General features: G+C 40.3%; 6 protein-coding genes, 1 long non-coding RNA gene, 4 other non-coding genes and 1 pseudogene across 13 annotated transcripts; 10 read left to right on the forward strand and 2 right to left on the reverse strand.

The window, feature by feature from the left end:
- Positions 1–4,362: 4,362 nt before the first annotated feature.
- On the reverse strand, positions 4,363–48,587 carry smad10a (SMAD family member 10a). Its single transcript, XM_071524169.1, has 13 exons — positions 48,259–48,587; positions 47,077–47,152; positions 37,934–38,174; positions 22,163–22,337; positions 21,941–21,964; positions 20,706–20,918; positions 18,387–18,671; positions 16,106–16,204; positions 15,588–15,641; positions 14,303–14,486; positions 12,449–12,617; positions 9,618–9,756; positions 4,363–6,505 (listed from the first exon to the last, which is right to left on the reverse strand). The coding sequence occupies exons 1-13, from the start codon at positions 48,260–48,262 to the stop codon at positions 6,294–6,296; spliced, it is 1,875 nt and encodes a 624-aa protein (XP_071380270.1). The 5' UTR covers positions 48,263–48,587; the 3' UTR covers positions 4,363–6,293.
- Positions 48,588–50,127: 1,540 nt separating this feature from the next.
- snapin (SNAP associated protein) lies at positions 50,128–56,458 on the reverse strand. The gene is made up of 4 exons (XM_071524175.1): positions 56,335–56,458; positions 55,131–55,177; positions 54,880–54,998; positions 50,128–51,492 (listed from the first exon to the last, which is right to left on the reverse strand). The coding sequence occupies exons 1-4, from the start codon at positions 56,448–56,450 to the stop codon at positions 51,385–51,387; spliced, it is 390 nt and encodes a 129-aa protein (XP_071380276.1). The 5' UTR covers positions 56,451–56,458; the 3' UTR covers positions 50,128–51,384.
- A 71-nt stretch (positions 56,459–56,529) lies between these two features.
- On the forward strand, positions 56,530–65,591 carry chtopa (chromatin target of PRMT1a). Its single transcript, XM_071524174.1, has 6 exons — positions 56,530–56,803; positions 57,332–57,421; positions 58,661–58,811; positions 60,653–60,827; positions 62,973–63,119; positions 64,407–65,591. The coding sequence occupies exons 2-6, from the start codon at positions 57,357–57,359 to the stop codon at positions 64,607–64,609; spliced, it is 741 nt and encodes a 246-aa protein (XP_071380275.1). The 5' UTR covers positions 56,530–56,803; positions 57,332–57,356; the 3' UTR covers positions 64,610–65,591.
- LOC139648146 (small nucleolar RNA SNORA17) lies at positions 60,444–60,544 on the forward strand (annotated as a pseudogene).
- Positions 65,592–67,593: 2,002 nt separating the features above from the next.
- Positions 67,594–72,940, forward strand: LOC139648131 (uncharacterized). Its single transcript, XR_011695561.1, has 9 exons — positions 67,594–67,661; positions 68,782–68,829; positions 69,564–69,637; positions 70,018–70,054; positions 70,235–70,306; positions 70,819–70,866; positions 71,243–71,294; positions 72,117–72,146; positions 72,725–72,940. It is a non-coding gene; the product is annotated as an uncharacterized lncRNA (long non-coding RNA).
- LOC139648143 (small nucleolar RNA SNORA8) lies at positions 68,917–69,055 on the forward strand. The gene has a single exon (XR_011695564.1). It is a non-coding gene; the product is annotated as a small nucleolar RNA SNORA8 (small nucleolar RNA).
- On the forward strand, positions 70,090–70,162 carry LOC139648142 (small nucleolar RNA Z40). Its single transcript, XR_011695563.1, has one exon. It is a non-coding gene; the product is annotated as a small nucleolar RNA Z40 (small nucleolar RNA).
- On the forward strand, positions 70,424–70,557 carry LOC139648145 (small nucleolar RNA SNORA18). The gene has a single exon (XR_011695566.1). It is a non-coding gene; the product is annotated as a small nucleolar RNA SNORA18 (small nucleolar RNA).
- Positions 70,952–71,090, forward strand: LOC139648144 (small nucleolar RNA SNORA8). The gene has a single exon (XR_011695565.1). It is a non-coding gene; the product is annotated as a small nucleolar RNA SNORA8 (small nucleolar RNA).
- Positions 72,941–74,528: 1,588 nt separating the features above from the next.
- mtx1b (metaxin 1b) lies at positions 74,529–98,427 on the forward strand. The gene is made up of 8 exons (XM_071524177.1): positions 74,529–74,623; positions 82,668–82,737; positions 84,158–84,237; positions 86,922–87,014; positions 88,761–88,943; positions 92,191–92,267; positions 95,015–95,172; positions 97,177–98,427. The coding sequence occupies exons 1-8, from the start codon at positions 74,543–74,545 to the stop codon at positions 97,386–97,388; spliced, it is 954 nt and encodes a 317-aa protein (XP_071380278.1). The 5' UTR covers positions 74,529–74,542; the 3' UTR covers positions 97,389–98,427.
- Positions 98,428–107,469: 9,042 nt separating this feature from the next.
- Positions 107,470–128,061, forward strand: LOC139648140 (thrombospondin-3a-like). Of its 3 annotated transcripts, XM_071524180.1 has the most exons (22): positions 107,470–107,668; positions 108,898–109,145; positions 111,057–111,159; positions 111,541–111,567; positions 112,135–112,217; positions 112,337–112,388; positions 112,934–113,082; positions 113,439–113,579; positions 115,703–115,777; positions 116,668–116,820; positions 118,037–118,147; positions 118,660–118,767; positions 119,216–119,375; positions 121,072–121,190; positions 122,019–122,071; positions 123,657–123,850; positions 124,127–124,305; positions 124,666–124,714; positions 124,846–125,042; positions 125,748–125,920; positions 126,070–126,209; positions 127,917–128,061. In XM_071524180.1, the coding sequence occupies exons 1-22, from the start codon at positions 107,497–107,499 to the stop codon at positions 127,970–127,972; spliced, it is 2,742 nt and encodes a 913-aa protein (XP_071380281.1). In that variant the 5' UTR covers positions 107,470–107,496; the 3' UTR covers positions 127,973–128,061. The 3 variants fall into 3 exon arrangements, with proteins under 3 accessions (XP_071380281.1, XP_071380282.1, XP_071380283.1); XM_071524181.1 differs by lacking the exon at positions 118,037–118,147; XM_071524182.1 differs by lacking the exons at positions 108,898–109,145; positions 111,057–111,159.
- A 7,251-nt stretch (positions 128,062–135,312) lies between these two features.
- On the forward strand, positions 135,313–138,894 carry txnipa (thioredoxin interacting protein a). The gene is made up of 6 exons (XM_071524178.1): positions 135,313–135,721; positions 136,254–136,329; positions 136,437–136,584; positions 136,706–137,065; positions 137,171–137,473; positions 137,628–138,894. The coding sequence occupies exons 1-6, from the start codon at positions 135,466–135,468 to the stop codon at positions 137,673–137,675; spliced, it is 1,191 nt and encodes a 396-aa protein (XP_071380279.1). The 5' UTR covers positions 135,313–135,465; the 3' UTR covers positions 137,676–138,894.
- Positions 138,895–144,179: the final 5,285 nt, after the last annotated feature.

Consider the following 144,179-nt stretch of genomic DNA (forward strand, 5'->3'; position numbering starts at 1 on the left):
GTAAAGAAGCATGAAATGGAAATACTCTACCCTATATGTCCAATATGTGTGTGTGCTTTTATTCTTTTAATGGTATAGCACTTTGTAATTTGCGTAAGAAAAGTGCTATAGAAATAAAGTTTATCATTGTTATTATTATTGTTGTATTATGTGTCTCATAATTTATTCTGTCCAAATGATTTATCTTTAGTTTGAGTAATAAATGTGCTCAAACGTTCCACCTGAATATAATGTACATTGTGAATGAAAGATATAGAACATAAAACATAAAACATGTCCTGGTCGCATCATTCTTTTCAGCATATGATTTGTGACCATGGGAGTTTGCTATATCCTGTCTACTTGTGTTTCATGGATTTGGAAAAGCCCTATTTTGTCCTAAACTTTGGTATTTGTATTGTACCATTTTATCTGCACAATAAATATCAATTCAATTCTAATTTGCTTTTGTCTTAATTTCAGTGTTACAGATAGTGACACTGAGAGAAATGTATAATAGTGGAAAACACGTACAATCAGTGGACAGGTTTATATTTCTTTATAGCACTATCAAATGGAGCATAATAACCTTTTTATGATATGTGTGATTCTGTGGTTGCCAATTTTTGTTGCTTTTCCAGAAAAAAAATTGGTAACACTTTAAAATAACCATCATTAATAAATGGTAAATTGATAGGTAATTAAACTTTAGTTAATAGTTATTTTACTGTTAACAAACAATGAAATTATCATTAATAATGTAAATAATTATTAGTAATGCTATAATTTATGTTATTTTATCATTCGTTTGTGTAATATAAAATCATTTGTTTATAAATTATATATTGTATCATAGCTTTTTACCCTTTTTACCATCTCTTATCAGCTATGATACAATATATAATTTATAAACAAATGATTTTATATTACACAAACTAATGATAAAATAACATAAATTGTAACATTACTAATAATTAGTAAACATTATTAATGATCATTTCATTGTTTGTTAACAGTAAAATAACTATTAACTAAAGTTTAATTAACTATCAATTTACCATTTATTAATGATGGTTATTATAAAGTGTTACCAAAAAATTCAACAAAAAATGATAATTGATTGATAATTGATTAACAAGATGATCATCATTATTATATTCACTGATTACCATTACCATTATTTCTTTCTTTCTTTCTTTTGATACTTGATAAAGTCATTTTACCATCATTTTAACCCATAAATGCTTGTGTGTGTGTGTGTGTGCGTGTGTACACGGTTTAAAAATCCTATTGAATTATCAGCTGGTAACAACATATTCCATCAACAAAGTTTATATAAAAATGACAATGCTATATTTTTATTTCATTTTGATGTACAGTCAACATTACAAGAGCAGCACATCTTTACAATAAAATAACCATAATTACAGCAAGAATAGAAATAACAATACCCATAAAATAGCCAAATTGATTTATTTCACGCATATCATCTATTATAGTTCATGTTTCAAATGAAATGTGTTTTATGTATGGAATGATGTAGTATTCCTGTTGTTTGTGTCATGTAATGGGTTACTCAAAAGAGGGTGACAAAATGCATGGAGATATTAAAACAGGTTGTAATGACAAATGGATCATCAATGGTTTTGGTATTTTGTCCAGAAATGTTTGACACGTTGTACCTGTAACTTACAAATTGACCTGACATAAAAAATACTTACTAAGCCCAAACCTGTGGTGCGATTTTCACAATTGTTTTGCAACTTCTAGTTCCACATCAACATTTTTGAATGTGTCGAAAAGATTTGTAATTTCACATCATCGTTTGCACACAGAAAAAAAAAACATGCACAACTAAACAGATGTTTATTGCTTTTATGTGATGAACCGATGGCTGCCAATTCTGCTAATCACTTAATTAATTAATTAATTAATTTTAATTTATTAATTAATTAATTTGGCTTGTGTTTTCCTTAAAATGTTAAAAATGAATATTGCTAACAATATCATTAACTACAACTGTTTTGCATGTGAAAATGTTGCCTTAATGTCAATGACCAGTTAAATGTTTTGATTTATGTTTACGATTATGATTATTTTGACCAGATATGGTGGTCAGTTTCTGGTGCAAAAACTCCAAATGTTGATATAAAACCTTGAAAAGAAAACCTTTGTGATAATGAAGTTACAGGCTTGGGTTTATTTTGTCTTTTTTTTTTTTGCACAAATAGTGATGTGCAAGTACAGAGTAGCAAAGTACAGGTACTAATTGCAAAACATTTATGGATACATTATTGAAGTGATTGGAGATGGGCAAAATAGATTAAACGTGATGATAACGAATTAGCTCACTAATTGAGTGAGTCTGGTTTAACACTTCCCTGAATGTGGGAGAGAGAAAATAGATAAATATGACATAAATTTGTGTAGTCCATGCACAGATTAAAATGGTGCCAAGCTTACCGATTAATATTTGACACTGTTGCTCACAGAAGACTAAGGCAATAAATAACACCAATCAGGTAAGATGAATGATTTGTTAATAGTTATTTCTGTCTAAAGGGGCCAGTTTGACACATTTAATAAAGTGAGATCTAACATGGGCTGTTAACAGATACCTGAGGGAACCACATGATGTCCATCTATAACCAACCTGAAAGTAGGACTAATATAATGCTATACACTTCACTAGGTAACTAGGTGAGTGGTTCATCTTCCAGTTTCCTCCAGCAACACACTTAAAACTGAAGTGAAAACCAAATCACAATGTGAAACGTGATTGTAACGGCATGTCTGTAGATAAAGACAAAGTGTAAGTCTGCTTTACAATCCAGTGTTAGGTGCATCTACTTTGATATTTGACAACTAAAGGCACAAATCACAAATATGCATGTGTTAATGGCTGATCCTTTTAAAGCAGTTTCATCACATGAATGCCTGAAGGCTTTCTCATATCCCATACTCACGGCTGAGACTCGACTAGACCTCTCACCCCACTAACCCTGGATGTAAAGAAAAATCATTGGTGCATTCATTCACATTTGGGTCTAGTTCAAATAACAATGATTCCGAGTATAGCACAGCTCTGACCTGCGCAAAAAATTGACTTTTTGACATTGAATATATCCATTTAGTTACTGAAGTCTAGAGTATGCCAAGAGATAGCGGTTCCATAGTGAATCTGTCACTACAAGACCCTTGCATTGAAGACCGCGTTCACACCATGCATGTTTGGCGCGGTTTATTTGAACTCTGGAGCGCCTCCTTCTTTAGTTGGGTTTGTATGTCCAGGTGAGAACAGTGGCGTTTGAACTCTGGTGGCGCCAAATAACCACACCAAGATGCCTGAAAATGTGAGTCTCGGCCCTCTTCCAAGAGAACTGTGGTGCGGTTCATTAGGAGTGAGAATGTAATCAAACCAACTACAGGAAACAACCCCAATATGCAAGGTTTTATGGGTATAGGGAGACGGATGTTGATATCTGATAGCCAGCAGTTCCTCATGCTTGGAAAGCCTAGCAAAATGAACCAAGGGCAAACCACAGTCTGGACTGACATTGACTGGCTGCTACTTCTTTATATGTTCTTAACTACTATGAATACCAGAGAATGTCAAAGAGATTACTGCAAAGAATGCAGACAAAGAGTTTCCCAATGTGTAGAAATGGATCTAAATCGCTCGATAATGCTGCGCTTAAAACGTGAGCATCACGTTATGTTCTGTCACAGCAGAGACTAACCTGGTGAGGCCGGAGTGGAGTCTATATATTCAACAAGTCATGTAATCAGGCATGAACGAATGGAAAATTATTTTTCCCCTCATGCACTGAATGTCAAGCTCACTGTGCAATGGTTTGGCGATGCACTGACCAGTAGAACAGTAGCATTGCAAACAATCTGGCAGAATTTCACAAAAGTGAAATTTTACAATTTGCTCCAAACTCACCACAAATTTATAATGGTATTTGTAAAAAATGTATACTTTAGTAACCCATGGTCAATTTAAATCTATGATCACTAACCACTTAACTTCTGTTTGCACCTGTTATAATTGATTTGTTTTATATCTTGTATCCTGTATCTTTTATTATCTGTACATACATACATACATACTCAATTCAAACATACGTTTGAATTGATTGTTTTCTTTTATTGTATTTTTATTATTTTATATCTTTGTACTCGACATCATTGTAAATGAGGGCCAGCCCTCAATGATTTTCTCGAGTTTAAATAAAGGTAATAATAATAAACAGTGATTTGACAATTTAGGTAATGTAGCTAATATCGCAATAAAAAATTTTGACCCACGATACATATTGTCACATTTTTGTATTGTGATATATTGAATTTTGATTTTCGATACATCATCCCATCCCTAATTGAAATTAAATCACCCCCCGCCCCCCCCCATGCTTGGCTGAAGTTAAAAGCACTGAAATCAGATTGTCAACACCCAAATCTCTAACCTGGCGGGATGACAGGCAACCAAAACCCTGTCTAATAAACAACCTACTTCTGAGTCCATGTGACTTTAGTTTACAAGCCCTGCTTTGCTTTTTGGGCAAAGTGAAGCTAAATGACCCAAATACCACTATGGGTCAGACCAGAGACAATGAACTGTAGGTGTGACCTACACCTACTGCATCCACCTTGCATTTTGGAGTCAGATTACATTCTCACTTGTACCGAACAGCACCACATTTCTCTTGGAAGACGACTGAGACTCGCACTTTCAGTCATCTCAGTGTGTATAACCGCAATGTGTTTGAATGGGATTGCTCTCAGATGGCCTAACAAACTGAACTAAAGGAGTAAATGCTCCAGAGTTCAAATAAACTGCTCCAAACATGCTGGTTTTCCAGCCTTTGGCGGTTACTTCAACTCTATCATACAAGTCCATGATGCTCAAACTGTGAGAAGCATGTAACTGATGTTCCAAAGTGACAGATATCAGTTAACTTATCCAGTATTGTCAATATACAATTAATCTAGATCAAATCTAGGGATTCTGAGGGCTTTATCGTCAGCCCTTTCAGATTTTAATTTGGTGACCCATTACAGCTTGATGTCAGACTGTCTGCGATGAACTTAAAAGAGGAGAAAATGTTAAGTGTCTGAGGTTTAGGCAGAAAAACATAAAAACTGTGAGTTTGCACTGTTATCATGAGGTATTCTGGCTTTGGTGAATTCCACCATATGGCAAACGGTTTGGTTACATACATGGTAGCACTGTTTTAATCACAAATACCAACAACACTACTTTAAAGCTGAATGTTTTTGGCTTTTTTTGTCTTTTGGTAAGAAAATAAATTAGCTTGAACATGGTTTAGCATTATAAGAGGGCTAACCGGCTAACAATGACGACTAGTTTTGAGTTTAGATCCACACACAGCGAAGAGCACAATACAAGCACAGAGATGACAGAACATTGGCTTCCTGAATCCATATAGATCGATCAGTTCTGTTCTTCATACGTTGTGAAGAAAACTTTAACGGTGTTGCTCTTCAGCATGAATTCATTGAAAGCGTTTTCCAGAGGCCTGGAAAGCCAGCATTACACTTTGCCTAGGTTTGTAAACCTACTCTTAATTTTCAGGAGTTATTAGGGTAATAAGAGTTTTTTTTTTTATTCACCCCTTGATAATATGAATTCAGTCACCTCTGCAGCTCTAATCGTTTGCATGTTTTTTAGGTGTCTGTGTGTATTCCATGAATAAATGTGCACAGGGCTTCTCTTTGTTTGTTCTCGAAGAATACCAAAGTGCATATATGGGGGAACTGGATTTCTGAAACGCATCCCTGGATTTCTACAGTGCATACAAATGTCTTTGTTTTTAAAGAGAATAGAAGAGGACAAAGACAAATTTGTTCAGTACACATAAATTCAAAATCTTGAACTTCAGAGGTCCAGCTCCCCTTGCGTTCATGTTTAGATTGTGGAGAGTAAAGCATGAGGAAAAACTCCAAAGACATCAGTAGTTTTATGTCTGCGTGCCCACAGACATATTTTGGTTAGAGTGGTTGCAAGGGTGTGTGTGTGCGCGTGTGTGTGTGTGTGAGACAGCATGAGTGATTAGGCTGTGTGCACTGATTGTTAAAAGCATAATGTGTCATTGGATGTATGTGTACTGTGTGCACCTTGTGTTCAGGCTTTTCGATTCATATTCTTTGCGTATCAATGAGAGAGTGTTATTTGGCCTGTAGCAAAAATATCCAAAAGGTGTGTTTGTGTGTGTGTGTGTGTGTGTGCGTCTATCTGTGTGTGCAAGTTCATATCATCCAGAACGGGAATTAGAGCATCATCTCCCTCCTCAGTTGGCAGGCCCGGGGTCTGCCAAGGGCATAGTGTGCAACACCTCATCCAGAAGCTGCAGAGCCCGGTGCAGGTGGACCTCCACCCAGCAAGGGGTGTGTTTGATGCTCTGCCGGGGGTAGTCGGGCCCCCAGCCCTTAACGAAGCTCAGCCGCAGGATACACAACCGCCGCAGGTCGTCCACGCCGATGCCCGCCGCTGCAGACAGACCTGTCGATGACCGAGTTCAGAATGAATGACAAGTTCATCACCACAACTTCCACTTGAAAGACTAAAGGGATAACCGGCTCGGCGACGATGCTTGGGGAACGGTCGCATCCACCGTCAGGGCTGACCGTAGGCTGTGAAGTAATTGAGTTTTTAAAATATTCTATTTTATTTACGTGATGTTAACACAGCCGATTAAACTTGGCTACAGAGCGATGACCTATGTTAGCTGTTCTAGAGCAAGAGGCAAATGAGCTGCCTAATGTCCCGCAATAATCACCATGATATAAACATAACCGATCTTACTATAAAACAAGGAAAACTCTGTCCTTCTGTCTGTCTGCATCCATTTTGCTCCTCAATGGGTCGGCCAATCAATCTGAAACTGCACATGGGCATTGAGCATCGGCACAGGCAGGGACTGACGAAGCTGATTTTTCCATTTCCCCAAATTTACGCTGTTTATGTGCATTTTTGGCAAGTCTGCACGTAGTTGTGGCGCGCGCATCCCCGGGTATGGACTAGTTATAATAATATATATAATAACTTTATTTATATAGCACTTATCTAAGAGTTTACTAAATGCTTTATAGGAAGACATAAAAAAAGCAAAATACATAATGAGGAGATTAAAAATTAAATATTAAAAGGAGGATAAACAAATACATTGATGAAATGAGCTAAAGCAAACATAAGAAACAACACAACAAAAGTAATTACATAAAGAGGAAAGTCTGTAAACGGCCAATGGGTGACGTCACACTAATTCAAATCTGTTTTTACAGTGTATGGCTATTAGGGCTGAACGATTTTGAAAAAATATCTAATTGCGATTATTTTGACTGATATTGCAATTGCGATATGATTTGCGATATTAGAGGGAATAATAATTTTTACATCATTATTCTCATTTTCATTGAAAAACGTATTAAAATGATTATGGTGTGATTTTTGCGGGGAGCTGTACCAAACAAAGATGTTTTCTTAAGTCTGTAGAATATGATGTGTAGGCCAGGACATCTCTGCAGCACCACAAAATATCATTTAAAATGCTATTTTGACAAACAGTTTGCCTTATTTATTATTTATTATTTTTTTATTGCGCCTCCTGTGATTTGAATGAGGGAGGAAATTTGATATTCTATTTGCCCGTCTGTTTATTCTGTCTTGCATTGCTTTTTAAAACAGCACTGTGTGTTCTGACACAAAGCTAATTTCTGTACCAACAGACAAAGAATTAGCTAATCTAATCTAATCTAACCTAACAATGTTTAAAATCAATTTTTTGTGGTTTGGTATGTGTTTTACACCTCTACAGGCACTGTTTGCACACGTTATGTTTACATGATATATTGTATACTGTATGGCATCTACAGTGTCCAATATAATGTGATGCTGTTGAACTACACCTATGTGTATTCAGCAGCAGGCTTCACCACTTCACATGGGTGTTAAGATTGTTTCTTTACATATGGATGGGACACAATTTGGCAAGGGGTCTGTGGGTTTCCAAGCTCCATTTATGAATCCTAAAACCCGAGCTCCAGAGTGTAACCATTTAATTGCAACTTGTCACTTTTACTGACTGGATAGGAACAGTGATTTGGTTGATGTTACTGTGTTTCCACACACATTTGACTTCAACCAAGGATTTACTAGGGACTCACTTTTCTTTTAAGATTTGAAAAAGCAGCAGATGTCTGATCCTGTCCTTTTCAATGACTTGCCATTATTACTCATTTTGTTCACTGCAAAGATGAAATTGGAAGAATAACATGATACTCAAGGTTAGGTACCACCCCAGTATCTCGACAGGATGGCAATTCTCTGACTTCCTTGCATTTGAGACTGCTTGTATGCAACATGCTTTAGCTTGGTAAATTAGTAATTAGGTAGAAAGCTAGTGTTGTCTCCAACACTAACATTAACTTAGCTCTGCTGTAACTTCGGTAGGTTGTTCGTACAGGACAGGAAGGCTAAATAATTTTCTATAACCTGCAAGTAATTGCAAATGCTTTGCAACTTCACTTAACCCAAGAGTAATCCATGTTATCAACAAGGATCGACCACACTTGACCACCTCGCTGTCCAATGAACTCAACCGTTCATTCAGTAATTCAGATTCAGGGGAGGAAGCTTTTGTCATTCAGATTCAGGGGCAGCAATCTGCAGCAAGCTAGAGGCCACAGACAGTCTTTGGTACCCCTCAATGATTTGGAGGTCCAGGAAAATTATTGAGGGAGACAAAATGACCGTTATTGAATATTGGAGAGGACGTGTCCCCCTGTCCCCCGTATTCATGACACCTATGCCCCTGCACCATACAACACCAATACAACTGACATTTCAAATTGTTATCTTATGACAAATATCAACTTACAGTACATTTCATGAATAACTAATGTTACCTAAACTGAAATAACCCTCATCCTACTGACTGGGGTACCCGCAGACCCCAGAGGTATACTTTTTGTCATATCTCACAGGTGCTTTATTCGATCATTCAGATTTTTCATGACTTTGTCAATCAATTTGTTCCTAATGACTTCATATCATTGTTTTCTGTTTCTGTTTTAATTAGTGCTTTTTAAATATACCAATGTATTGGGGTCCTGGGGGACCCTGGTCAAAAGCACCCAATTCCGCCTATGCAGTTTTAATAGATGGAACTATTTCTTGAGTTCATGTTTGCCATGGGTCCTAATTTAAAGTATCACACACTATCAGGGTGGGGGGGCACTCTGTCAGTCATTTTGAAGGAGACAGACACAGATGCAGCAGACACAGATTTCCTCATGTGCTCTGTGACCCTAAATACTGCTCTTCCTAAGGTAAGATGATGTTCAAAGTCAGAAATACAATACATCATTTAATTAACTGTAACTTTCCTAAAATAATAATAATCTGTTTTTTTTTTTCAGATGACATTAATTACATAACTAATAATGTTTTGAGAAGAAATAAGTTCACATTTTGCTATGATGGTTGTTTCTTACAGTAGTTTATTCTTCAGTCGGTAGTCCTTGTATGTTAAATATGTTGGTAGGATGAGGGATAAAGAACTCTAACCATGTATTGTTTATGTGATAATGTACACAGTATGAACAACACTTACTAACTGCAGGTGCGATGCCTCCGACGCTGCCCGGTCCGGGGATGTTTCCGGCCACGGCGGCCGCCTGGGCGGCTGCTGCTGCCTGAGCCGTCGCTGCCTGCTGCTGCATCTGCCTGTGGCACTGCCTCAGGTCAAACACCTGACCAACACACAGAGACACAGCCAGGGCCAGTTACTACCACCACACACCGCTACAGCTGGACAGTGACTCCTGAGCAGTGCACTACTATTCAGTCTTTAGTAACACTTTATAACAGTTAGTACAGTATAATACCAATTTGCAACTAACAGTGAAGTAATTCCAAACATTCCAAATTTCCCATTAATGTAGCAAAATGTACTTATCGTTAATGTAATAGCTTTTTTCTTGTTACCGTAACATAATAATTACTACATTATTTAGTTTTTTACATTAAGAGGAAGGTTGAATTTTTTTAAAATGTAATATTATCTATATATATCTATTTACACTGATCACCATAGACCTCTTCCATGCATATTCATCCCTTTTTCAGATGCAACACCATAGTTAATAACCAAATGTGTGAGTGACAGATGTCCACTGAATTTTGACAATTATCACTTCAGTTATTACATTTTTAAAAACGGACAAATTCCACATTGTAAGGGTATTACTGGTGCACTGTTATTACATTAATAATAACCTTATAATAATAAACTTAATTTTCAGAGCACTTTTCAAAAGAAATGTTACAAAGTGCTTTGCAGTATAAGAAAAGGCAAATGGCTTAAAGTGCAAAGTACAATTCAATAAACAGAATCAAGATAGCTAAAAATGTAGTACATAGAAAAAAATATAAAAATGCAAAACACAGGTGCTGCAAAGTAAAACAGAACACAAGGTAAAACAATGCATTGTAATGTCTTAGGAAACGTATTGCAACACAGTAAGTATTAAACGGCTCTGTTGAATACTCAATGCTGATTAGCCAGTGAAGGCATTCTGAGGTCTGTTATTTCTGAATAACTACTGTTTCACATAACAGACTGCTGTTTCACATCATCATATTGCTCCATAATGACGAAGTCCAATCAGTTCTGTTCATTTCTAATCAAACGATTAGACAATTGTGACAAAAAGATGTTGCTGCTTGGTTACTGCAGACAGTTTTTTGGCTGAAGCTTGTAAGTTATAGCTTCCAAGAAAAACATTTTAAATCAATATTTTGTGTCAACTAATTATCTTAGTTTGCTTAGTAGCCATTTAATAAGCTGAATACTGTACAGCTAGTTATTCATTATTGCAAAATAAGCAGTGGTCGAATTACCCTTACACATCTAGGCGGGGCCCACCTCCACCCTCCCTCCACCCCGGCCCACCTCCACGCTATCAAATAGCAGCCTACTAGTACAATGCATATTAATCATGGAAATATAACCTTTAAGTAAAAGAACAGAATAAGCAAAATACCAATGCAAAACTTAAATCATGCAGATTTGGCAAAACAAGGTAGCTTATTAATTCATTAACTTTTCATCATATTTACTCTAGATGGTATTTAACCAATATCAGGTACAAAATATGGAAAAAAAACAAAAGACAAACATAAAATACTACAATAAATTGAGAACTTAAAATTCAGAACTAACTAATAGGAACTAATAATAAAGCACAGCCAATCTCACGCATTTATATTAATGTAGCCTATAACTTTTGTTGCTGAACTATACAACTGCAACAACTGAACAGCACTGAAAAGCATTGCATCAAAGACAAATGGATTCGGAACAAATTATCCACCTTTTACGCTCAATCCAATCCATCACGCCTTAACACATTTTGGGAAGTAACATTTACCCAAGTACTGTACTTACGTAAAATGCAAGTACCTCAAAATTGTACTTGAGTATTTCCATTTTGTGAGACTTTATACTTTTTCTCCTTTTATGTGACGGCTGTAGTTACTAATTACTTTTCAGAATAAGGTTTTACATAGGATGAGCTCCTAAAATATGATGCATAGTTAGTTTAAATTACACAACAGTATATGGAGTCATTAGACCTACAACATTAAAATACTTCTTACAGGTTAATGCATCGATAATGTAACACTCTGAAAGGGACCGTTCTTCAGAATGGGTACTTTTACTTTTGATACTTAAGTACAATTTACTGTTAGTATTTATACTTTTGACTTTTACTGGAGTATTTTTCCATTATGGTATTGCTACTTCTACTTAAGTAAGGGATTTGAGTACTTTTTCCACCACTGCTTATATATAGTGCTATGGGTCTGATGTCAAGTTAACTATACAATTGGCCTATGGAGTATTAAACCCCTACAGTTTTAAAGGAATAGTTCACCCAAAAATGAAAATTCTGTCATCATCTACTCCAAATGAAACACAGGTGAAATTTGTTAGTCCATATAACACACAGGGAGGTTGCCAGCACAACTTGGTAGCAGCCTTTTCCAAAACAACTGAAGTCAATGGGGACCTGTTCTTTAGAGCTCCAAAACAAAAAAAGCCAAACAATCACACTGTGAATAGAAAGACCTATACACCATTATTTGTTGCAAATCAATCAGCTGTAGTTAAGATTTGCACTAAATGATGGTGTAAATATACTGTAGGTCTTTTTGGAACTCTGAAGAACTGGTCCCCACTGACTTCAGTTGTTTTGGAGAAGGCTGCTATGGAGTTGTGCTGGCAGCCTCCCTGTGTGTTATATGGACAAACTTCACCTGTGTTTCAACTGGCATGAGGGGGAGGAGATGATGACAGGATTTTCATTTTTCCTTTTCCTATTCCTTTAAGACATTGAGTGTACTGTAGCAGACTGTATATACTGTGAGCTGGATTCAGACCTTGATGTAGGCTCCGGGGTAGATCTTGTGCACAGCGTCGCCCGGCGCTCGGCCCGCCTCTCGGTCCAGGTAATAGCTCTGTACGAACACGGCGTGGTCGCTCATACAGCGCATCCACACGTCTCCCTCGCCGCGACACTCCAGCTGCACGCCTTTACCTATGTGCAACCTGGAGGAGGAGGAGGCGGAACACTATGAGGACCACGGAACACCACGTGAGCTTATATGATGGAAGATGTTTTGGCAAGTGCACTCGTTTCTGCGTTAATATTCTAAATCCTGACAAAAACATTCCTTAAAATAAGAGTGTTTAGCTGTTAAGTCAAGCATATAGTAGTCCACAGTCAAGTGTAACAAAACGCCATGTTATCTGTTCAGTCAGATCTGTTCAGTCAGTTATGCATTACTACTGCTTTGTAAAAAGCATGAAAGGACTATGAAGTGGGGCTGTGTAGCTAAATGGACACAACACAAGACTAACCCATGATAAAAAAAAAAGAAAAAAAAAAGTGAATTTAGATTGTTTTTTAGATGTGTCAAGTACACCAGGCACAAAATTAGTGAAAAAAATAAATAATTTAATGGTCATTTTCATAGTCCCTCTATGCACTTTTTTTTTTTCAACTTAACTTGTAGATATGGCCACCAAATTTGACAGGTAATTTACAGAGGCTTTTGATATCTTACCGCTGATATCGATAAAGTTACATATTATGCAAATGAGCACACTGGTTGCCCCGCACCAATCACACTTAGACAAAAATCAGTTTCTCAAATTCTCCCCTAAACTTTTGTTCTCAGTTCCACTTTGTCTTGGATGGAATGGAAAAGATAATTATTATCCATGGCACAATGTTATGCTACGCACCATGTTGGTTTTTATACCCTCTATTGTCCCTCCAAAAATAATAATTTGTGTGGGAAGATATCCCTTTTGAAGTTTTTTTTGTTTAACTAAATGTATCCATCTAGCTCGCTTGCTCACTTGAGGAAAGCATAATTTCAAGATTACGAAAAGATTATCGAGAAGATAATGGATTATATTTGGCCAAAAGAAATGAAGAAAATGATGGATGATGGAAAATTACTTAATAGGTCTACATGAACACATAATGTTAAATTACTTAATAGGTCTACATGAACAAATAATGTTAAATTACTTAATAGGTCTACATGAACAAATAATGTTAAATTACTTAATAGGTCTACATGAACAAATAATGTTAAATTACTTAAAAGGTCTACATGAACAAATAATGTTAAATTACTTAATAGGTCTACATGAACAAATAATGTTAAATTACTTAATAGGTCTACATGAACAAATAATGTTAAATTACTTAAAAGGTCTACATGAACAAATAATGTTAAATTACTTAAAAGGTCTACATGAACACATAATGTTAAATTACTTAAAAGGTCTACATGAATAAATAGTGTTAAATTACTTAAAAGGTCTACATGAACACATAATGTTAAATTACTTAAAAGGTCTACATGAACACATAATGTTAAATTACTTAAAAAGTCTACATGAACACATAATGTTAAATTACTTAATATGTCTACATGAACACATAATGTTAAATTACTTAATATGTCTACATGATCAAATAATGTTAAACAGGGAATTTGTGTGGATGCTCGTCCCCAAAACACGGCCAACAAAACGGGCACAACTGACCACTTTTCACAGACCAAAATCGGCGCAAAGCGAAGCGGCCGTGATTGGGTCTGCTGCATATTTTTAAGCGGCGAATATTTTGAAAAAATGTAATGTGCAATCTTAACTCCAAAAAAGACACAGAGTAGAGAAGCACATGTCCTCATCCATCCAGCTACGGGGCCACAGACCTGGCTCTCTCGCTGGCGTCGGTGCGGTGGACGTTACTCAGTTGCCCCAGGCAGAAGCGGTCCCCTCCCGAGGGGTCCACGTAACCGTCCACCGTCACCACGGGGCAGCTGGATGGCACCTTGAACATCTCGCCCACTTGAACGTCCATCTCAAAGTAGGAGATGGAGCACCAGAACTCCGGCCCTGCAACGGGAAATAAACGGGAGGGAGAAACGGTGTTGTGAACGAGTGAGTGAGTGAGTTACCAAAACACAGGTATGGAGGGTTTTAAGGCCCGAAACTAAATTTAAAAATACATAAATAATTATATAATAAAATGCTTAAATAAATGAATAAATAAATAATTATATAATTTAATGCTTAATAAATATATAATTATATAATAAAATGCTTAAATAAATGAATAAATAAATAATTATGTGATTTAATGCTTAACTGTCACCATAAATAAATAAATCACAAATTAAATGAGACAATAAATATATAATTATATAATAAAATTCTTAAATAAATGAATACATAAATAATTATGTGATTTAGTGCTTAATTGTCACCATAAATAAATAAATCACAAATTAAATGAGACATTAAATATATAAATGTTAAATTTATTTGTGTATTTATTCATTTATATATATATTTATATATTTACACATTTGTATATTTACTTATTCATTTGTATATTCATTTATTTATTTACTTATTCATTTATTCACATATTTATTTATCTATTTAAAAAGCATAGGAATTGGCATTTGCCTCCATCTGTTCAGCTACAGCCAACAAATCTACCATTGTAGCACGCAAGATTTCATTAAGATCTGCACTGGGTGCTGCCATCTTGAATTAGGCAAAAGCAGTAGATTCAGTCGCAGGGCAGAGTCCGCCCCCTGACTTTTGATGGATTATATATTTTTGATAATTATATATTTATTCATTTATTTAAGCGTTTAATTATATAATTATTTATGTATTTATATATTTAGTTTCAGCCCTTAAAACCCTCTATACACAGGATCTGATGTAGCTATCCCTTGTGCTATTTAAACCTGGCCTACCTTTCATTGTCAAGATGTACATATTAATGACGGTTACGGGTTGGCTCTGTGTTTTCACATTTGTTTAGAAGCGTTAATATTCACTCCTATTGATCAGTGAATAGATACTAAAAAACACTAGTTCAACAATAGCACATGAGATTAGTGGCGACATTAAGTTTGCGGTGGTCTTGACTGTTGGCACAACACAACTAAGAGAAAGTGTGACAAAGTAATCCTTTCTAACCAGGATGATTGGACACAGGAGGAGGGAAAGGGGTTGAGCCATGATGCTGAGACCCTGAAAAGCAAAGAGAGGAGTAGATTAGTCAGCGATAAAGCAGAAAAACTAACAAGAATATTATCCTTCTGGGTTTCCATACAAAATTAGTAGTATTTCTTGAAAAGTGTGATTCTGAACAGATAAGATAATAGTATAGGATGCCCCGGTGGTACACAATATAGTGTAGATTCCGGTACTAGAGGCTGCCAATCTTTTCGGCGATCCTCTCATTTGATTATGGTAATAATACTAATGTCTCAAAATGACTGTGGTAATGATAACACGTAGCACCTTTAATATGTAGCTTTGGGTGATGAAGTAAGTCTCAAATTGTTTCCAAAACAACTACAGTAACAATCAGTTTCATAAGCTCAGTGTGAACATTGTCATTTAAAGTGAGAATCTATGAAAATGACTATAGATGTGACGTCCACTTCAGTTCTCTATTACAGACACAACACGGGTTTTGAAGCATATCTTACAGAAGTGGTTTGGATGATGGAGGGGAGGTTGGTGGCCACGCCCGTTCTGCTGGGGTCCTATTGGAGTGTAGGAGGCCGTGCTGCTGCCTGTCCAGGTTGCTGAATTTCAGAGAAGCACAGGGTGAGGATGACACATGCAACACATGAGCATCAGTATGAGTACAGTGGATCTGACTGACTGTCTCTGTGACTGGAATGAAATAAAGGTTTTGTAGAAACATGTAAAATTATAAAATTATGATTGATGTATTGATCGTGGACCCCAGGGCTTTAGGGCAAAGCTAATGGGGGTCCTAACAAATAAACAAATAAACAAATATCATGGTAGGTGGGCCTTCTGGTGGGATCACATGGACACAAACTTGATACAGGTCTCAGTAGGGATGGGACAATATATTGAAATTCAATATATAGCAATACGAAAATGTGACAGTATGTGTTTTGGGACAGAAAAATTAAATGATATTAGCTCCATTTTATTTTTTTCACAAGCTCTGCATCCACGTTATATTATTTGCATTTTGTAATAGGGCATCATATATGGTTATCATGATAACCATAAGGATTTTTCTCGATATCAATATATATCACGATATGGTTCATGAATGCAAAATCACATTAAATAATCAAATTAATGTTCATCTCATTGAACCGAATGGTAATGTTAGGTGTGATGTCAAACAAAACAGAAATTTTCAAATAATATTCCTACCATACCTCATTTTATCACTTTTTAAGTAAAATTTACTTGTCATCATCAATTCAGACAGCAGAAATGTGTGTCGCGATATCAAAATATCTTCATATCATCACGATATGATTCCACTGAAAGACGATAAACGATAATATTGAATTATTGCCCAGCCCTATTTTGTTATGACATTTTTAAATGATTGTTTATATTCTAGCAAGCCAATGCCATCGCTAGAAAGATTTGTGGCTCAGAAATAAACAGAATTCTGCACAGTCAGACGTTGTCATCACTGAACTTTTATTTATTACATCGTATCGCGGTTGTATCGCATTGTGAAGCCCATATCGAATATTGTGATCTCCAAGTAAAATCCATCCATGCCCGGATTAAACATGTCCTGATCCCGTATCAGTTGACTGCGCAGTGCCCACATGGGTACTGCGACAGTGTGTGACAGTGTGTGTGTGTGTGAGAGAGAGGGAGAGAGAGAGAGTAGAGCGGAGCGGCGTTGCCAACTTGGCGACTTCCTTGCTAGATTTCAGTGACTTCTAGAGACTAGCGACACATCTATAGCGACTTTCTGGGAGCATCTGTGAAGTTCGTGTGACTCCCGATGCAGTGAGACAAGACAGCACTGACAGTACAAGCAGAAGCCCTCTCTCCGATGAGAGGATGAGAGGTGTGTTGTTGATAAGGCTGAATAATTAATCGAAATTTGATCAAAATCGCAATATGGCCTACTGCAATTTTCAAATCGCAGGAGGCGCAATATTTGTTAAAGGTGAAATGTGTCAAAATACCATTTTTAAAGTAAATATTGTGGTGCTGCAGAGATGTCCTGGCCTACACATCATATTCTACAGACTTAAGAAAACATCTTTGTTTGGTACAGATCCCCGCAAAAATCACACCATAATCATTTTAATACGTTTTTTGATGAAAATGAGAATAATGATGTAAAAATGATCATTCCCTCTAATATCGCAAATCATATCGCAATTGCAATATCAGTCAAAATAACCGCAATTAGATATTTTTTTCAAACTCGCTCAGCCCTAGTTGTTGGTTTCGCTAAACTCACCGCAGGCTTTCAGTTGCAGAAGATTATCTCTAGTGATTTGTTTAGCAGTCATTACTACTCTCATTCACTCAGATTAAACCCCCACACGGAAAAACGGTAATCGAATACTGGTTAGAGATAACAAATACTCGCTATTTACATCCCTAATATCATGAAAATAATCCCTAATACCATAATAATGACAAAAAATACCATAATGTGACATTGTTTTTTAACTATAAAGGCAGAATATCATACTGTGAAGCAGCGATACAGAGCACTGAATGACATCAAATATTAAGATGAGTACTCATTTATTGGGTGTGACAATTTAGTACAAATAAATTGGCTTAAATTCGGTATTGCTACACGTTTAAACTTAATTGCTTTTATTTTTAAGGTTAAATGTCCAAACTGGAAGTCATATTTTCTGGTTATTCTGGCCAGTATAACGCAACTCTGCTTTCACTTGGAAAGCCGGCTCCTACGTATGTACTGTATATGTGTTACTGTTATGTGTAACTCACTGTGGAAGGCGGCCTGCTGGCTCTGGGTGTGTTTGCTGCCGCTGTATCCGTTCTGTCCCTGGGGCTGCGGGGGCGGTGGGGGGGGCTGAGGCTGTGGGGCCTGGGAGGGCTGCTGGGGAGTCTGCTGCTGCTGCTGCTGCTGCTGCTGGGGGGGCCCGTGGGTCGGGGTGGAGGGGCGCGGCGTCGGGGTCATCGGGGTCATGACCTGAGCCTGAGGGGACGCGATCTGGAGCAGGCCTTCGCCGTGGCCGCCCTGCATGGGCAGCATGGAGCCAGAGCCGGACACTGGAAAGGGGAACACGAGGGAACACATGAAGCCAGAGAGGGGAAAAAAGACACATGACTAAAGAAAACTTGAAAATCAAGACCCTGGAAAAAAAAAAAACACAATCCACGCTCAAGAGTAGGGCTGGACCCAAATATTCGACTATTCGTTCGTTGGGTAGGTATTCGGTTTTCAATTTTGGGATTCGGATATTCGTTTTTTTAAATGTAATTTTATTTATTCTATTTTTTTACTTGCATTCAAATGTCAGTCACATTTGCTGATCGCCATGGTGGCACAGAGAAAAAAGTACGACCTGAAATTCAAGCTGTCAGTTGTCAAATTTGCTGAACAAAACTCAGGAGAAGCAGCAGCAAGACATTTATCCATTGATCTTTTTTTTTTAAATCTTTTTTCTAAGGTAGGCTACCGGTATTTTGATACGGGGCTCTCCCTCTCTCTCTCTCTCTCTCTCTCTCTCTCTGTGCTTTAGAACGTAACCGCTGTGAAACAATCAGAAAATAACGTTTTATTTATCTGATTCACCGGCTTTCTCGCTACTACCGCTCCCTCTCTACATTCACTTTCTAGCTCGCTCGACCATCTCTCTCTCTAGCTCGCTCGACCATCTCTCTCTCTCTAGCTCGCTCGACCATCTCTCTCTCTCTCTCGCTCTCTCTCTCTCGGGCTATTAATTGAAGTTATATGTATGTTAAGTATGTTTTCAGTGCTGTGTTTTTGTGAGGAGGAACTGTGACTATGTGTGAACTTTGTTGGGTGAACTGTTGCCCGTGTATGGAAAGCCAAGCAGTTTGAAGGTGCGTGATTCTTAACACTAACCCCCCCCCCCCCCCTACTCAAGAGTAGAGCTTTTTGTCAGCCCAAACAAATAAAACCCTAATAATTTACTAATAACGAGATTAAAAATTTTGCTGGACCCATGCCCAAGCAAAACCTAACAATTAGGTGTGACATTCCGCCTGACAGACCCAAACCCACCAGGTCAACTCGGGTCACAATGGGTTTTGGTACAAACGTCAGACTCACTTCAAAGGCCTTTTCAACTCCACTGGCATCAAATATGAACATTGCGTTTTTTCCCTGTTTGTGGAAGTGTGTGGAAGCCTCTCACATATGATCGCATCAACCCCGCAACTCAAATGACTGTTCGATTGACTCTAGGATTTGTCAAAGGCGATGCTGAAATTCATTGATGTTGGAGACTAGGCTTGGGCGATATTCAAATTTTAATATTGCGATACTGTCCCGCCAAAATATCGCAATGTACAATATTATCGGCGTTCATGGAAAGGGGGGAAGGCAGTTTTTTTTCTTTTCTTATTTTCTTATTTTCAAATTTAATTTTATAATAATTATTATTATTAATAGCCTATACATTTTATCTTACTATTCAAGCACTGGAGGAAACAATGGCCATTTGGTGTAATTTGCTCATTCCCAGGAAAATTGTGGAAAGGGGAACCTACTTGAAATAAAATGACACATTTTTCACTACAGCTATGGTTATTTTTGTTTTTTTACTATCCTACCACTAGTAGATTCTAGGTATATAAGTTTAAAAGCTTGTATAATTGTGATCTAAGCAACACATGGTGCCGCGGCCAGGTAGGGTGGGATATTCGATATCATGGAAAATATTGTGATATCATGATATACGATATATCAGCATTTCTCAACCTTTTTCATATCAAGGACCCCTAATTTAGTCCACATTAGAGCCACAGACCCCATTTGATGAGATTTTGTCTCTCGGACACAAGTCTGAGAATATCTTTATTATCAGATACGATTTTGTCCAGAATCCCATGACTATCTGTATTGTAGGTAGAGAGATAACAGTGAAACTATGATCAAAACAGTCATCCTTCTACATTCTCTAACTGTGTTCACTTCTTGTAAATGAAAAATAATGCTGAAATTTAATAATTCATCAATTTGCGTGGGACCCCCCTGCAACCCCCTCGAGGACCCCTGGTGGTCCCCGGGCCACGCGTCGAGAACCACTGACAGAATGTTCATGACTTGGCTCTGACCTGTGGGTGAGACGGGCAGGTTGGGGTACCGGGTGACGGACGGGGGTCCGTGGGGCTCGGAGGGCAGCTGCAGGGGCGGCAGGGGCTGGCCGTAGTGGTCCGGAGGGGGCAGCTTCAGGGCCCCCTGGTGGTCAGACGGAGACATGCCGGGCGGGAGGTCCATCTGAATGCAGTCGTGGATGTATTCCTCCTTGATTAGCCTGCCTGGGGGGGCTGCCAGGAGTCAAGCGGACATTGGTTATTTATGCTCATGTGCCATCTGACAGTAACTTTACTTTTCAACATGTTTTCATCAGGCGTACACAAACATTTAATAACTATGAAACTAATGGAACTGCAGTGGCCTGTTGGTTACAGAAGGAAAACCAAAGATTTCAGTCTCCATGTTGTCCTTATTCTCAGCCTTCTTTTGGACAGGGAGGTCAAACATGTCTAGGGTTGCAAAGGGGTGGAAAATTTCCGGTAAATTTCCGGAAAGTTTCCGGTAAATTTCCATGGGAAGTTAAGCTGGGGAATTTTGGAAATATTCCAAATTGGAAACTTTCCATGGGAATTATGGGAATTTATGGGAATTTATGGGAATTAATGGGAATTTATGGGAATTAACTGGGAATTGAGGGTAATTTAATGGAAAGGTATCATATCCAAGCATAAATATTTGTTTTGTTATAAGCAGACATCCGTCCAAAATAATACAATTAAAACAGATTTATTTGTAAGTAGAACTTTATCAAGTGTTAAATATTTTATTGAACAATCAATTCTTTCATTGAAGAACAAAAACATGAATGTTGAGTTAAATATTACTCATCCCCCCGACCCAACCCATTCAAAAATTAATAAAAATGCACAGGAATGCACAGTGCATGTAGGGGGCGTGGTCTCAATAGCCCTGCAGTAAGCAGTGTGCTATGTGTGCATGTGATTGAGGAATAGCATAGATATTCAACTGTACTTGCATGATATCTGGTTGTTTTAGTCAGGATTATGCTAAAATATATTTTCCCCAACTATATTTAAGTTCCCTATTAAGAGCATACCTTCAATTTCGTAAATTCCTGGTTTATTCCCGTTTATTCCCATAAATTCCCGTTAATTCCCATAAAGTCCCGTTAATTCCCATGGAAAGTTTCCAACTTTGAAAATTCCCGGAATTTTGCAACCCTAAACATGTCTGATTCTGTGATCAACGTGTCTGACATTCCTACACTGTGATGTTGTAGAATTGAACTCACCTGTATTTTGCAGGCTGAGGCCCACTGCAGGAGAGGGAAAAAAAAAAAAGAATAGAAGTAAGGTGAAGTGAGGGAGCGAGTTAGACAGAGGATGAAGGATCAGTAAGCACAAGGATGACAGCTGTTCCAATTGTTTGTGATAAAATGAAACATTTTAAGCAGATACCGTACATATTAACAGTCCTAATCTGGGCCATGTGTCGGACCGTGAGGTGGACCTACCGATGCCCGGTGAAACCACTCTCTCGTAATGGTAGGGGTTGACACAGACGTTGTCATACTTGAGGTCGAAGGCGTACTGGCAGAACTTGACGTGCTTGAGTTCGTTTTTGTGGAGGTCAGGCCAGCGCCACAGCCGGGCATAAATAACGTGGGGGAAGCCTTTCCTCCCTGCCACCTGCAGAGAGAGCATAGCACCGTTGGGACAAGACATGCGCAATTCCTTTCCTTCGCTGTCCGTACTGTGTTCAATCATTTCTCTTGCTTTGCTGGTAGGGCTGAACAATTAATCGAAATTTTATCGTAATCTCAATATGGCCTACTGCAATTTTCAAATCGCAGGAGGCGCAATATTTGTTAAAGGTGAAATGTGTCAAAATAGCATTTTAAATGAAATATTGTGGTGCTGCAGAGATGTCCTGGCCTACACATCATCTTCTACAGACTTAAGAAAACATCTTTGTTTGGTACAGATCCCCGCAAAATCACCAGACCACAGCCATCAGACTTTACAACACCTCAGTCAATGGCAGGGGCTCATGACCTCGGCTGCTTGATTCTGTGAAATATTACTACTGGACTCTGTGTAGGCTTTACTCTGTCAAGGACTGTGTGGACCCTGTGCAATAATACCACTGGACTCTGTGCAATAATCCTCAAGGACTATGTGGTACTTGTTACTTTTTATTGGCACCTTTTATTCATTTATTTATTTATTTATTTATATGACTCTTTGCTTTTAAGTAATTTTGTTTTTTAACCCTGTGCATGCTGCATTACCTTCTTTTATTGTGTATTATCCCTAATCGTTATATGTTAATACAGATTGTGTGAGCTACTGGACACCTGGATTTCCCCACGGGGATGAATAAAGTATCTATCTATCTATCTATCTATCTATCTATCTATCTATCTATCTATCTATCTATCTATCCGTTTTTCAATGAAAATGAGAATAATGATGTAAAAATTATCATTCCCTCTAATATCGCAAATCATATCGCAATTGCAATATCAGTCAAAATAATCGCAATTAGATATTTTTTCAAAATCGTTCAGCCCTAGTTGTTGGTACACATAGTCCCAGGTAGGTTAAAAAACTTTGCCTGACTACTGACTTCACACCCCCATAACTTAATTTTTTTTCCTTAATTATCAATAAAGATATTGGTTAACTGCTTTACTGTGTGGAGTCCCTCAATTGTTGTGACTTCCACAATAACAACGCCCATCAACTGCCTGCGTTTGTGCACTACCCTGGATTATTATGCAATGGAAGTACACACAGCACTCTGGAGACAGTCTCAACATTCAGTGAGCAACTTTCTGGCAGTCAGGAAACTAATAAAAAAAGATTGTTCTTGCTCTGGTCCAATCTGATCGTCTCAAGTCTTGGGTCTCTGAAGCTACAATTTAAATGTCATTTTACAGTACCTCAACAAGATAATGGTCTGGTTTTGGGTCTGGCGTTCTCAAATCTTTTTTTGGATCGATTGGATCAATTTTTGGACGCATGAAGAGTGAACACGTCTCTGCCCACAGGAAATGACAAATCAAAATTTAAGAGTGAAATCCAAAGTGTCTCCTAAACGGCAATGAGTGAGCGCTCTGTCCAGAGAAAGCTGGACAGCAACCTTAGATCTTTTGCCTCTCTCGTCCAAGGATACGAAAGGGGCCGGCAGTGGCAGTGGCAGTTTACTGACCTCACGATACAGGATTTCTGGGTATTGAAATCAAAAAATCAAGCAGTTGACTCACTGTCATTTGGAGCTACCGACATTCAAAGTTGTCTAGTGTAGCTTTAAGTAATGTGGTGACAGCGGGGAAAAGGTGTGTGTGTGTGTGTGTGTGTGTGTGTGTGTGTGTGTGTGTCTCAGCAGACATCTCGACATGCCCACCTGATGCCTTCTTGCATCAAAAGGCTGCTCTTTTTTATAGACTATTGCACTGAGAAGAGAGAATGACAGATTCATTAAATTTTAAAGGGAAAATTAACAATAAACTTCATGACGATATGAGTGTGCTATACTGTGTGTACAGTTTTATTGGGATGTAAATTGTTCTTTTCACTGTGTTACTACGATTGCAAAATGAATTTATTTTGGTTAATTCTACTTGAAATAATTTGGCTGGAGGGGAAAGATTCAACATTGACATGCCAGGCATTGTTGACAATGTCACAGAAAACACAATGGTAACACTTTACAATGAGGGTCACTAAGTTAAGGGTTAGTTAATGCTTAATAAGCATTAAATAACCCTTAACTAACAGTTAACTAATGTGTCTGGTAATCATTTATTAATGGTGTTCATGTTAACTAAGGTATTAATTTATACATTATTTAATAGTCATCTTTATAAACTGTATAAATTAACACCTTAGTTAACATGAACACCATTAGTAAATTACACATTAGTTAACTGTTAATTAAGGGTTAGTTAATGCTTAATAAGCATTAAACTTAGTGACCCTTATTGTAAAGTGTTACCAACACAATTAGGCCTTAGAATCCTCACCCCCAATTTTCAATTTAATCATTATACTGTGTTTTGCATAGAATGCAAATAAGGAGGTCGCCCAAGGGAAGAACATATCAAAGGTTTTAAAGGATCAAATGTATTGTTTAATATGTATTTGTTGTGCATACTGCTTGACAAATTCAGTTAGTAGTGAGAAAAACCTCCAAAGCAGTAGATGGCGACAGAGGGCTAGCAACAGGGGCCTGAGAGAGCCGTCTGCACAGCTGCAGCCAGATGGTGATGCACCTATGCATAGTGTTGGTTAGACAGTGGCGCTGTCTGTGCTGACACAAACTGAATAGAGAGGAAAAGTGAAGAACACAGCTTTTGTGTGAAATGTTGTTTATTCTTGTGTTCAGTCTTTTCTAATAATCACGGACTTGATGTTGCGTTGTTTGTAATCAGCAGTATGGTTTTTTCCCCTTCAATAGACTCGTGATTATAATCAGAGAGAGAGGGAGAACAATAATCAGCTAATGGTGCAATAACACTACAACATAGTAAGTTAGCCAATGCTAGCCTCAAAAGCCTATAGTTTATACTGTAGAGTTTGAGACTTCAGTGCTTGCACAAAGACAGCTGATATCTGAACTAGCCCTATTTGACGATGTTATGAATTCACATTTAACAGGATATAAAGAATACATTTCTTTCCCCATCCAAGAGTATAGATCTTTGTTGGCTACACAAGACTGAGCTTAATGCTAACAAAGTTCAGGATGATCGTAAGCTTATATTAACAAGACAATCACATTGGTTGCTTCAACACTGAGAGTCGAAATTCAAAACCCAGTGAGCTGAAAAGTTTGTTGTTTTGAGTTGTGTTTCTGTGGTTGTGTTTCTGTGTCTGGCCGCCAGTAGCCATGCATGTAAATGGACATCAATCACATGTGAAGCTGAATCCAACACTGAAGTGATTCACTGTGAGGAGAACAACAACAATAAAACAGATCTTTCTAATGATACACTTATTTAAAGACTTCTGTAAAAACCAATCAATCAGAACGTAAGAGTCAAATCCAAAAGCTCTTCAGCATCTCCACCCTCACCACACACTAAGACATTTAATTTACTAACGTCACCTTACAGGATTTCTGGGAAATTAAGTCCTCAAAATTCAAACAGCTACCTCTCGCTTCCATGTGGGGCAAAACTGCCTAGTGCATTGAATTGAGTGCATTGAGTGTGAATTAAAGTAACAAGGAAACACCATTTTGATGGTGTATGGCTTCCGTATTTCAATGTATTTACAATTGAAATAACATGGGGGATGGACCATTATAAACACAGACAGATGTACGCTTGCTGCTGGTACACCATGAAGTAACCAATAAAATAAACTGTTTTCCAGGATGTAAAAGTAATTGGATTTTAATAAAAATACAAGGAAATTAATTGTGTAAATACTTTGGCATTTATTGTTAAATAGGTGTACGTTATGATATTGTGAAAACCAAGGTGAAAGAGACATTTTTCATTTCATTTTGACTTTAAAAAATAATATTGTCACTTGGTGCTTGGTGGTACTGATTGGGTGGGTAAAAAGCCCAGTGTGTATGGGAGAGAGTGAGTGACATGAGACAAACTGACTATTGGATTAACCTAACACACATGTAGGTCTGCTCTGACTTTAGTCCCCCCCCCCGTGTGTCTGTGTATGTGTGCGAAAGGAATAGAGATAAAGAAAGAGACTGAAGGACAGATGGAAAGAGAAAAAGAGACAGAGCGATACAGAGAAAGAGAGAGAGACAGAGAGAGAGAGTACACCATGTCGACTCCTTGACTCCTACTTAGAAGTTCTGATTACTCGGCCTTCTTGGAGACAATGAGTGGGGTGCTGAAGAATATTCCACCTACAAACTCCTTAGTCCTACTGGAAGACTTCAATGCTCACCTTGGCAACAACTGGGAAACCTGCAGTGGCGTGATTGGGGGGGAATGGTGTCCCAGACCTGAACCTGAATGGTTTGTTGTTATTGCACTTCTGTGCTAGCCACGGATTGTCCATAACAAACACCATGTTCTAACACAAGGAGGTTCAAAGGTGTACATGGTACATTGGGTCAAAGGTCAATGATTGACTTTGTAGTTGTTTCTTCAGTCCTGAAGCCATTTGTTCTGGATTAGAGCTGCAACGATTAATCGATTAATCGAGTAGTTGTCAACTATTAAATTAATCAATAGTCAACTATTTTGATAATCGATTAATCGGTTTGAGTAATTTTTTAAGAAAAATAAGTCAAAATTCTCTGATTCCAGCTTCTTAAATATGAATATTTTCTGGTTTCTTTCCTCCTCTATGACAGTAAACTGAATATCTTTGGGTTGTGGGCAAAACAAGACATTTGAGGACGTCATCTTGGGCTTTGGGAAACACTGATCCACATTTTTCACCATTTTCTGACATTTTATAGACCAAACAACTAATCGATTAATCGAAGAAATATTCGACAGATTAATCGACAATGAAAATAATCGTTAGTTGCAGCCCTATTCTGGATGCTTGCAGGTGAAGAGAGGGGCTGGGCTGTCCACTGATCCCCATCTGGTGGCGAGTTGGTTCAGATGCTGCGGGAGGCTGCTGCACAAACCAGGTGAACCCAAATGTTCAGTGAGCGTTTGCTGGGAATGCCTGCGATTTCAACTCTCGTCTCTGAATGAGTTTCTCCTAAATCCCTGGAGCAGGTTGGCAACATGAATCGATGGACCCTGTTCAAAGCCTTTGTCATAGAAGTGGCTGCTAGGATCTGTGGCCAAAAGGTTGTTTTGGCAACCCAAGAACCCACTGGTCAACGCCGGCAGAGAGGGGGGGCTGCCAAGCTGAAGAAGGAGGCCTTCGGGGGCCCTCGTTGGCACAGGGGACTTCTGACTCAGCTGACGGGTATCAGCAGTCTAAAGCGGTTGCCAAAGCAAAAGGCCGGGTGTGGGAGGAGGTCATGGAGAATGACTTTCGAGGGGGCAAAGTCTCAAAGAAGTCCTGGAAAACCATTTGGCGACTATATAACTACTGGTGTGACGAGTCAGCTGGCTGTGCCATGCAATCCTTTGTTGTGTTCATCACGTGTATTTGATCTCCTTTACATGTACTGTAGTGCACACGATGGGCCTGAGGTTCCAAGATCACAAATAAGACGTGCTAAATTGCGTTTACAAATGCACATGTGGTAAAGTCTGCCATTGCGGCTGATCAGCTAAGAATAATTGCATTGATGACGTCAGGTACAACCAATCATATTTAAATGAGGTGCTTTCAACCATGGAGAGCTTTAAAAATCATTTTACCAATAAACGTATTTAATAATAATAATAATGATTTGGTAACACTTTACAATGAGGGTCACTAAGTTAAGGGTTAGTTAATGCTTAATAAGGGTTAGTTAATGCTTATTAAGCATTACATAACCCTTACTTAACAGTTAACTAATGTGTAATTTACTAATGGTGTTCATGTTAACTACGGTATTAATTGATACATTATTTAATAGTTTAGTAATAATTTTACTAATAGTAATAGTAAAAAATCACCAGATACAAATGGGTAGTTTTAATCTTGATCTGTACCACCTGTACAGACAAAAAAGAAAAAAGAAAACTAGGATCAAGGAATGCAAAGCGACCTATAAAGATATATTAAAACTGTTTTTTAGGTACAACACAAGGAAGGTTTAGCAGGGAATACAAATGATCGAGATGTAAACCAAAAAGCCATGCCATGACTGTCACAAATGAACTTGAATTTGTTAATAATTTGAACTTTTTTGAGTTTTTATTGTAGATCTGATCAGGTCACGAGAAGGGTACGAGGTAATTTGACCACAGATGATGCCATGACAATTACTGAGGATGATATGTATAGTCAGTTTAACCGTGTTAACCCCCCGTAAATCTAGTGGTCCGGATGGCATTAGCTGTAAAATTCAAAAAATGTGTGCTGACCGGCCAGCACATCTTTTCCAACAGCTGTTTCAGATGTCGCCGGACACCGGAACAATCCACCACCCTTTCCACAGGTCGCGCCCAAAAATAACAGACCCACGGGCATGAATGCGTGAACCTCTGCCCCGATAAAATCCCTCAAGAAGATAGTGTTAAAACACCTTCTCCCGAGGGTCTCTCCCTTCTTGGATCTGTGTCAGTTTGCCGAACAGGCTGACAGGAGTGTGGAGCACAACATCTTTGAGCACTGTCATCAAGAACACAATCTTATTATATCGATATCGTGATATGAGACTAGATATCGTCTTAGATTTTAGATATCGTAATATGGTGATATGGCATAAGTGTCTTTTCCTGGTTTTAAAGGCTGCATTACAGTAAAGTGATGTCATTTTCTGAACTTACCAGACTGTTCTAGCTGTTCTATTATTTGCCTTTACCCACTTAGTCATTATATCCACATTACTGATGATTATTTATCAAAAATCTCATTGTGTAAATATTTTGTGAAAGCACCAATAGTCATCCCTACAATATTGTCGCAATATCGATAGAGGTATTAGGTCAAAAATATCGTGCTGTTTGATTTTGTCCATATCGCCCAGCCCTACCAGGGGTTAACCCTAAGCTGATCATATGGATAAATTAGTTTCTGGTGAAATGCAGCCAACAAGTTAGACTGAACTCTGTTATCATGTGTTCATATCGGTTTCATCCCCTAAGAGTACTAGTACTGGCGCCCATCAGAGCTGTGTCATGTCATCAATATTAATATACTCAATACCGCGGACATTTGTTATATGTCCGTGGTATTGAGGTATTGTGATGTTGGCCAAAGCCTACCCTGTACACCAATGAATGTTGTGCCACTGTTCCCCACTCACTCATTATTCAAATATGACACAGCATTAGTTTATCTTTTAAATTTGAAGACTGTGCTCTTGCAGAAACGAAGAGATTTTAAAGTAGATTGTTGTATCATGCAATTGTTTTACCAGAGTATTCAGTCCTTTGGCTTGATCTGTGGCAAGGACAGAGAGCAATTAGGATTCTCAATGGGCTACGAGACAGTCTCTGTTTGGTTCTCTTCTTTTCTATCGCAATAACTTTGTGATATAGCCACCATTTGCATATTTTATTAACTGCTGTTGGACCATAGCCTCTGCTTCTTACGGTATGCTGATTTCATTGAATGTTACTGTGTTGGTGTGAACTTTGAAAAGGTTTGAACCCTCCTCTCTATGGGAATCTTCCATGACATTAGAATATCAGCGATTGAGCAAATTGGGATTGTATTCATAAATGGTGATGTAACCATAATGTTGATGATGTAACCATGCATAAAGGGGTCACAAAAGAACTGCAGCAACACTATATGTAATACTGCCATCTAGGGGTTCAATACAGTGTGCATGAGCAACAGAAAGGTCTTTACAATTTAGCTCTCTATATCTGAAGAACATTTGGATAAACATTTCATTAGGATAACCTTTACTGAAATTCAAATATGATACAGAAGCTCTTTAATTTTATCAACTTCAGTATAGTAATATATGCAGTGTTGCTCTGAAAAGCTCCATTTGGGGGTTAGGTCAATAGCCAAATTATCCCAATACCTGCCAAGTTATCAGAATACTTGTCATATGGGCTAATTTGTTTTTGAGGGTAAATAATGATTAAAAAACACCACCAGAAATTGGGTAAAATTACTTGGATCCCCGGAAAGACTTTCAACGCGAGACGAGTCGGTTTCGCGCACACACTCTTCTCTCGTCTCCTCCCTTAGCCCTGCAACACACACCCTCACAGGATTTCTCTGAAGCGCTCATTTGGCATGGTTTGTCTGAAAAAAAAAAGTCTGTTTAAACTGACCAGTAGCTGTCCATATCCATGTTTTTACCACATATATTTCATGGAAATGCAGAAGCAGCATGAATGCTTGAAGTCCAGGAACTCGCCTCATCACACTACTGGAAGTGGGCAACGGGATATAAAGTTTGACCAATTCGGACACATATTTGCTTTTTTTTTTTTTGAAGTTAATATGGAAGAGGAAAATTAGTGGGCAACGGGATATAAAGTTTGACCAATTCGGACACATATTTGCTTTTTTTTTTTTTTTTGAAGTTAATATGGAAGAGGAAAATTAGTGGGCAACGGGATATAAAGTTTGACCAATTCGGACACATATTTGCTTTTTTTTTTTTTTTTTGAAGTTAATATGGAAGAGGAAAATTAGTGGGCAACGGGATATAAAGTTTGACCAATTCGGACACATATTTGCTTTTTTTTTTTTTTTTTTTAAGTTAATATGGAAGAGGAAAATTCTAAAACAAAACAATGATCATGATTATACAAAATAATTGCGGTTGGCTCTTATAATCACAATCACTTGATTCTTCAATTATTGCAGTAGGCCTATGTATGTTATTCTAATGTACTAACTAATGGTCAAACAAGCATGATGGTGACTTATACATGTTAGAAACAACATGTATGATATTCTAATGTGCCAACTAACGGTCATACAACCACATGGAGACTTACACATGTTAGAAACAACACGCTAATGTACCGACTAACGGTCATACAACCACATGGAGACTTATACATGTTAGAAATAAAACGTATGATAGTCTAATGTACCAACTAACAGTCATAGAACCACAATGGAGACGTATACATGTTAGAAACAATATGAATATATCTGGAGGAGGTCATGGGCATTTCAGAACATCTAAAGCCACTTTGTTGTTGTACAATGAGATTGAACCATTTTTCAGTCTATGTCAAGCCTTCTTCATTTTTTATTTGACAAATACATTTCCATCAATATTTTTAGAGAATTTATTTCTTTTTTTTGCACTATTGAGGAAGATTTATTCGCTTTTTCCGTTTACATTCGGCTTTTCTAATTCAAAGTAACACAGCTCGAGAGAAAAGACAGACGTGACGAGCGCAAAAGACTGTGGGTTATATGAAGCCTGGCCTCCATCTGAGTGGAGAAGGTCATGGAAGGTGACACATGATGTCCTCCATCAGCACTTCATATGGATTAGCACAGAGCCTATTGAGTGAACCTCTAACACAGACACACACAGAGTCTGTTTTGACTTGCTCTCAAAGGTCCCGATGTGAGCACATTTTCATTCTTTTACAAGTAGACACACACACACACACACACACACATACAGAGAGGGCCTGAAGTTAGCCCGCCCTTTTCCTGTCTGACAGACACAACAACTTTCACAGGCCTCTCCTCCTCCTCCTCCTCCTCCTCCTCCTCCTCCAGGGTAACGGCAGGTTTCTGAAAGCCAAATGTAAGACTTTCTGAGGCCTTTTTTAATGCTATGAAGACCTGGATTTAAGACCAATTCAAAAATCAAAATAAAGCAACAAAGCTGGCAAAACCGGCCTACTGTATATCCCATTGAACATAGCTAATGAAAATAACAGCAGGAAATAATTAAGGGACATGAAGTCCAGTTTGGTAAAGTAGATAGAATGGAGATTGTACTATTAACTGTGCTCTATAGCAGACAAATAATTCCATGGTGAAAAATATAAGACTTTTAACAACTGTATTTAAGACAATTTAATACTTTTACTCTAAGGCCTTAAAGCTATATCTCCCACTGAAACCTGATGATACAAACATCCTTCCCATACTAAATAACTGCCTCCATGATATTGTGCCGAACGGCTCAGCTGTGTCTGTATTTAAGATTTTAAGAACTCATGGATACCCTTTCCTCCACTCCACACCCCCTCCTCCTCCTCCTTCAATGGGAACTCCCTTCATCTCTCTCTGTCTGTTGCTTTCTATCAAGCCCCACCAGTCTCTGTGCTGCAGATGAGTACTGGGCGAGCTTTTCTACTCTGCCTTACAAATGCGTGATAATGTTTATAAGTCTCGTACGACTCCATGGTCAATGTAACAAACACCGCAATTGCAGAAGGCTTCTCAATCTTACATAGGTTAAATTCACTTCATTGATAGAGCTGAAAAAGAGGTATTGGCTATTCCAATTATAGGCTGCCTAAAGTTGATCTGCATTCATAACCATGTAGTGTAAGATGAGGCTCCAGAGAATCTTTTTTTTTTTCCTCCTGCATGGATAGCCGCTATTGCTAAGGATTTCATCATCCACCGCAGCTAACATTAGCTGTTTTCAGTGCAGTGAGGCTAGTTTTGCATTGCAGTTACTGTGACTTCCAGTTGTCTGTAATTTTATAGCACTAGCGACGTGAGTACAGGCAGCTACCAAGTAACCTTGTAGCATTAGCCACAATTAGCAAGGATTAAATGACTGAAGCCTCATAGCATTAGCTATTCCCATTAATTAGCAGCTCCACATTTTTAAATTGGCCCCAAACCTTTTAGCTTTGTTGTGATAAGGTTAGTGCTAGCTGTCTCCAGGCATGAAGTGTTTGAAATCGACTTTGCTGTGCTTTCATTACTATTCAATGTTTAGATGTCAGAATTGACGAGGGAATGTCTTTTATGGTTGCTTTTATGCAAGAGGTTTGGCTTTCATCAAAGGCTTGCTGTATATCCTCAATTTCTATTCATAGGCTAGTCTCCCCACAACATTTATAACAAAACATTAAAGGTGCAAAGCCCAAAAAAAAGAAGACTGAGCATGAACAACAGGGAGAATGAAACACTGTACGAAAGAAACCCGGAGAAGCAGCTAATTTGGAAAACATAGAGGACAAAGTGATACTTCTGAATAGACACGTAATAGGATATGGACCACATTTTAGCAAATTTAGCTAATTTACCCACTGTCTCACACAAACACACTGTGGATATCAACACCTGAAATGAAAACCCATTATATCTGACTTTTTTCTGACTACCTGTGAGTTGGATTTGGATTGGACTTGAATTCATACTTGATGGCCTCGTTTTGCCCAGGGGCCTCTGGTGCAGGAGAGCCATCTTTTCACCCGACCTGGTCTGCGGCTGCGGTTGTTTGCCTTGCCATTGCCCCGCCGTTGCTTCCCTGGGCCTGGTCTCTGCATTAATCTACCCTTGCTCCCGATGGCATTTGTGCCACTTAGACTTTATTTCCATCTACGTGCTCATTGTGGGCCCTAGGAACTCCCCCGCTTTGATGCTGTTCCTTGTTACTCGCCTATAGGGCTGAACGATTTTGAAAAAATATCTAATTGTGATTATTTTGACCGACATTGCAATTGCGATATGATTTGCGATATTAGAGGGAATGATCATTTTTACATCATTATTCTCATTTTCATTGAAAAACATTTTAAAATGATTATGGTGTGATTTTTGCGGGGATCTGTACCAAACAAAGATGTTTTCTTAAGTCTGTAGAATATGATGTGTAGGCCAGGACATCTCTGCAGCACCACAATATTTCATTTAAAATGCTATTTTGACACATTTCGCCCTAACAAATATTGTGCCTCCTGCGATTTGAAAATTGCAGTAGGCCATATGGCGATTTCGATAATATTTTGATTAATTGTTCAGCCCTACTCGCCTACTACTAAACACTTGCCAGTTAAATTCCGTTGCCCTTGCTGCTACCTCTTGTAAGCCAACATCACTTAGTGGGTGGGTTTCTGCCTGTTCACTGGATGATGTGGACCCAGCTTTCCAATTCGGTGAGTTAAGTCTTCAGCTGTTCTCTCTATGTTGGATTCACTGGTGAGTCGTAGCTTGCTTGTGCGTTACTAAATTCCATCTGTGGCTTGGTGTTTATTTATTAATGAGTTAGCACTATATCCTCACATCCACAGCTATTTCATCCTGTGTTCATAACTGTGTTAAATAGCTGGCCAAGAGTAGGCTACCTTTATCGGACTTTGAACCGCACCCTGGATCTGTGACTTATCAGCTACCAAGCCGATTGGAACTGTGACTTTTCAGTTCCCAAGCCAATTGACCTGTGACAACATGTCCATGTTTCTGCTACTCTTACTTGTGTTAATGAACTACAATACAAACTATAATACCAATGATGAAGTGCCAAAGATCAACTAAACAGCTCGATTGGAAACCTGCCTTCCGTTCCATCAATGACTTCTTCTCTATGTCCCAATCTCTTTGGAAAAATTTGGTCATATCACTGGAATGTATTCACCTGCAGAAATGTACCATATTTAAGTTATTTGTTTGAGCTGACTTCCAAGCAAATCAATCCGTCTCCAACGCTAAGTCAATGTCTCACTGTATTATCCTGCTACTCTTGCTTCTCTCTGGCAATGTCCAGCCCAACCCTGGACCTGATGTCCGATGTTCAGCCAATCCTGCTGATTTGGTATTGGTATTCTCCATTTGAACATTAGAAGTGTATTGCCTAAATTAGATTTACTCAAAGTCTGGATCCAAAGTCCGCAGAAAATTATTAGTGAAATGTATTAAATCGGAGGTCTTAGTGATTGGGACTGGCTAACTCCTTCCTCTGATGATCTAAAAGGTCAGTGTGAGGCATTTAACTTAACACAGTTAGGCCTAATTGAGTCTCCAACTAGACCAAACTCTAAAAACCTGGAGAAGTCCTCCCTTATCGATCGTATGTTTGCAAACTGTCTGCAGAAACTCACTACCTTCCCTAACAACGCGAGTGATCATTATGTTATGGCTTGTGTTAGGGACACCGAGATTCCTAAACCCCCTCTGCGCTTTGTTATCCGCAGAAACTACAAACAGTTCCCTGAAACAGAACAAGCTTTTCTCAATGGAAATACTTTAGTCCCAGTTTTTATCTGTTTCTGACAAACATGCCCCCTTGAAAAGATTCAGGATTAAATCCATGGTTCTCCCAAGACCTTGCCGATACACTAGATCTTCGAAATAGTCTTTGGGCCAGGAAGACTGTTAAATCTTTATCCCTATCCCTAGTAATAATAATCTTCCATTTGAGATTTCACTTGGATCATCACAGTCTGTCACAAATAAATCTGATATGGTGAATCATTTCAATCAGCACTTTATTCAGTCCTGTTCTATTTTTGAGAGCTGCTTTCTCCCAGTCTTTTGTTTGCCCTATGGCAAAAGAAAACAATTTTGCATTTAATTTTAGACCTTTTGCCGGCGCTGAGGTGCTCAAGGCCCTGCACCATTGATGGTGTCAAATCCTCTTGTCCTGACATGCTTGAACCTCATCTGTTAAAAAACTGCGGCTGACATAATTGCACCTCTGATTTAAAATTTTTCAAACAAACACGATGCCTTCTATCTGGAAAATGGCTCACGTTCTACCACTACACAAAGGTGGTGATCCTGCAAATTTGAATAACTACAGACCCATTTCTAAATGATCTGTCCTCGCAAAAACCCTTGAGAGCCTCATAAACTCTCAGTTGTCCGAAAATAACATTCTCAATAAGCACCAATCAGGTTTTAGAGCGGGCCCAGCACCACCTCGGCTATAATAAACATTGTTAATGATGTGACAAAACGCCTTGGACAGTAAATAACACTGTGCTTGTCTCTTTGCTGACCTGTCCAAGGCTTTTGAAACTGTTGACCATCAAACGCTCCTCAATAGATTACACGATGTTGGGCTGAGTTCTAGTGTGGTTGGCTGGTTTAAACAATATCTTTCTAACAGGAAGCAGTGTGTCTCTGTTGAAGTCTCTGGTCTGAAATCCAGCTTTTTAAATGTTAAAAATGGTGTTCCTCAGGGCTCGATTCTGGCTCCCATCCTCTTCAGTATTTATAGAAAAAATCTTTATGATGGCATTGTGGACACAAAAGCTCACTTTTATGCAGAGGACACTGTTTTTTATTCTATTACCCCCTCTGTAGACATCGCTCTATCTAAACTCCAGTTTGCTTTTCACACCCTGCAGGAAGATTTGGGTTCTCCGACTCAATTCAACTCTGCTGAATTCTGACAAGACCAAATTTATGACATTTTCCTGCGCAAACTCCCACAACTCAGCCCATTATGACAGCAAATAACATGCAAATTGTACATGTTACAAGCTCCAAGTACCTGGGAATCTGGCTGGATATATTGGCAAAAAAACTCAAAGTCAAGCTTGGTTTCTTTTTTCAAAACAAATCCTGGTTTTCTCAATACGCCAAGCAAAGACTAGTTTCCTCTACCTTCATACCAGTCTTAGATTACTGCGACATTATTTATATGCATGCCCCAGTCTCTGCACTTAAGACTCTTGATTCCCTCTACCACTCTACCACGCTTTGTCACTAATCTCGGTCATACTGTTCATATGCAAATCAGGGTTCCTACACATTTTCAATTAAAAAATTCCATACTTTTTCCAGACCTTGATTTGTTTTGAAGATTTTGTCTGGTGTTCAATATGATTCACGCAGATAGACATCTTGCCCCTGCTAACTAGGTCATATCACTGTATAGATGAAGATTGTTCTTCACAGCGACAAATATCACGATATGTGAGATGATTGGCAGGGTTCCTACATGGTTTCAATTTTAAAATTCCATATTTTTCCCAGACCCTATGTTCTTGACTGGATTTGATTTTGGTGGGTATTTGATATAATGCATGCTGACAGCGGCTGGGTAATAAGAGCGTCCCTCTATCTGAACATTATTCTTCACATCAACAAAAACTGTGGACTCCAAGTGGCTCTACAACCACATAAAAGCTAGAATGATGTGTGTATCGGACCTGAACCGCAACATTTTCCATACTTTTCCAGACATTTTTTCAAATTCCCAAACTATTCAAGACCTGGAAATTATAAAATTCATTTTTAATACTTTTCCAGACTTTCCAGACCTGCGTAGGAACCCTGGCAAATGGTCGACTACTTTACTGATCCAGCAATTGGAACTTTGTTTTTTTGGATTAAGTAGTTGAAACAATAATCGGCCAATCACCAAAGCCTATTTAGAATGTTTACCGGCAGATTATGATTGGTGGCCGATCGATCGGTGCACTCCAAATAAAAAGTTACTATTTCCAGTGTTTCAAAGGGGTAACATTCTGCTGTGGTACAGCTCCACAGCTGGACCATAAATGCCATGACAAACTTGCATTACTGATCATTTCATTGAAGGCAGTTTTAACCTGCTGATTTTGTAAGACACAAACCAAGTATACTATAAAGTATGAGCCAGAGAACCCTTGAGAAAATACTATTAAAAAGATAAATTTTCATTCTATTGTTATATGGTGCAAACATAGAAAGACAAAGTAGACTTAAAAGTGGCGCAGTAGGCTGAATTGAGGAGTAGACAAATAAATATAAAGTCATTGTATGAGTGTTGTTAACAACAAAATCTAAGGAAACAGTGAATTTTTCATTGTCTAGGTTGAAGTTACTCTGAATGTCCGAGGAAGACTGACCTGCAGCCGCCCGTCTAGCGTCCTCTGGATGGTAACACACTTGCTGGGGTGGACGCCGTTGGTGGTAATGGCGGTGATGAGCGAGTCCAGCTCATCCTTCTTCTCCTTCAGCTTCTTCACAAGGCTCTCGATGGCCCGCTTAGCAAAGCCTTCATTCTCGCCGCCCTGCCGGTGGCACATCAGGCTGTGGACGATGCTGAGGCAGGCATCGTTGCTGCTCGGAGGGTTCACCGACATGATGCTGACCAGCAGAGGACAGAAGAGGAAGGCTAAGGTCAGTGTGTTAGGCTCAGTGTACAGATAATATCCGCTGATCTGGCCTTTGATAGATACAGTATATTGGTGTTAGGGATGGGTTGCAAAAACCAAACAGGGGATCAACTGACTTTTGCAATTTGGTTGTTGACATTTAAAAAAAAATTCTATGTCATTTAATTGGCTATGTGTATCATGCTAAAACATCAATATATCACTGACAAAATTATGGGCGATACCTTGAAACAACATGCTCTGCTCAATTTACTTCAGAGACTGGGTGCCTTGGGATAATTACCATAAACAAATGAGACCATGGTGGAGACGATTCGTAGCCTCTATGTCACGCCAGTGGTATTGTTAGTGTTGGTGTTTCTCAAATTTAAGACCACATTTCCTCTAAACCCCATTGCTTCCTGTCCCCTCTCCCTATCCCTGGCATCTTTGACCTTGCTGAAATCGCTAAACATGCTGGAACCTGTTTCTACATCAGTCTTTCACTCCTACCACTCCTTCCACCATCTGCCATCGCCAGAAGCTCTGAAAGCTTTAGCTCCAACTGTGCTGACAGAACAGCGCCGTCTTCCTGTTTTGTGGCATAAAAGCAATCCAACAGATGTCCAGTCAAATCTGACCCAGTGGCACGCAATGTAAAATGCAGTATGCAGAGGCTGGTAGAGGCTGCCAATCTCCTCTGTCATGGTCTTGTTCGTTTACGGTAATTGTTTATTGCTTATGGTTCGGATCCCCATTAGCCTAATGCACAGGCAAAAGACTAGTCTTACTGAGTCCACATAAGCATACTTAAAAAAACAAAAGTTCTAACGATGCTTTTACTTTTGTACACACAATTAAAACAAAAAACAACAGCAACAAAAAGTAACTAAAACAATTTAAACCAAAATTAACAGTGTGATATCAAAGGTATTACACATACTAGGAATTCTACTAAAACATTTTCAGCCTTATTGACGACTAATTAATTGTATATTGTTAATGTAAGTGAGGACTTAAAATAACAGCTTTTACCAGTTGTTAAAATGCAACTTTACCCAAAGTATTGCGTATGTTTAAAGTGTGTTTAATGGACGCTCTGTTTCTGTCTTTTTCATTGCATTAGTTCTTGGACAAGGTAGTGCAAGCTATTTTGTGATTGCTGTTCTGGTTCTGTACTGATGAGTGTCAGAACAGTATTCTATTTGATTATAAAGAACTGCAGGGTATTGAGTATGAATAATATTTCTAAGAAAAGATAAACGGTTAGAAATCATAGGCCACCTGAGGCAGGAATGCATTTTGGCAAAGTTTGTTCAAAGGACGCAACAAAGGGTTAATCTAGTTTCTGTACGATTTGCAGCTTCAGAAGGTAAGTCTTAGATGCAGATGCCCAAATTACAGAACAGTAGTCAAGATGGCATAACACTAATGTCTGTACTACAGTCCATACCGACATATAGAAGATGGCAGATAGGTGGCACAGTTTCTAATGCAAGCAATGCTCCTTCCCATTTTACCAACAATCTGGTCAAAGTCTTCAGAGTCACCCCACGCAGCTTAACCTTCTGTACTTGTTTGACTAGTCGAGCCAATATTTGTACCTCAAATTTAGGTTCACTGGCTTGACTATGCCGTGATCCGAAAACTATACTCATAGTTTTCACATAAACCCATCATATCTAGACCATGTTCAGTGACCAGGAACCTCATTCATAAAACTGTGCATGGATTCCACACTAAAAGGTTACATGCGCACAAAAGAGGAAAAGTACATACATACAAGCCTCATACTCCGCCCCCTTAACTCCCACAATTAACCATAGATGGTTAATGAAATGCACTGAATGAATACTGATGTGTATGTAAATGTGCTTGTCATTCCATCCTCTGTGTGAGAAAAGCCGGAGCCAGAAGGAAAAGAGAAATTTCCCCGGGTGCCTCAGTTCAGCCATCACCAACCAGAAAAAGTTTGTTGAGAGGCAAAATGTCACAGTAGCTAATGTTAATTAGTTAATGCTGCCAGCTTCGAGAGCTGGACCCTTTATTAAACTAAAAATAAAAAAGAAATAAAGGTTGCCAAGAAGCGCATTGCTGCCCAGCAACAGTGTGTCAGTGCCACTGGCGGGACAAGGAGGCACCACAAAGCCCTCTCCTCTTGAACGTTTCACCTCGATAACGGGGGAAACCCTATTTAGTAGCATTGTGCCAGAAAAACAGGGTGACACTGACATGACATGAGAGAGGAAGATGAGAGAGCGGCAACTGACCCAGGTATCGAAAATGTGTCTTTTGTTTTTGGAAAGAGTGAACGTAACAACGCACTCAACATTTCACATGAATTCGATTTTTCAATAAAAACGCATAGACAAGTTCTTTATTCTCGTTGTATGGGGGATCAGACAGAGTGTGACCGGTGGTGAAAAGCTGGCTGAAGAGGACGGCTGCACCTGGCACCGGCGTCTCCAATGAGCCATGTAACCATAACGCATCATTATTTTATTACATTGAGACATCCAGTCCAATTGCCTAACACCTTGAATTTGTCAGATTTCATTATGACAAATGGTGACATATAGACCTGCGCACATTTTCACGCCAAGTTTGTTTTTATGAATGCGAAAATCTGCGTGGAAAGTGGCGCACGCACTTTTCAGGCAGGTTTTATGCGCACGCAATGTTTTATAAATGAGGCCCCAGATCGTTGATAAGTAGAGTCTTGGAGGTAAGTGACCTAATATTCACAAAGCCAACTTTAAGGGTAACAGTTTACACAGCTGATGGAGTGGGGTCTACAGTAGGCTTAATTAAAATTTTAGTTTTAGTGACACTGGTAGACCTATATTCCCTTGGTTTTTTGACTCGAGAGTTGCTGATCCTGACATGAATATAGCTACAATGTGGCATGAATAGTTGTCAGTAATGTAAGCATTTTTCAATATTGGCAGACAACATCTGAGCTCCAAATGGGCTCATGTGCTATAGAAGACTTGCCTGGGTCCAGACCTTTGAATCCGCCCACTCCACCGAGTTGACTGATTCTGGTCTGGCATCGTGACATGAAACAGCGGTTTCTCGGTTGAAAAATGATCGGTCCAATGAGGGGGGGGACTAACGATTAGCCAATCAGAGCCACGGGCGCGACTAACGCCGTTGTCAAGCTGTTGTCAAGCTGTGCACCGGAACCAAGGAGTAGTAGTAACAACAATGGCGACCGCTATAGACAAGATAGACGCTGTTCTAAATTGATTAAAAGTACCAATTACGTACCAGTACCAGATACGTTGGTCTCTAGTGATTGGTTAGGGAAAATCGAATCCCCCTCCCCCACGGAAATCGGTTAGAGTGGAGGCAATGTCAGACTGAAGATGGAAATGGAGTGTAACGAGTTGACAATTCTGTCTGATATCAGGCAGATAGAAGACAACACAAAGCCAGAAAAGGTCAAAATTGTCCACATAGCCCGCATTGTTATCATGGGACCAGTATTTCAATCAAACAGCTCAGGGCGAACAGATGGCTAAAGGCCTCACATCCACCACCACATCTGAGGTGAGGCAGAGGGCCAGAAAAAACATATACAGTTTTTAGCCTTGAGATTGCTGACAGCAGTTACAAATTGTCAGAGAGGCAGGCGCCTGGGAAGCATTTGACAGCAGCTGTGGCGGTGCTGGACCCACTGAACGGTTTAAATCCCGGACGGCCGCTCGGCTGGAGTCGGTGAGACCGTGAGACCCGCTGTAGCGGCAGAACCCACCACGGAAAGGTGGGGAGATGTAGGACGGTGCCTGGGTGTGGCGGCAACAGGAACAGCCCCAGCAGGAGAGGAGATCCGCAACAGGGCGGGGGGGGGCTGTGGGCACCGCTAAGCCACGGGGCTCCCGCCGAGGACGCAGGTCCAGCAGACCCAGGAGCAGTGACAGGAGCGGAGACATCTGCGGGATGGACCAGGACCTCGTCAGTCAGTGTCGTGAAGCGGTTTGTGAGATCAGGCGATAGAGGGGGGACAGCCCGGCGATGTAACCCTCTCTTACGGCCTCTGGTCCAGGTGGCGTGAGGATCCAGGGATCGAGCAGGAGGTAGGCCGCGGACGGGTTGAGGGATCCCGCAGAATGCCGACTTCCATCGCTGAGATTTTCATAGCCGGTGTGGTTGCTGTGTCAATAAAGTCCGTCAAGAGAGAATCCTTCCTTCACAGCTCCTCTGACAGCTGCCAAATGGCCTCTTTGAGGTTAGTAATGTCTCTGTTCGCCTCATGGAGCAGCCAGCAGTCCTCACACAGCATTTTGCAACAGTACATGAATCTCCTCTGTAGTTGAGAACGATTAAAAACTTGTGCGATCGGTACCGCAATCGGTAGATAATCATTCCGATAAAAACACAGTAAAAACACAGTAAGATACTTGTAAAACGGTACAGAGAGAAACCAAACCACTGTGTCGACTGCAGGTACTTCCGGTAGCCAGTGTCAGAAACCAGTCAGAAACCCTTCAATAAATCTGCTTGCAGTTTGTAGAAGCAGTCAAAGAGGAACAGAGGACGCTGACACGGTGATCCGCGCAACAGAGGTAAAGTGGTAGTGTAGCATTACAACATAGGTATGGCTTGAGGTCCATGTTGCGGCAGCATCATCTCCGGGGCCTCTTGGGGAAACCCTGACATGAGCCTTCCAACCGGCCTTCCTCTCTTTCTGCCTTCTATTCCAGGTGCCGCCTCAGAGATTGGGCACAAGCCAAGCTTTCTCTGCTCTTCGTGGGAAGTTGCTTTCTGGTCAGTGGCCACAAAAAAAAGGAAATCTGAATATATTTAGTGTGCTGTCTTTGCATATGACTTCGGAGTAGTGTATTTTCCTTGATTAGGTTTTCAGAATATGTTCCAGTGAGCTCCACTGAGAATCTGAAGTTGCTTACATTACAGTTGCAACATTCTTAACAAGTTTTCTTGGGGAGAGCAAATGTTTCAGTCCAGTTGCTTAACACCTTGAATTTGCAGCAATTAATTGGGACATGCAACTTAGGGCCCATAGTCATAGTTCGTTGCAAATTGGGAGATGCCAAACTAGACGCTGTTTAACTAAAGCAACAAATAAATGATTAAGGCCTGGATGTTCCTCTGAGATATGATTATTAGAAGTCTGTGTAATTTCATGAGGAGCATGAAGAAGTGATTTAAAGCATCATTAAAACATTTTTTTTTTTTCACTGCTTTGCCATCAGAGTCACTTTTCTCAGTGTGTACAAAATGCGTACACATGGTTCAAAGTTTCTGTATACGTACGCTCACGTAAAGTTTTTTTTTTTTTAATCCCAACTTTTGCATGGTGGTTCTAGCAGTACCTGGGGGTTCACACCAACAACAAACAGGACTGGATTGATAACATGGAGACACTGTACAAGAGAGGGCAAAGTAGACTGTTCTTCTTGAGCAGGCAATGTATACAACTACATACTCTTAGTACGTAGACACCTGGAGGGGAGGATGAGGAATACACTGCATCCCCATGTGCACTAAAGGCACGATTGCCTTTACCAGCACCTATAGTTCATTTCATTTGATCACCCATAGGCTTCTGAAGGGCTGTTTTGAAGCCTGGAGATTGGATCAGAGCAGCCAAAGCCAGGCCGAGGGTTGCCCACAGAGCCGCAACCTGTCAACCACTAGGAAAACAACCCTGTTTAATATCCATTATATCTCATTAATTACACAACTACTTTGAAAATCGCCATAAGGACACACATTTGAAGAAGTGAAATTAGCTACTGAGACCATAACCTCTTGTGAAAAAAACGTATTGACTTTACAATTTTAGTGAGAAGTTGGGTTGTGGTCCCATTGACTTGCATGGAGTTGGGCTGGGTTTGGAGTCTTTTTGGGGGCGGCCCCTAGTGGACGTTAGAGGAATCGCCGCCTGCCACCACTTCCGTATTCAGAATTCACCCGTGGTTTTGGCCGCTCGGTACAAAGCGTAGTGGAAAAGTGTATTTAGTTGCATTTTTTGTGTTTGGTTCGTTTAACTTCACGCAGCCAAATTACAAGCCGACCAGGGCTTGTAAACAAAAGTCGCATGAATCACAAGCAGCTCATTTATTGGAGAGAGTTTTCGTAACCTGTCATCCTGCCAGGTTAAGAGATTTTGGCGATGGGGTAAAGTCAAAACAAATCTGATTCCAGTCCCTGTAACTTAAGCTAAGCGTTATGGACTTGCCATAATTTACCTTCTCTGGTATTCATACTAGTTAAGATCAACCAGCCAGTCAATATCAGTCCAGACTGCTGTTTGCCCTCAGTTCATTTTGTTATGCTAAGCTTTCCAAGCATGAGGAACTGCTGGCTATCAGATGTCAACATCTGTCTCCTTAAACCCATAAAACCTTGAGTTTTGGGGTTGCGTAATTGGTTCGGATTACGTGCTCACTCCTAACAAACCGCAACCCAGTTCTCTTGGAGGAGGACCGAGACCTGCGTTTTCAGACGTCTCACAGTTAATTTGGTGCCACCAGAGTTTGAATGGCATTGTTCTCTCCTTTACCGTGTGGTTGGAATGCTAAGAAAGGCCAAAAACACGCAGTTGAACTTTCCTATGGAAGCCGACTTTGTATTCTTGAGCCTTGAGCTTTCTGAAACATCCTTTTTTCACTTCAAAACACCCAGAGAAAATTTGATTTGTCTTAAAGAGTAAATTTCCACAATTAGGAGCATTGATCCATGATATTGGCAGAGTGAACACTATTCTACCAATGTGATGCTGCAAAATAATATTATATCTTTCTGCATGATTCTATTATATTGCCCTCGCCTACCATAAATGCAGCTGCAAATTGGAGCACTCTGGAATGTGTCAGGCAGTGGTTTAAGCTCGTGTGCCTTTGGAGTGGAGAGGAAATAACACAATGATCCCATCCAAGCTCAATACAAACTCTAATGAGGTTTAGGTGAGCCAGTACTTTGAAGGGGGGGATATTGGGTGGACTGATCAAATTCAAGCAGGATGTTCTATATTTTAGAGGATAACAGCAAGAACGACCCCTGGATGCCCATCCCTAGTGGAGAATGAAGACTGGAGGAGGGTTGAGGATAGTCTGTTAGACCCAATAAAATCATTAAAGGAAAAACCCATCCTCTTACACTGTTAAGGCCAATGTTCACTGTCTCCAGGGCGTGTGGAGTCCGGCTCCGTAGCGGTCTCGTCACCTTCAGGTCGCGCATGTAATGTGTTCAGAGCATGGATGCAGCAGAGCAGTGACAGCTAGACTTTCATTTGTTTGAGGTGTCTTTCTTCTGTGTTTTTTGTGATTTAGAGCAGTGATTCTCAACCTTTTTTTATATCAAGGACCCCAAAAGTAGTCCACATTATAGCCACGGACCCCCATTTGATGAGATTTTGTCTCTCTGACCCAAATCTGAGAATATTTTTATTGTTAGATATGATTTTGTCCAGAATTCCATGACTATCTGTATTGTAGGTAGAGAGATAACAGTGAAACTATGACCAAAACAGTCATTCTTCTACATTCTCTAATTGTGTTAACTCCTTGTAAATGAAATGATGCTGAGGTTTAACAATTCATCATTTTGCTGGGGACCCCCTGGAACCCCCTCAAGGACCCCTGGTGGTCCCCGGACCCCACGTTGAGAACCACTGATTCAGAGCCATGTAAAGCCGGACTGTGGGTTTATTTTAAATCTTATAACTGATCTTCCCCCTCACATGTTTTTTTGTTGTTTCAGTCAGTGGCTTCAATCAAACTCATGGCACAATAAAAGGTTACTTTATACATTTATAGGCACAGAGCTGATGAGACAGATAACAAACTAGGCTACAGAGCAATCTAACCCAGAGAAATAAAAGGTGGGCAAATAAAACCTATCATCATTAATTTATTGGTGTCAATCGGGAAACATACATTTTGGCACAATACATAAAGAGATCATATAATATATTGATTTCATATTTCTTCCTTGAGAATAGATGTGTCAGCTCCGACACGCATGTCTAAAAACCGGATGAAAAACACGCCTGGTGGCCTTTATATATCAGCAATTTGTGAAGTTGAATATACATACATTTAGTGATGAAGTGTTTTTTGGTGTACCCACTTTCCCTCAACTTGCCTCTTCTGCTTCTACTTCAGTTAGTGATTTCCCAGAATGCCTCTCGACAACCCCCAGAGAAGGGACGTGAACTTGTTGCTCTCAATCAAAGGTTAGCTAGTTAGACAACTAGTTTGTGAATATTCGGTTGTGTCTATGATTGTGGCTGCACTGCTTACTCAAAACACAACATGTCTTGTGGCCACATTGCATTCTATTCTATTGAGGCTACTGCTGGTGGACAAATTGGTATCTCTGCCTCCTCTGTGATGGATTTCTCCCTGTATGGTTGTTGAACGTCGGTGCAAAATGGCGCCTCTTGAAAGAATATAACATGTTTTGTTCAGCCCTTGCCTTGCTGAACTCAACAGTTGGAAGTAGCCTCTTATGTTTCAGTAATATTAGTACACATCCCAAGTTAGATCATAGTTGGGACAGGAGTTGTGTTGCATCAAATCACACATTCACATCGTGAGAACATACAGTATTTAGAGGGCCTTTCCACAGGACAGGTGGCCCAGGTTTCCCATCATAATACATGACCTACTATTGCTGCCTATAGGGAAATTGTCTTTCCTCTTGCTTGCCTCCACAGGGAGGTCAGAGGTCAGTTTCAGCTACAGAACAGCACAGTGTGTTGTTCAACAGGGCGGCTGCCTGCTGAGACGGGTGCTTGGTTGAAGGACATTCTCCCTACTTAACTAAGCTACCCTACTGGTAGTAATGGTAGCTTGAGGGTATGAATTACAGGCTATAAGAGCCAAAACACTCAGTGTTGCTGACGTGTTTGTTATCTTGCTTACCTGGTATTAAGTTGGTCAGTCAACGAATGGCCAGACAGTTCATTGGCATCATGATGGCCCAGCTCTGAATCAGTCCCTGTTGAGGTAGAGAGAGGGGAGATACAGGAATCAATGGAAGCCTTTTAAATGTGCAAATCCAACACTAAACACACTTGATATACTATACTGTAACTCGCAACCAACCCAGAGTTTTCAGATATTACAACCACACACACTTGCTATTGTGGCAGCATCTATGAAAATTGCAAATTTGGAGATGTATGGCATTTGGTTTGAAAATTTGGGCAATTGACAAATTCACACATACACATACATAGGGACAGCAGGGGATGAGCAGGATCAGCATCCTCACCACCACCAAGTCATTTTGAAGCAAACTGAAACCACATGGTAGGTCACAGTTGTAAAAACATTTTAATTAAACCCAAGATACCCTACTCCTTGTCCAGTTATCACGGACTTAATAGGAGTAACATTGGCAGGCTGTGTGCTGATAGCCAGCGGTAACTGTTGCTACCTCCCCTCTTCTCTCCATGTCCCCCCTTAAAGACAGTGTTCACATACAGGCCCCAACCTCCAAAACCAACATGACACCCTGTCCCTGGCATATGAATTTACACGAACATGCCCATGAATGAGATAATGGCACCTCGGGAAGGCAAGGGCATATTGCAATGTTACGTTTCGGGCAGATCGTGTTAGCGTTAAGTCAAACTGAGCAGTTTCCAGGCCATACATTCACTTTACTGCCATTCCATATTTGGTTATCATGCGTCACCAAGTCTGCTGTCTAAACATGTTCAAGAAAACCCGGCAGGGAATAAATAAACGCATAATACCGACACCGTTTAGCACCAAATTAACTAACTAGAATACCTCGCAGACGAATTCACCTGACTGCTTGAAGTTGCATGAATAGAGGGAAATATGTCATAGTCGCAGGAACCGAAAAACATCCATAGCATAAAAGATCAGATAGCCAGTCCATTCAACGCGAACAGCAACATTAGGAGATTGAGACAGCAGCCTGGCATCTGTTGATGAAACGTTCTACTAAGCAACTATTTAGCCTGTCTGGATACGAGTCAGACTTCCTCCTCCTCCCCTCGGTTATTTGGTCTGGCTGGAGCGCTGGGCGAGAGCAGGACAAACCGCAGAATGAGATAAATTGTTTATACTTACACATCAGCCGGAGTAGAGAGAAGGACTGGGACAGAAAGAGCGTTGGGCTAGCCGACTATTCCTCTGTGTTGGACTGAGCTAGCTATATGTGTTGTACGTGTTGGCCAGCGCTGGTATTTCTGTGTATTCCCCTCTGTATTGTATTGAGCTTGCTGTGTATTCCTCTATGTTGCACAGAGATGGTATTTCTGTGTATTCCTCTCTGGCTTGTACTCAGCGAGTATTTCTGTGTATTTCTCATATGATGTACTGAGCTAGCTTGGTATTCCTCAGTGGTTTTTTATCCTTGTATCAGCATATCAGCCCTGCTGTCTCCTCGTGCATCCTGCCTGTTCCCCTCGCGCTCGCTACAATAACAAAAGAGGGGAGACATGGTGCGCGTGAGTGTCTCGCCGAGCTCCAGCCAATGGGCGCCCGGGTCTCAGAGGGACCGCGGCTCTCGGCCAATCGCGCGGCGGCTCTCACAGCAGGGCCGCGAGCCGGGGTCTGTCTGGGTCGTCTAGATTGACAGGTCCGCGAGACTGTTTTTTTTAAGGTGGCGCCGCTGAGATTAGGCCGCCCCTCCCCCCCACTACTACTACCACATACATACGGTACTGGAGAGCACTCCCCCACTGCTGCTGCTGTACTGGGTTATACATACTGGAAAACGCCTCCCACTACTAATACTGGACTCCCTCCACACACACACACCACTACTACTGTTAAACTGCTGTATAAATACCAGAAACATTCTCCACTACTGATGTGTGGATACATACAGGAGAACACTCCCCCACTACTACTGCTGTACTGATTTATAGATGCATACAGGAGAACACTCCCCCACTCATACTATTGCACTGGTATTCTAGAGCAGTGGTTCTCAACGTGGGGTCCGGGGACCACCAGGGGTCCTTGAGGGGGTTCCAGGAGGTCCCCAGCAAATTGATGAATTGTTAAACTTCAGCATTATTTCATTTACAAGAAGTGAACACAATTAGAGAATGTAGAAGAATGACTGTTTTGATCATAGTTTCACTGTTATCTCTCTACCTACAGTACAGATAGTCATGGGATTCTGGACAAAATCATATCTAACAATAAAAATATTCTCAGATTTGGGTCCGAGAGACAAAATCTCATCAAATGGGGGTCCGTGGCCCTAATGTGTAGTAAAGTAGGGGTCCTTGATATGAAAAAGGTTGAGAATCACTGCTCTAAACTAATAAGATAGGTAGATTTAGTGTGAGGGACTGAACATTAAGTCATGGAGGCAATGGCAGATTCACTGCTGTGCTGTTTCACACTCCTAATGGACTATAAAACCACTTGGATCCCGCCAATCACAAGACAGCACGGACAAGTCAATGCCAGACCAACCAGTGAAGAAGACCTTTCATACATAAAACCATTGTGCGATCACCAACACTATCTAGTCATCATAACTTTTCCTCTAACTGTCCATAATTGTTCTTCCCCATTTCTCCTCTTACATGTCGAGGATGAATCCGGAGAAATGATTCCACCTGGAAACATGATAAATGCCTCTGCTCCTCCTCTCCTGACCCCTGCTCCTCTCTGAAATCCCTCCTGCCGAAACCAAAGGGTCACCTTCAACCCCCCCTCCCCCCCCCCCCTCCCGCCCCCTCCTACTATCATTACAAAACATTCATTATTGACATAGGAGACAGACATGCCTGGCGTTTTACCACTGATCCAATTATGCAGCACGGCAGAGTCGAAGGGTGAAGATCTTTTTTTTTTTTTTTTTTTTTTTTAAAAAGGGAATTTGAACAGGGTGTCGCAGGTTGGAAATTATCACTTTGTGTTAAATTTCTGGTCCCAAATTCCAGTCATATAAATATCAAAAGTCATCTGTTCCGCTGACAAAATATTTAGCAAGGTGTGTGGTTTTTTTTTTTTAGGGGAAAAAAATGAACAAATGTGGTTTGCCTTTCTTCCATTTTACAAAAACCAGATGCAGAGTACAGGTCAAACTAAGCACTTTGATAAATAAGTCTATCTGAGAAATACTTGTAGAGAAGGTCAAACAATAACACCGTGACATTACGACGTGTATTTATTCTAAACAGTTCAATAAGGAAATCATGAATTCCAAACACAAATTAGAGATGAAAATCACAAGCAATGTTGCATAATCAAGGATGGAAGCATAACAGTCTACACAGCAAGTTGCATTTTCATAAGTTAATCGACTGAATTTTCACCCATACTGGACCTACTGTGTTGGATTGGCTGTGACAGGACTACTTCACCCAAAAGGGCAACTGGTTTCAACAGCAACACATTTACGTCAACAGAGCTTTACCGAGAATACAGAGAGTGGCATCCATAAACACATACTGGAAAGACAGAGGGGTGGAAAATGTCATACTTTAGAGCCAGCTAAAGTAACTAACTCTTCACCTTTTTTTGAAATGATATTTTAATTGAGGCAATCCAATTCATATTTGCGAACAAGAACAACCATTTCCCCAATATCTGAGAATACCAGAGAATCACGGATATAGACATTTTTTTGCTCCCAGCAATAAGCAACCAAAGGAAAAAAAAAAAAGGTCAATTACAGGCAGTCCTTTCTGACATTTCTCATTGCTCATGTGCACAAATACTGATCTTTTCTGTCCTTGACTGTATGAGTCAATGCATATGAATTCTTAAACTGACTATTGAATTAGCTTTCCCTCAAAAACTACAGGATAACTGATTGCCCTTGTCACATTGATGAGCTAAAAAAATGAGTTAGAGGACAAGCATCACCCTCTTGTGGCCAGATATGTGTAATACAGATAATGTGTTACCTGGTGATACTGTAAAGTTGTCACATTTTCTGACAAAGCACCCGGATTTCTAGCTGCTAATTTGCAAGATAAACAGGTAGTAGTCTGATTTTGACATGATATCACGACATCAGACAAAGCAGTGCATGGCGGCGAGCGTATCGGCATTTCAGTTGGCAAACAAAGCTAAAAAAAAAAAAGGTCAGAGTAAGGCTCGTCTTTCCCAGCGCTACCGTGTCCTGTACCGCCGTCTCCCTCCCGGCGGACGATGAGAGTGTGAAGACTCAGGTCGAGACAGTTCGCAGACAGCGTTTTCTCCGCAGAGCCGGAGGCACCCGGGGGGTCAGGGTTTACTGGGTGAGCGTGAGGCGAACACTCCGGAAGCCTCCAGCATGGTCTTCCTCCGCGCCGTCTCCTTGGCCACGTTGTGGTTGAGCCGCCTCAGGCGTTCCTGGGGGGGAAAAGAGATATTTAGGGTTAGAAGAAGGCGCTCCGGTTCTGGTTTATCTCCTGGTCTCTTCAAATAGAATGAAGATAAAAAGGATGGCGTGGTAGTTGGCTGGGTAACACTTTACAATAAGGGTACAGTAATTAAGGGTTAGTTAATGCTTAATAAGCATTAACTAACCCTTAATTAACAGTTAACTAATGTGTCTGGTAATCATTTACTAATGGTGTTCATGTTAACTAAGGTATTAATTTATACATTATTTAATAGTCATCTTTATAAACTATGAAATAATGTATAAATGAATACCTTAATTAACATGAACACCATTAGTAAATTACCAGACACATTAGTTAACTGTTAATTAAGCATTAACTAACCCTTAATTAATGTACCCTTATTGTAAAGTGTTACCATTGGCTGTTTGTATTCTGGCTGCCGCAGTTGAAAGTAAACAAATAAATTCATTTATTACCCAAGAATCCTAAGCATCAAATTGGCTCGGTAAGTGAATTTCTACTGGACTCACTACTAGTTTGCTACATCAACTAGTTTACTGCTTACCACATAGCAACATGCACTACTAGTTTATTGCTAAGTACATCCACTACTAGTTTACTACTAGCTACAGTATACTGCTAAGTACATCCACCACTCATTTACTACTAGTTACGTCCACTGCTAACCACATCCTCTACTAGTTTACTCCTACCTACATCCACTATTAACCACATCCTCTACTAGTTTACCACTAGTCACATCCACCACAAATTTACTACTAGCTACATCCACTACTAGTTTACTACTAACTACAGTTTACTGCTAAGTACATCCTCTACTAATTTACTACTAGCTACATCCACTGCTAACCACATCATCTACTAGTTTACCATTAGCCACATCCACCACTAATATACTACTAGCTACATCCTCTACTAGTTTACCATTAGCTACATCCACCACTAATTTACTACTAGCTACATCCTCTACTAGTTTACCATTAGCTACATCCACCACTAATTTACTACTAGGTACATCCTCTACTAGTTTACTACTAGCTACATTCACTACTAGTTTACTGCTAGCCACATCCACTTTTACTGCAGTTTACTGCATGGGATAGTTACATCACATCCTCTTTATTGGTAAATTATACGGATCATACAATGTTGATCATGTGCTCTTAATTCCTAAAAAATCCAAATCCAGTAGTACTTAACAGAGTCACAGCACGAGTGCTCTGCTCCAGAGAGGCAGCACTGAATCATTTCAAACCAAATGGAAGGGTTGTGCCACAGCCAAGATTTTACGAATAGAGAACAAGATTCCTTTCTGTGCTATAAGCCTGTCTCCAGACAGCACCACTGAATATTTAGCATGAAATAGAAAACCACCAAGTCCCACCTTGGCCGAGAAAAAGGCAGACAGTGAACCGTCCTTTAGACCATGACATGTATTGTCATCTATGAACAAATGATTTATCCCATGGCTGATCTGTAATCTGCAATGTGTTGTCCACAAAGTGGCTGCACATATATCCTCCAGTGTAACATCTTGTGCCATAAAAATGCCCATGGTGGCACTCTCAGTCCCCCGGGAGGAATTTTTCCCTGAAGACGAGTCAGCCAAAGCAACAGCCTTAACTACCCGGTGGGATAATCTTTCTTTTGACAGAGTCTTATTCAACGCCCTTACACCATAACACACAACAGGAACAGTGCCCGGTGCGCGTTCTTGCCACATAGAGAGCACACAAACCGGATACAACCTGTGTAAATGCTCCTCTTCATCACAGCCAAATGGAGGAGGCGAAAAGGCCGTTAAGCTGACAAGCATACTCCTGAAGTTGACATTAATAGTCTTAAATTGGTAAGCAGGTTTTGGATGCAACGTAACCCTTCCGCTGACTCAGACCAAAGGGAAGAATGTGATCTGTGATATTTTCTGTCTCTCTCCACTATAAAGATGTTAAAGTACGCATCTGTCAGATCTACTGGAATGAAATTTATCTGCCCGTCTTATTGACTTGGAATAATCAATGGTGCATCAACGTGTGAAAACGCGGCTCCCATAATGATGATCAGTGGTCCTGTGCAGCCTTACCCTCGAAGTCACGGAGCGATTGCCCCTGGTAGGCTTTGGAGCAATGCTATGATCATATCCATCACAGCGGTTGACAACCCCAGCCGCTTTGCAGTAGATAGCCCACTTCAGGGTCTGTCCGAGGGAGACCCGGTCCGCACAGGCTTTCCTCAAGAACGTGTCCCTTCGGCTTCGGTTTCAGAGGCAGAGGGGAACGGGGGCTTTGAGGCGGAGCTCTTGGCGTTGCGGGATGAGCCCGGAAAAAAGGCGCCAAACGAGCACGGATGGAAGTGGGAAGAGGAGGAGGAGGAGGGGTCGGCCAGGACAGGTCCAGCTCTGGACATGACCTCCATAAATTCTTTGTAGTATGCGCCCTGTCTTTGCCTCGTCTTTTTTTTACTCCTCATCGCTTTGCCTTCCTTTGCTTTCCTTATGGCTGCCCCCCAGTGCATAGCGCAGAAGTCTCATAGGACTCTATGGGCGTCAGCAAGAAAGATGACTGACTATCCCATCCTTCCAGATGGCGGGAGTGACAGAAAGTCTCTGCAGTGGCCTTGAGTTGAACTCCCAAGAGGAAGCTAGGACATCCACCCATTGGCTGAGGGTAAGCAGCAAGGCGACACTTTTTAAAGTTACCGTCAGCCATGTGAGCTGAGGCAGTTTGCCACTGTCAGCTCGAGGTAGCCAGCACAAGGCGGTGGGTGAATCGACAAGAGGCTAGTTAGCTAGCTCAGAGCCGACACCGGTCTTCTCTAAGGTAGAAAAAAAAGGATAAAACTAGGAATAACTGCCTCCGTCAATAAACTTTGTTTCATCAGTGCAAGTCTTTATTTATTGAACATATATAATTAATGTGATTATTAGGTCAACTTAAAAGGATTTTGGTGTCTGCAAAAGTAAGTGACAGCACTTCCACCGTTTTTGTAGAATGACCCAAGATGGTTTTCTCAGCTACAGTGGTAAGCAAAACATTATGATGTCACAGTGAAGTTGACCTTTGAACTTTTGGATATAAAATGTCATCGCTTCATCGTTTCATCCTATTAGACATTTGTGTGAAACTTTGCCATAATTAGCGGATGAATTCTTGAGTTATGGCCAAAAAACGTCTTTTGTGAGGTCACAGTGACCTTGACCTTTGACCTTTGACCACCAAATTCGAAATCAGTTCATCCTTGAGTCCAAGTGGACGTTTCTGCCAAATTATTATTCTTGGCCAAGGCGGGTTTAATATTTCATGCAAATTATCCAGTGGTGCTGAAGTAAAACCTACATTTCAAAATGGATGATAAAACACCGGCCACTGACCTGAGCGTTCTGCAGTATGTTGTTCACCAGCACCACTCTGCGTCTTGCATTGAGCAGCTTCTTTACATAAGGGTCCAGGTCTAGCGCCACCTTCTGGTGTTCATTTATCCTGCATAACTCTGCAAATGAATGGACATTAGGAGACACATAAGACCAAAGCCTTGGGTAGCAAAACAGTTGATATTTAATTTCATAATAATCATATAGTCAATAATAAAACATACATGGCAGGCAGAGAAAGTAAAATGTACCTGTAGCCAGATTGTCTATGTGTTCTCTCAATTCCACTTGGCTCTCTCTGAAAATATGAACACAGTAATCATGTTAATCCACCAATAAATTGACGGACATGACACAGAGTGACACAAACTGCAGTGCAGTGTGTTGTTCAAATATTTAAATTGTAATTTATCCTTTATTTAATCAGGTAGTCTCATTGAGATTGCGATCTCTGTCAATTTTATGAATGTTTTTTGTTGTGTCTGTCTCTCCTGAAAAAGAAAGCAATTGCAAACATCATCGCAAATGTGAGATATCATTGCTTCAAAATCATTGAGGGGGACAAGAAGTTTGTATTTGCGCAAGTGCTTTGCAGTCTCTTCCATTTATAAAGGTACACAGTAGCAGAAACCAACTAACTAACTCAACTAACTAGTAGTCCTGTGACCTGGTAGCATAATTGCTGTATTTAAAATACAGTAGACATGTGGGGTAGCGTTACAAGGGGCCTTATAGGCAATGCATTTCCCTTCTCAGAAGACCAGCCAACTTTGTTAAGGCACTGTGGTAAACTGCATACAATGGCTTCAAAGTAGAAAGGGCAGCATGTGAATACAAAATGTCTCCATAATCGAATTCAGGCATGACTGGAATGTACAATGGCTTTTCTATAATCGAAAGAGAAGCATGCTTTGTCTCTGGAGAGAAGTCATTTTTTTTAACAACACACTATACATTAGCCCCCCCGACACACATCGTTTTGACAGGTTTTCCAACGAGGTGTTGTGCCAAAATGTGTTCCATAATAAAAAATGTTTCCCCTGGCGGTGTTGTCTTCGCCTTGAAAACAACAACGCCATTTAAATTTTGTGGACTGTTTCCTATGGCTCGCTTTCTAAACGGTACAAGAACATTTTCAAAACATTTTACGGGCTTACAAAGTTGAAAGTAGCCTACTTAAAGAAACCAAAATAAACCTAACTAACGTTAGTTGCCTCGTAATGAGCGGAGATATGCTTGACGGTATGTATATATGTATGTATATAATGTAACGTTACTTGCTGTTTATTAAGTGCACACAGCCAGAGAAACAATTTTTTTAAGAGATGCAAATATTGGCTTAGACTCACGAGACTGTCACGAGCTAGCATGGTTGCCAGCAGCAAGCAGGGGTGTGTGATGCAGATAACTGTAAGGAAACAACAAATAAGGAATCAAACAAGGAACGGAGGTTACCTCACTGAGTGTACATGCAAGTCGAGTTGCTGGACAGCTGGTGACAGGAGATCGAGCAATCCCTCGGCAATCGCATCTTTCCCTGAAGGAGTCTCTAGCAGAGCCACTGCAGCCATTTTGGTAGCCCAACAACAAAGACAAGCAGGACGTGACGTTTGGGTGACGTTGTACTTATAAGACCCTCTCCATTTTCCTCCTTAGGCTAGTAGTCAGGCAGCACCATCTTAGAAAGACGCACCGCAGGACACTGCCGTTTACATTTCAAATTAATTCTGATCAAAGACCTGACTTCAGCTACAGTCCGCTCAACATTTAATACAACCTGCAGTTAGTAAGCTAGGGAAAGAATCAGTAATCAAAACAGAAAAATATAAAGACGCTTACACGGCACACCGTGCTGGTACTAGCTAAGTAGCTAGTAAAGCTAACGCTAGCTATTCGACTTTCTTCGACTTACGCAACGGTCATTGTAAGTAAGCATGCTGCTAAAATTACTACTTGATTGTTTTTCACATAGTTTAAATAATGTGTGAAATTATTTAAATTGATAAATACTAATGCATTTAAGTTGAACTGGTGAATCATGTACCAGACGTTAGCCGCCATAGCTTTATCATAAGCTAAGTAAGTACAGCTAGCTAATTTTGTTAGCCAAGTAGCCGAGGAACACTTAAGTTACACTATTGAAATCGGGAAGATTCCATGATATTGGAAAAGCCTACCCGTTCTTCTTGACGTAATAAAACTACTGTAATAAATGCAATAAAAATGAATTACATAAGCCAATGATAGCCAACTGTCTGATATTACAGCCAACCAGCTGAGTAAATTAGTGAGAAATGGTGGAGTTGATGGAAATTCTATTTATGGCTTGGCTAGCTAGATGCTCTGAGCCCATGTTGTTGTTGTTGTAGTCTAAACCTTGGCTGGTTTCCCCACCTCTGACTCCTGCTCTAACGTTACCCCGTCCCACCATGTGTCCCATTTCTGTTCCCAGGAGCCTGCCAAGGAAGCAAGTCAAAATGAGCGCTACCTCTTCCCAAAAAGTTGTGCTGAAAAGCACCACCAAGGTGTCCCTGAATGAGCGGTGAGGCGCCACGCACCCCTGTCAGCAGTTAGACACCAGACGCGAGGGCCGGCCTTTGGCTCCCGAAGGCTCTAGTGCTCTCAGCGGAAGGCCACTGTTGGGGGGTGGGGAGGACCGGACCCGACATGGATGCTAGACTGCCTAGGCCCCCACATGTGCACTGCCCACTCAAATTGGTTGCCGGTGTCAGTATTTGCTGATGCGTGGGCAGAGCTGAATCTGGTTATATGGAGTATAGGGTGGAGGAGAAAGAGCCCGCCCTGGCCCAAATGTCTTGTGTGAGCAGTGCACACCTGGTAGTCAAGGGAAGAGGGTAATGGTCCTACCCGGTAAGGCGATTGTTCTAAGATGGGCCCGGGCCACACTCCTGACAATGCCCCGGCACTCCCTCTCCCTGTTAGTCGCACAGTATACACACAGTATACTCTTTCAAAGGGAGAGGAAAGCATAAAAAAAAAAAAAAAGGGAGACGGTGCACCTTTTGATGTGCCCTCTCAATGCTCTCGGCCTCTCTCTCTCTCAAATCGATGAAAGTTCAGCCTCTGCTCTCTTCACCCTCTTCTGTCATTGTCTCTTTCTCCTCCTCTGCTTAAAGTCTATATAAAAGACTAGGTGCCCAGTCCTAGTCCGGACGTGACCAAGCCCTCCCCATTCCCCTTCCTCTCTACTCTACCCTCTCACATTACCCCCCCCCCCTCCCCCTCGGTGGTTTTGACCACACGTCACGGTCCGGGCTGTAAGTGGCTGGGTGGCCTCCCGTCCCTCCCGTCCGGGGCCTCCCCCCCCGCCCCCCGCTGCGACACGATGACACCCACCAGCCGGGCAGCAGGAGGCCTGTAAGTGGCACATCACTCTTGTTCCTCTGACGCTTTTACTCTTTTGTCTTTCTCCTTCAAATACATCTCCACACTTTTCTCTTTCTCCCAAATTGACCTTTCTTCCTCTGCTCGGTTTAAAAAAAAAAACATGCTGAATTCAACTGTAAATCATTTTGGATTGTCTATACCTTTTTTTTGAGAGAGAAGTGAAAGGAAGTGCCAACGAGTGGGGCATAAGCCTTACATGACAAAAAAAGGGCCACTGCAGTCTGTGTGGCCGCATCCATGATATGAGAAATGACTTGATGTGGAAACCCTGCTTCCTCCTCCCCCCCCCTCCCTCCTCCTCCTTCTCTGTATACCCTCTTTTTTCCCCCTACTTCCTCCCTCTTTCCCCCCCCCCTCCCCTCCACCTCTAAAGCTTCACTAACATGCTGAAGAACAAGCAGCCCACTGCGGTGAGCGTTCGAGCCACCATGCAGCAGCAGCACATGGCCAGCGCCCGCAACCGCCGGCTGGCCCAGCAGATGGAGAACCGGCCCTCGGTGCAGGCCGCTCTGCATCACAAGCAGGTGAGGGGGTCAAGAGCAGACGTGCCTCCCCGGTGGCCTAGGGTCCCCTTAGAATGAGAGTAATCTGGTAGTAAACAGACTGGAAAAAAGTAGCGTTCCTGTGTTTTTAGTAGTGTTTTATTCCGTCATCACACACAATACAATAAGTATAAACAGTTAGAGCTGCAACGATTAATCGATTAGTTGTCAACTATTGAATTAATCGCCAACTATTTTGATAATCGGTTTGAGTAATTTTTTAAGAAAAATAAGTCAAAATTCCCTGATTCCAGCTTCTTAAATGTGAATATTTTCTGGTTTCTTTACTCCTCTATGACAGTAAACTGAATATCTTTGGGTTGTGGACAAAACAAGACATTTGAGGACGTCATCTTGGGCTTTGGGAAACACTGATCCACATTTTTCACCATTTTCTGACATTTTATAGACCAAACAACTAATCGGTTAATCGAGAAAATAATCGACAGATTAATCGACAATAAAAATAATCATTGGTTGCAGCCCTATAAACAGTATATACAATATGCAATCTAATATACAATAAGTATAGGCAGTCTAGACAGTATAAACAAAATCAACAATCTATGTATTAAGTAGTGACTGAAAAGGCACAGGCAGAAGCATAATGCTTATATATGCCTATCCTACATTCTTAAATTTATATTAGCACTGTTCCATAATTTTACCCCAACAGTAGAAATACATCTCCTTTTAATCCCTTTTTTAGCCTTTTGTACGGTAAACTTACAAACATCTCAAATCATATTTGCGCTCCTGCATTGAAAACAACCTTTGTACACAGTCTGGGAGTGACTTTGTTTTAGCTCTGAACATTATTTGCATTATTTTATAATATACCAAATCATTAAATTTCATGGCATGGGATTTTATAAACAGTGGATTAGTGTGATCATAGTAACCAGCCATATTAATAATACGTATGGCTCGTTTTTGTAGTAAGACTATTGAATTTATAGTCGTTTTAAAGGTCGACCCCCGCAATTCCACACAGTAAGATATGTAAGGAAGTATAAATGAGCAGTAAATTATATACAAGGCCTTATGATTTAATATATTCCTAGATTTATACATTTATCCTTTAATATAGTCAATATGTTGTTTAATCAGTTTGTTTTATCAATCACAACCCCTTGGAATTTTATCTCTCAAACTCTTTCAATTTCAACATCACAGATTTTTAATTCAATATCCCCATCAATTTCTTTTTCGATTTCCAAAAACCATAAATTTTCGTTTTCGTAATACTGAGAGACAATTTATTAACATCGAACCAAGTTTTGAGGATTTCCAGTTCCCTTTCAGTAGCATACAAAAGTTCCTCTAAATTCTATACATGATCTTTGGAAAAAGATACACGCGTCTTTGAAGGCCTTTTTATAGAAATGTATTCATCAAAGTCTAATTACTTCCTGGAAAAGCTTTTAAAAGTAGGCCTACTTGTTTGTCCAAGACGAGGCTTGTTTATAAAGCAAAAACTGTCCCAATAGTCTAGACTTGGTTACTCCTCTTACTGACTCTATAGAAACTGGTTTAGGCCTTAGGTCCGTCAGACAATTGTTAGTTGTCACAAAACTATCACAAAGTTGCGCAATAGTGTGAAACCAGAACCCTCCTGCCCCTAGAGGCGTTGCAGTCCCAGCTCTCAGTGTGGAGGCTGTGTCATTAGGTGGCAGAGAGTCAGCGGGCTTCGTCTACACCCGGCACCCGCAACAGTCGGGCCGCTCCAAGAGATAGACGGCGCCGACAAATGGGACTTTCCCCACAATTGTCCTCTTTGTTTTTATCTTGTCATAACCACTCTCCTGACTAACTTGTGTCAGAGCCTGAAGCAGCGTCTGGGGAAGAGCAACATCCAGGCCAGGCTGGGCCGGCCGGTCGGGGCCCTGATGCGCGGAGGAGCGCCCGGAGGCAGAGGCGGGATGCGGGGCCTGGCCAGGGGAGGCCTCCGAGGGCGGCTGAGAGGAGGAGCGATGAGGGGAGCCCTGTCCCTCCGAGGTGAGAGGCCGCTACCCAGCCAGTCACTAAAGCCTAGACATTTTTCAATCACAACCGAGAAAGAAAATTTTGAGCGGGGCACATTTAACAACTGAAATTTGCAGATTTCCAGTTTCATCGAAAGAGCATAGACCATATACAAAAGAGAATGTAATTTTTCTGCGATATTTTGATACCAAAACAAACATGCAGCCCATGCGGCTTGCAGCGAATTGTGGTTTGTGCTGCAATTTGCATGGAAAAAAAGACTGAGAACACATTCAGGTTTCTTTTTCTTTCCTGGCTCAGCCATTGCGCACGTTGGATCTCGTGTTTACACTTACATTTTTTTTTTTTCCCCGCTTGCCTTGTCCGGTGCAATCTCCGTTTTCATTGGCTGTTGAAAATCGCCGTTAAGATTTGAGTCTTTGACGAGCACAAACGACATGATCACGCAAAGACGAGCCGCGATGACATCAGACATGTTTGATCTACGATTGGGATCATCTGTCGATTTAAACTGGATTGATTGACTGGTTTCAGCACTAGTTTGGAGAACCACTGTTCTAAGGGAGATGTTTTGATGAGTATTTTTTTTTTATTGTGATTCATAGGTGTCAGCCTTCTCCCAAAGAATTAACGTGGCCTGGTCCTGGCTCATTAAGAGTTCCAATAAAGGACCATAAAACAGCTTATGCAGCATAATCCATGTGGCAGAGAAGAGGCAAAATGATTGATGATTTTGACAGGATTGCAACTGTAATACTCGTGGCATTTAAAGACACGTTAGGAAAAATACAGTTGTGTAATTTAAAATGATTGATGGGCGGTTTGATAGCAGAAAATGTTTCAACTGTTTCAGCTATCTAAAACCTCAACGAAGCACAAAAAGTAAAACTCACTTGTATCTGAAATTCAGGCCATGAATATACAGGTTCTGCCCCCTGCTGCAGAATCAGTACTATACTGTTCATGTGGAGTCAGCATCAGTGGCACTGGTTGGGTATACTGAGGAATTGTTTGGCCAATAACGGTTGGAGAATCATGTGGGTGGGCTCATGCTGTTCCATTTCCTACGCATGTGCAACTGAGAAACGGATATCAATGATATTTGCTCAGAGAATTTCAAAGTTAGCATGTTTTTGGGATTTAAAAACTACTACTAATTTTGTTTGATGGACCCCTGGTGTGATTAGGATAGCAACGTGACCATGATTTTGTGTTGTCTGGATTTTTCTAAGACATGGACCTTTTTGTGTGCGCTGCTGTTGCAAAACGAGTGCACCAAGAACTAGATATCACCCTAAAGCCGCCTACACATTTCCACCGGCAAAATCATCTCGGGCGCCACGCAGCACTCGGATTTTCAAATTCAAATCGGCTTTATTGGCATGACAGGAAAGACACCCATGTTGCCAAAGCAATACAGTGCCTGAATTGTATTAACATTGCATACATTAACCCAGTGGGGTCCGGGGACCACCAGGGGTCCTTGAGAGGGTTCCAGGGGGTCCCCAGCCAATTGATGAAGTGTTAAACTTCACCAATATTTGATTTACAAGAAGTGAACACAATTAGAGAATGTAGAAGAATGACTGTTTTGGTCATAATTTCACTGTTATCTCTCTACCTACAATACAGATAGTCATGGAATTCTGGACAAAATCATATTGAACAATAAAAATATTCTCAGATTTGGGTCCAAGAGACAAAATCTCATCAAATGGGGGTCCATGGCCTAATGTGGAGTAAATTAGGGGTCCTTAATATGAAAAAGGTTGAGACCAACACATAACCAGTAATATATCAACAGTTATAATAGTATAATCAAAAGCAACGATTCAGGCATTTTTTAGTGTGATTTTCAAGTTAAATCAATTTCAATTTCTCGGCAACCTTTCAAAGCGCAACCGATGAGAAAACAGCTGAATGTGATTTAGCCAGAAGCAACTCGGATAAGAACAAAGAACAATGGCAATGGAGGAAAAGCTCGTTCTGTCACAATTCCCAGAACATTATAACACGAGTCTGAAAACGTTGCAAAACCATCTGCGACTGATGGCATCTGGTGATGTACCTAAGAGCGTTCCGGAACAGCAGAGCTTCCATGTGGATCTTTCTCTGTGTGTCGTGGCTTTATTTGCGTGACAGTATTGTTGTGTGCAGGGAAGCGGGTGGCTGTGGGCGGCCCCATGCGAGGCCGCGGGGCCGCGGGCCGCCTGGCGCTGCGCCGGGGGGGCCGCCACCGAGGAGGACCCGCCGGCCGAGGAGGAGCTCTGCCACGAGGAGCGCTACGAGGAGGAGCAGCCCGAGGTCAGCTCCGGCTCCATACACACCCACACAACCTTCTTCCTCTTATTCATTCTTATTCCTTTAATATTTGAAAGGAGACAGATATTCCAGTTCTCTCCTGAGATGTCACGACACATCTGATTGTAGCTTTCATTACATATCCAAAACTAGAAGGGCACCTCGGAGAGCACAGACCTCCGCCAAGACCAATAGTCCAGTCTTCTATGAATATATGGATCCGCTTCAAAATGTAATGGGTTCTTCCTTGGCCCATGCTACACCCTTCCACCAAGTTTCTTGAAAATCGGGCCAGTAGTTTTTCCGTAATCCTGCTGGCAAACAGACAAACAAACAAACAAACGGCACCGAATACATAACCTCCTTGGTGGAGGTAATAAGTTCATACAACACTGTTTGAATCAGAACCAGTTTTATTGGGCAAGTAAGTTCGCACATTAAATATATACAGTTAGACAATTTAGACAGATTTGTGGTGCCTATTGGCTTGAACCCCTAATTACAATTTAAACTGCAAAAATGGGTTTGGTCATCTATCAGTACAGTCTTGAATTTATTAAATTTGATTTAAAATGTGTTAAAAGAATTGAATTTGTATGTTTTCCACATTACAAACTATTAACGTGTTTATTTAACAGAAATTGTTGGTAGCTTTTTTTTCAAAGAAATTCTTAAAAGTAAGTAGTTGTAGTAAGGAAAAACAAAAATTGAACCCTTAATTTAAAAAAAAAATTGTATAACAATGTAGAAATAGAGAACTAGGGAATCTGTCTTTTTAGTTTATAAAAGAAACTAAACTCAACGTGGGGTCCGGGGACCACCAGGGGTCCTTGAGGGGGTTCCAGGGGGTCCCCAGCAAACTGATGAATTGTTAAACTTCAGCATTATTTCATTTACAAGAAGTTAACACAATTAGAGAATGTAGAAGAATGACTATTTTGATCATAGTTTCACTGTTATCTCTCTACCTACAATACAGATAGACATGGAATTCATATCTGACAATACAAATATTCTCAGATTTGGTTCCAAGGCACAAAATCTCATCAAATGGGGGTCTGTGGCTCTAATGTGGACTAAATTAGGGGTCCTTAATATGAAAAAAGTTGAGAATCACTGAACTAGAGGATAAGTACTACATAAAAAAGCAGTGTATAAAAATTAAACATAAATTTTAAAATGGTCTCGTCTGTACAGTGTGCAGACTCTCGGTCGGAACGTGATCACGCTTACGTGAAGTCATGCACGCTGTTTATTAATACTCTTCCTCATGTGTGTGTCTGTGGTCAGGTCGCGGCGGGCTGCGCGGGCGCGGCGGCTTCGCCGGCCGGGGAGGGCGCGGCCGCGGCCGGGGCAGAGGGGCCGGCCGGCCGGTGGTGACCCGCGAGCAACTGGACAACCAGCTGGACGCCTACATGTCCAAAACCAAAGGCCACCTAGACGCCGAGCTGGACGCCTACATGGCCCAGGCCGACCCCGACGGCATGGAGTGACGCCCGTAGAGACTGCCGATTCGGAGACGAAGCAATGTCAAAGGGAAGCATATATAGTACCGCTATTACAGAAATGTACAGAACACAGCCTACAGTCTTGTATTACACAGGTTCGGCACAGTCAGACCGATGTGTCGAGAAACGTTTCCATAAGCAGTTTAGACGAGACCGACGACAGTCCCGGGACTTCCAGCATCGGAACATGCAGAGCTCAACTCTGCGTCCATCTTGTCTCATGCAAATGTTTTGACTTCTGGAAGAACTATTTGACAGGACTTGACCCTTTTTTTTTTTTTTAAACATCAATGAACCCTGCTGTCTACAGGCTTTTACCTTGTTTGTTTTTGGACCAGAAAAGAAATTGTTTTAAACATGGGACAGATTTCAGAAATGGTGTAAAGTCAGTCCATGATGTTGTCTTGTTTAGGGGAAATAAGTGACACCTTCCACGGTTCAGCTGTCTGTTGTAACCAATGTTCGAAAAGACCTTTTTTACATGCCCACTTTTTCGGAGGATAGAATTGGTGTTTTGGGGTTGTTTTAACAGTCTTGAATGCAAAGCCTTTTTAAATTATTTGTGGAAAAAGAATATAAGCCAAGGGAGTTTTTTAAAGCAAAATTACGTGTAGTGTGTTTGTTTTATTTTGTATTTTAATGATTTAGTACTTCTAAGGTTCAGCTGTTGTCACCAAACCTGTTTGTTCTTCCATATCTTCTGTTAGCATTCTTCAGAGTGGAATGTTGATGTTCTTGACATGTATTAGATGCATTTGTATTATGTTATACACAGCAAGTAAAGTAGGTTTTAATGAAAAAAAACAACAGCAAAATAGTTGTCCCTACTGGTGTCCATTGAATGAATTGTAATGCTCTTGAGTGAAAGGTTGACCACAGCAATCAAATGAAATGTGTAATGGAAGATTGTTTCGCTATGGAAGTCAATCAAAGCCATTTTTAAAGCCATTTTTCCATTTCACACTGAGCAGTTATTGGCTTTTGTCTTTTTTTTTTAGCGCAGTATAGTTCTGTGTGATTTATTTTTGTTGTAAAATCTAAACCCCCATTATGACGTGAGTAGCTATACAAAGTAGCTACTGCTCTTTACCTCTGCATCAGTGAGGATAATGGCAACAGCATTTACTCTTCCAACATATTACAAATACAGTTTACCAGATGCAGACCTAATAATAATCAGCTACCTACCTAACTAGTTTGGATAACTTTTTTTTTTAACGTTTTTTCTGAGTTAATGGTAATAAATCTGTATTAGTCGAAACGCCTTTACTTACTTCGGGGTTCATCATCATGTCACTATTAAGCTAAATTGCTCTTGAATCAGTTTTCAATAGTAAAGAAGCTGGTCTACATGAAATGGATCATAATTTAGGATTAATATCTGACCTTTCGTAACGTGTTATCAGTGGGGCGTCACGGATCACCAGAGGGTTTGATGGGATAGTTCGGAGTCACATCAGCTCACAGTTTTGCTGCTTCTGACGCAATTGCTGAGTGCTGCCAGATATGACGACTTATTAAATGGCAATGGGGGAAAAAGGTTGAGGACAGCAACTTGACCCCTTCAATCAATGACTGTGCCTGATGAAGGAGCTTTCTCCTAAACACACAGGCCAATAAAGGTGGTTGAAACGATCAGGTTTTTTGTCCTGAATCATTGTTTCCTCATTGCTATCAGTTTAGTTCCCTAGGCCAAGCATCCCCTTAAAACAATATTTCACTTAGTTTTAGCATGGGGGTTATTTGGCACTTGACCGCTATGAAAACCAGAATATAAACTAATCACCAAGATCCAATGCAACTGGACAAGTTTGTAGCGTTCAGATTTTTACTTACCATTCATTTGAATGAGGCCACGAAGATAACCTGAAAAATGATATTTAACACAGTGAATAGATTCAACAACAGATCCTGCTACTGTAATTTTGACTGAGGGTCCAACGTTTTAGAGCATAATTTCACCAAATAGCATTTTTATTGATAGAAGGGAATGTAGCGGAGGGATAGGGAGACTGGATCTAGTTTTATTTTTAAATACAAATTGTAGTGTAAGCCAAGAATAAAAATGCAAAATGAGGACAGACCCAAGATTTCTTTCTCTTAAAAGCAGGATCTGTTGTTGAATCTGTTCACATGAACGGCCTCATTCAAATGAATGGGAAGTAAAAGTCCTAATGGTACAAACTCGTCCAGCTGCATCCAATCTTGGTGATTAGTTTATATTATGGTTTTTCCACCAGTGTGATGAAAAAAAAAGGAAAAAAGATCCTGTAAGTCATTATAATGAGAAACTTTCTCAAAATAATGACTTAGTATCTCAAAACAATGAGTTAGTCATTATTTTGAGATACTAAGTCATGATTTTGAGAAAGTTACTTAGAATTACAGGATCTTTTTTTCTTCATCACACTGGCGGAAATGGGCTTCCATAGCAATATGTAAAAAAAGATGCTGCACAAATATCGGCTTAATGCAGATGAACACACAAAGAAAGACTGAATGTTGAAATATCAGGCAGGTAGTTGCATTCACATGTAGGCTAGTCCAAACAGGCAGAGAAGGCTTCTTTTAAATGGGGGGGGAATTGGGAGTGTCTTGACAGTATCTTGGGTGGGGGGTTTTTGTTCATAAACAGAGTATGGGGCAGAAAGTGAGTTTTGAAAGTGACATATTGTGCTAAATCAGATCTCTTGAATTTGCTACACATAGAGCACTTACTTTTGGTCAGGAAGAGGTCCGATGATATCTCAATATTGGAAGATAAGGTATAGGATTGTGGAAACCCAAATGATAGGGTGACATAAAGGCTACAGGAGAACTGGGCTGAAAGTGTAATACTCATAACAAACAATGAGAGGCAGCAATACGCCAACGGGCATCTAGTCTGCCGGAAAGCTACAAGAAGAAGAAACAGGTGCCGAAACGCGATGTCAACTGGCGTAGCTCATCCTATAAATACTTTTGCAGCAGAACGCTAGGTCTCATTGTCCCAGGTCCTGGAGATGCCGGCGGCTGTGACAGAGAGCGAGGATAAATGGTAAATTTAATTAACTATTCATCGGCAATCGCTAATATACGCATTTAACAGCTACATCATACATGGATGTTGTGGTTCACTGTTTCTCCGATTTTTTTTGTTCGTGGTTTGTAACGTGACGTCGTCACATAAAGGTCACCACGTGGTCTTCATCTAGCGGGTTTAATTTTCCAGCTAGCTTGATGCTAACGTAGCTAACCTGACTCGTTTTGCTGTAACAGAGTCTTTCATACAATACTGCAAGGGCCGGTACAACATTAGCAGAGGTAGAGCCTGGGTAGTCGAATACAACTCCAGTATTTAGTCAGTAGTGACTAGCTAGCCACTAAACTTTTTTTTTCCAGCACTTAAACTTGTGCCAGCACAGTTTGGGAACGTGCGCGCTTCAATTAGCTTTGGTGCCCCAAAATGTGCAATGCGTATGGATTCCTCCCGTTTTTGAATATTTGTTTGTCTGGTAGTGCTGAAGCCTTGTGTTTAGAGAATCCTAACCAGGCCCAAACGGTTCATGGTAAATGGCGGGGTGGTGCCACGCGCCAATGCCACAGTGACACATCCATGGGATTGTCCTGTTCAGTGGGCCAGTTCCAACGTTTCAGTGGCTATAAAACGTCAGGTTTTGCTTTCACCGCTGCATTATTAGTTGCGGAAGGGTGACAATGAGGCCTGGCACATGAAACTGTCCTACTGTTAGCTGGTTGTGGCCTTGGACGCGCCACATGCAGGACCACTGACTATGGAAGTCGATATATTTAAAATGATTCTGTGGTGGTACCATGTATTGGAATGGTGTTCATTTTGTTGCTGCGGTTTTATGCTTCAGAAAATATTACTTTTTGATTATAGAGGCCCACTACTATGAGATATCTGCATTTGGTTAAGTAGTATCATCTGTTTGTGTGTATATACTGCAGAACAAATGCTGACCAGTGAGGTGGTTTTGTTTTTTCAGTTAGAAGGCAAAAGAAACTGCCTTTTGACTCTTAAGATTTCTAAACAATTCTTTTAGATGTTACTCATTTTGGTTATATAGCAAGACATCAGTTACACTCCTATTGTGAATAGTAAATTATACATTTGAAATTGGTTGTTTTGCTAATGGATATCATTTTTGGTTTAGGTCTTGCACATGGCAGCAACGTGAGCTTCAAGTTCAGTGATGGCACTGGTGAGTACTTTTGGGGGCCAGGGTATAACTTGTACATGGTCAATGCCATTAAAGTAGTATGGCATATTACTGGAGCTACATAGTGAAAGCACTGCATGGTATCTGCAGCCAGTTGCTGCCTTAACTGGTTTGTTCATTAGTCAGTGCTAGAGGATCTCGACATCTGGCATCGTTGGTCTCCTTGCCCTGCTGTGTTTGGAGTCCTGGTATATCTGTCGATACACACCGGCCTTTTAACTACGTCAAAGTTGTGTAATGTAGCTTTGAAGCACTTAAATGTCAGTCTTTGCTGTGTGAATTATTATTTATGGAATGTTCTATATACAGATTGAAAGAGTTGAGTGACTCATGATTCAATAAAACTCACTTGTTTCAGATCCTTAACAAGCTTGATGATAATTATCGGTAGTATTAGCGCTGCAACCAGTGCTGGTTGAGGCTATGAGGCTTTACCATACGATTAGCCCCAATGGGACACTGGATGGTGTTGGGATTGGATGGATGTGTGAGCATACAACCCAGCACTTACATTATCTTTGGTAAATTTTGCGTTTTAAGTAGATGCACATGTTAAACTAAGGAGCCATGGTGTCCTTTTGTAGGACTCTCCTAGTTTGCAGCAACCAAGGGCGTTATATCTGCTTGTAGTGTTCAAAAACACTTTGGCTTCCAGAAAACTGAAGATGTTCTGGGTAAAAATGAAAATCTAACATCCTGTGCCTCATTTTTTGCAGGGTATGAATGACCTTCCTGGTGGAAATGCATTGGCAGGAAGATGCTGAGAAGAGCTATGCTGCTGGGACATGAGGTTAGTGTTTTCAGCCTTTGCTGTAGGTCAGAATATACTCATTTGGAAGCATACGGGTGGAGGCATCATACATAACTGTACAGAAAGCATCCAGAGCTTTTGGTATGGACACTGGGAAATGGTATGGGGAACACTAGAATAGAGTCGGGGTCTACCTCACCTTGACTATAGAGAAGTGGTGGCACAGTACCAGCCCTGGCCTTGTCTGGTGGGCCTTAGAGCTCGTACAGTGCGCAGAGCAATTCATTCTCTAGCAACCCACTGCTGTCAACACCCTGCAGCAGTGCTACTCGTGAGAGTGGACAACTAGGAAACTTAGCATGCTGTAAATGTTTTTTGAAAAACCCAATGAATTTATACGGGTCATCTGTTTGTTGCAGGTGCTGGGTGTCCCGCAGAAGACGACATGTCTGTTAGGTAAGTTGACTCGTCAAGTAAACCAACTGATGACTTGCTGTCATGATGATTGGCTAAATATGTTCAACTGCTCTGAACTGTGAATGAAGCTGGCCTGTCTGAACAAATTAGGAACTACATGTGGTGAGGGTCCTCTTCTAAACAGATTTCTCACCTACATCCTGACTCTTGTTCCTCTAGGTATTTGCACCAGCCCAGCATAGAAGCAATGCCTCTACTGGGCTTGAGGGTTAACAAGAACAAACTCTAAAGGTAAGCATGAAAGTTGGTGGAAGCGATTTTGTATGGTGCTAGACAATGATTTCCTTTCTTATTTTGGTAACGCATCTCATGCCATGCTGGTATTTTGGGTTATCTTGAACCATAAATACTGAGGCCTATCCCGACAGACCTTCATCAGTAGGGCCATGTCGTTGGAAATGCCTCAAAGAGTAAATCTGTAGTTTCGCTTTACCCACGTGGTCACTACCATGGGCATTGTGGGATAATACTGCAGAACAAATGCTGACCAGTGAGGTGGTTTTGTTTTTTCAGTTAGGAGAAGGCAAAAGAAACTGCTGTTGGACACCAAAGATTTCTAAACACAATTCTCTTTGGATGTTACTCATTTTGGGGAGAGGGGGTTAGAGAAATGCCATTAAAGAAATAACCACTAAATGTCCCCAAAGTCATGTAGCAAGACATCAGTTACACTCCCATATGTGAATAGTAGATTATACATCTGAAATTGGTTGTTTTGCTAATGGATATCATTTTTGGTTTAGGTCTTGCACATGGCAGCAACGTGAGCTTCAAGTTCAGTGATGGTGCTGGTGAGTACATTTGGGGGGGGGTGTAACTTGTATATGGTCAGTGCCATTAAAGTAGTATGGCATATTATTGGAGCTACATAGTGAAAGCACTGCATGGTATCTGCAGCCAGTTGCTGCTTTAACTGGTTTGTTCATTAGTCAGTGCTAGAGGATCTCGACATCTGGCATCGTTGGTCTCCTTGCCCTGCTGTGTTTGGAGTCCTGGTATATCTGTCGAAACACACCGGTCTTTTAACAACAATGTCAAAGTTGTGTAATGTAGCTTTGAAGCACTTAAATGTCAGTCTTTGCTGTGTGATATTATTTATGGGATGTTCTATATGCAGATTGAAAGAGTTTGAGAGACTCGTAATTAAATAAAACTCACTTGTTTCAGATCCTAAACCAGCTAGAAGCCATCAAACCAAGACTGTCAACAGCCTTTAACTGTAAGTGACTTTCCATCAGTAGCCTGTATTGTTCAGTATTTGTTTGGTTTTGGTCATATACCAAGGCTTTCGGGAAAAACAGTTCCCGACTTGCTGTGGAATTGACCATAAAACAAAGCCCATCCCAGTGGGTTTCGCCGGCACGTCTGCTGGGGTAATCTGTTGGGAACATGACCACCTGCTGCATTTTAGTAGCATGTGTGAACATTGGTCTATCATTGTGAAATTAATTGGCACCTTGGTATAGTTAGACAAACAAATGAGACCATGGTAGAGATTGGTAGCCTCTGCTGATTATCCTAAGCATGATCAATACCCCAAGCTGCTTAGGTAGTTGACAAAGTGTTAAATTTAATGCATAAAACGATTGCAATCATTTTGACTGTATGCTTTAGATTTGGCAATTTGTTTAGGTGTATGATTTCCACTGCTCTGTATCAGTTAAGCAATATGAAACCTGGACAATGAAGCAGATTTGAACCAGGCGTACTAGTTAAAAGATGTATCATTGCTATTTTCCATCATTGGGTAAGATGAAATTGAGGTAGGACTTTAAACATTTCGCAAAACTAAGAAACAGAAAAATGACAAATTTGAATACATATTTGGTGGTTCACATTTAGTGTTGGACACTGCATACAGATTGGTTACTAATTCAGAGCTTAGCCTACCCGCTGTTGGGGCATGCACACATTCTGTGCAGGTATTTAGCAAACAGACCTGGCCCAAACCCTGGCCTCTATCTCACGGTGCTAGTTTGTCAAAATTAAGACCACATTTCATGAAGCCTAACAGCTGAACCTTTGCCATCTATCTTTCCAGGAGCAGCAGATTGTGATGGTCCAGAGCAAGGTGAGTGGTAATGCTGTTTAGAGTACAACAGGTGGTGACCACCTGCTACCAAAGAGCAGCCAATAGCAGATGGCAATTTCAGTAGCATGTTTTTTACCATTAGATGTTCAGTTTTACACAGGTTTGGGGTTTAGTTGCCCTTTTTAAAGTTGGATCATTTTCAAAGGGGGACAGTGTTTCTGCCACAGCTGGCCCTTTACGCAGTGATCCCAGAGCAGTTGCCCTTGGAGACTCTGTAGATCTGCCCTCTGTAGCTGAACTAACATCTCCAGGACTAACATTTGTTTCTGCAGTATCTACACTGGCATAGTGCCCACCAGTTTTCCATGATTGTGGAGTTTGTCACAGAAAATGGGTTGGTCACTGACCATGGGCTGTTGTAGAAAAATGGCAAGGTCAAGGCAGCAATGAAATGTTCTGCAGTTGCCACCTGTAGATGTCACTGAAGAACTGCTTGGTGACTTCTGAGATCTCAGGATGCTTTTCACCACCAGTAACTAGGGATTTCTACAGCATAGAAAAGTTTACCGCTGATCCTTTTGACTCGTCATACCTAATGTGGTTTATTTCCTTCAAAGAACAAGAAGTGGAGGACGCTCGGACTGGTCCAGAGCAGGGAGGCCTAAACTCATCTAGAGCGCTGAGATGGAGGTGTCACACGACCAGGAGAGAAGTGTGCTGCTGTTGTCATCCCCTGTCTTCTTTCACATCCTGCCTGTCTCTCAATTAATGATGGGCTCTTTGAATATGTATGTTAGAAAGAATTTCTGGATGAAAATAAAGTTCCTGTACTTTCCCTTCATTGTGTTTGTATGCAGTATGTTCACCCCACCCATCAATTGGGCTGGAGACACACTAGAAGACTTAGAATCCTAACAGATTCTTCCTGTCCCTTTAATGTTCTGGCATAGCAACAATTGGCCATATTTTGTGAGGATGCAATAACTTTGCATCCTGACAAAATATGTCCAAGAGTTGTCTGTCCCAAAGATGATACACCTAGCAACATAACTAGTTGCTGAAGTGTCTACTAGCAGCAATTAAAAGCTAAACTGAGGATTCTTGCAATGTTTTTAGTGTGACTGTATTGACTATCACACCTGTGGCTTATAATGTACCAGTTCACAACTGTACTTTAAAATGGGTTCTTCATCTCTTAGTTTACACTGATTGCTGCCATGATGTATATTTCCATATTTTTATGATAGTGAGAATGCAACACTCTGGCGTTTTTTAAAATTAATCACATTGTTGTATGAACAGTGCTTCTATATATAGATGTAATATGCTCAGTGGTGGAAGTAGTACTTAGATCTTTTACTTAAGTAAAAGTAGAAATACCACAGTATAAAAATTGTTACAAGTAAAAGCCTGCCTTCAAAATGTTACTCAAGTAAAAGTACAAAAGTATTAGCATCAAAATGTACTTAAAGCAACAAAAGTAAAAGTACTCATTATGCAGACTGGCCCATTTCAGAATAATACAGTTTATATTATTGAATTATAATTATTGATGCATTAATGTGTAAGGATCACTTTAATGTTGCAGCTGGAAAAGGTGGGGCTTATTTCCATTACTTTATATACTGCTGGGTAGTTTACAGTAATCTATAATACATCACAATTTATTAGTTGATTATATTTTGTATTAATAATCTGAATCTGCAAAGTAACTAGTAATTTAAGTTATCAAATAAAGGTAGTGGAGTAAAAAGTACAATATTTCCCTCTGAAATGTAGTGGAGTAGAAGTATAAAGTAGCATCAAATGGTAATACTCAAGTAAAGTACAAGTACCTCAAAATTCTACTTAAGTACAGTATTCGAGTAAATGTACTTGGTTACTTTCCACCTCTGAATATGCTGTTAGCACTGTATTCTCCATAGAGGAGACGAAGACAGCTGAGCAACTAGGGAGCCAGGGAGCTGAGATCATTCAAATAAACTGATAAGTAATTCACCACAAATGCACCATAGGACTGTACAAAATCTGTCCTTTTTCTTTCTTTACACATTGGATACAAACAGCTCCAATAACCTGAGTAATCAAAGATGACGCAGATACACATAAATACTGATTAGTGAGTTGATAAACCAGAACTTTACAGAGCCTTTTCCTCAGATGAATCATCTAAATAAGCCCAGCCAACTGTCACTGGACTGTGAAAGGGATATTCTGAAGAAGGAGCTAATAGTTAAAAAACTTTGTTGGCGAGCAGATGAAACCAGGTTAGCGTTATAAATTAAGTTGTGAATTTTCTGACAGTGATTTGGTGGTTTATCCGTGGATCTGAACTCAACTTTGGCTCTGAGGAGTTCTGTCACAATGCAGAAGAAGAACAACACTACTGAACTGCGAAGAGCTTCCGGTATGAAAGTTCATTACTTCAGAGTAACATGGCGGCGCCGTTGGAGCTGTATTGCTGGAAAGGAGACTGGGGTTTACCTTCCATAGATACGGACTCGCTGACCGTCCTGGTAAGACAGCACACAGGGACGGAGGAGGAGATGTAGATGTATGGAGTAAACACTGGAAAGTAGTTTGTTCTCTCTGAGCAGCAGTGACAGGGATGCTGTGACCTAGACAGGTGATGCTAACGATAGCTAGCGCCACTCTCCGGCAGCCGTTATTACGAATGTTAAAGCGGCTAACGTAACAGCTGCTGGCAGTACTGGTAGTGTAGCTGATGTAACAGCAGCTGGCAAGATGGTTAATACAATTAAATAGAAAATAAAGTGATGCTCAAACAAGCAAGAGTGAAGTTATTTTCCAGTCTTGTTATATTTCAACATTGTAATTACTTAAAATAAGAATTATCAACACAAGTTTGAACCCAAGTTTAGCAGCGTCAAACATCTTTAGTGAACAAGCAATACAAAAAAACAACAACACAAAAACAAGCATGACAGTTGTGGGAATGCAGTCCTGTATGGCACTGATTTACCTATAGTATGGGCAAAATAACAGCTGTTGGAAATAAAGTGCTGCTTTAATTTAAGAAAATCCACAACAAATGTCAAGTAATTTAGAAAATATGAATGTCTAGTGATATACAGTACATGTCAAGTAGCTTGGACTGACTGTCAGTGGTGGAAAGTAAGTACATTTACTCCAGTACTGTACTTAAGTACAATTTTGAGGTACTTGTACTTTACTTGAGTATTTCCATTTTATGCTACTTTGTACTTATACTCCACTACATTTTAGAGGGAAACATTGTACTTTTTACTCTATTACATTTATTTCACAGCCATAGTTACTAGTTACTTTTCAGATCAATATTTTATATTTAAAACATTTGATCATCTTTATAAAATAACTATAAAATAGCATTGTTATAGATTAGACTACCCAAAGGTATAGCTAAATTGTAGATTAACTTCACATTGACAACTTTAACATGCTGCTTACATGTACATGTATGTCAATAAATCAGTATTCATATTCCAATAATTTATGAAAAATATAACTCTCTAAATGGGGACAGTTTGCATGATGAGTACGTTTACTTTGATACTCTAAGTACATTTTGCTGCCAATACTTATGTACTTTTACTTAAGATTTTGAATGCATTTTGCCGGCCTGGTGACACTGTCAACCAGTATACGATTAAGTGTGCCTCACCTTTTCAAAGATAATCACAACTTAAAAGACCTTTTGTCGGCCTCACCGGACTAAAATATGTACAGCGCCTTTCAAAAGGAGTGAATTTAGATGAGATCATGAAGGATTCTTAGAAGGAGCATAGATTGTTTCCGGCGGTCTTACCCCGCCGCATAGGCAGGCCCCACAGCCCTTATAGGACTTGTCAAATGTTCCTTTAGAACAATACACAGATCAGCTAAGAAATTACAATTATAAACTTCAAGCAATCCTTCAATTCTCAATATGGGTTTATAGGAGCAGAGAAACTACTCACCGGAGTTCCTCTCAACTCCTGTTGGGATCCTGTTTGTGACGCCAATTGATGAATAATTTTGTAATAAAAACAAGTTTGCCGTCCGTAAACTGTTTAAATGAAGGCTATTTAAAAGCTAAGCTGAAAAGATACGTTTTTAACAGTCGTTTGAAAATGCATACAGAGCCCGCCTCTCTATTCTTTGGGAGGGTGGTCCACAGTTTAGGAGCATAGTTAAAAAGCATAGTCTGTTGCTTTGTCCTTGTGTATCTCATTAGATAGATAGTACATGGTGGTAGATTTGACCTCCTTTGTGAGCTGTGAGCACTAGCAAAAGCTGTTGTTATTTTCTATTGTTGGCCACTCATAGTAGGCACTGCTACTTGTGCGTGGCTTTCAGATTCTGATATGGCAGTACCCACCCTAACCCGTAAATGAAAATTCTGTCATCATCTACTCACCCTCATGCCAGTTGAAACACAGGTGAAGTTTGGTTGTCCACATAACACACAGGGAGGTTGTCAGCACAACTCTTTCTTCCTTCTTCAAAACAACTGAAGTCAGTGGGGTCCAGTTCTTTAGGGTTCCCAAAAGAGCAAAAAAAGATGATAAAATGACTCCATACAGCTCGTGCAGCATAATCCATAATTTGCAAGATTATTTAGCGTAAATCACAGCTGTTGTTTTTGACAGCGTTCACGCTTGGTTAGTATATATTGAAATTTGATCCAACTGTGGGAGAAATTACACTATGGGAGAACACCAACAGAACGGAATGAATATTTGGAGTCCCCCCGGGAGAACTGTGAGGGTTGGCAAGGGCTTCTAGCTAGCTTTATTATTAGGAATTTGTTGTATTTGTCTTTCTTTTCTTACAACTTTCCTCCATCGTTGTTGTTGCTATGACTTCCTCGGTCTGTGGCCACTAGCCTCATCTTGATAGCCACAGCCAAGCTCACTGCTAGTCACGCCCATATAACACACCCACAGCAAATGGGACTCACCCCCAAAATGTCCCCAACGTTATTGAAAAGCTCATTTCAGGCAAATGGGGAGATTTAGGCGTGAATCACAGGGCCACACACAGACATATAGTAATGTAGAATATTGTTTTATTTATTGTTATTTTAATGTGAAAAATGTTGAATATTGCAGCTGTAAAAAGGTCTGCAGATAGGGTGGCTCAGAGGTCTCAGGTAGTAGGATAAAGGAGATCTCTACCAACATTTAGGAGGATTTACTATGTATCTACTACCTCCTTAGACCTCGTAAATGTAGGTAGAGGACTCCTTTATCCTACTACCGTAGACCTCCTAAATGTTGGTAGAGGACTCCTTTATCCTACTACCTTAGACCTCCTAAATGTTGATAGAGGACTCCTTTATCCTACTACCTTAGACCTCCTAAATGTTGATAGAGGAATACTTTATCCTACTACCTTAGACCTCCTAAATGTTGATAGAGGACTCCTTTATCCTACTACCTTAGACCTCCTAAATGTTGATAGAGGACTCCTTTATCCTACTACCCTAGACCTCCTAAATGTTGATAGAGGAATACTTTATCCTACTACCTTAGACCTCCTAAATGTTGATAGAGGACTCCTTTATCCTACTACCTTAGACCTCCTACATGTTGATAGAGGAATACTTTATCCTACTAAGTAACAATGACGTTTTGGCTTCAAATCCGTCTTTACAAAAAAAAATAGTCTGCAGACAACATATTTTCAAATTAAATTGTACACAATACCAAAAATGACCATAATCTATAATATGATATAGATATGTGATATGGCACAGCTGGCTAAATGTAAAAGCAATGTGCTACTGCAAAAGGTAAATTGAATAGATTTGTTATTAGTAATCTCTATAATATTGCAGAGGAGCGTGTCAATAACTTCTCTAGCCCTGTTTTGAATTGACTGAGAACAACAGCAAATGTCAGTGTACTTTTTTTTCAAAATTTCAGATTATTGATCTCTTAATTCTAACATGGTATTAGTCCAGATTCCAAACATTTCCAGCAATTGGAGAAAATTAGATTTTGGAAAATATGATCACAGCAAACTTCTTTTGTTGATTTGCAAAATGCAAACAGGAAGTGCTCGCACACTGCACTCATCTAATTCATTAACCACATATTTGATTTGTGTAGAAACAAATCAAACTTCAACAAAACAACTTCACAACTTGGTTGAGGTCAGACATTATTTTAACACTTGCTCAATATTATTATAATATACTTAGAATTTATGACCTATTGCAAACAGAAAAATGAGTATAATCAAACCCAGATAAACACTCATCAGATGTATAGTGCAAAGTAAACACTGAGATGTTCCCAATGAGCTCATTCAGCTAGAAGTTTACAGCAGGTCTAAACATCAGCTGAGCCCAGATGTGCTCTTACATTGAAATCATCCATATACAGATGCTAGGTCTAGAACTTTTCTAACAGTGTGGAGGGCTGTTGGCTATAGGCTGACTCTTTGTCTGGCCTTAGATGGATTGGCCTGTTATCACACTGTTGTTTCTGTTTAGCCCTCAGCATGTTCAGCTCCCTCCACGCCCGACCGCAGCTGTCTAAACAGCATCTCCGCCACCCAACTAACAAAACCATCCACTGGGGGGAGAAAACAACACAGGGCTCAGATTTGTTGTTTTATTTGTAAAGTGAGCCCATTCATTGGCCGAATGTCTAAAGTTAAAGGAATCCAAATTTACGCTAAAACACTTTAACACAGTGATTCTCAACCTTTTTCATATCAAGGACCCCTAATATAGTCCACATTAGAGCCACAGACCCCCCATTTGATGAGATTTTGTCTCTCGGAGCCAAATCTGAGAATGTTCTTGTTAGATATGATTTTGTCCAGAATTCCATGACTATCTGTATTGTAGGTAGAGAGATAACAGAGAAACTATGATCAAAATAGTCTTTCTTCTACATTCTCTAATTGTGTTAAGTTCTTGTAAATGAAATAATGCTGAAGTTTAACAATTCATCAGTTTGCTGACCCCCTGGAACCCCCTCAAGGACCCGACGCCAAGTTGAGAACCACTGCTTTAACACACTTTATAACAGCTATTGGCAATATAGCTTGCATCCCTGGGTCTATTTTGCGGTTTGGATAACTGGCCAAACGTAGACGATGTGACGTCATGTTGAGATATTCCCAGTGCCGCTACAACAGATTGCAACTACAATAACTGTGTAATTTAGAATGATAGATGGAGTTTGATAGTGGAAAATGTTCCAGCGATCTGAAACATTAACGGTAAAGGTTTTGGTGTCAGTCCCTCAGGGAGGCAACAAGTTCACGGTCCTTTTCTGGGGGCTGTCGAAGGGCAACACCAAAACAGTAAATCACAGCCTAGTTACATCTAGTTTTAATAAATGATCATATTCACAGCAGTGAAATGGGCCTTTAATCACAAAATAGCTACTGGAATGTAGGGCTGAACAATTAATCAAAATTTTATCAAAATCGCAATATGGCCTACTGCAATTTTCAAATCGCAGGAGGCGCAATATTTGTTAAAGGTGAAATGTGTCAAAATACCATTTTAAAGGAAATATTGTGGTGCTGCAGAGATGTCCTGGCCTACACATCATATTCTACAGACTTAAGAAAACATCTTTGTTTGGTACAGATCCCCGGAAAAATCACACCATAATCGTTTCAATACGTTTTTCAGTGAAAATGAGAATAATGATGTAAAAATGATCATTCCCTCTAATATCGCAAATCATATCGCAATTGCAATATCAGTCAAAATAATCGCAATTAGATGTTTTTTCAAAATCGTTCAGCCCTACTGGAATGCATTGAATATCACAGATTGATGATATCTCTCTATCTCATTCTGAAATGAATTGACTGTGCTGGTGATGTGTAGAAACACTGTAACCGAACAGAGCTGTAATAAGCTTATTTTCCATGTTCCATCAGGTCATACTCTTCATCAATCTATGCATACCCTACATTTACTCTACCAAGTAAATTCTGGATTGGAACTGTAGTACACTGGTCCTGCGTGCAGGCATTTAGGGGTTAGCACTGCATGTTATTCTATCAGTAAATGGTGTGTAGTAGTTACTGGCAGCCATACAGGAATTCACTGCAGACACACTGCAGCCTCACAATTATAGGGGCTCACTGTGTCTCTCTGAAACCACTGACTATATCCCATAATTTAAACTTTTTCAACCTCTGTGATTTACACAACGCACGCAATAGAGTAGGTAAAGATCACATACTGCCTAAAAGGAATTTCACCATGCCAGTGTTGCCACAGGCCTCTCTCATTTGCTTTTTAAGCATAAGCTCTACTAATGAGGATCCATACGTTCTTAAATTGACACCGCATACGAACCCTGCTCAGGCCTTTAAATCTGAGAATTTGAAAGGCTACAACTGCGAGAAACCCTTAGACCAGCAAAATCTTTTCATCATTGTCCTTTTTTTTTTTTTTTTTTTTACGATGGAAAAGGGATTCAAATGCGTATAGCAAAAATCCACAAGCAGGCCCTGGCCAGTTTTCAGTGGTAGGAAATAATTGGGGGTTTTGAGTGTTCCTAAAGATAAACAGCAGGAGTGGAGTCAGGTGTCCAAACCCACCTCTCTTTTACTTGATTCAGAAAGAAGCTGTAGACCAGGGATAAACAACCATGCGCTATGGAGGGCCAATGCAGGCTTTCATTCCAACCAAACACTACAGCAGGTGATGAGTCCCTCCTCTCTGGTTGATGGTGTGCTAATCGGTGAAATCACCTGCTGTAGTCTTTGGTTGGACTGAAAACCTGCGTACAGTCTGCATAAGTAAAGTCATGCCGCATTTTCCAAAATCAGAGTTTGAAGTGTTATACAGGCATTTTGACAGTGTTCTGAAGAGGGATGTCTTCTGTCCACAGTGTCAGGAGACAAGTTTTCTGTAAGGTGTCAGAGATTTAGCCACTAAGCTCAACTCATTTTAATCAAAAGCCCTATTCGCACCGGAATAATATGGCATGAAGTGATTTGTAGTAATTGCGGAGCTCGTCTGTGATTTTAATCCCATGCAAATCTGTCATGTCTGTAATTTGATTATGTGAATCATGTGCAAATTATCCCATCATTTGGTGAAGACAGGTCCCCTGCTAATAGCCTACTAATTGTAACGAATCAAACCCTTAAGTCGGACTTTGTTTTTGGCAGGCGATTTCTTTTTCTTCTTATTTTAAACATGTGATTTCTATCTTGCTCCTGTCATGAAAAATGGAGCCAGTACTGGAATCTTTAGAGGAGGGTTCTGAATGCATTTTCGTCACAAACGTCAAGCTTTGCTTGCTAAGGAAGCGATGAATTAATTGTAAATGTATATGTCAGTTAATTTCATTATTCCATGCAAATGTTTTTCAGGAAATGCAGAAATTGGAAGTAATTCAGTAATTCCATGAGGATTAAAGCCCCAAATAAAATGTCACCCAAATTCCCTCTTTGACATTATCCATCTCTTTGTCACTTCACTATATCACGCTCAGCTGGCTCTTAAGTCTGTGTAGCTGTTATAAAATGTAGAGGTACGCATTCTCACGGCATTTTCGTTTTTGATAACTTCAGATTTTTTTTTTGTGGAAAGTGGCGTATGTATAGTTGCATACTTTCTGTGTGTACATATCGTTCATACATCTGGCCACAGATGTAAACAGCCTATAGGTTGAATTTCTATTATGTATATTTCAATCGAAAATAGAGATGCATTGATTAGAAAATGTTGCGGATTATTACTTTAAGTCATATTTACATCTTCAGTCCAAACTTTGCGAAATTCTTTTGCCTGTGTGCACCCCTTGTTCTTGACAGTGATCGACATGGAGAAGGCTATGATTTTTTTTTTTTTTTTTTTTTTATTTTATTTATTTTTTTTAAGAACATCTGAAAGCTTGTCACACTACAGTGCATCAGTCCCCCAGTGGAAACTTGCCAACATTCCCTATGGCAAGGAGGGTATCTGTGATAGATTTTTTTCTACCTTTTAATTTTCCTGACAAGTCGGAAAGAGGGGGCCTGTGTACCTCAGAAAGACCGCCTTAAGACTTGTTCCATCATAATTTTCCCAGTCTCTTCTCAACTACCACCCATAGTGCTGGTTCAAATCACAACGTTTGCCCTTTGAATATCTCTCATTCCACAGCTCACACTGAGTCGGCCTACATCTTTAAACCAGGCAGAACTGGTTGCGTCTTTTCATCAGACCTCGAATGTCATAAAGTTTTATGTTAACAAGCAATAAGTGGAAAAACGTATTTCTTGCCTCATCAGCATAAAGCTCAGTTGGCTGTATGCCTGTGGCAGTGTCCACCTTGGTCTTGTTAAGGCTAGATAATCCTGGATAATACTGACTTTTACTCCTTAGCGAGATTCCTGTCTTTGAAGGAGATGCCTCCACCTTGAAGGGGAATTCATGTAGACACTTGCTGGCTTTAAAGTCCTAATGAACAATATAATCCAGTGTTATGTCAGGAAAAGCCTAATTCCTGCAGCCTGTGTGGTCAAGACACAATTTCATAAATAGGCCTAAAAGCAATGCGGTGGAAAGTGGTGACTCTTTTTTAAACATCTGTATCTCTCTTGCAGGCGTATTCTAAGTTTGCTGGTGCTCCACTCAGAATTCACAAGATCACCAACCCCTGGAGAAGCCCCACAGGTGAGTCCTTAGGGATCAGTATACCCCTCCTTCCCCCCAAAAAACAAACAAACAATAAAAACCCAATGCATTTCCCTCCTGGTAAACATAAACATATGACTCTTTTAACAGTCTACCTAAAGGACTTGCAAAACTGAGCCTGGAAGACCATGGAAGTGGAAGGTTATGATGTAACCATTGTTCTCTGAGTGAAGAGACTAGACTCCACCCAGTTAAATAGTCAGATAAATATTTTATATATGTACAAATACTGCTGTGCAGCACAGTATCAGAATGAAAAATCTTCTACATACAATTTGTATGTAATTCTTGTTTTTCATGATTTAGCATTAGAATCACACATAATACCCAGTCTTTAATAAGGAAGAAGCTGTATTGGTATAACAGGGGCCGGTTGCACAAAACACCTTAAGTTTTCTCCTCAAGTATGACATCTCCTTAGCTGAGGGACTTACTTAAGGGTGTTGCACAGAATCCCTTAAAAGGTTTCCTTAGTTAAGGAAAAACGTTAAGGCATTTACTGCATTGAAAGAGATTTTACAGCGGTAAAATTCTACAGTTTCCATGGAGACCGTTTGTTTGCTTGCACTTGCACTTGTGATACCTGTTATCGCCTCACCTGTTATCGTCTCACATAGTTGGCCTATAGATAGTAAAAAAAAATGGCAAAAGAAAAAAAGACAAGAACACCAAATTGGTCAGAGGAGGAAAAGATTATACTTCTGGAGGAATACAATAAAAGAAAGCACATACTAAAAAGTAAATTTGATCCGCAAATAACAGCAAACAGAAAACAACGAATGTGGGAGGAAATTGCAACGAAAATTAATTCAAGAAGTCTGGTGAAGAGGTTCATCCAAGAGGTCCAAAAAAAATATGACAACTTCTTCATTTATCGCCATAAGCTTGGCCATGTTGCAGTTAAGATAGAGTCAGAGGTACCTTACGTTTTTTTCCTTACTTTGGTTGCTAAGGTCTTTTGTGCAACGGTTTAACTAACTTTAAGGGACTCCTTAAGTATAAGACCCAGATAAGGAGAAAACCTTAATACTTAAGTGAACATTTTAAGGAAACCTTAAGGAGAAGACTTAAGGGTGTTTTGTGCAACCGATTTTATTTTAAGGAAACCATAACTCAGACTTTAAGGAAAATCTTAACTTAAGGTGTTTTGTACAACCGGCCCCAGGAGCCCAATTCCCAATGTTAATCCAGTGCTATGTTATATAGCCTCTGAAATGGCATTTAGACAATGGGACATTAGAATGGGACATTAGAATCAGTTCAGGTTAAGGGTGTCCCATAGACAACCAGTGTAGTATTGATCAATTCTACAATAAATATGTAATCAATCATACTGCATCGTGGCTAACTAACTACTCCAAAGATCTTATTATTAATCACCTTTGGGTTCTTGTTTCAGGAACCTTGCCTGCTTTGAAAACCAGAGAGGAAGGCAGTGTTTCAAAGCCCAACAATATCATCATCCACCTCAGAAAACAGGTAAATGGTGTTTTTGAGTCTGTGTTGATGATCAACACATGATCAACAAGTCACCAGAAGTCCATTCATTTCCTATAGAGCTGAGCAGCCATGGACATTTGGTGGCTCTACAGCCAGTCAGGTTTCCATGCTTCCATGTTCCCTAACAATGTGATTTCGTCTCATGAGCAATAGCTCCACCTGGCCAGCGCAAACTAGACGAGAAGTTCATTACGGCTATTCAAAGCTTCCCAGTTCTCCATAACTTTATATTTGAAAGACTACAAGAGTAAACATCTCATAACTGATGCTTAGAAAACGGTTGTGTCCATTGTTGGGGTCGATGGTAAGCTCTGAAGTCATTTTATTGAGAAAAAAAACTACATAGATGCAATTAGGGCTGGACGATAATTCAATATTATCGTTTATCGTCTTTCAGTGGGATTATATTGTGATGGTATGGTGATTTTGGGATATCGAGACGCACAATTCTGCTGTCTGAACTGATGAGAACAAGCTCATTTTATTTAGAAACTCAGACAAAATAAAGTATGGTAGGAATATTATGTGAAAATTTCAGTTTAGTTTGACATCACACCAAACATTACCATTCGGATCAATATGATGAACATTAATTTGATTATTTAACATGATTTTGCTTATGTGAGCCATATCATCATATATACCGATATCGAAAAAAATCCTTATTATCATGATATTGATTTCAACCATATCGTCCAGCCCTAGATGCAATTGGAGCCTCTCCCACTGCCCAGAATAATGATGTTCAAACATAAACGATGTATGTGAAGAGGCCTTAGTGAGCTAAATAGGGGTGTAGTGATTAAATCAGTTTGATTCAGTTCCAGTTCTAGAGGCAAAGTTTTGATGCATCATAAAACTTTACATTTTGACCATGGTTCAGCTGAATTTGATTAAGTTTGATTGATAATTGCTGGCGTGAGCTGGTCATTTTGATCCACTCCCCTCTCTTTTCTGCAGAAACGGGCCAAATATATGTTGAAATGGTTTTGACGGTAGTGCACATATATGGCATACAATAAATTCATGCTGATTAATTCCAATATTATAGATTGATCAGGGATGCACATTTAAAAAAAAAAATCTTGATCAAATTGATCAAGATTTTTTTTTTTACTCACTGTTAGTTAACGATCACATATTGATGTTTGTTAGGCCCAAATATGTTACAACGCGATGTGTGATGCATCAATGAGAATTAGGATTTAATTTGTTTCCTATGGTGTCATCAGTGTGTCATTTTGTTATGTGCTTAAACATTCTTCCTTGAGATTTATACCCTAAGTAAACACTTTGACATCAGAAAATAAGGATCAAGTTGTTCTTGACTGATGCTGATCTGTATTGAAGGAGAGACCTTTTAAGAAAAGAATTCCGGTTATTGGTGTTGTGGAAAACTCTATGATTTGTGGGTCACTGGCTGTAGGGAGGTCATGTGAGGTTTATGGGTTATGGTAGTGACTTTCATTGAGTTTCTTGACACGACAATTGCTTGACAAATTTATTTTTATAAGTCTATGAACTGTAGCAAACAGACAACCTAGATATCTCTGTTTTGGATTAAGGGGAATATCTATGTCATCAGGCTTTGTATATCCCTACATGGTATGAAAGCTGAATGTAAAGAGTATATTATGTATAAATGTAACTCGTCTGAAATAGTTTCTCAGATGTACAGACCAGTAAAAGTTTTATTTGGAGTTTTAGCAATAGGTTTTATTACTGTGGTTTAAGATAGAGGTTTGTAATTTTTGAGACTTGGCCACAATTTATATGGGTAGTGGTTATTGGCACATTGTTCAGATGGTAATATGCCTTGGCAAAGAGGTATAGGAATGAAGGTTGAGTAAAGGACAAATTCGGCTTAAATTTGAAGGCTATATGGCCTTGATGTTCTTTATTAAATAGTCATTTTTTCAAGTCTTTTTACTAAATAAAGACTAGGTCTGCAACAACTACAACTTGTCATTGAGGTTAATGGAAACTGTGGAAAGTTGACTGGATGCCTTCGAGTCAGTGGCACATCCAACCCGCCCACTGGTGCATCAAGGTAAATTTTTCAAGTGCACCTAGGAGAATAGGAGCTTGACAAGTACACTATTTTCACAGTTTTCTGAAATATTCTATACCCGACATAACTAAAGAGTTAAGTTTTAGTTTTCTTTGGAACCCTGGCTGTGATTATTTCTTTAGGGACTGTTTGGAATATTATCTGTGATGTGTGTATATATATGTATATATACGGTTTCGAGAGAGAGAGCATGAAAGAAAGGAGAGGTCCTTTTGTGAAAGGATGCTATTTATCATTAGTTAATTGTAGTTTGTACATCTTAAAGAGCGCCTAAAATCAAATTTCATGATTTGACCCTGTTTGAGTTGCTCATTCACAAGTATCATACAGTCACATACGGTTGTCATCACAGGTAATATAGCATCCCCACTCACACAAACATATACACACTTATCACACATACACACACACACACACACACATACACAACAAAACAGAACAAAATAAAAACAAAAACAGGGTTCCTTAAAATGTATGGATGCTGGGTGATTGTGATTTTGCGGCTCCACTCAATCTACAGAGCTTCGTAAATTGAGCTCCATATCTTGTGAAATTGTCCCTAAGCATTGTGTTATATTGTCATTTCTTTCAGAAATACAACGCTGACTATGACCTCTCAGCCAAGGAGGGGGCAGACACTCTGGCTTTTGTGTCTCTACTGGAGGAGAAACTGCTGCCTGCTTTGGTAAGACATTATGTGAACGTCTGTAGACTAACAAGCTTGTGCCCCATGCTATGTAACAGACACGTTAAAGGGAAGCTGAGGAGAAATGCATTTTTTGCCTTTTTTTGTGGTGCTAAAAATATCAAAGCCCCTGGGTCCTTTCAGTGTGTGCCAGTGGGAGGAGGAGGAGGAGGCCCTCCTGCGGTTTCAGGAACGCTTTCAAGTCATTGAAAAAGAGGAAAGCAACACCGCAATGTCTCGCAATGGACCTCATCACCTTTCTGAATTCCCTCTCCTGACATGCCCTTCCAGGCACAGTAGTGTAGTTTTCGACAAGGTCAATAATGGCAGTTGGTAATGCAGAGATTTTTGTTTTGCTCATAGACGCACAGAAAAATAATTATACTGTTGTAAGTTGTACAGTATCCCAGTCTTATGTTCCATGATTGTTTTGTGATTAGAGTAATCAAAGTAAGCATTCTTGGCATTCTCCCTACACATACAAATCATGGGAAATAGGTTGGGTCATGGTAAAACGCCTCCTTATTTGTATAGGAAGTTTACTGGTTTTGGCCCCGAGGAGAATCGTCTTAAGATTACTGTGACCAACCCGTGTAGCATTTCCTGTATTAAAGTGTCTGGCTTCCTGTGTAAAAGAGGGGATAAAGAAATAAAGGACAGGCGTCGTCTTTGAGGGAAAGAGATGCATCTGGAAACAAGCGGAAGAGTCTGAACACCTTCACCGACCCTTTGGCTAAAGCCCCCTGGGAGGAGACAATTAGGGATTCATCAATGAGAAAATAAACCTCTTACAAATGCATTTTCATGTTTAATAGTAAAATAGAAAGTTCTAAACAAAATGGAATATACTTAACAGTTAATAGTTAATCAACCATAAACAAATTGGAGCAGATATTACACTTTTCTCACTTTTTGTAAGTAGAGTTATTTGTATTACTGTGCGACTATAACTATAATATATAACAATAATAATTTTGATTTTTATTATTTTGTACTGCTGCTATCAGTGGATTCGCTGCCATGCTTGCCACCTGTTTTGATGACTTCCACAATTGGTGATGCCAAGAGGAAGATGCCAGAGCCTAGGGCTGGGCATATCATGATAATCATAATGTCCTACATGTATTTAGCACTAGGAAGCAGATGTGCCTGGTTTTTCCCAGTCGGCATACTGATGGTAAATCCGATATGACATGAATGCTACATATGGGTCGGAGGATGGGACATCGCTGCGTTTGTTAACTTACAGAGAAGAATTTTGGTTGGAATACTTTTTGTAAATAAATTTGTTTTGTAACCAGCAGTCTGTCAAATTCAGTATTGTATATTGCAGGTAATCATTTGTGTGTCCTCCTGTCTAGGGATGGAACGATAAATCGAAATTCAATATATCGCAATACGAAAATGTGACAATATTTATCATGGGGCAGAAAAATTAATCGCGATATTTACTGAATCGCGATATTTACTGAATTACCTAAATTATATTATTTGTACTTTGTAATGAAATTTTTAAATTGCTGGTTACATTCTAGCAAGCCCATAACATTGCTAGAAAGATTTGTGGGTCAGAAATAAACATAATTCATACTTTGTCATCATTGAACTTTTATTTATTGCATCGTATCGTGAATGTATCGAATCGTGAACCCTGTATCGCGTATCGAAATCGTGAGATAAGCATATTGTCCCATCCCCAGTCTCTATACCTCACATGTTCCAATCTAATTGTTTTCCTTCCCCCAGATTTACACCCAGTGGGTGGACTCTAAAAACTATGTGGACGTGACGCGGCGCTGGTACGCCGAGAACATCTCTTTCCCCCTGAACTTCTTCCTGCCCAACCGCATGCGGAACCAGCAGCTGGAGAAGCTGAGGCTGGTCAGGGGAGAGGACATGCTGGAGCCAGGGGAGCAACTGGAAAAGGAGGTGAGGATCCCATCTGCTCCAGCTGAAACAATGGGGAAACGTGTCAAAAACAGGGTTCCTGCACAGGGCTGGAAAATTACGGAAAATGAATTTGATCATTTCCAATTCTCAATAAGTCTGGAAACTTACTGGTGCGTAGATACTACATATTTTATGTAGCTGTGGAACCACTCTCTGTCATTGTGATATGTTGTGATGTGTTATTGGTAAGAATAATTCTCAGCTGTAGAGAGTAGTGGCCTAGTTTAGAGTCATATTGCCCAGCCACTATCAGCATATGTCATAATGAAAAGTGACCATAACTTTCAAATCCAGACAAGAAATGAATGGTTGGAAATAGTATGGAATATTGTAATGGGAAAATGTGTAGGAACTCTGGCAAAGACAGTAGACCACCAGGGCTAATTTATTCTTTATTGTATCTTTTATTGACTTAATCTATTTTAAAAAATATACATATATTTGCTAACAAACTAGGTGCAGATGTGTCATGGGAGCCATCTCTATGCTAGAACGCTAAATGCTAAGCTAGTTAGCATGAAGAGAGTGAAACATTTTAATTATTGTTTAAAAAGAGATGAGCACTCAGATGTCTACTCAAAGTGCAAAAGCTGTATAATATTCTGGCAGTTTCTCAATCATGAGACAGACGTGCCTGTTAAACCATTTTACAGTTATAAAGCCTCTTGATCAGTGTACTACTAAGGTTTTGGATACATGGAAGGGCAATAGGAGAGGCCAAGTACTCTTTAAAGTATACCTGCTGTTCAAAAGAGACTGCGGACATTAATAGCTACGTCACATTGACCTGGCTTTGACCAGTTATGTTAGAATAGAGATTATGCAATCTCGGAACCCATCGTCTGAGAGACGACGTCTCATATGCAGATATCTGTTTATAGAGATTAGCCGAAATGTCGTCTGGACCTAAAAAAACTTGTGAAACAATCCGGTCGTAGACGTCGTCTCTCAACTCCAACTCCATTCTCGCGTCTCAAGTTGCTAATCGGACTGTAAACAATGACCGGCGCACGGAAGAGGAAGTCTTGGCCCGGATGTCCGCTGGCTACACCGGAAACCCTGAAATATTGGCCGTCGCCTCCAGAGTCTAATCGTCGTCAGACCGATAGACGATGGGTTCCGAGATTGGAGATTATGTAACACAAGAAAGGCCATGCTGCCCTCAATTGACAGCTGTTTTGAATTTTAGCATTGAAATATAAAGGTGTCAAAAACCCAAGAACTCCCAAGTCTATCCTTGTGTCCTTGTGGAGAGTTCTTCCCAAGTAGTTCCCAAGAACAGACTTCTCAAGAACACGTCACATGATCAATTAAGATACACAGCTGTTCATTTTCACACGTAGACTATATAGACTATATACCGTATTTCTTCTAATAGTGGCCGGTAGTCAATTAAAAGCCGGGTCTCCGATAATGGCCGGGGCCGTGGTCGACACGAACAAATGAAGGCCGGCCCCAAATACAAACAAAAAACAAAAAAAACGGCTACCTAACAAACCCCAACAGAAGCAGATCAGAAAACAAGGAGGCTTTGTACTAAAATATGAGCAAATATACTTATCAAACAGAGGGAATTAGAAATAAAGCCCTGTCTCTAATATAAGCCTGCTTCCAATAAAGGCCTGGTGCCCTCTGCAGTTGAGGTAAATAAAGGCCCGGGCCAATATTAGAGGAAATAACGGTAGCTCTGCTTGGACGTGATGCTACAATGAATCTTGGGGCTTCTCGTTCATTCTCGTCTGCCAATTCACCATCTGATGCATCTTTATTTGGCAAGGCAACTTCCAGGATTCTTATCCGTCCTTCATCCTTGTGTTCTTTTGTTTTTGGAATTGTACTTCAGACATTCGATATTTCGCCAAACTTGTCATGGAGGACACAAGAACGGACAAGAACGCAAATGAGAAAGATCCACAGTTTTACCTACTTTCTGTACTACCCGGTGGCATTCGATGTTCAAAACCTCGCAAACAAATATTTAGAATTACATTGATCTCCTTCAAGTGATGGCTTGTTGGCCTTCTCTTAGACTTCCAAAATCCACTGGCCCTCTGTTAAAGAAAGTAACATGAGTGCATTCATTTTATGCATGGTTAGTCCTGACAGTGTTGGTGCATTGAGCTACATTGTACCTCACTGTGAGCCAAGTCAGCTGAAACAAGTTTGTACCATTCACTGAATTTCAATTGATTGAAAGTGGCAGATGGCAATTACCACAAGTCTATCAATTATCTCTCTACCTCCCTATTGGCCAAGGCTTGCTCTTAAAGGGGCGGTAACTTAATAAAAACTTAATCCCACAAAGCCAAAATACACTCTGTTGTCACAACATATAATAAGTGGGTCAGATGGTCAATTACCTGGGCGACCACATTTTAGTGAAGGGGTTTTTAGAAGAGATGGACGGTGAGTTGAAGGGGAATCCTGCTAAAATAGATTTTTAGGTTGTTATTCTGCAAAACTTCCAAAGATTGTTTTGTTGTTTTGTTTTATGAGTTTTGAGTTAAATGTAGTTCTATGTCATATCATGTGTTGCATTCCATGAGAAAATTGTAATTCTCAAACACATATTGAGCCTCTAGAATTATGGGGAAAAAAAGCTTAAACTGACAGTGCTCTGTTTTGATACTAATTTATAGAGTTATAATGGAGACTTATGCATGTTGGAAACAACGCATATCATATTCTTATGTACCATAAAACCACGATGGAGACTTTTACCTGTTAGAAACAACACATATCATATTCTTATGTACCAACTAATGGACATACAACCACGATGGAGAATTATTCATGTTAGAATCAACACGTACGATATTCTAATATCTAATCTAATCTAACTAATGGTCATACAACTATGATGGATAGTTATGGGACAAACGGCGAGTATGGAAGTTGTCGTCGACAGATATTTTACAAACATTTCAGAACATCCAAAGCGACTTTTCAACTGTTGTGCAATGAGATTGAACCACTCGTTAGGCGGCTACATTATTGTTTATTTAATAGATGTTTTTCTACTGGTATTTTCTGCTTAATTTCAAGCAAGTGTAAAAACCCTGCAATATTGAGGAAATTTGAAACAAATAGCCATTTCCATTCAGCTTTTCTAATTAAATACAGCAGAAGTCACATACTTTTACAGAAACCCAGCTACCGAGGCAGTTGAATGCTTTTTCAGTGTAGATACCAGTAACCATGTGAGTGTTTTGCATTTCCTCCACAGCTCTATCATGACGCCTTGGAGTGTATGACTCTGCTGTCTCAACGCCTTGGCTCTCACAAGTTCTTCTTTGGTGATTCGTAAGTGTCTTCAACACTCAAACAGCAGTGAGCGTGAACATGTTTCCCGACTCCCCACATGGTGACATGGAGAAATGCAAATATAGCCGCAAACAGTCATTACAATTTTATGCATCGCAATTAGATGGTAACTATATTTAAAACTGATGACTTTGGCGGATTATAATATAGCTGCGTGCCATGATTGTAGGGCTTGAAACGCAAAGACACACACAAGCATATGAAAGTCTAATAGCATACAATCTGAATACAGATTCAAGAAATAATTTCCCATGACACCCTATTTAATTCCAAACAGGTTATTGGCGGAAAAACTGAATACATTTAGCTTATGCATGTAGTTTGGTGGACAAAAGCTTGATTTGTCATTATAGAAAACAACAATAGAACATTTCAGTGGCAGTTTTGCAACCACAGGTGGAATGGTTGCCTGACATATTGCCCTTTGAAAAATTACCAATTTACCCTGATGGTGGTGCCATTCAACAAGACCAAATGTGGTCTGACGCAATCTTTGGGGCCCCTTGCAAATGGGTAGGCCTATGTGAAGTATGGTTGGTGTAACATTAAGCAATTTGGAAATATGCCTCAATTCTCTTGTATGTCATGGCCACATGGTTGAAAATTTATAAATTCTGTGATGCAGAAAAGATGTAGGCAGTTGAAATATGCTATGTGTAAAATTTTGTGGCGATTAAGACAACTTTCTAGGAGAAATTTAAAAAAAATAGTTGCTGCGCTATGGAGCGTGACCAAATGTGGTCTACCACACTTTGGGGTCCAAACCCGGAACATGTATCTGAAGTTAAAGGAGGGGTATCATTTGCTTTTTCAGCAATTTTATATATTTGCCTGGTGTCTATAAAATACATCTGTTCATTTTTTTTCGTTAAAAATCGTTTAGTTACAGCTTTAGCTATTCACTTCCTAGTGTTTGTTTCCCACCTACAAGAAAATAGGTCGTTTTACATAAGCTGCTCTGATTGGCAGGCCATTCTGGAAGGCCCACCCTCTTCTTAGCGCGGATTGGTCAATTTCAGACAGTCCAGTGTCTACATAGAAACCGGAGCAAAATCTGACTGGCTTGTACAAGGGGGCGTGTTTTATAGTTGGTGACTGTGGAGAAACGGCACAGTAACATGATTCAATTTTTTTACTGTGATTACTTCACACCTCCAAGTACCAAAATCACCATAAATACTAAGAATTGCTACATCCTAGGATACCCCCCCTTTAACTTGCTCTAGCAATAACCACTCAGGACTTATGCCTCACTTCCTGTTTGTGGGTCTTTGCTGTCAATTTAATTTGTGCACCACGGCCAAATAGTTTGGATTTTCTAAACTCGTCAAATGGCGGAAAAACTATAATGGCAGAAATGAAAGCTAAAAATGAAAAAGATAAGTAAAGTCTAATGAGTAGAGACTAGGGCTAGAGACGACACTTTACTGTATCACAGTAGCCTTATCGGACCATTCACTTTTACTTAGAACTACTGAATGATCACATCCACACCACAACAATATTTTCCAGATATATCCACTTTTAGACTGGTTGTTATATATTTAGACATTATTTGAGTGTAGACACCTCTCTACTGGACCTCCGTGATGGGGCCAAACATGGCTGATATGGTTTTTCAACTATGAAGCCGCTATACTTTTCAAAGACTGAAAACATATCCAGGATTGAAATTGACTCCTACCGTTCCAGAACATTATTCTGAAAGTCAGATTTAGAATTTTTTTTTATTTTCTGATAATTAGCCTGTTTCAGTTGTAGATGTAAAAGATCATAATTTTGGCTCACGGTCATAAAGGTGTCATGGAAATATGGAATCGCCCATGGTGAAAATGTGTATGAACTCTCTAAATTTAATGTGTTCATAGTGTATCTTTTTTGTCTTTTCCCCCCTTGTTTTTAACAGATTTTTTTTTTTTTTACTTTGTGGTGAAACTGTAAAAAGGTGCTTTGTAAATAAATGTCAGTGGTGGAAGAAGAACTCTGATCCTTTATATGACATCATTAGATTATTAATACTGAAGCATCAGTGTGTAAGCAGCATGTTACTGTTGTAGCTGCTGGAGGTGGAGCTAGTTTGAACTACTTTATATACAGTTAGCTAGTTTAGTCCAGTGGTTCCCAACCTAGGGGTCGGGCCCCTCCAAAGGGTCACCAGATAAATCTGAGGGGTCGTGAGATGATTAATGGGAGAGGAAAGAAGAAAAAACAAAGTTCTGATACACAAATCTGTTTTCAGTTTTTGGACTTTTTCTCTAATCTTTGATTTTTGCTGAAATATTGGATCATTTGAACATTTATTGAAATGAAACCATGTGAGGTTTAGAGGGAAAAATCACTATTTGGTGGAGCTGTTAACAACTCATAGACATCTGAAATGTGACCCGACTACACACTGCTTTTTGTAAGACGTCAAAAGCCAAAAAGGTTGGAAACCACTGGTTTCATCTTTAACAATGTGTTGTATTTTAAAAGCTTGTTATATTATCCATTGTGTCAAATCTCCATCTGAAAAGTAACTAAAGCTGTCAAATAAATGTAGTGGAGTAGAAAGTACAATATTTCCCTCTGAAATGTAGTGGAGTGGAAGTATAAAGTAGCATCAAATGGAAATACTCAAGTAAAGTACAAGTATCTCAAAATTGTACTTAAGTACAGTACTTGAATAAATGTACATAGTTACTTTCCACCACTGATAAATGTGACTTGCCTTTTTGTATTTCCAGTCCATCCTCATTGGATGCCTATGTGTTCGGCCACCTAGCTCCCCTGCTGAAGATCAAGCTGCCTAATGGGAAGCTTCAGCAGCATCTCAACTCCCTGGAAAACCTGAGGAACTTCTGCTCCAACATCCTGCTGCTATACTTTCCATCAACAGGCCATGGTGAGGCTTCAAACACACTCCGCTGCTCCAATGCAAATGATGTTGAGAAATGCCTTACACGGGGTTCCCAGTGCTCATGGAATTTCTGGAATATCATGGAATCTTGAGATGCGTATTAAAGACAGGGAAAGTTAGGATATCTCTCTGATAAATGCTGGTGGGAAATCTGGGAATGTCAGGGAATTTTACAAATGGGCTACTTTCTAGGAATGTAGCAGAATGTATTTACCAACTTGTTTCATACATTAATTTTATTAGCTGGGGTGACTTTTTTTGAAAAGTCATGGAATGTTACATCAGGGTCCTGTTTACATGGCCTTTTGATCTGATTATTTAAAGGTGCTTATTTTTTAGGTGAGAGAGGCCATTATGTGAGTCAAATGCTTTGCACTTAAAGCTGCACTAGGCAACTTAACATGTTGGCTGATAATCCGAATTACAGCCAGAGGTAACTGAACTTCAATACCCAGAAATCCTGTCAAGTGTCATCAGTAAACTTTATACCACAGGATGCCAAATGGACGAGAGAGGCAAAAGGTCTAACACTGGTGAGTCCAGCTTTCTCTGGATGGTGCTGTTTAGGACAGTGGTTCTCAACTTGGGGTCCGGGGGCCACCAGGGGTCCTTGAGAGGGTTCCAGGGGGTCCCCAGCAAATTGCTGAATTGTTAAACATCACCCATTATTTCATTTACGAGAAGTTAACAATCAGAGAATGTAGACGAATGACTGTTTTGATCGTAGTTTCTCTGTTATCTCTCTACCTACAATACAGATAGTCATGGTACTCTGAACAAAATCATATCTAACAATAAAAATGTTCTCAGATTTGGATCAGAGAGAAAACTATCTCATCAAATGAGGGTCCGTGGCTCTAATGTGGACTACATTAGGGGTCCTTGATATGAAAAAGGTTGAGAATCACTGCTTTAGGAGACACTTTTGGATTTCCCTCTTAAATCTCACTTTTAAATTTTGATTGGTCAAGATTTCCCACCAATGACCATACGACACCATTGTTTAATTTGGGCAAATGTGGTGAATCCAAAGTGTCTCAATTGGTAGGGAAGGCCCACTTCCTGATTTAGGCCGATAAGACGGCTGCATTTTTACACAAAAACCTTGACTAGTGCAGCTTTAAAGAAAAGTAGCAGGTACAAGCGCTCCCCAGTCAAGTTGTGACATCTGTTCTCCGACCAGTGGTGGAAGAAGTACTGAGCTCTTTTACTTAAGTAAAAGTAGCAATACAACAATGTAAAGATACTCCATTACAAGTAAAAGTCCTGCATTCAAAATCTTACTTAAGTAAAAGTACATAAGTATTGGCAGCAAAATGTACTTAGAGTATCAAAGTAAACGTACTCATTATGCAAACTGTCCCCATTTAGAGAGATATTTTTCATTCATTCATTTTTCATTTCATTTTTTTTATTTCTAAACCGTGCCCTCGGATTCACAATCCGTGCAAACAGATTTGTAAACTGTGCGAACAGATTTGTAAACCGTTTCACAATCCGTTCGCATAAATGCTAAATTACACATAAAAGCTGTGAAACTCCAAAAACACAAACCTGAATCAATTTAACTAATTTCACTATCGTTAAATCTGCCGTTAAATCTAGATAACATTGAACTTACTTTGTGGATGTGGTCACCGTGGTCCATGCAAGGCAGGTTACAGGTGCATGTAACCGTGCGAACGGATTTGTAAACCTTTGTAAAATTCTGTAAAAATCTGATGGCACGGTTTAGAAATCCGTTCGCACAGTTTACAAATCTGTTCGCACAGATTGTTTTTTTTTCTACCATGTGACCCCAGAGGGGCTTCATATAGTGGAGTATAAATACAAAGTAGCATAAAATGGAAATACTCAAGTAAAGTACAAGTACCTCAAAATTGTACTTAAGTACAGTACTTGAGTAAATGTACTTAGTTACTTTCCACCACTGTCTCCAACTCCAACTTTGTCAGATGCCGTTTACCTGCCTCGTCATGTCTCTTTCAGACAACCCAAGCCGCAAACCACCCGCCCACGCAGACGGCAGCGACTTCGACAACGAGCCCCATAAAAGACGCAACCAGATCCTGTCGGCGCTGTTTGCGTTCGGAGCCATGCTGGGCTACGCCGTCTTAACGGGCATCGTCAGCATCGAGCGCGTCCAGCCCGGGGAAGCTCTACCTGCACCGAGCCACGCCGAGGACGAAGAAGAGGACTGAGATACTCCCGATTCATTGTTCGATAGGGGATATGAATGCTCTCACACATATTTCACGTGCTTTGTAAGATGAACAATAGGGGGAGGATGGCATCGCATTCCTCAATATCTCCACCACCAATAATGCGATAAACTTTTGTTATCAGCGCAGCTAATCACGCCAAGTAGGTGGTCTCTCTTTTATTGTGTTTACAAAGTTTTTGTTATTTCTTTATTCCAGGGCAGTATACCATTCATTACCGCTGAATCCTCCAGGACTATTAATGTAATAGAAGAATGGTATACTTTTCCTTGCGGAGATTTATGCGGATGGCGATGGAGGGTGAGGGAATGAGCCTTTCTTGTAATGTTTTGTCGGGTTTCACTTTGGCAAACAGGATTTTGACTTGATTTCAGGTCATTAATAGTAAAAATGTTGAACCATCTCTCACGTATTTCGGATTCTCTTTGTGTTTGCTAACATTCCTATTTTCTCAAGTTCTTTGTAAAATGTGGTCCGGCAGTAAATCTTGCCTCATATCTGGTGAGACGCTTCAAAGTCAACTTCACCCCTAGCCTACCCTGACATTGACTTGATGCATAGTGTACTAGATTATACAGTATGTAACCAGCAGGTAAGACTTTATTACCATACTGACTCCAGTGTCGCAGTTTTGAGATTCCGAGAATACTTTCGGACCTTTTCTAAAAGACAGGAGACAGACATGTTAACAGTGATTGATGTTGCACACAGTCAACACAGGTTCTCACCGTTGCCAGCAATGTTAAAAAACCTTCTGTCGCCCATAACTCTTTTGTGTTTCAACATAATGTATAACACAATACAGGTGTTGTCACTGACATAGCTTTCTGCTTCTGTTGTCAGATGATAAAAACGTGATTTGATCGAGGGTCACAAAATGCTAACTGGCTAACCAAGGCTAACAGTAAATTCTGGGGCCGGATTCACAAACCCTTCTTAAAAAAAAAAATCTTCTCAAGTGCCATTTTTTTCTTAACTTTAGTCTTAAGAAAAAAAAATAGGAAAAAATGATATTCTCAAAAACAGTTCTTATATATTTTCTTAACTTTCTTATGTTTCTTTCTTCTTAAGAAAAAACTTAGGAATAAATGGTATTCTTGAAATGAAAGTTCTCAAATTTGTTCTTGATTTTTTTCTTAACTTTAAGACAGCCCTTCACCTGTCTTAAAACTCCTACAGTGAAAAGGTAAGCCTCTAATATCATATATTTAAACACATTTTAGACAAGTAGGTTATAGTTCAAAGTCTTCATAGGTTCCCCTACACCTAACATTAAGATGAACATTTATTGTAAAGCTTTATTTGTCTGTTGATTTACATGTCTGTTGAAAATAAGCTGCAAATTTTACAGTTACCAACAGCAACCAATGTTTAAATCTTTGCTCTAGTTCTAGTCTGGCTTCTTAACATTGCTGACAATGGTGAGAACTGAGCACAAGAGTGTGAACCTATTTGGCGTCACTAGCCAGAAAGCCACATATCCTATGGAGCAATGCGGTGGTGTGTAGCCCAATCAAATAACTTACTAGCGACATCAAATGACCTACCTGTTTCCAGTGTAGCTGCAATGATTTTCACCCTTCTGAATACTTCTCATCTCGTCCTTAAAAAGACACATTAGGTCACTTAAGGTAGTAGTGAAGCCATGGCTGCTGGTAAATTTAGCTACATTTAAAATGTAGTGAGTCTGTGTGCACTTAGTGCACTGGAGATAGAGGCGCACTATGTGATGACGTCCTATGTGACCATATTTGTATTTAATTAGACATTGGTGATCAATAAAATACAATATCCTAAAATAGAGTTTCAACATTGAAAGATATTTAAACTCTGAAAGATAAAACATTGTGTGGGTGTGGAAAGAAATGTCTATTGCAGGTCTGAATGGGGAACTCCTGAAATCTACAGGCCTACATTAGGCTACCACTTGTCACAATGGATTTGATGTTGCAATCCTTTGTGAGAGGTCAATATCAGACAACTGGGGAAAATGTGAATTGTGGGACAAGACATAAGAAGCAGAAATCACAAGATCAGTCATAGGGAAGTGAACTTAAAGTAAGGCAGAGATAAGGATGTGATCACATAGGACACTATTTTTAACAGGCTTGCATCTTCTCCAGACTATGTGCCTGGCGTTTTGGGGCACTGTCCTGGGCTCCAAGTTGAACATGTCTCAAATTTAGCCACATTATGTCTGTGACAATAGGCCTTGAAACGGGCTGTATCTAGGTGGAGCTCTTGGACGAGATGATAAAACTCTCAGTGCTCTGGAGCCTGTCCCACCAACCAAGATTAGTAACTCTGGGCTTAACCCTGTTTTTTTTTTTTTTTCCGTTTCTTCGATTCCAGGCATTTGGGAATCCAAAGCCGACTCCAAAGCTGTGGAGTCGATTCCACACAGTACAGAAAATGCAGATTCTCCCGGCAACAGAGTGAGAGAGCGGAAGAGGGAGAGATTAGATCAGGTAGTAGACACTGTCGCTGCCTGTTGAGGAATTGCCTAATTCTAAGTTGAAGATTGTGAATACATTTATTGAGAAATGTATTTCTAATGTAAAGTGTCAAGATCCCTTGTCATTCAAAACATCAGTCATAATAGTGTATTTGCTTAATTAATATTGCACTGTTTATTTTACAAGATCTGCTATGTTTTAGTTTTTGGAATTGAGAAAAAAAAAAAAATCTGAAATCAACTCTTGGAATCGACTCCATCGATTCCCAGTGCTTGGAATCGGAAGCAGAGTTGATGGAAGTTTCACATTTGCTGTGACAAAAAATTTAGAGCATACCTCCCCCTCCCCCTCCCCCTCCCCCGCCCCTTAGGGAAAGGTAGCCTTTATCTGTCCTGTGCACTCTTTGTGGAAATATGCTCTGAAGAAGGTCTCTGTGTTTGAGCAGGAGATTAAAAAAGTGTCCAATCTGATCCCAGCCTAATTTTATATAATAAACCCCACACCCACACACCAATACAAATGGGTAATTTACATAACTCATACATTCATCCATCCATTTGTACGTAATTTCTGCTCAAACTTTAAAATGTACTGATACTTGAGATGTGCAGGTGTATTCAAGTTTTTGATCATCTTTATAGTTTTACAGGTATTCAAATTTATTTTTTTCCCCTCTACAGCAATGACAGTGAATAGTGACATTTAATGGTCAAATTATAAACACTAATGAAAAATGAACACTTTTTGATGAATTCAACTTTTTAACCTTTCAAGCTGAAGCAAATACACTTCCAGCTGCTTTGAGCTAGCCCACTTTGAAATGGACTTTTCTAGTTGAAGTAGAAATAAAGGTCACTTCTAATACGTATGCCTCCATGAGGTGTAATGAGTGTAAATGTTCTGCTGCACTAGAACATGGGTGAATGACGATGTTTGAAATTAGATTAGAAAATAAATCTGTATTTTTATGCAATTTTACACCATTTTAGACAAGGACACACCATAGAATTAATTGCAGCATCCTGTTATTCCTCAATATATGGAATATACACTCACTGGACACCTTATGATAAATGGGCTCTAGCAACAGATGACCAGCTGGTACTACAGTAGATAGGTGGACCAAATATAGTGGCCGGTGAGTGTAACTCAATTAACTAATAATCAAGCCTTTAAACCACAAATGGAATTGAAACTGAATATTAAATTTTTTTCAAAGGTTGCAGCTACTTGCACAGTAAGCCTAAACTCAATGAATTAGCCCATAATTGAAGATCTGACTGATTCAGTGACATAAAATAGGAATACAGTTACTGAAAACAGGGGAGAGTTTGACTCAACCAGAAAAACCCTGTAACTGGTTCACATCCAGTTAGATTATAGAGCACTAGATGGAAAGTTGGTTCTCAACGTGGGGTCCGGGGACCACCAGGGGTCCTTGAGGAGGTTCCAGGGGGTCCCCAGAAAATGGATGAATTGTTAAACTTCACCATTATTTAATTTACAAGAAGTTAACACAGTTACAGAATGTAAGTACAGAATGTTTTATCATAGTTTCAATGTTATCTCTCTACCTACAATACAGATAGTCTTGGAATTCTGGACAAAATCATATCTAACAATAAAAATAGTCTCAGATTTGGGTCCGAGAGACAAAATCTCATCAAATGGGGGGCCATGGCCCTAATGTGGCCTAAAATTTCCAGTCCTTGGTATGAAAAAGGTTGAGAATCACTGAAATGAGGCATGTAGTGGAGAGTAAACCCACCTGAACACAGTCTATCCACCTCTTAATTTACAGAATAGAGTTTACAACCTTTGTTAGGCTGACAGAAATCCATATGGCATCAATTTCTAGGATAGGGTCTTTTAAGAGAAAAAGCACAAGTTAATGCTTTTCTGAAAATTGAGATTTTTGGTTATTGGTGGTCATGATGATCACCAAAATCACTGGGAAAACTCATGATGAAAAAGTGGTCTTGTTCGCATTTCCTCCAGCACCTTCACACTTGAATTGTGATCATAACTAATAGTGATTGTGAGTAGGATTTGTGTTTGGTGTGACTCGGGCTAGACAGCTGGATTTTTACTGCCACGGCCTCATGCTGAGGATTAGTAAAAGCCCGGTTGACAGACGAGCCCGCTGACTGCAGATCAGCTCCTGTTTCTGATTCGGTGAAAGGGGGGGGGGGGGGGTCGATGCCACTCCTCCTGCCTTGCTCCGCACAGCCTTCACCGTCTGGACCCTCAGAGGCTCTCACAGTGTCTGCTGTCCTACCGCTGGGAGATGGAGAGGCTGGTCTCAGGTCTGCTGCTCGCCGCCGCACTGTGGAGCTGTGCAGCTTCAGACGGTCAAGGTAAGGAAATGTAAACTTTATTTTTTTTTCGGTGTAATGATCACATATCAGTGAGTTCATGTTAGAGAAAAGTCTGTTACTGCACACAATGCAGATGTAAGGTAAATCTTTACTTTCAGTGCTGGAAGCTTTGGACTTAGCAGCCCATGTTAACTGCATTGAACTCAGATATTTTATCTTATATCCAGACATATAAAGCTTATTTTAGGATTTTTCTTAGTGAAATCATCTCACTAGTCTCACTGGTTTCAACAAATTTTACTTTTTTTTTTCAAGAGAATGTAACTTGTTTCAGGACATTTTCTTGGTAAAAGTGAAATTGTCTTGGAGAAATTTTATTTTTTCCAGATTTTCTTTATTGTTTTATGATGTTTTCTTGAACTATGTCATATTGGCATGAATCAAGTGAAATTTATTGAAACCAGCAAGATTATCTGTCGACAATGGTGTTTTAAGACTGTGAGGCTTTGTGCTGAACCACACCAGTATGTCTCACCCAGTCCTATATTAGAGTGTCATGTTTGTAGCTATTATAATCAGCTGTGATGTTTAATGGGATAGAAGAAGACAGCTGAAGGTCTCGGATCAGAGAGGATTACACCACTTTAATCCTTGAACAGGGAATAAATTCAACACATTTTCCATCAGTATTATATTCTTCTTCCTTCAGCCAAATTTTGAAATAATCTTTTCTTAGTTTTTTTTTTTTTTTGCATAGACTAAAATGTCAGCAGATGCTTATATTACTAACTCATTTATTTTTTTGTGACCAACTTTACATAATTCTGACAACGTAATAAATGAATAAGTAATGCAACTCAATGAAATTGAATGGGGAGAATCTTAGAGAGTTTAAACCCTTTGAAATGCAGAATGCTCTCTCAAAAGGTATAAATGGTTTATTATACTTTTATTTTGTGGTAGAGTCAATATTGGGAGGCTTGTACTAAAGCAGTGGAGCTGTTGGACCTCTGACTGATAAATGACCTGATTAAATACCTCTATAACAGACCCAAGACCCTTTCCTCTAAGAGTTCACCATCACAAAATCCTTCATTCTCTTGCCAACCTTTCTTGACCTTTTATAGCTTTTGCTTTTTGACATTTAACAACATGGATTCTTGACTAATTTCCATAAATTATCCATAAAAATAACATAGCTTTAAAAAAGTAAGGTTAGTATCATGGGTTTTTAAGGGATTTATTCATGGGTTGGTTTGTGGAGACACTAGAAATTAAGGGATTGTTTTATGCCTTTTGTGCATGGTTATTAATGGAAAGTTCTTGTCTCCCTGAATTTTACATTAAATTAGAAAGTAAGCAGTCAAACATTAAGGGGGTCTCCTCCATTAATAACTCCCTTAACTCATTTTTAAGGGGATTTTGCGTGAATTAATGTAAATGTAAGGTTATTTTTAGGGGTTTGTGGAGTTTGTGCACTACTACTGTTCAGCCATTGCAGGGTAGCATCTGCTCCAGAACTCCCGACAGGCCTTTAAAAGCGAAAGGCTCCCCACTCCACATTTGTAAGGCCATTGGAATGTAATCTAAGGTCATCAGTCAGAATGGCAGTGCGCTGTATTAAACCTTGTTTATCTAAGGCAGGACTCTCTCAGCGAGGAGCCTGCAGTACTGTTGATCTTTCCCCCTTTCATCACCGCTGAGCTTCGAGTCTCCACCATGTGGTCTGCAGAGAGACCAGAGGAAGTCTCAAGTCGCCTGAAATGACGAAATAGCTTCTGATGCAGTCAGCAAGAATACTGCTGTCTCTGATAAATGAATGGTTTCATTCATCGTCATGCAATAACTGTCAGATAATGTAAATACTGCCAAAATGTAATAAAATGCCCCTCTCAGTGGATTGAAAATGGAATAAAGGCTATTAACATTAATTCACCCCTTAATTCATGCAAAATCCCCTTAAAATGAGTTAAGGGAGTTATTAATGGAGGAGACCCCATCAAAAGCACCTTAAACACCCCTTAATGTTTGACTGCTTACTTTCTAATTTAATGCAAAATTCAGGGAGACAGGAACTTTTCATTAATAACTCATTAATAAAGCATGCACAAAAGGCATAAAAAAAATCCCTTAATTTCTAGTGTCTCCACAAACCAACCCATGAATAAATCCCTTAAAAACCCATGATACTAACCTTACTTTTTTAAAGCTATGTTATGATATGTGACATCAGACTATTTTCGTTTAAATGTTCTGTCTATGTATCTGTCCCTATTCAAATAAACATTGAAATGAAATGAAATGAAATGAATTGAAATGAAAATTAATGTAATGGAATCACAGATAATGTAATGACATCACTTTATTACATTAACATATTTTTATTTGATGAGGCAATAATATTGACTAATAATGTAATATCATGTAAGAATAAGAATGCAATAACTCAAGATGTAAAATTTTTAGTCAGTATTATTACATCTAAGTTAATATGTTACTTATTACATTATCAGTTGCTACAATCATTTAAAATGTTTTCTAAGTAGATAGTTAATAAACTGTTTTTGTTGTAATTGTTTTTTTCAAATCTTTGTTTGGAGCAAAACTCAAACTCAAATATTTACATTCTTCTTAACTTATATTTTCTTCTTGCAAATGGATGAAGTCTGTTAGTCGATGAAGGAAGTTGGTCGATCAGTAAAATCAGTCACCCAAACTGGAGATTGGGAGAGGTTGGAGCTGAGGTTCACTTCATTAGGAAGCATGATGGACCTGTCTGTGCTCTTCTTCTGTGGTGTTCATACCAGATAAGAACACATGACGAAACAGCTGAATATGAGTTTCAGTCCAGACTTCATTTTGTTCTGCTAGGCTTTCCAAGCATGAGGAACTGCTGGCTATCAGATGTCAACATCCATCTCCTTATACCCATAATCCCTTGCATTTTGGATTTGCATGAGGTGTGAGGAAGAGTGCCTCATTCATATTTGGAAACAAGACAAAAAACTAAAAAAGTGTGATATTGTTGTTCATTTTTGATGGTCTTTGTATATTGAAAACACCTGTTTCACGCTCTGGCATTACATTGCTTATTAAAACCAAATAGGAAACCTATTACCATATGCAATAACCTGTATTTGTAGAATAACAAAAACTGACTATAAATAGCAAGAGTTTGTTGTACAGAAATCCAATAGTAACAGACAACAGTAGTGTAGAAACAAGAGACTGCAAGTATGTTTTGGGGTTTTTTTATTTATCAAATTAACAGGTAAAATTTTCATAAAATTTCCTCAATATCACATAAATGTTTTTTACACTTGCTTAAAGCGGAAAATCAGGTTCAAAATCAGGGTCGTCAGACTTCATCAGGGTCCCAGACCGTTTGTCATGGTTTTAATAATGTAACCCCTTTAATAAAGGCTTTTTAATTACTTTTACCAGAAGACGGACTGCCTTGTTCCCTCGACTAGTGATCTAAGTTTTTACACTTTTGGATAGGGATATTTTACCAGCTGGAACTCTCCAGTAGGGCTTATTGTTGATTTAGTATACTGCATACCTGACTCATAAAAATATGAATTTCATCATATTTGATCTTACAAGAGTAGAATTCAAACTAGGCTCTTTGTAATTAGAAAAAAATGACTTGACAAAATAAAGTGCATAAAGTAAAGCGTGAATCAACAACAATTTAGGGATGTTTTAGTGGTGATTTCTATACAGACTATCCTTCTATTCCTCACCAACATACTGAAACTGTTTCAATCTAAACAGGTCAAGACCATGGGATTCAATCTGATGACATTCACTGACTTTCCCTAACCTTGTTTAAAGAGGAACTAGACCCCAAACCTGTGTGAAGCCTGACATCTAATGGTAAAAAGTAAGTAAAAAGCTGATCTTTGGTGCCAGGTGATGTCACCAATAGCAGATGGCAATTTCAGTAGCATGATTTTTACCATTAGATGCCAGGCTTTACACAGATTTGGGTTTGGGGTTTAGTTACTCTTTAATAAAGTGACCAGTTTCTGATGCAATGCTTATGAACAGCCTACACATTTGTCCTCTGTAGTTGATGTGAATTAAAATACAAAATGACTGACTTCAAAACAATACTCTGTTACTTCCATCCTTGGGTAATGCTAGTAGTCAGTGGTGGAAAGTAGCTAAGTACATTTACTCAAGTACTGTACTTAAGTACAATTTTGAGATACTTGTACTTTACTTGAGTATTTCCATTTGATGCTACTTTATACTTCCACTCCACTACATTTCAGAGGGAAATATTGTACTTTCTACTCCACTACATTTATTTGACAGTTTTAGTTACTTTTCACATGGAGATTTGACACAATGGATAATATAACAAGCTTTTAAAATACAACACATTGTTAAAGATGAAACCAGTGGTTTCCAACCTTTTTGGCTTTTGACGTCTTACAAAAAGCAGTGTGTAGTCGGGTCACATTTCAGATGTCTATGAGTTGTTAACAGCTCCACCAAATAGTGATTTTTCCCTCTAAACCTCACATGGTTTCATTTCAATAAATGTTCAAATGATCCAATATTTCAGCAAAAATCAAAGATTAGAGAAAAAGTCCAAAAACTGAAAACATTTTTTCATTTTTTTCAGTTCTGATACACATGATTTGTGTATCAGAACTTTGTTTTTTCTTCTTTCCTCTCCCATTAATCATCTCACGACCCCTCAGATTTATCTGGTGACCCTTTGGAGGGGCCCGACCCCTAGGTTGGGAACCACTGGACTAAACTAGCTAACTGTACATAAAGTAGTTCAAACTAGCTCCACCTCCAGCAGCTACAACAGTAACATGCTGCTTAAACACTGATGCTTCAGTATTAATAATCTAATGATGTCATATATAATAAAATATCAGTCAGAGGGACCAAACCACTACTTTTTCTTTAATACTTTAACTACATTTTGCTGCTAATACTTATGTACTTTTACTTAAGTAGGATTTTTCATGCAGGGCTTTTACTTGTAATGGAGTATTTTTACATTGCTGTATTAGTACTTTTACTTAAGTAAGAGTACTTCTTCCACCACTGCTAGTAGTAATACTGCTCATACTTTCCACGCTGACTAAATCAAAGGCACCCTGTCAACTTTTCACAGTTTGCATTAACCTCAATGACAACTTGTAGACCCCAAATACATTTTCACAAGGGTGCATGCCTCATCCACCCCAAAAGTGCATGCTGGTAATCAAATGCTGTTGACGACAACTTTAACCCCTTCTCCCCCTCCTAGTGGTCGACTTGCTGGAGCTGCATGATGCCGGGCAGATGGAGTCGGCCGCGCAGAAGCTGTCGGCGTCGCTCGGTGTGGTGTCGGACATCTACCTGGTGTCCACCCTCCGCCTGCCGCCCAAACTGGGAGGAGTCCTGCTGGGCATCTACAACAAGGAAGACAACAAGAAGTACCTGGAGGTGGCGCTAATGGGCAAGGTCAACAAAGGTTTGTGTGATTGGTCACTTTGCGACCCTGTTCTTCCCATTTTTCATCCGACGTGGATTCTAATTCTAGCAGCGACAGGTGAAACAGTCTGACTCTCCTCACCAAAGGCACAACACTGCAACAGTTGGATGGATATTGAATATTGGGGTTCAACAGATATGAGTTTTTGAAGGCTAATATTGCTACCAATATTTTTGGTTCGAAACTACCGATACACACAGAAAAATAAAGGTGCCGAAAATGGTTCATGGGAGTGATGCCATAGAAGAACCATTTCTGGTTCCACAAAGAACCTTTCAGACCAAGGTTCTTTAAAGAACCATTCTGCACTAGACTGAGGGGTTTGGTTATTTTCCACATTTACACCATCACCCACCATCCAATAGCCTAACTAAGAATTAAGAACTTTTTAATAGCCTATCCCAAAGAACCGTATATGGTTCATTGAAAGGTTCTTTGTGGAACCAGAAATGGTTCTTCTGTGGCATCACTCCGAAGAACTTTTCAGTTCCAGTTTGCACTTTTATTTTTTTCTGTGTGTAGCCAATATTTTATGCTGATATTGTGTCTTTAAATTTGTTCATTTTTATGCCAAGTATTGAGTGTTTCCTCCTGAATTGTATTCTTGTTAGGGTGGAAAAGCCTCTGAAACAGCATTTAGACCGGTGGTACTCAATCCTGGTCCTTGTGACCCTATAAGTACTGTTGTACTGCTGGTTTTCTATCCTACCAGCTACAGTAGTTAATTGCATCCACCTGGTGTCCCAGGTGAGAAATAGTCCCTGATTAGATGGCTACAATGAAAACCAGCAGGACTCTGGGTCCTGAGGACTGGGATTGAAAACCACTGATTTAGACCACAGGATACTAAAACGCTCCATTTTATCGAGACAGTATATCATTCAAATCCTGGTCTAAATATCTATTTGTAGTTATGAAATTTCACATGTAGCACCTCAAATATGTAGGATTTCACTTACTTTTGACAGGGAACATGTTTGCACTAACAGACTGGACACTGCATCAGAGTGTGGGTCCAGGTTTGGTTGCTGTTCCACTTTCAGTATTGTTAACTTAGCTTGTTATTATATGACTAGTGGTTCCCTCAATGCTACCATGCTGTTGTTAGCAGAAAGAAAATGTGTTTAATTTTCCTATAAGTAGTAAGTAAGTAAGTAAAGAACCTCTCAACAGAGCAGATTTAAAGATCTGGTTTTACCCTCTGTCAGTTCTGGTGAGGTATGTTCGCCAGGACGGGAAGCTTCACACCGTCAACCTCCAGAACCCCGGACTCTCTGACGGACGCACCCAGTCTCTCATCCTCCGTGTGGGCGGGCTCAGAAGAAGCCACCTTCAGATGGAGCTCTATGTCAACTGCCGCCTGGCTGACTCGGCGCAAGGCCTGCCCTCATTGGTTGCACTGCCTACGGAGGCTGTGGACGTCCGGAATGGACAGAAGGCTTACTCCAGACTGCAGGTAACGGAAACAGCAGGAATAGATGATGCTCACATGGGGTCATACCATGCAAGAACTTAATTCATATATTGGTTTGCATCTGAGAGGGGGAAGAATGTAAGAATAAAATGAATACTCTGGGGGGTTTTCTATATGAATAACACACTCTGTTCTTTTGTTCTTTGTTGTTAGAGTGTCTTTTTTTCTCTACATACCATGGTGAGGTAATCAGTGCATATATGCGTGCACGTGTGCTATATATGGTTATGAAATGATTTTGAGTGTTCTTATAGGTGAATAATAGTTTATGCTATTCATACGTGTGTTTCCGTGTGTCCCATATTAGGTGAGGGTTTTGGCTTTGAGCCAAGAAATCGGAATTGTGGGTTTGGCTTTATGCCGAGATTTATGTTTTTGTTTACTCTAGTGTATAAAAGCGAGTGTATTGCGCTTCACTTCTTTGTCACTTCTTTGTTATAGGCTTATCTGTAACATTGAACTGAACCATGCATGTCTGAATAAAGAATCCACGGAAGGCTTTTGAACCTTGGCTCATTCATTTTGACCCACAAGGGTGAAGCTTATTTTTCCCCTACAAGAAGCAAGGTGTTTCCACTCAGCTTCCAGGTTTCATCAATGTCATCAATAACTGCATTGGGAAACGCTCTCTCTATTGGTGTTAATGTAGTGACGTATGGTATTCTGTTACACATATTTAATACATTAATTCTGGTTATTTTCAACCTGGGCCTAATTTTCCTAGTTTTTGCCATCATGATGATTGATTGTGTTGAAAATTGTAAAAGACTGTGCTGTCCCAACACACATACACAGGGCCAATGGTAATCTTCAACAGTTGAATCTAAAAAGCAATTACAATGTCCTTTCAACTATTATTCACACTAATACAATCAACCACACTCACAAAAAGCAAGAAATATCAGCGGTAGTTCAGAATAAGAATTCTAAAAGGTTGAAGAAGAATTCTGAACGCTGTTACTGCTGAGTTTTATGAATACGGGCTCTCATCCAAACAAAGGAGACTCATGTTGTGTACTCATGTTGTGTACATAGTACCAGAGCACCTTGGGGATGATTGGTTGATGATCGACGTTGTAGTTGTTTCATCTTCAAATGTGCGGTGTGCGTTTGTTGGGAACGCCTGGTGGAGGACTCTGTCTGGAATGTTTTCAATTCTCACCTTGAACTTGAGCAAACTTCTCCTATATCTGTGCGGAGGTTGGGGACATGGAGTTGTGGAAGTGTCCTCCAAAGTCCTCCCACACCCGGGCTTTCGTGCCCGAGGCTGTGGAGGCTGACTTTCAAGACAGCCTCAAAAAGGTTCTAGAAAACCATTTGGTGACTCAGGAGGGGAAACGCTGACCTCAGCTGGGGATATTGTCGCAAGGTAGAAGGAGCACTTTGAGGAACTCCTAAATCCGATAGACACGCCCTCTGTACAGGAGGCAGAGCTGAAGGATTCAGGGGAGGGAAGGGGGTCAGAGATCATCTCCTTGGCAGAGGTTAGTGGGGTAATTAGAAAGCTCCTCAGTGCTAAATCGAACCGAAATCGGACTTCCTCCTCCTCATTTGCAAACATTACCAGTAGTGTGGCCCAGGGTTCCATTTTAGCTCAATTTTTTTCAGTTTATATATGCTCCCGCTTGGCTACATAATCCGGAAGTATGATGTATCCTTCCATTGTTACCCAGATGATACACAGTTATATCTGCCAGTGAAACCAACCACTGTCTTGCTGATATTAAGCACTGGATGTCTCAAAACAAAATACAGGGTATTTTAATGAAAGAAAATGTATTTTTGCGTACACAGGCAAGGTGTGCTTTCTCTACCATTCATATTGGCTGCATTATCAGTACTATTATTGCTAGGTTTGATTCTTATGTACTTCTATATTCCCTAATATTTCAGGGTTCAGTGGATTCTCTAAAACTGGCTCTTGGAGACTCCTTGGCCAAAGTAGGACTCCTGGCTGACTGTCCTTTCCAAGGAGAAACCTCTTCACAAAACTCAGGTCAGGCTCTATGTATATTCAAATGTCAAATGCTTTTAAGCAACAAGAGCAAAACCTAACTGGCAACTTGCGAGGATGCATCAGGTCAAAGTGCCTTGCATCATAATGTGATGAAGCAGAAGCATCACTATGTGGTACTTCTATAAATCAATATGCTAAAAGGAGAGGGGAGACATTCCAGTACATCTAGTGAATATATTTCTTTCACCGAAAATTGGAATGCGACTGGTAGCTGTTTGGATATTTAAGAAAGATATCACACTATAATGGTGCTAGGTAAGTAAAAATGTTTTAACCTATGCTGTGAATATTATAATAATATTCAGTGTTGGAGGTGAAAAATCATACGGACTGAAGTTTTTCTTTTTTCTTCTTCCACAGTCAGTGCTGATGCAAATGGCATTCTAGGTGAGTAGCCTTTATTTCTTTCCTTCTTTCTTTCTTTCTTTCTTTAGATGTGCCTAACTTCAACATATTTTAAGATATCAAACTTGGTATTATCAAAATTGGTAAATGTGGGCATGGCCTCAGATAGTGCTTTATAACTCAGTTTCCCATGTGATGCTATATGCTACAGACCTAAATCTTTGCACAAGAATTGCAAATCAGTGTTCTTGCAAATGAGAGTAATTGGACACATGGTGGCACTGTAACCACTGGTCAAAAGTAAAAACATCCAGCTATTGTCGTTCTACAAATGTGTCTTTGGACCATCAAGGTCCAGCATACTAGATTTTCATTTTACCATCAGTAAATCATTACCACATTCATTTGTTTTCCTGGAAAGAATGTACATGTGCGCTTGAAGTGGCTGACCCCAAAGGGCTGCCTCCAGTGAATTTTATTTTTTTCAGCCTGCCTATTTCACTTGGCTGAATGAGGTAATACCAGACATAGCTTATTAGGAGGGTAATGATTATTATAAGAAAACACTGAATTGAAGACATGTGTCTTGTTTGTCCGTGTCTGGATCAGGTGACCACACCAAGGCATTAATTAGCCAACTGATCATCTTCAACCAGATTTTGGGGGAGCTCCGAGAAGACATCAGGGAACAGGTGAGGGAGATAAGAAGATAAGAGATAAGAACAGGTGCAAGGAAATCATATACGTACAGCATTGTAAGGTAACCATTAGCTTATGATTGATTGCTGAAGTGGATGTGCTACCTGTGCAGGTGAAGGAGATGTCGCTGATCAGGAACACCATCCTGGAGTGTCAAGCCTGTGGTTAGTATGACTCCAACAGGTTTGTACCACTCAGGCAGGTTAGTAGGACTCCTAACAGGTTAGTGGGACTCCAACAGGTTTGTACCACTCAGGCAGGTTAGTAGGACTCCTAACAGGTTAGTGGGACTCCAACAGGTTTGTACCACTCAGGCAGGTTAGTAGGACTCCTAACAGGTTAGTGGGACTCCAACAGGTTTGTACCACTCAGGCAGGTTAGTAGGTCTCCTAACAAGTTAGTGGGACTCCAATAGGAACAGACTCAGTCCACACTAACATAGGATGACTCCACTGACCTGAGATTCAACCCAAAGAAAGGATAGTATCCGAATAAAAATATAGTGAGACAGGGAGAGTCTTGACTTCATGTAGTTGTATCCGTGGCACTGGTGATGTCAGCAAATTGTATTATCCCATGTAAATTACACAATTACAATTTTGCAACCCACATCAAATAATGCAAATACAAGGTCAGTCCAATCCAAACAACAGCAACTTCAATGTCTCTTTCCATACACAACTCCCCTCTTCCTTGCTTGTGTCCATAGGTTTCCATGAGCCCCAGTCTCGCTGCGAGCCCAACCCTTGTTATAAAGGTGTGTCGTGCACGGAGACCAGGGAATACCCAGGCTACCGCTGTGGGCCCTGCCCCAATGGCATGATGGGTAACGGCACCCACTGTCAGGACGTTGATGAGGTATTATATGTATAGTAGCATGTTACTCCAGTCATAGCTAGTAGTAGTACAATGTTGCTAGAAGAATGCTACGATGTATGTATGAAAAATTTTGCTCCCTGAAATTTCCAAAACACAGACAAGTCTATCCTCAAAAAGCATCTATTTTGAAAGCAAAAATAGCTTGTAACAGAGTTGTTCCTATAATGTGCTTTGTTTATATGCTATGAATCAATTTGTAAAGAGTTTAAGTTATGGCCCTCAAAACTAAAAGGGTAACGGGCCTTGTCTTTTGAACATTCTCTGTGGCTTTGGTGTTGCACCTATATGGGGGACTCAGAGGACTGTGATGGGATGATTCCCCTTCCTCCCTCCAGTGCATCCTGGCCCAGCCATGCTTCAGACCAGAGGGCTGTGTGAACACTGCCAAAGGCTTCAGCTGTGAGCCTTGTCCCGCCGGCTACTCTGGACCTCAACTCAGCGGGGTCGGTGTCGACTTTGCCAAGAGCCACCATCAGGTACGATGACAAGGTGACGCATTTTACACACCAATACCGCCAAGACTACCTATAGAGTTATAGTTAAATCATTTCTGTTTTAATCCCAATTTAAAGGCATACTGAGCAGGATTTCCCCCCTTTAATAGCATAAACTCGTGTAAATGTAAAAATACTCCATTACAAGTAAAAGTCCTGCATGAAAAATCCTACTTAAGTAAAGGTACATAAGTATTAGCAGCAAAATGTGGTTAAACTAAAAAAGTAAAAGTAGTGGTTTGGTCCCTCTGACTGATATTTTATTATATATGACATCATTAGATAATTAATACTGAAGCATCAGTGTGTAAGCAGCATGTTACTGTTGTAGCTGCTGGAGGTGGAGCTAGTTTGAACTACTTTATATACAGATAGCTAGCTTAGTCCAGTGGTTCCCAACCTAGGGGTCGGGCCCCTCCAAAGGGTCACCAGATAAATCTGAGGGGTCATGAGATGATTAATGGGAGAGGAAAGAAGAAAAAACAAAGTTCTCATACACAAATCTGTTTTCAGTTATTGGACTTTTTCTCTAATCTTTTTTTGCTCTATTTTTGCTGAAATATTGGATCATTTGAACATTTATTGAAATGAAACCATGTGAGGTTTAGAGGGAAAAATCACTATTTGGTGGAGCTGTTAACAACTCATAGACATCTGAAATGTGACCCGACTACACACTGCTTTTTGTAAGATGTCAAAAGCCAAAAAGGTTGGAAACCACTGGTTTCATCTTTAACAATGTGTTGTATTTTAAAAGCTTGTTATATTATCCATTGTGTCAAATCTCCATCTGAAAAGTAACTAAAGCTGTCAAATAAATGTGGTGGAGTAGAAAGTACAATATTTCCCTCTGAAATGTAGTGGAGTGGAAGTATAAAGCAGCATCAAATGGAAATACTCAAGTAAAGTACAAGTATCTCAAAATTGTACTTAAGTACAGTACTTGAGTAAATGTACTTAAGTTACTTTCCACCACTGACCAAAACCACGTTTTATACTGTATCTAACAGCCAAACTGGCTACGGTAGCGGTCCTGAACTCTGAGTTCTGGCCAGAGTTAGTGTGTGTCCTGAGCTGGCAGCTAGCTACCGCTGTTAGCGTAGCTTCGTTGTAGAAAAGCTGATACCTAGCTAGCTAGCTAGCTAAGCTAACCGGCACCTACGTACCTGTCAGAAAACAGGCCAAATCCCTCAATACTCACCAACAGGTGAAAGTCAACAAAAGCCAACTAGGAAGACATTATGGCTGCCGTGCATCACCCAGGTGGGTGCTACACATCAGTGGTGGATGAGTTGAGTCCCACCCCCCACCCCCGATATGTGAAGCGCTTTGAGTACCTAGAAAAGCGCTATATAAATGTAATCAATTATTATTATTATTCAAAGTATGACTCACTGATATATTAATGTTGTAAGGCCATCAATTCCTGATACTTCATACGTGAATTCATGCATTAATACATAATAATTCATGAATTTAAGGTACATCAAGTAATCTATGACTTCTATCGCCCTCTATCGGTTACCAGTAGCAACAACATTGACAGATCTGTGGTACAGAGCAGTGTTTCTCACCATGGGGTCCGGGGACCACCAGGGGTCCTTGAGGGGGTTCCAGGGGGTCCCCAGCAAATTGATGAATTGTTAAACTTCACCATTATTTAATTTACAAGAAGAATAGTTAACACAAATAACACAGATAGTCATGGAATAATGGACAAATCATATCTAGCAATAAAAATATTCTCAGATTTGGGTCCAAGAGACAAAATCTCATCAAATGGGGGTCTAATGTGGACTAAATTAGAGGCCCTTGATATGAAAAAGGTTGAGAATCACTGGTATAGAGAGTGTCTTGAAACTCCAGTGGGTGGTGGGGAGTACAGGCCAGAAAAGTGAGTTTTGAAAGCCAGAAATCTCAGCAGCTGGCCAAATAATCATTGAGTCATTGACATCGATCAACAACCCTATCAACCCCCACAGCTGTATTATGGGCATTTTGTGTTATAAAACCTTACTTTTTGCCCCTTTAATGAATGATTGTTCATGTTCCCTTAGTGGGAGGTGTGCCCTCTACCTGAGCTGTTGTGTTGTTGATTTATGCAGGAGTGTCACGACGTAGATGAGTGTGTGGAACTGTCCAACAACTGCGTTCCCAACTCGGTCTGCATCAACACAGAGGTGAGTTCCAACCACGTCAGCAATATACAGTATCACCTGGTAGCTTCTCTTTTACTGCCAGTCTTTTTGTCCTCTTCAGCTCCTTGATATGCTCTTTTCTCACATTTGCAGTCAATGAACTCCAAAGCAAACAAATAACTTTTCTGCCAATGTAGCTGCTAATATTGTAATACCCTGCAAATGTTGTTAAGCTCTCCATATTGTCTTCAAAGTGTCAATGCAACCATGCCCGATGGAAGCTACCTTCTCTTTGTAATTATTTAGTTGTTTTGTTCTTTTTCTTGTTCCATATTTTCTAGCATTAACCGGTAACACTTTACAATAAGGGTACATTAATTAAGGGTTAGTTAATGCTTAATAAGCATTAACTAATCCTTAATTAACAGTTTACTAATGTGTCTGGTAATCATTTACTAATGGTGTTCATGTTAACTAAGATATTAATTTATACATTATTTAATAGTCATCTTTATAGACTATTAAATAATTAAATAATAGGGTTAGTTAATGCTTATTAAGCATTAACTAACCATTATTAAGCATTAACTAACCCTTATTAATCATTAACTAACCCTTAACTTAGTGTACCCTTATTGTAAAGTGTTAACCTAGCACCAGTTTTTATCTTGTTTACTATCCATGATGTTTTGTGCATGCTTTCTGGTCAGACAATCAGTTTAAATGTGTAAATTAGATTACAATTACGTTAAATGTAAATTCAATTCATGAAATAGATTCTTGGTGTTCTAGAGCCTTGGTGTGGTAAATTCTTTTTAAAGGTGACAATGCCTAGGAATTCTTTGGATATCGATTTTCTGAATCTGTATCCCACCCAACTTATTCTTACTCTGTATCTCACCCAACACACACACACACTCACACACACACAGGGTTCCTTCAGGTGTGCTGAGTGTAAGGAGGGTTTTGAGGGAAATCAGACCACTGGCTGTTTCCTGCGTCGCTCCTGCGCCTCGCTGGGTTACAACCCGTGTGACGTCAACGCCCACTGTGTGATGCAGCGCAACGGAGAGGTCTCCTGCCAGGTCAGACTCTTGTCTCATATATCTCCTATCCTCTAACACATGATCCACTCACAATGTCTTCATCTGCTGTTACCTGTGGTGGAACAATGAGGATTCACGTAGCAGTGTGACGTCTCTCTGCACACTGTGGAAACTAATAGCAGACGGCAATAAAAAATGTCATGGTGTCTCTTTAAGGTGATGCAACACAGGGGAATAGGAAAAAATTCCATGTATCAGAATGAAATTTTATATGTTGAGTATGGACACAAATACAAGCACTTTTTGTATTATGACATTTATTTATTTTGCTATTAACATATTCAAATGTGCTCATAAAAATGCTCATATTTGCGTAGCAGTTAGAACACTTTTTTCTCAGTGGATAAAGTTAGTGCGTTTTCCTTTTTTTTTATTTTCAAAATTCCATAAGCGAAAATCTCAGATTTTTTGCTTCTAATACCCCATATCATAGAAATGACAAAGCTTCTTTTTGTTAAGAAGCTCAAATTTGGTGTCCATATCTACAAGTTAAGTTGGAAAAAATCTTGCATACAGGAAATATGTCATATTGAGAAAAAAGCTGTTAAAGTTAATTTTGTAACTTGCGGACTTGACACAGACTTATAAGTTGATATAAAATATATAAATGAACTTTATAGCTGATAGCTGATGATTATTTTGTATATTTTATGAAACTGCAGTAGGTATTTAGTTAATTGGAAGCAAAATATATTCTAAAAATTACCCAGTCCAGCCAAAATGCATTACAGCTGTATTACATGTGATGTATCATGTATCATTCTGAACCCACTACAGCTTAAAGTGTCTCTAACTGGAGATGGGACTGGACAAATCGAAACTTCACCACAGGAATGAAGCATCAGGCAGCTTCATTGAATTCAATGAAGCGAAGAGTCTCTAAGGGACTGCTCTAAGGGACTGCACTGACTTTTCACAATTCGACAATTGGCTTGTTGGTGACTTACCCTTCAGTCTTCTGCAAGGATTAGCAGAAAGAAACACCACCAACTCTGGATCACTATAAGGCCTATCTTCCTAAACTAGACAATGCTGATTACCTATGGGCACTTAACATACTGTAGGCTAAGTGCACAGAGATGATTTTGGTGGTACTCCTATTGTTACATGTAAAAGATAAGTAGACCAACAAAGCCAAAAGTCAGTGTAGTCCTTCATCACACTGACACTCCCTTTCTCTTACTGTGTGTTGTAGTGTAATGTTGGCTGGGCAGGTAATGGCCATACCTGCGGCCCAGACACGGACATCGACGGCTACCCTGACTCAGCCCTGCCCTGCATAGACAACGACTTCCACTGCCGAGCTGTAAGTCTCCAGTCACCCAGTAACCAACCCAGTACACAACCACTAACACACAGCTGTAACTATGACAGACAACAAAAAACACTTACTTTACTCTTTTTAAAGCAGATACACACTCCCTCACTTGGGGAGAAATCCACATAGTGTGTATTATTCCATGTGTCTGTTAGGGTTAGACCAATATATCACTAGATCAGTTGAACAGGTGTGTGTATGTGTGTTTGGGAGGTGGGGGGGGTTACCTTGCCATAAAGAGCTGCTAAACCGGAAAGAATTTCATTAGTCTGGGTTTCATTGGAGAGTTTTAGTGTCCCATGATGGTCGAAATGCTGTTTCAGAGGCTTTTCCACATGACAAGAATACAATTCTGGGGGAATACACTGAAAATGGTCAAATTTAAGGCACAAATCAGCAGCTTCAATACAAAAATCTCAGGTCTGATCCTGAGACGTAGGGTTGCTTTAATAATAGCCATTGTGTTTGGACTATGGACTAGAATATTTTATTCTGGACAGGACAATTGTGCGAACACGCCTAACTCGGGTCAGGAGGATGCTGATGGGGACGGTATTGGTGACCGGTGTGATGAAGATGCTGATGGAGATGGCATCAAAAACATGGAGGTGAGTTAAAGGGGCATCAAGTAGTCTATGACCTTTATTGCCCTCTATCGGTGGCCAATAGGAATTGCAACAACATTCATTGAACTTATCTCCTCATACAGGTCTGTGGCATTTTTTTCCTATCATATAATGCAGGTTTATTTTTAATGAAGTTTCATTTTGATGCAGCTATGAAGTTAGATGGATTCTTTATACTCAGTGATATTTATTTGAAGCAGAGTTGGAAAATAAGGTAAGGGCCATGAATTGTGTAGTTTCACCAAAAGATATGAATGGGACCGACAGTAGTGTTTCATGGTGGTTTTATTTTCTTATGTTGTATTACATCAACTTCCAGTTGGTCACAGTAAGTCTGACCCACGTCCTTGTCCATTCTTAGATTAATACAATATGACAAACATGTTAGACTTCATGTCCCCAAACATTTAATCCTGTTATTTCTCTGCAGGATAACTGTCACCTTGTCCCCAACAAAGACCAGCAGAACTCCGACACAGACTCATATGGCGATGCCTGTGATAACTGTCCCAACGTCCCCAACGGCAGTCAGAGGGACACCGACGGCAACGGCATGGGAGACACTTGTGACAATGACATTGATGGAGACGGTATGAAGGCTGTCCATCTCCAGTCAGTCCAGTAAATTAACTTGAGAATAAACTAAGCCAGTAGTGGGATGAGAGTTATGCCATTTTATCATGTTACAGATTGGGATTGAGGGCACGTTCACCAAGCATGTTTATTACGTTTATTTGAACTCTGGAGCGTTTACTCAAGTTCAAGTTCAAGTTCATTTATTTCTATAGCCCTGTGTCACAAGCATGTCTAAAAGGACTTTACAGAATGAGCCTAACTAGATCTAACTGATCAACAATCCAACATAGGACAGAATGATGCAAATGCAGGGAAGCAGAATAAAGCATAAGACACGCAATAGTAAGTTTTAGAAAGGCATAGCAAGCTTACCTATCCTACATAGCCTATCCTACATGGCACCACCAGCCTTAGACCCTCAGTGCATACAAGGAAAAACTCCCAAGAAATTCCCAAGTCAGATAGGGATCCCCCACCAGGACGGCTGAGCGTGCAGTAGGTGCCGGGACAAAACAGTGGAATGGACAGTAACACGGACAATGACAGTGACATAAGAAAACAGATGAGGCAGAGAGAAGCATAATGCAGTAGAGAGATGAGGCCATGGCTGGCGCTGACATCCACAGAAACAAGAGCAGCGCTGGTGTCCATAGCCAGATCGAAAGAAGCACTGCAACCCTGATGGGACTTTGGCCAGCACTAGGACCATATAAGGTGGGGTGGCACCCATGGCTACTGCCAGGTAGAAACACTGCACCGGTGTCTGAGGAAGATGAAAAACAGACAGAAAATAAGTCTAGACATGCAGCAACCAGGAGGCAGCCCTATACTGGGTTCCCAACAGCAGATTCCTATGTTAATACTTCTAAGCTAAGGTAGGAGAAGAGACTGTGTTGGTCCTGAGCTAGACAGTGCTAGGGTTGGTCGTATGACAGTGAGAATAGGAAGGTTTTGAGTTTGGATGTGAAGGATTCTACAGAATTAGCTTCCCTAATCGCAAGAGGAAGTTCCGGAGATAGGGAGCTCGGTAGGAGAACGCTCTGTTGCCTGCTTGAATCTAGGGACGTGACCAGTGTCCTGTGATCGGAGGGCTTGAGGAGGAACATAAGGGATGATAAGGTCAGATAAATATGACAGTGCAAGCCCGCAGAATCACCTTAAAGTCAGATATGGCTTGAAACGGGAGCCAATGGAGGGAGGTCAGAATGGGTGTAATGCGGTCAAATTTTCTACTTCGGGTTATTATCATGGCAGCAGCATTTTGTACAAGTTGGAGGTTTTTAATACTGTAGTTTGGTAGGCCAGAAAACAGAAAATTACAAGAATCGAGTCTTGATGAAACAAAAGCATGTATGAGGGTTTCGGCATCAGCCATATTTAACAAAGGACGAATTTTCATGATTTTGCAAAGGTGAAAAAATGCTATATTTGTGATATTCTTGATGTGGGGGGTTGAATGAGAGAGGTGGGTGGAATGTAACGCCAAGACATGGCAATTCCCGAAATGTAAGTAACATCCGCAACACAAGGCCATTGTGTTTTAAGGCCAACAGCTAGCATCTGAGTTTTGTTGGCATTTCGTTTCAGGAAGTTAGACGACATTCACTTTTCATTAGACTTAATGCAGGTAGATTTGGGTATCGTCGGCATAGCAATGAAATTTGACATCATGGCTATGGATAATCTATATGACTATTTCTATCCCTACAGGTATTCCTAATGGGCTGGACAACTGTCCAAAAGTCCCCAACCCCATGCAGACGGACCGGGATGAGGACGGAGTTGGGGATGCCTGTGATAGCTGCCCTGATGTCAATGACCCCATGCAGGTCAGAGTGGTAACAGGCCAGTAGTCTAGTGAAATCACTTAGACAGTTGGTTAGTTGACCCATCAAAGTTTAACCAGGCAGGTCAATTAAGAACACATTGGCAGGGGGAAAAATGTCTCTAGACAATGACACATTACATAAATGTAGATGTTTCTTTCATGGTCCGTCAAGATGCAATCTCGGAACCCATCGTCTATTGGTCTGATGAAGATTAGACTCTGGGGGCGACGGCCGATATTTCGGGGTTTCCGGTGTAGCCAGCGGACATCTGGGCCAAGACTTCCTCTTCCATGTGCCGGTCATTGTTTACAGTCAGATTAGCAACTTGAGATGCGAGAGTCGAACGTTTCTCCACACAATACACAAACATCGATACTTTTTGTAGGTGTTTTAGGTCCAGACGACATTTCGGCTAATCTCTATAAACAGATATCTGCATACATATGAGTCGTCTCTCAACTCGAACTCCATTCTCGCGTCTCAAGTTGCTAATCGGACTGTAAACAATGACCGGCGCACAGAAGAGGAAATCTTGGCACGGATGAACCCGAAATATTGGCCGTCGCCCCCAGAGTCTAATCGTCGTCAGACCAATAGATGATGGGTTCCGAGGTTGGTCAAGATGTAAAAGTTCACTGGTGGAACAATGGTAAAGCCTATTTAATTACTAAGCTTGGAGTTTTTACTTGGCTTTCTGTTGTGCAATGGTTTACCTCATGGGGTTTTATCCACTTTTGCTATTAACCACAGCTGTAATGTGTCGGTTATAGTCTTGAGATATGTCATGTATAATAGTTGTTTAATTTCTCTTTTAATTTATCTTTGCAGTCGGATATGGACAACGACCTGGTTGGTGATGTGTGTGACACCAATCAGGATATGTAAGTAATGGACATGGTATGGATAACCCTCATTTCAGCCCTCAGAACCTTAATTTCCCCCCCAGCTTTAATCATCCTCTCAACTGTCCCAAGGCTTAAAAATACTTTTAATCTGTTTCTTCCCTTTCATTAATGATTTAACAGGTGAAATCAATATCGTTTTCGTAACTCCCAGTCGCATTTTAACATTTTAGATTAGATGAAATGAGATTAGATATTTAAGGAACACCCCAAAATGAAAATTCAAACATTTTCTTCTCACCCCAATGTCAGTCAAACTTCCACTGCAGTGGACCACCGAACACACAGTTAGTTAGCCTCCGTAGTTCCACCTCAGCCTTCTGGTTAGCGGGCTATGTTTTTACAGCTCCAAAAAAAGCAGAATATGTCCATCAAATTTCTCCAAACACTTCATGCAGCACAATTAAAGTGTAGCCCAACAATTGCACTGTCAAATAGTACAATATTTACCTCATATTGTCTTCACTGACATTGCTTTGTTCTAGAATGCACCAGCAGTCGAGCTACAGTGGAGAACAGTCGGAAGACTTGAGTACAACCCACCAGCTAGTAGCAGAAGTTTTGGGGGTGATGCAGGCTAGCACTATAGAGTGTTGTAGTGTACATGTGCGACTGCAACATAATGAGGTAAATATTGGACTTTTGGATCCACAATGCAATCATTTGTCTACAAAACACTTGTTTGGAGAAATTTAACAGACATTTTCTGCTTCTTTTGGCGCTGTAAAAAGATGGCCCTGTGAAGTTCATAAGTTGCAAGAAGGCTGAGATGGAACTACTGGGGCTGACTCACTGTGTGTTTGGCTTTTGTACAAACTTCAGTGGAGTTTCAATTGACATGGGGGCTACTGGCTGATAGATCAGCTTCTTGGTGACATCACCTGGCACCAAAGATCAGCCAATAGCAGATGGCAATTTCAGTAGCATACTTTTTACCATAAGATGTCAGGCTATACACAGATTTGAATCTTAGTTACTCTTTAATGGCAGAGTAAGTTCTACACTAAATGTGTAGAACTGTATGAATGTAAAGCAGGACATTGCTGGAAAAGGGCATGGAGCTCTGTCAGCTTTCCAGTTTGTTTTCAGTTTTTATTTATTTATAGTGTAACATCACCACAAGGGGTCTCTGCATACTTCACAACAAAATAAAAGCATTTGATAATATATGCACACACACATGCATAACTGCACAAACATTTGCACAGATATGCCCACATAGAGACATACCCACAAGGATACACATGACATGGCAGGGATTATACCCATACACATACACATGACAAAATTCAATACAAAATTAAAATCCACATGGATGTACATAATTGTGGCGAAGATCACCAAGGGGAAATAGTAGAGGTAGTAATAACCATAATAGTAACGGTGTTAAAACATTGATAGGTTGATAGGTTCCCTGGATACATAGACATTTGTTCATCAAACTTGTTAGTATGCTGTTTGTGAGATCTGTCTTTGTGTGTGAGGTTGATTCATGCAGACTTATATCTGAATGTTCATTAACACAGATTGATGTGTGAATGTTAAAGCACCGTGTCTATTTCAGGGATGAGGACGGCCACCAGGACAGCAGAGACAACTGTCCCAACGTTCCCAACAGCTCTCAGCTGGACTCGGACAATGATGGTATTGGAGATGACTGTGATGACGACGATGACAACGATGGTATCCCTGATGTGGGACCTCCCGGACCTGACAACTGCCGACTTATCGCTAACCCCAGCCAGACAGACACTGATGGTATGAACGCCATTGTTAATAAAGCTTTGTCAGGCTCATTATGGTTTCATTATGGTTGCGTTCACACTGAAAGCAACTGGCCGATAAGCTTGTTGACCGTTCACATATTGGTCGAATTTCCCTGGTCGCTCAGCTCTATAGGAAATTAATGGACTTCCAATGACTTGATGATTACTGGTACTGGTTATACAATATTTTCTGTGTTGAATGTTCCATTGCACGTGTTGTACTATTCTGATTGCTGCTGTTGTTGCTATTTCCTCTTGATCCAACCAGGAAACGGGGTTGGTGATTTGTGCGAGACAGATTTTGATGGTGACTCGGTGATGGACTCGATGGACGCCTGTCCAGAGAGTTCAGAGGTCACCATGACCGACTTCCGGGCCTTCCAGACGGTCATCTTGGATCCAGAGGGAGACGCTCAAATCGACCCCAACTGGATAGTCCTCAACAAGGTGGTCATTTGGAAAAAATACCCATTTCTAACATCTTAACCATGTTGGAGTTGGTCACCTGAGATTATTGATTAGATTAGAAGCCCTGTGATGGACTGGCAACCTGTCCACAGTGTCAACCTGCCTTCTACTCAGTGCATGCTGCGATAGGCCCTAGCCCCCTGTGACCCTGAAAAGGAATAAGTGGGTAAAGAAAATAAATGGATGAATAGATTACATTAGATCAAATATTAGGTAATCAAGTTTACCGTTATGGTTTGTGTGAGATCTTTGCATCTGAGGTTGATTCCTATCTGAATGTTCATTAATGCTGATTGATAGCTGAATGTTAATTTTACCGCTATCATACTGTTTTTTCAGGGCATGGAGATTGTCCAAACCATGAACAGTGACCCAGGTTTAGCTATAGGTAAGTCTGTAAGCCTTATTTTACATAACCTAGACCTATTCCCCTCTTTTTTTCCATCTACTTTCACCTCCAATGACATGGGTTCGTCCTACTTACTGATTGTCAGTTTAAACTTTCTCTCTGGCCATCAGGGTACACAGCCTTTAACGGAGTGGACTTTGAAGGGACGTTCCACATTAACACAGCGACGGATGACGACTACGTGGGCTTCATCTTCGGCTACCAGGACTCGTCCAGGTTCTACGTGGTGATGTGGAAACAGACTGAACAGACTTACTGGCAGTCCCTTCCTTTCAGGGCCATGGCCCAGCCAGGCCTGCAGCTGAAGGTGAGGATACAGAGCTTCAGGGCCGATTGATTGATTTAGTGTAGAAGTTCTCAACCATGTGGCATTTCATTTCATTCCAACTGATCACTACAACAGCTGACTTCACTCTACTTGAAGGTGGTAATTGTTGGAATAAGCTGCCATAGTGTTTGGTTGGAATTGAAAACCTGCATACATCATCTTTAACATCTCTTCAGCTGTACTTAAACTTATCGATTTCAAAGTACTGTAATGACCGTATTAGGGGCAAAACATTAAATTTACCATTATCCCTTAAAATGAGGGTCATCAACCCACCCCAGCCTGCTCAATAGCTGCCATTTCAAGTACAGTCAGCTGAAAACAAGAGACTTCATCTTGTGAAACTGCATTTAAAGTACCACATTTCCTCAATATAATACTCTCTCTGGCTCAGTCTGAATTATGAAAACTGAATTTGAATTGGGAGAACTGAATTTGAAATTAGAGCTAAAAGTTACCTTTCGTCCAATTGCAAGCCATTACATTCAATTACAGATTGTGCCTTACTAATAAAATTTCGGAATTCATTGATTCAACAAATATATTTTTTTTTAAACTTCAACAGTTCTGTATGAGCATGACAAATTCAAGTTTATGCAATTCAAATTCAATCTCTGCTGGCACTAATGGCTTTCCATATGATAGGAAACAAGTGAAGGGACTGAACCTCTTTTACCTCTACAGGCGGTGAAGTCCCGTACAGGTCCAGGTGAGTATCTGCGTAACGCCCTGTGGCACACCGGTGACACCCCGGGCGAGGTCACCCTGCTGTGGAAGGACCCTCGCAACGTGGGCTGGAGGGACCGGACGTCCTACCGCTGGCACCTCACCCATCGCCCGCATGTCGGATACATCAGGCGAGACCCTCATCCAATCTTATTCTGCCTTGCAAAGAATATGTCTTTTCATCTACAGTGTTATTTGGTGCCCTGCCAGAACATTCCAAGAAGAACAGTGCTTTTCCTTGTTGTAAGATGAACTAAATGAACTGTGTCCTCGTTGGCAGGGTGAGACTATATGAAGGCATGACACTGGTGGCAGATTCAGGTGTGGTGATCGACTCCTCCATGAAGGGAGGCAGATTGGGCGTCTTCTGTTTCTCCCAAGAGCAAATCATCTGGTCCAACCTGGGCTACCGTTGCAATGGTAGGCTACCCATCCTTTCTTGGGCCCTGATCAGATAGGAGGCTTTTTTGTCTTGCTCAAATGCAAAACTCAGCTGTGAGTGTCGCCAGTAACAGAGAGAGAAAGAGGTCAAAGGGTGCAAGGAACGTTACATCATTCTGGTTGCTATTTATTTGTTTATTTGTTTATTAGGATCCCCATTAGCTCACGCCATGACGTCTGCTAGTCTTCCTGGGGTCTGACACAGAAAACACACGTTTTAACAAACAATTACATACATTATATATATTCAGACAATACATTACTTACAAAGATCCATCATCAAATCATTAGACACTACAAAAAAAAAAAAAAAAAAATCAGCAAGCAAGATGAGTCATCTACTGTTTGTTCATACAGTTCATTGTATTAAGTACTCTTTTATTGTTTTCTTGAAAGCAACTCTGGTACTTGTTTTAATAATGTGATTTGGTAAGGTGTTCCATCCTGTAATGGCTCTGTAAATTACAGTAGATTTGAGGAGATTTGTCCTAGGTCTAGGTGGTAAGAGATATCCCGAACTGGCCTGTCTGGTCAGATAGTTATGTTCGCTTCTGATACTACTTGGTCAGAAAAATACTGTGGTTTCTTGCCATTTAAGACATCCTGTTCTCTACAGGAAGCCATGAGAGATTTCTATGCAGCACAAACATTGACAACAACTTGTAAGCTATCGTGTAAGCTAGCTAACCTGAAGTAACAAAGGGGATAACATTGTTGAAAATAAAAATGGACAAGAGAAAGTTGATTGCTCTGGTTGCTCTTGGAAAAGACATGAGGAGAACAGAGTACCCACAGTTTGATCATCTTGTCCAAGAGCTCCTTCTAGATAGAACCCACTTGATCATCTCGTCCAAGAGCTCCTTCTAGATAGAACCCACTTGATCATCTCGTCCAAGAGCTCCTTCTAGATAGAACCCGCTTCAAGGCCTATTTTCACAGGCATAATGCAGCTAAAGTTGAGGCATGTTCAACTTGGAGGCCAGGGCAGCGCCTCTAAACGGCAGGTGCATAGTTTGGAGGAGCCTGCCGCCACCAAACCATCAGCAAAAGGCATGTGCGTGTCTTATGTGATATACAGTCTGACACAACCAAAGATGGTTGTTTTCTGACCAGTAAAACAAGTATAATAGCTAACGTCATGTTTGTTAGTCCAGTGGATCAGACACTACATTGTGCACTGAAGCTTGGCACTCAAATAGGATACATCACCAGTCAAATTTAAGATGTTAGGCCACAGCAGGAGATGCCTGTTGTGGAGACACAGCCTACTGCTCAATACAACAAAAATGTTATTGGTTAATCAATTTATCTGCCATTGATGGTTATATAATCCCTAAATGTAATAAAACCAATCTCACACATACAGTTTGGCATTAACAATTACAGAAAAGTTTTTTTGTTTCCTGTATCAATGAGAAATAGTTTCTGTGTCTAAATAGTGGTTACTGCATCGTCAATACCCTATCATTTTATATTTAATATTATATTCATTTTCTTTAAATAAAAAAATAAAATCAAATGGGCTTATGGGGCATGTAGGTTTTGTGGTGGATTTTCCTCAGTATTGCTGGAATTGTCAGTAAAGCTCTTTGGTGGAAAATAAATGCATTCTTTTATACAAACATGTTCTGTTTCTAATGGATCAAATATTAATATCGTAATTCTATAATCTCTGCTTTTCTACAGATACTGTACCAGAAGATTTTGAGGTTTATCGCAAGACAATCCACATCAGGGTGTGAGCCTACAGCCTCTTACACACTGTACTGCATCACCTGTGGCTTTGCTGGATTGTGTGTGTGTGTGTGTGTGTGTGTGTGTGTGTGTGTGTCTGTGTGTTAGTCAGTGAGCAGGTGTGTGCCTGTGAGTGTGGATTTTTAGCAAGGACATCAAAGTCATTCCATGATAGTTTTCTTGAAGGGTTGAAACAAAGCAAATTTTTGCAAAAAGTTTTACTTTTTGTCTTTTATAATGTTGACCAGTGTGAGTAAAGTGTGTGTGTGTGTATGTGAATGCGTTATAAATATGTGTGTTTAAAATGTCCACTCATTTGATACTGATTCAAAGATGTTATTACAGTTGACAGACAATTTGTGCTGTTTTGTGAAGAATCAGATATGGACTCAGATTTACTAAAACCTTTAGTGAGTACAAAAACCTTTACAGTGTTTCAAAGTCAGCACTAAGACTTGTGATAGGTGCAAGACAATTTCCTTGACCAATCAGGGTTCATGTCTTTGGTTTTTCACATGCTAAAAGGTTTTGGACTCATGAGAGGCTTTAGTGAACCAGCGCGTTAGTGTTTATTTTGACTTTCATTTCACTGTAATAAACGATTTAATCCAATGTCTTTGGTATATTTTTGAAGTGATGTGGTTTTGTAGTCATTTCTATAATGATGAATAGACGGGCTTTCAGGTGATGTAACACACTCTCTGGCAGCCATATTGGAGGTCCACAGCTTTTGGGCAACAACAGCTGTGAACTGATTATGTTTGTAGACATACAACTTGGCTGTCTTAACAAAATTTAGCAGACATGGTTGATTTCTGTGCTGTGTTTGACTGGGAACTGATCGTTTCATCACTGATCCATCTGACTGATGTTGTGTTTCGATAATGTCAGCTTGTTAGCCTCCCCTAATGGAGTCATTCCTATGTTCCCAGGGTCCTATGTTCCCAGGGTCCTATGTTCCCCAGTTCTACATATGTGCTATCCTAGGGTCCTATAATCCCGGATCCTATGTTCCCAGGGTCCTATGTTCCCAAGGTCCTATGTTCCTCAGTTCTACATATGTGCTTTCCCAGGGCCCTATGTTCCCAAGGTCCTATGTTACCAGGGTCCTATGTTCCCCAGCTCTATATAGCACATAATGGGAACCTGAAAAAGATGTTCTCCAGCTCTGTATTCGCTTAATATGGTTAGTTAGAGTTAGGCTTAGGGTTAGGGTTAAACATAGGACCCTGGGAGAGCACATATGTAGAACTGGGGAACACAGGACCTTGGGAACATAGGACCCTGGGAACATAGGACCCTGGGAGAGCACATATGTAGAACTGGGGAACATAGGACCTTGGGAACATAGGACCCTGGGAACATAGGACCCTGGGAGAGCACATATGTGGAACTGGGGAACATAGGACCCTGGGAACATGTAGATACGCAGACTACTCACTTTTACTTATCACGTTACTGAATGGACACACCCACGACACAACAACCTTTTTTCAGGTATCTCTCTTTTTCTAGCCTGGTTGTTATACGTTTAGTAATTATTTACACACAGCAATTCTCCAGTGGACCTCTATGATGGAGCCAGACATGGTTGATTGGAGGTTTGTGAAGCAACAAAGCCTCCGTAGTGGATTGGATTAGCTTCGTTCATGGGAACCTGCAGAATGATCTACAGCAGGTTCCCTGGTATGGAAAATGGGATCCCCACAAAAAAAACAGGAGGACCTCATTCACATAGTCTATAGGTGCAAAATTATATGTGCCTACCCTAAATATGATCAAAATATACCAAATTATATCAAATTATTAGATTTAAATATGATACATTTTTTATTAGGTATTACAATAAACAAGTCATTGTCTTGGTCTAAACATATAGACAATATTGTGGGAAAGGTACTCATCTTTACCCATCAGTACAATGTATATAGATGTGTTTGTCAATTTCAACTTAAAAGTGCTAGTTATGAGCTTCATGACTAGACATTTGTTGATTGAACTTATTGTCTTAAGTTCACTCAGTTAGCTTTTCTACATTAGAAGAACAAACTAATGATCTTTGACCTAACTATTCAGTACTACTTCAGTCAACTCAGTTTTAAAGCAGCAAGGAAACTTATGTTTTTAAGTTGAACTGCCTTAATATTTTTTGCAGTGTGGGCAAAGGTATAGTCATGAGCAGGAAATGCAACACTTATATTTCATCAAACATTATGACACAAGTTGTTAATGCTTTGGCACTGTCACATTTGAACTATTGTCCTATTATCTGGTCATCAGCCGCAAAAAAAACACCTGCCAGGCTTCTACTTAACTGCTCAGTTATGGTAAAGATGCATTCTCAACTCTCATGGTTGACTGTTGAAATTTGTGTTATTTATGGTTGCTTTTGTTTATTAGAAATATTGTTATCAGCAAAACACCAGACTACTTTTTTCAGAGATTAATAAGTATCTCTACTACACATAAGCACCACACTAGATCTGCCAGCACTGGACACCTTCTATTGCCCAGACCAAGAACTAATATGCTCAAATCAATAGTTGTATATCGAGCCAAGGTCAAATGCTTGATTTTCGCTTGATTTTTGTTTTGTACTGATGAATCCATGTAGATATATTTCATTCACACTTTTGTTTGTTTAGCTTGTCCTCAGCCTTTGATATGTAAGAATCATTGTTTACTGTACAAATGTGATTTATCGTATTATATCTTGCTTGTCTTTCATGTTGTGGCCCATGAGAAAGTGGTCTTAATTTTTGTTGTTAATATATCCTGGTTTTAAAATTTGTGTATTTGTTTTGGATGTATATTGGGTTTAAATGGGACCCCAGGAAGAATAGCTGGCACCTGCGTGTACAGTCTGCTGTAGTACTTCCAGTTCAGCTAAGCCCCTTATTCCAGTTGTCTTTGCTCTTTTAAACTCTCAGTCCGTGTCTAATAAATCTTTCATTCTCAATAATCTAATTACATCTCACAACGTTGATTTCCTACCCCCCAATTCAAATATGGGTTTTCTCAATGAATGAGTTACTGTCCTCTCTGGTACTTAAATTTGATAGGGCCATTAAAGTTGGTCATGTTGACAATCTTTTTAACTCATTTGCCACAGATCTTTTAAACATTTCTAAATCTTTTAACCTTGTGCAGCATGCCTCTGGCCCCACACATAACCGCGGGCACACTCTTGATTTAGTTTTTACTCTGAACATGTCTCTTAATTCCCTGAATAAGTTTGATTTTGTCTCTGACCATAAAGGTATTACCTTCGACGCATCCCTACTACCTACTACAATAACTCAGAAACGTATAATCCACTCTCGCATCTTTAATGAGCAGTCCGCAGCCACGTTCTCCAGCTACTTTTCTAGGCTGGCCAATTGCCCTCCTCATTTCGCCAATATTAATGACCTAGTTAGCTGGTTTAATGAATTGGGTACATCAGCCCTTGACTTTTCCGCTCCATACACTTCCAGGGCTGTCCCAGTTATTAATACAACCCCTTGGATCAACGACAACATCAGACTGCAAAGAAGGCAATATAGGAAAGCCGAACGTAGTTGGAAAAAATCTAAACTTGAAGTTCACCACCGCCATATGAAGGAGTCATTGATTAAACTGAACCAAACCATTAAAGATGTGTGAGCTGCCTATTTTTCTGGCTTGATTAATGGTAATAAACCCAACCCAAGGTTTCTGTTTAGTACTATCAACCAGCTTATAATCCCTCTCTTCCTGCCATTCCCGCCTCATCTTCTAATGACTGTGAAAACTTTTTATCCTTTTTTGTTGGCAAGATCGATGGTCTGAGGTCCAATTTTCCCCCGGCTGTTTTACCCCCCCACCCCACTCAGCTGCCCTATTTTACTCTCTGAATTTGCTCCTATTTCCCTGCAGTTCCTTTTAGTTTCCTTTCATTGTGTCTTCCAATGGAGAAGTCCTGAGATGAGAGGGCTCTTTTCTGACATGCATGTTGGTGGTTGGGGTAATGTGTTATGAATGTGATGGTCAAAGGGATTTTCTCTACCTGCCAAAGAAGTCGGTAATTACCGATCTATTGAGTTGATGCTGGTGCTGGGATTGCTTGACTCAACACATTTGGACAAATTCTGCCTCTAGGTGGAGCTGCAGCCTTCCTGAGGAAATAAATTGGGTTAAAGGGTGGAATGGGTTGACAATCCCCTAGATGGCGTCATGTGGCTTCGGAAAGAAAATTAGGTGAAAGTTCAGGCTAGGGAACAAAGTGAACAGTTACTTCCGAGAAATCTCCAGATCCAGAACACCCTCTAGTCACCTTCCCGTTCATAGAGTGCTTTCATGTCAAGACGTCTGACGTTACCAAAGGGCTTCACTGCATTCATATCCTGAGACAGGTGTTGTTGAGCACCAGAGAAATGCAGAGCTATCCCTTCTAAACTACAGTGTTACTGAATATGAAACCAATCTGTTTGGAGTTTCATTTTGTATTCAAGTTATCGGGCTATCAGAATATATCCCAGAATGGATCACAGCTGTGCTTCACCTCTTACTTCATGTCCAACTTTGGGCCTGATGCCACCTGCCACTATTTTTATATTCTATTTGTGTGCTTATACTCAACTTTTATTCCCCTTCCTGTTGAATCCTATTAGTGGCAGCACGTGTCTCAGTGAGTAGCGCTGCCACCTCACAGCAAGAAGGTTCTGCTTTCAATTTGCGATTCCCCCGGTCCTTAATGTGCGGACTTTCCATGCTCTCCTCGTGTTTCTTGTGGGTTTTCCCCCCCAACGACAAGCATACTTAGTAGCCCAATTCATACATACATATCTGATAATATGGATAGCCAATGATGGACACTGACACACCCGGCATAAACGGCAAGCATTTGTTAACCTCTAAGAAGCAAGAATTCTCCAAAGCCAAAAGGAGTTCTGAGGATGAGGACACGGTATCTTTACCTTCCGTTAGGTTCTATTTGTTGTACTAATCATCAGTATGCTCTATTTCAGTGGTTCTCAACATGGGGTACCATGTTGTACCCATCCGGGCACCACCAGGGGTCCTTGAGGGCATCCCAGGGGGTCCCCAGCAAATTGATGAATCGTTAAACTTCATTATTTCATTTACAAGAACAATTATAGAATGTAGGAGACTGACTGTTTTGATCATAGTTTCACTGTTATCTCTCTCCCTACAATACAGATAGTCATGGAATTCTGGACAAAATGATATCTAACAATAAAAATATTCTCAGATTTGCGTCCGAGGGACAAAATCGCATCAAATGGCGGTCCGTGGCCCTAATGTGGACTAAATTAGGGGTCCTTGATATGAAAAAGGTTGAGAATCACTGCTCTATTTGTTCTATTTGTTGTATCCTCGTCTATATCGTATTCTCTGCTGCTTCCATGGCCCACTTGCCACACAGGGATCAATAAAGTTTCATCTCAACTCTCGTCTCACTTCAACTACAAAGCCACATGGTAAACAACAGCTCTTGCGAAATCAGAAACCTCCCCTGTTGTAACCTGTACCAAAGCTGGCACAGTCAGACAGTCTATCCAGACGGATCTTTGTGTCTTATTCTATGAATGACGTCACCCTTCGCTACAGAGGTTGTTTACCACGTCTAACTGTAGGCTGTTTAATCTAAATTACTTCAGTATGTTAAGAAGATATCTATCTTTAGTCTTTAATTCCCGCCCACATAAATGAACCGAGGTCTTTGCCTCTTGGTCTTGGCCTATCTACTCATTGGTACCTTTTAAACTTGCCATTTTCAAAGTGCGTCTCAGGGAACAACGGTAACGGATGACAGACTACAAAGATGCTATCTGTCTGGAGACCTCAGCCTCCTTCTATCTTTATGGCCCCTGACCCCTCCTGACCCTTGTAAAATGGTCCAGTATGGTCCAATATGGCCAGGTGAGCCTCACATTGTGATTTCATCTCAGACACATTTCCAGGACAGTACACTGATGATCATTTCTGAAGTGGAAATACTGTATATGGCTTTCTACCAATCAATCAATAATATGATTTCTGTCTTGTTTCTGGGTCAAATGGCTACTGAAAAGTTTTTTAAGCATGTGGATCTGCTGATGTCGCTAAGAGACTGTAGGATTTTCATTAGGTCCTTGTTGAACTGAAAGGCTTGTGGTAGTAACCTTTATACAGCAGCTATGGCGCATGGGAGTGGCTGTCCTGTAGGGGAAAAAAATAATTTGTGGAGTATTAACTCATGTGCATGACATGCTATTGTGTGCAAATAACATGTGTGCTTGACTTGCATAAACAGGATGCAAATAGATATGAAACATGTGCACACTTTTGTGAGAAGTGTTGAGCATTACAAATACTTTATGAAGTCTATAACATTGCTCCAGTCTGCATATTGATGACAGTAGAGTTGTTTCTTACTAATAACACCTTTCATTGCAAGCCTCGTCAATAAGTAATGCCTTGATAACACATCCCCAAAAGCCAGATTCAACTAAATATATTGATATTAAACAAAATATTGGGCTAATCAAACTAAATACATCAATGCAATCATGTAAACTCAACTAATTATGGTAAGTGGCATGTGTTATTTTGTTTGCACTAATTATGAAATCATGCACACAAAATAGTGAGGGCTCAAATAAACCAAACTACTCAAACTTGTTACAGCTTCCTCAAATCTTCAAACCGAATATGCCCCGTCAGTTCTTAAAAGAATATTTTTATAATGAAGATAGACCCAACCACACTGTATTGTCATTCATCCACATGCTTTTGATGAAACTATTTACAATTATTGTTACATTTCAATTACAATATAATAAAAGAGATTTTCAGTACTTGTAACATCTTTCTACTTGAAAAACTTTGTCTCAATAAGTGGTGCTGCTAAAAGATTAGAGTGTTTTCTGGAAGATACATGTCTGCCATAGACTTACAATTATGACTAATGTGACTAATGTGACTAATGTAACTTGTGACTAATGTAACTTATGAGTTGTATGAGTTGTATTACAGGATAGGCTACGATGTATTGTCCTCGAGAGGAAATTATTATTAGCCAAAACTTTAAGTGCTAAGTTACTTTTCCCTGGTTTCAGTGTGTTTACTACATGATGTGTCCTTGTCTCTGTTTCTGGCTTCCAGACTTCCTGTCCCATCTGCTGAACACGCTCTAAGAGTCTCTCAGCCACGCGGTGTCCACGCGGCCTTCTCGGGCGCTGATTGGCTAGAGCCGACACAAACAACCGTTTTCCACCAATCGGAGCGGTGTGCACGCGCTGAGCCATGCTGTTCATTCTGAGTCCTCATGCGCAGCTGAGACTGGTCATATAAAAGCAGCGCCTCTTTGTTTACAGGAGAGTGAACTAGAATGAGTGGAGGACGATAGAGGTAAAGCAAGCTGCAGTTTCGCATGATAGTGCAAACTATTATCTCCTAAGCGTTTAATTGAACAGCCGCGACGCTCTAACACCTTTCAACCTAGTTTTCACCTTTTGGATATCTTATCTGAGCAGTCATGGTGGCTATGACGAAGAGAGTGAAAACCTTCGAGGTTATTTTCTCGGACCCCAGCAAGACTTTCTACTGCGGTGGAGATAAGGTTGCCGGACGGGTGGTGGTGGAGGTGTCGGAGGTGACCCGTGTGTCCGCTATGAGGGTGCTGGGTCTGGGCTGCGCCAAGGTGGACTACGCTAAAGGCAAGCAGCGCTGCAGACAGGAGGCTGAGTACCTGAGATACGAGGAGGTGGTCCGCCTGGACGACCAGCCAGCAGGTACGAATAAGTTACTTACTGTTGCATAGTCAGCCTGTGCAGCTAAAAGCTACTCTTTAAACTGCCTTATACTAACTGTGGAATCAATACTCAGTCAGCAGTAGTATCGCGTGGCAAGTTAGCATGGTGGTGACTTACATTTTCAATATACTATATCTAAATTGTAACATTTCTTGTGGAAAAACAACTTTGCAATGGTGTTAAGTTCCCCCTTGTCTTTACCCGTGTAAATTATCAACCCTGAAATGATACTGGGATTCCCTCAGTTAGACTTGACTTCCAGCTCTTAAACATTCATCACAGTGGGACTTCCCAGATAGAGTAGAATATAATATCTTAGATTTCACTACCCTGGTATTCCCTCAGTTAGAGGAGACTATCAGCTGTCAGACTTGACCTGGCTGTGTTGAGGGACCCTCCTGCCCCTGGCATCCACCCACACCAGTCTTGGCAGGAGTCAGCAGTGGAGTCTAGTATTCCATTGATGGAGTACAGTAACAAGAGTATTAAAGTTCTGCCATTCTATTAACAGATACCGATGGATCTGTCGTCCTGAGGCCCGGCAACAAATATGAATACATGTTTGGATTTGAGCTCCCCATGCATGGGTAAGTCACTGTCCCTTGTTTCCATTTACTTAAACATCAGTGAAAAGTAAGACACTTAATGGTTAATGGTTTAAGATGATTCTAACTTTCCTCATTCATTCTCACAGACATCTGGTGTCATCCTACAAGGGGAAGTTTGGCTATGTCCATTACTATGTGAAGGCCCTGATGGAGAGGCCAGGCCAGCCTGCCCTTGAGTGCAAAAAACCCTTTGAAGTGGAGGAGCCCCTGGATGTCAACACCCCAGATCTGCTGGTGAGTTCACTTCTCATTTCCATTTCCATTCTTATTGGTAGCAATGCGGATTCAGTTTTTACAAGAAGTTTGATGTAGAGGCTCCTGATGAATTGTGCGTAACCTTCCTTTATCTCTTCAGTCTCCCACAGGCGGCATGAAGGAGAAGAAAGTCACCTGCATGTTCATCCCCGACGGCCAGGTGTCGCTCAACGCCAAAATAGACCGACGCGGCTTCTGCGAGGGCGAAGACATCTGCATCAGCGCCAAGTTCGAGAACACCTGCTCCCGCATCGTGGTGCCCAAGGCCGCCATCATCTCCAAGCACACCTACCAGGCCAACGGGCGCACCAAGGTCTTCCGCCAGAAGCTGTCCTCGGTCCGCGGGAACCACATCATCTCCGGCATGTGCGACGCCTGGCAAGGGAAGACCATCAGGGTGCCCAAGATCAAGCCCTCCATGCTGGGCTGCAACATCATCCGTGTGGAGTACGCCCTGATGGTAAGCCTTTTATTTCTGCGCGTCGAAATAACTTTTGATAACTGCAAATACTTCACTTCATCTCACTTTATTGAATTTAACATATTTCAACGATCCTTCCTCCAGATCTACGTCCACATCCCCGGTAGCGAGAAGCTGATCCTGGAGCTGCCGCTGGTCATCGGGACGGCCGGCCTGGGCAGCCGCTCCAACAGCGTGAGCAGCCAGGAGGGCTCCGTCAGCAACGCCTCCCAGAGCTGGGTGTCCCTCCGGATGCCCTCGGCGCCGCCCAGCTACTGCGACGTGACCCGGGACTGCCGTCTGGACCAGCCCCTCACGCCGCTGCTGGACGACTTCGACGGCGACGACAGCCCCATCTTCATGAACGCGCCGGCCTTCCAGTTCCCGCCGCCGCCGGCGTACACAGAGGTGAGCGTCTCAGGCCAGCGTGTTCTTTTAAATGTCAGAAAACTCTCTTGCTACATGTTCCTCTACTGAATTCCCTCAGTTTGGCTAATATGAAATGATCTCCTTTGTTGATGGACTATCTAACCAAGCTGTCATTTTATTTCCCCCGACGCAGACCGACGAGGAGTACAACGGCAACGCTCGCATGCTGCCGGTCTGCTGAAGCCTGAGCGGCGCTACCAGAACTGTGGTCCAGCTCTCAGGGACCCTCTCTTCATGTAAGGCACTTGAAAAGGAGCGGAAACCGCCGGCGAGTGTCGGAACGGACGAGTGAATCCAGGACAGTGAAAGTCGAAAAAAGAAAGAGGTTGACGTGTGCCTTGTCCTGTCGGCTTTCTTCGCCACGCTTCGCAGCCCGAGCTGATGCTGATTTTCTTCCCTCCTGGTGCTCTTCAGGTCGCGGGCCTGAAGGTCGAGCCGCAGAGCCTGCGGCGCGCCACGTTTGTGAATAAGCTGCTCCTTCCAGAGACTCTGCACTGGTGTAGAACTTGTGAGGGTCTCACTGTCCATTGTAAACCATGCAATCACTCCATGACTTTACCACGGGGGCCAAGCATTCAGTCATTCATTAGTCCCCCAGCTGATTGTAACATCTTTGCTTGTCGGGCTTGACTGTTCCTCACGATGTTTTGTCATTCCAGTCAAGCCCTATATTTTCCTAGAGGGATTTTACTAGAGGAACCATCTTTTTTTGTTACTTTAGTCCAGGCAATTTGTGTTAGGAGGATTTTAAGATTTTGTGAGATGTTTGTCAAGGGAATATTGGTTGCGTTTGAGAATTACTGCATGGTGAATATATCCTCCTTAGATGCTAAGGGACACCCATGCAGCATCCATATATTCTTGTGTACCAGTGTTTTTCAAAAACGTGGTTTATTATTCCTATATGGTATTGCACTTTCTGATTGATGCATTTTGCTCTACTACTGCCTACAAGAGTTCCTGATTTTTGTTTTTGTTTGTTTTTTTTCCTTATGTTTGAACAATGTTTCTGATGTTTGAGAATGTATCTGAACATCCCCAAAATACTCCACTTATCTGAACCTCTGTTTCCTTTTTGAAATGGGGGCTTGCTGAATAGCTACAATTTGTTGACACTATATGTGCCAAACAGCGTTGTGCTTGCTCAGACGTCACAGACCGCACCTTATGCAAACATAATCATGGTAACTTCTCTGTGGTTGTCCTAGACAACATTTCACTGTGAGACGCCTGTGGTGGCGGCTTCACAATTATTGTTCTTCCACAAAAAAATCACTGTTAAAAGACTGATCTGTGAGAAAGCAAGTTTTCAATGCATCCTTAATACTTTGTATACAAGTATTTTTTTTTTGTATGAAACCCTATGGGTTAGTTTTCTATAAAATAAAAGTTGAAAAATATGAATTGTTTCTGCTTTTTCCTTTTTAAAAGCTAATTTGAATGTCATGTTATCATAAAGACAGGATCCAGCATATGGTATTCACTTCAATTGGAGAAAGATGTGTTGGGTATCAAAGCCCTTGTTGCGATGATACCTGGTAGCACAGTACTGAAATCTCAGGCCTCTCATGTCCCTGACTCCTATTCTCACACCTGAACCTCCTGCTTCATTTGTGTTGAAGCAGAATGGGTAAAATAACACAACAAATATCAAATCTCACACCTGAACATCCTACTACCTCTGTGATGAAGCAGAACAGATAAAATGACACATAACTATCAATATCAAATGAATCTGAAAGTGAAACCTGGTGGGAAATGGAGCTGGTATGAGAGTAAACGTTTTACCTCAACCCTCTGCTGACCCACAGCAAGGCAGGAGTATGAATCAGCAGCCTGGGACATTTTGGAGTGAGGAGAAGGTGAGGAAAGGGCTAAATAACTTGGTAACCAGAGGATGGAAGGGAGGAGGCACACTGGAACGTGGGGGACTTTCATACAGGCTCTTGCTGAGTGATAGTGAAATGACCAATAAGCATAAAGACATCACCAGAGACTGTATTATAGACAGTGCACTGTGTCAGTTTTGAATCCATAACGCTAAAGATGAAAGACGTGTCATCAGTGAAACTGGCCTCGACACGCCTTTGTGTGCATATCATAAAGAAAATCTGTCAATCATACTTTCAGCTTTACGCAATGGGAGAACTGTTATTTATGACAACTCACGCTAGTTGGGGGCAACATCAACCGTCTCTGCCAGCAACCATTTTAATAATACATTTGAAATAATTGAATAACATGATATTCTCAGATATATAACTGTCAGCTCCCCACTGTGGGCTGCATGCATGACATGACTGTTGACAGGTGATACAATAACAAATGTAGGTATGGGACTGAATGTTATAATGTCACTGTTTAGTGAAGCAGTGGATGGAGCTGCGTGTGGTAAGTGGAAAAAAGACATTTTTCTGTGACGTCAGTGTCCTTTGAAACAAATTTTAACACTCCATGATGTTAACAATTCAGCAGTTTTTATATGTATTTAGATAGGTAGATGATTCGATAGATGAACTTTAGATGTAGACGACTCCCCATTCAAAGAGATAGGAGTCTTGTTAGTCATGAACAGTGGTGGAAGAAGTACTCTGATCCTTTACTTAAGTAAAAGTACATAAGTATTAGCAGCAAAATGTAGTTAAAGTATTAAAGTAAAAGTAGTGGTTTGGTCCCTCTGACTGATATTTTATTACATATGACATCATTAGATTATTAATACTGAAGCATCAGTGTGTAAGCAGCATGTTACTGTTGTAGCTGCTGGAGGTGGAGCTAGTTTGAACTACTTTATATACAGTTAGCTAGTTTAGTCCAGTGGTTCCCAACCTAGGGCTCGGGCCCCTCCAAAGGGTCACCAGATAAATCTGAGGGGTCGTGAGATGATTAATGGGAGAGGAAAGAAGAAAAAACAAAGTTCTGATACACAAATATGTTTTCAGTTTTTGGACTTTTTCTCTAATCTTTGATTTTTGCTGAAATATTGGATCATTTGATCATTTATTGAAATGAAACCATGTGAGGTTTAGAGGGAAAAATCACTATTTGGTGGAGCTGTTAACAACTCATAGACATCTGAAATGTGACCCGACTACACACTGCTTTTTGTAAGACGTCAAAAGCCAAAAAGGTTGGAAACCACTGGTTTCATCTTTAACAATGTGTTGTATTTTAAAAGCTTGTTATATTATCCATTGTGTCAAATCTCCATCTGAAAAGTAACTAAAGCTGTCAAATAAATGTAGAGGAGTAGAAAGTACAATATTTCCCTCTGAAATGTAGTGGAGTGGAAGTATAAAGTAGCATCAAATGGAAATACTCAAGTAAAGTACAAGTATCTCAAAATTGTACTTAAGTACAGTACTTGAAATGTACTTAGTTACTTTCCACCACTGGTCATGAACTTGCTGCCCAGGGACCTCCTTGCCCAGGGAGCGTTACCAAGATGGCGCCCAAGTGAACCCACTTTCCTTAAAAGGCACTTTGACATCACACCGAAGCCCCCGACCATCTAATTAGCTATATGCACGACACCTGTGAACACCTGGGTATTGTAGTTCTTTGATGCTGGAGAACGGCAGGACTGTGAACACGATAGGCTCGTTTGAGATGAGGCAAGTCCTGCGCGGTTTTGCCCAGCGCCTTGCTCGGCCCGTTGCATGATGGTTAGAGAAGCTGTCCGACCCGACTGCGTGAGCCACGGGAATCTCGGGAATAAGTAACATGTGAACGTCTTGAAGTACACAAAACTGAAGAAGAAGAAATAGAGCAGTGAGTGTGCCGTCTATTTTCCAGGCGAGCAGGAAATCATCTCGAACGATACCAAGTATGACCAACTCAAATAACAAAAAACTGGAATAAACATTAGCCGGGATACTGTGAGGTGGAACAGGCAACAACATAGCCTCTTTACTGCTTAGCCTTTGTTGTCTATGTAAGCTCAAGTTCCAGATTGAGAATATTCTATTTATTATTTGATCGGAACATGAAGAAGCATACCTGGGATTGTTAACTGGGAGTTGATATTCAGACAGTATTGCTATTCTGGTGCATACAGCCAGAGGCCTGTGCATGTGCTTTCTTTTTTTTGTCTTTTTTCCCCCCCAAAGTATGTTCTTTGCTTTGCGTATGCAGCCGACATGCAGCTGACAGATAAAGGAAATGGTTTGTTATCTTTGGGTCACACTGTGAAAGGTCCCACCGCTCCGCCCCGAGCCTCTTCACTGCTAAACGCTGTATTGCTTCTGTGGTTTTTATTCTATATATGTATGTAAATGTATTTTTCAACCTACTTCTCACATATTTTTTTTTGCTGACTGTAGAATCCAGTAGAATGCCCTCTCTCTTCAAGTCTGTACATATCTACTTCCTCAGGGCATTTTCTCCTTCTGGAAGGCTCACTTGGTTTGTCATGGCATGACTGACCCAAATATAGCCTGCTGAAGCTTCTCAGAGGCTGAGCTCACACTGCAGGCCTTCATGCTCAATTCTGAATTGCTGCTCACGTCTCATTTTTTGGATGACATACATAAAAAATATGAACTGACAGCGACGAGCAGTGTAACAATAACAAAAGATGTTATGGTATGTGCCTTCAGTCATTCAGCTGATGTCACGAATCAGAATGTGTGACTGAATTGTGGCATCAAGTTGCTGTTTGTCTTTCTTCCCATTGTTGTGTCTCGTCCTACATGCTGACACTGGCTCAGCCAAGATTACTAAATTATGACTGTCTCAGGTGAATGACCTAAGATTTACTCATTGTCATGGCAACAAAATCTAAATTCTGAAAAAAATTGGATTGGATTGGGATCAGATTTTGCAGCACATATCCATGTGGTCCAGATGGGAACTGAAAAAATGCAACTCCATGCAGCTTTTTACTGTTCTGTTTTTTTTTGTTTTTTTGGGGTTTTTTTTGTGTCTGTGCACAAATTGCTTGGCGAACTTTTTTTTTAATTTTTTTTTTAACTATTTTATTACAGTTAAGTAATACATACAACAACAATATCAACAAGTTCTCAACACTTTGTGTATACAACTTGATCACAATCACACAATTACAAACACGCCAGGGGGACTAAAGGTTAATAATAAAGACAAAAATAAAGACAAGAAATAGTTAAATAAAAATCTTGCTTTTTGCTGTTCTCACTGATTAGAAAACATCCGATCTGTGTCATGTGTGAGGAAAAAAAATCCAAATTGGGACACTGTCAGCTGCGGTGTGAGCAGAGCCTAACAGGGACACCACGCTGTAAGCCATTTCATTAGGCTTCTATTCATTTTCAATGAGAAGCGGCAAACCGCTTGCATGGAACATGATGGGATAGCTGGAAAAAGTTTAAATAAAACTTTAATCACGAGGCAGGAGAAAATCACAGTGCGGTAACCAATCAGATTTGATTAATTTCCCCCGTTGCCAAATACTAGCTCCTAGTTCCACATTCTCATCATGGAGGAAAAGCTAATAATGGCTGCAAACACTCCATTGATAAATGGCTGCAGCAACAGCAATGATTTCCCATTGATCCATGGCAGAGAATAATAAAAAATATACTCTTATCTCTCTTACCTTTGTTTTATACTTACTGCTATCCCATCAGAATCAAGCAGGAATGCATGTAATACGCATTAGTGGCAGATTCTAGGACACTAACAATGCAGTCTGTGTATTATGGTCGACCTGGCCTCACAGTTCCGGACCCTCAAGCCATAAACAGTTACAGATTTAATAGATGCCCACTCTCAATAGATGATACATTTACAGTAATTACTTTCCTAGGGATGAGAGATAGGAGTACTTATTTCAATTTTTCAGTTTTTTAGATTTTAATGTACCAATAAAGACTATTTTGGGAACATGCATTGGCCTCCCAAGAGTAGCTACCTCGTCCTAGTTCCTGAACCTTGGTTGCACTCAAAGCCATGTCGATTTAATTTTACTACTATGGAGATTTTATCTTCAAATGGCCTCAAAAGTCACTGGTGGAAGGATCCATTATGTGATTATTGAGACAGTTCTCTTTTCTGCTCTTAATCTGGTTACCTGTGTTTACTTTCTATTCAAATGATTTTTAGATGACGACATGTTCTCGATGCAAAGCTACATTATAGAAGTAACATTGTTAGTAATTCTTTATTTCTATCACACTTGTGATATTGGTGCTGTAAGGATGTGCCTAGATGCTAAATGCACGTGAGACTAAAGTTTCCCAGTTTCATGACCCTATTTGTGGCCATATCATGAACGGATGAGAAGCATATTTGCTTTTAGACACTTTCTAAGTGATTCAACAGCTGTCAGTGGGAGATAACCGCATGCTGACTGAAGAGAACACTCAGAGTTAATGGGTAACCAAAGGAAAGGCAATGGCCGCCCTGGATTGTTTGCAACCCACCCACGCTAATCACTTTATTATCATTTCCACCCCAATGTGTCACCGCCGCTCACCGATCCTGACCTTGCAGAGTGGTAACAGTGGTTACCGTGTGTGGTATATCAGCCAGGAGTAATCAGACGATGCATTGCAAACGAGATTGACCTCGTCCAGATAAGAGGCAGAGGGCCGCATTTCAGAGCTGAGTCGCATTTTCCAAAGGGAAGTGGTCAGAGCCGACGACCAGACAAACAACCTCTTACGCATGACCTGAGCTGACATTGATAGATGTCAGAAATAAAGCA

This window comes from Centroberyx affinis, unplaced genomic scaffold (genome assembly GCF_046629955.1).
Source record: "Centroberyx affinis isolate AG114_WGS23_722 - 3 ecotype Tasmania unplaced genomic scaffold, CSIRO-AGI_Caff_v1 ptg001162l_1, whole genome shotgun sequence".
Lineage (NCBI taxonomy): Eukaryota > Metazoa > Chordata > Actinopteri > Beryciformes > Berycidae > Centroberyx > Centroberyx affinis.

Excerpts from the sequence above, each read along its gene's own strand:
- smad10a (XM_071524169.1), bottom strand. Across the intron at positions 18,672-20,705 it reads CCTGCCCGTCTCACCCACAG|TGTCCGGCTCTGGCTCCATG; the intron begins GTCAGAGCCAAG and ends TCCCCTTTCCAG. Across the intron at positions 14,487-15,587 it reads TCCTGTGTCCAATCATCCTG|GGCCGGAGTTCTGGTGCTCC; the intron begins GTTAGAAAGGAT and ends TTCCCGTTGCAG.
- LOC139648140 (XM_071524180.1), top strand. The coding sequence starts at position 107,497 with ATGGAGTCGGCCGCGCAGAAGCTGTCGGCGTCGCTCGGTGTGGTGTCG. Across the intron at positions 115,778-116,667 it reads CGGTCTGCATCAACACAGAG|GGTTCCTTCAGGTGTGCTGA; the intron begins GTGAGTTCCAAC and ends ACACACACACAG. Across the intron at positions 121,191-122,018 it reads ATGTCAATGACCCCATGCAG|TCGGATATGGACAACGACCT; the intron begins GTCAGAGTGGTA and ends TTATCTTTGCAG.
- chtopa (XM_071524174.1), top strand. The coding sequence starts at position 57,357 with ATGAGCGCTACCTCTTCCCAAAAAGTTGTGCTGAAAAGCACCACCAAG. Across the intron at positions 58,812-60,652 it reads CCGCTCTGCATCACAAGCAG|AGCCTGAAGCAGCGTCTGGG; the intron begins GTGAGGGGGTCA and ends AACTTGTGTCAG. Across the intron at positions 63,120-64,406 it reads ACGAGGAGGAGCAGCCCGAG|GTCGCGGCGGGCTGCGCGGG; the intron begins GTCAGCTCCGGC and ends GTCTGTGGTCAG.
- snapin (XM_071524175.1), bottom strand. The coding sequence starts at position 56,450 with ATGGCTGCAGTGGCTCTGCTAGAGACTCCTTCAGGGAAAGATGCGATT. Across the intron at positions 55,178-56,334 it reads TTGCATGTACACTCAGTGAG|AGAGAGCCAAGTGGAATTGA; the intron begins GTAACCTCCGTT and ends TCATATTTTCAG. Across the intron at positions 51,493-54,879 it reads ACATACTGCAGAACGCTCAG|GAACGCCTGAGGCGGCTCAA; the intron begins GTCAGTGGCCGG and ends TTTCCCCCCCAG.
- txnipa (XM_071524178.1), top strand. The coding sequence starts at position 135,466 with ATGGTGGCTATGACGAAGAGAGTGAAAACCTTCGAGGTTATTTTCTCG. Across the intron at positions 136,330-136,436 it reads TTTGAGCTCCCCATGCATGG|ACATCTGGTGTCATCCTACA; the intron begins GTAAGTCACTGT and ends TCATTCTCACAG. Across the intron at positions 137,474-137,627 it reads CGCCGCCGGCGTACACAGAG|ACCGACGAGGAGTACAACGG; the intron begins GTGAGCGTCTCA and ends CCCCCGACGCAG.
- mtx1b (XM_071524177.1), top strand. The coding sequence starts at position 74,543 with ATGGCGGCGCCGTTGGAGCTGTATTGCTGGAAAGGAGACTGGGGTTTA. Across the intron at positions 84,238-86,921 it reads TCATCCACCTCAGAAAACAG|AAATACAACGCTGACTATGA; the intron begins GTAAATGGTGTT and ends CATTTCTTTCAG. Across the intron at positions 88,944-92,190 it reads GGGAGCAACTGGAAAAGGAG|CTCTATCATGACGCCTTGGA; the intron begins GTGAGGATCCCA and ends TTTCCTCCACAG.